General features: G+C 42.0%; 2 protein-coding genes across 7 annotated transcripts; one reads left to right on the top strand and one right to left on the bottom strand.

Annotated features, from left to right (window-relative positions):
• The first annotated feature begins 888 nt into the window (after positions 1 to 888).
• Positions 889 to 8,672, top strand: FAAP20 (FA core complex associated protein 20). Its single transcript, XM_081923818.1, has 4 exons — positions 889 to 1,192; positions 2,531 to 2,678; positions 4,728 to 5,350; positions 6,682 to 8,672. The coding sequence occupies exons 1-4, from the start codon at positions 1,047 to 1,049 to the stop codon at positions 6,752 to 6,754; spliced, it is 990 nt and encodes a 329-aa protein (XP_081779944.1). The 5' UTR covers positions 889 to 1,046; the 3' UTR covers positions 6,755 to 8,672.
• Positions 8,673 to 9,551: 879 nt separating this feature from the next.
• Positions 9,552 to 116,196, bottom strand: PRKCZ (protein kinase C zeta). Of its 6 annotated transcripts, none has more exons than XM_081923646.1 (19): positions 116,127 to 116,196; positions 112,043 to 112,257; positions 100,501 to 100,622; positions 93,024 to 93,113; positions 92,031 to 92,081; positions 43,863 to 43,948; positions 37,048 to 37,179; positions 32,741 to 32,822; positions 32,336 to 32,388; positions 26,438 to 26,626; positions 24,708 to 24,805; positions 20,495 to 20,581; positions 19,305 to 19,440; positions 17,921 to 18,008; positions 16,992 to 17,111; positions 15,541 to 15,620; positions 13,130 to 13,219; positions 12,346 to 12,461; positions 9,552 to 10,252 (listed from the first exon to the last, which is right to left on the bottom strand). In XM_081923646.1, the coding sequence occupies exons 2-19, from the start codon at positions 112,111 to 112,113 to the stop codon at positions 10,165 to 10,167; spliced, it is 1,779 nt and encodes a 592-aa protein (XP_081779772.1). In that variant the 5' UTR covers positions 112,114 to 112,257; positions 116,127 to 116,196; the 3' UTR covers positions 9,552 to 10,164. The 6 variants fall into 6 exon arrangements, with proteins under 6 accessions (XP_081779772.1, XP_081779768.1, XP_081779767.1 ...); XM_081923642.1 differs by having other exon boundaries at positions 116,055 to 116,148; XM_081923641.1 differs by lacking the exon at positions 116,127 to 116,196 and adding an exon at positions 115,513 to 115,993.
• Positions 116,197 to 120,194: the final 3,998 nt, after the last annotated feature.

Raw genomic sequence — 120,194 nt, 5'->3', positions numbered from 1 at the left:
AACTGTACCTAAGCCCTTTGAAGAGCAGACCCAGTAAATTCAGTGGACCCAAGTGAGTCATGACCATTATTTTCAATGGCTTGTATCCCATTCTAGTCCTACTCAGAGCAGCTCTGAGTTAATTGAAGTTCCGAGAAAGGAATTTCCGACTAAACATCAGGAAGAACTTTCTGCTGTTCCACTAGGGAGTGGAATCCCTCGAAAGGTGGTGGACGCTCCTTCCTTGGAGGTTTTTAAGCAGAGGTTGGACGGCCATCGGTCACAGTTGCGATTCCTCCATTGCAGGGGGTTGGGCTAGATGACCCTGAGGGTCCCTTCTGACTCTACGACTTCGGTTCATCTGTTTCAATAGGATTACTCTTGAGGACTTACTGGAGACAACCGGATGTGCTTACTCTGAGCAGGGCTGAACACGGAACACAACCCCAAGGCAGGTTTCAGGCTTGAAACCTATCCTTTAAACGGCACTCTCATTAAGGAGCAAAACAAGGGCATACTTCAGAGTAAACAGGGCTGTGTTGTATCAGGTTTAAGCAGCTTTGGCCTACTAAAATCCACTCCTGCCAGGCACCTGTTTGTTTGAGGGTAAGATTTTCCTCCCAAGTTTATCAAGGCAGTAATGGAGGTGGGAGGAGGTGAGGAAATAAGAGGGGGGCAAAAGGGGCAGAGTATATTTCGAAGTGGGTGAATTGTGACCCACATCTCTGAAATAAAAAGTACACAGTAATGACAGGAACCCAGTAATTTGGGGGGTGGGGAGCGCTCCTTTTTTGGGGGGAGCCTTGCCCTCCATAGGATGACGAGAATTTTTTTTAAAAATGGGCTGGGGTGGGGAGTAATAAATATATATTTAAAAACAACAACACACAACCCGCCATTTTCTCGGTCGCATTGGGAGCAGGGCGGCCCGTTGGCCACCAGCTGGGGCTGCTGAGCGAGCGAACTCTCCCCTCAGAAAATCCCTTCCCGCCTTTTCGGAAGGAGGCGGCCCCTAATTCCTCCCCACAGGGAGTTTTTTTGCGGGGGTGTGTGGAGAAGACCGAGCTATGGCCGACGAAGAGCGGGCTGAACACGGCGGCAGCAGCCGGGGAGGAAAGCTCAGCCTCAAGCGCAAGAGGCGGCAGCCGCAGCAGCAGCAGGAGGAAGAAGAAGAGGCGGAAGGACGGCCCTCGACCATTCCTCGCCGAGCACCGTGAGTCCCGGTTAGGATTCCTTCAAACACGCAGCGGGAGGGTGGGGAGTCTGTGTGCGAATGCGCAGGCGCCCGCCGGAACGCGGCGGGGGGGGGGTGCGCGCGCGCGCAGGTGGATGAGTGTGGAATGATTGTGCTGTGTAGGCGCCTATGATGTAAGTAACGGGCCCCGCTTGCTCCCTAAAATATCACAGGTTTGCTCATTTCTATATACGTATAGGGTGCCTACGTTCTGCACAGACTGGTTGTAACAATTACTTTGATAAAATACATATTTTGTTATGTGCAAATGGCTTTAGATACCTATTAGGTCCATAAATTACCATATAGCTTACAGTATATCCAATACAAAAACAGCGACAATTTGTTGTTGACACAGGGCAGCTGGACATATAAAGGGCCCCATTACCTTCAGTAGCTTAGGGCCTCATCAAACCTAAATCCTTCCCTGCATGAGCCCATTGAATATAAGATTTAAAAGATCATTCAATAGAACAAAATAGGTTAAGCCAATAAACATGTTACAGCAGTAAAGGCACAAAAAACCCTCTCCTTTTAAGATTTGTATTATGGGAGTGTTTAGGTGATTGAGCGTCAAGAGGAATTAGATGTGCGTTAAAAGGGGGGGCAAAGCCTCAGGGTTTTGTTATGAGGATGATGAGGGCTGTTCTCATATAACTTCTATATTATATAAATATTAATACACGACCTATTAAAAATCCTCAGAACAGTTTTGTTTTGCTGTCAACGCAGACCAGTTAATGGAACGTTGTAATAAATACTCGAAACTTACCTAAGAATCGGTCGTGTGCAAGGGGTGTGTAGGTGAACAAGAATCTGAGAGGTCATTGTGTACGAGAGGCGAGGAGTGTCCATAGAGTGTATATGTTAAGTGCCTCAGGTTTTTATTAGGATTAAATAGAGCAAGATGTGTCATCACTAGAGGCTAATTAATTTGATATTATTATTTACAATTGTAAGTTAAATAACATAAGCCACACGTTTAGGCTTTGGTTATGTTGCATAGTATTACAGCAGTAGCCTATCTGTGTCCTGTTTCATTTTTAGACCAAAGGACCCAAAGTTTGCAAATAGTGGCCACTTAGAGGTTTTTTTGGAAGAGTTTACTGTTACAAGTGTGGAATTTTTCAATCTGGAGCACCTTAAAAGGGAGCCTTCTGTTTGTCTTTCGTACTGGTTTCAGTGTGCAGTCACCACAATTGCCTCGCAAATGTAGGATTCTCAACAATTCCACTCCAAGCTTGCAAGTGATTTGAGCTGCACCAGGTTGGTTCTGACAAGAGAAATGATGCTATGCATGAGTTTTATGTTTTGTAGTACATTTTCCAGCAGCTCTTGCTGGTTTGAAGAGCAAGGCTTAAGTGGTGCTGAAATCGCGTGGATGACATTACTCAAGTCTGTGGAGCCACATCTGCATCGCTTGAGTTTAGAAAAAGTAGTCAACCTTCCCAAGTTTCTTACAAAGGTAAAACGTGTTTTGAATTATTATTAACCATTAAGATACTTATTGACCAATAAGATACTATCTCAAGATTAAAAACAAGTCCTCATCTTCATTCACTTGAAAGGGAGAATAACATGCATTGGAAAAATAATTGAAAATAAGGTTGAAGGTAATGGATTTGATATTAGAGAAGCTCCCCACTGCCCTAATTTCAAGAATGTGATACAATGGAAGGAACCCTCTCAGTTGATGCTGGCCGTGATACACTGAGCCTGTCAGAGTCATCAGTAAAACCTGCCAGAAAGCCAAACTTCTTGCATTTAGCCTTGAACTTTAGGAGGATAAAGTTGGACAAGAGGCTGTACTTCACACGTCATCATTTTATTTGTACCCCGCTTTTTTTTCTCCAGGAAGAAGCCCAAAGTGGCTGATGCTAACAGAAATGACAATAATAGGAGGGGAAATGCAAACAATATGAAACACGGTTTGACAATTCAGTTAATCAGTACAAAATCCACAAAATGTATAGCAGCGGGATAATAAAATAACACTGGGCCACAAACTCATACTCCCAGTCTAGCAACAAATATATAAAATCATTTTGATTACTGTTTATTAAATTTATTTGCCACTTTCTTACCAAGGTAACTCAAAGTGCCTTACAGTATATAAACAAACACACGCATAATAACCGGCATAAAACAAAGACATATCTAAAAGGCAATTCTATTTTTAGAAAGCTGGATTCCGAAAGTGGGTAATCGCCATTGAAAAGGCCTGTTGTTGTGTTGCCACCCACTGGACCTCTCATGGAGGCAACACATAAAACAAGGCCATATATGACAAAAGTGCAGGATCTGCTTCATATGGAGAGAGCCAATTGGCATCTCAAGCCACATTTGGATGTAATAAAAAGTAACTATAAGCATAGCAGTAATAGCACAGCATAAAAAGGCCACCATATCCCACAACTGCCCGTGCCAAAATTCTGCGTATTTGTATTACGTTTTAATGGGCATTGTGTAATAATACATTTGACGTGGGAAGTTTTGTTTGGTCCTGTGAAACTTGGTTTCACTGCCGCTTGGGGCATTAACTGAACCGTGTGAGGAAGGGTTGGTGTTAGAATTTTTAGTATGGAAGAGTATAGAAGGTATGCCTATTCTTATTGTTGAGTGCAGGTTTTAGGAGTGAGACTGAATTGTGGCAACAGCATGGGTTTAGGACCACTGGAATTGGAGTTGGGTTTTGTTATTACAAAGTAAGTACCCCCCCCCCATTCCTGCCGCAGCGCCTCATGTCAAACTTGCAGAAGAGGCAGCCTACACTCCTATTATGCCAAACTGACATGCCTCTGGCATTGGTTTTGGCTTTAAAGTCCTGGAACATGGTCACAAGACACTGATGACACACTTACGGTAGCTGGTTTTGGGAGGAAGTGGGTAGGTGTGTGCACAAGAGTTGAATCCATCTAAGTGCTACTCAGAGTCGATCCATTGAAATTAATAGGCCCAAGTTAGTCACGTCCATTAATTTCCATGCCTGTCAACCAAGAGGAGATACTTGACAGAACTAAAGGCTGTTTCCACCGTGGAGCCACTAGAGAATGGAAGAAAAGCAAAACAGTCTTGTGGAACTGTAAAGACTTAAAATTACTATGGCATAAGCTTTCGTTGATCAGAATCCACTTTGGATGCATGACAACATGCACACGCACATACACATCATGGGTAAGGCAGAATTGTGAGGACTAAAGTCAGAGGCAAGCGAAATGCAAAAGGGACAGTGGTAATTATGCAAAGGCACAATAGTTACAGTGACACTTAAACAAGGCTGTGTTGGTGATAACACAAACATCCTGCCGTTAGTAAGCTGGATAAACTCATGAAGTGTGGTTAAAAATTTTCTGTATTCGAACCATAAGTGATAGATCATACCTTGGGAGCTCTTTCAAACTGTATTTTCCACATTCAAACCCAGCACTGGTCATGGTATCTTACTGGCTTTCCTCTTTTATATATTCTTCTGAATCTACAGAGTTAGCAAAACTTTAATTTGTCTGTTTTCCAGAGCTCACAAACTACAAATCCTCAGCCAGCCCCAGAAACATTTGACATTGGAATGAAACAGTTTCAGTGGACTCCATTTCCACGTCACCACACAAATAATTCAGGAAGTAAAAAACCTCCAGAAAATCAAACTCTTAGTTTGATAGAAAGAGGAAATGATGCAGATGGGAGACTCAGTGTTATTTCTCCTGTTCCCAAGCAAAACCCCATTCCAGCAGGTAAATATACTGCTGAGGAAACAACTGGATACAACAATCATCTTTCCCCTAAGCTGGAAGGTAGAGAAATGATTGAAATGTGCCTGCAATCAACCCAGCAGAATTCACTAGGACATTCATCAACAGCTGCACAGAGCCAGCCAAGAGTATTTGTCTTTGAAAAGCTTTGGAAAGGGGCTACAACACAGAGTGAAGGAAAAAGCAGAAAGGAAAATAAAATACTATCAAATGATGATAAGCAAAGTACTTTGTTGTACCAGCCTAACAATGCCACATCAGAGTTACCTGTGCAGGAATCTCCTGCTGTTTGTTTGAGTGTCGACAACCAAGAAAAAACAGAGGACCACAGGGAGGAAATCTTAGCTCTCAGCCAGTGTCCCATGTGTCAGATCCACTTTACTGGAAAGTAAGTATTGGTTATGTTACTCAAATTCATTTTTCAGTTCGTCATGACATCCACAGCACACACACATGGAAGTGACCACATCCAGTGTTTCTCATATTTGGGGTCTCCAGATGTTGTTGGATTGCAACTCCCATCGTCCCTAGCTTGCTAGCAAGACCAGTGGTGAGGGATGATGGGAACTACAGTTCAACAACAGCTGGAGACCCCCAAGTTTGAGAAACACTGCCACATCCAATAGGAAGAAATTGGGGCATAAAGCAATGGGAAGAAAGAAAAGGGTGTTGGCTGCTCTTGCCAAACGGAGGATGGAAGGTAGAAATTGTTAGTAAACGACACATGGAAGATTTCCCCTAACAAACGCAAAATTGAAATACAATTTTTTTGTATTGGGAGACTTTTAACACATTTTTAATACCCTCATTTGCATGCCATTTTTTCCTCATTTCAACACAAAATTGAGATGTACTACTTCCCATGTAACACCTCCCAGATGTTAAGATCTACAGGAGAGGGATGGCTGATGATTTTGCCGCAGGGTGCGAGAGGGTCTTCAGTGGTGGCCTCCAGGTTGTGAAAGGCCCTTCCACCCCTCCGAGGTGCATTTTGGCAACAGACCAGTGTTCAAAACTTCCATTGTTCTAGGCACATTTTGCGACAGGGAATTTCATTAGCATGAGCAGTTTCTGATCTCCGGGCGCAGTACTGCGCCTAAGATTTCAGATTAAAACTGCAATGTGGAAGGAAAGGAGGACCTTTTTCTGCCTCCCCACTTTCAGCTACTTTCTGAAGATTGGAGAAGAGACCCTCTGAAGAATATTAGGGGCAGGGCAGGGGCAGGACTAGACCATGTGAAAAATGAACATAATATTTTAGCTACAGTTCATCCATTTTCAGCTTTGTATTCTCATTATAAAAAAGTGTGCCTAGACATTCCGTTGTTGCGCCCATAACCTAGGTTTAAGGTGCCATTTGGCTCCTAGCTTTAATATCTCTGTTTCTAACACTGCAACATATCAAGACACACCTTTTTGCACATGACTTTGGGATGGGATGAAGGATGAGTTCAGAGCATAACTGTCAACTTTCCCCTTTTTAAAGGGAAATTCCCTTATTCCAAATAGGATTCCTTGCAAAAGGGAAAAGTTGACAGCTATGGTTCAGAGTATCACTCCCTTTGCAGTGTTGCTTACTGATGATATTTCTTCCTGCACGATACAGGCAAATTGACATTCAGTGTTATCTAATCTGCCTTGAGATCGCATGGGGAAGGCAAGACCATAAATGCATATACTAAAATCTGCAAGTCTGATAATTCTGTTTTCCAATTTCAGGTGGTCAAAACTGGACATTGATGGTCATCTTGCTAAATGTTTGTCTGAAAGTGACGTAGATGTAATTTGGTAACAAAGAAGATAGCAGAGAACAGCCAATGCCAATGGTTCTTAGTAGTCAATAAATTTGCAGCAATTTACCACAGATCATCAAAACTAAAGAAGGAGGTGGTCAAGTGCCGTGTCATATTTCATTATGTATATCCTGCTATCGGGTCAGTATTGTAAATGTCTGTGGGAACCTCAGTGAAGTCTGGATGCACATGACTTATATTTCTAGTAAAAGCACTACTGAAGTGAATGTTCTCTATGGGACATATTATGAACCATGACTGTACAGAGTTTAAAATCTAATAACAAAATTATCTGCTTCAGGGTGCTTAGGGGATGAGGTTTGTTGAAAATTAAATAGTCATCCAGCCACAAAGTTTTCAATAAAGATAGCTAGCAGTTTTCCTCCGCCGCAATTTCTGTGTGTTTATTCAGATTGCTCACTAATGCTTTCGTACGATGTACTTCATTAAGATACTCAGTCAGTTTACTGTATAGCTTCACAAATACCTTAGCAAATTCAGCACAAGTTCACCAAAACCTGGTACCTGATACAAACTGAACCTGTTATTACCTTTACAACAAGAATAATGCTGATCTTATCAGTAACAGGCCAGTAAGAAGTATTTTAACATTAAGTAACAGAGCCTAAAATATAAGATCTGTTTTTGTCACGGTTTCCTTCAAAACAATAAATTCAGTATAGCATACAAAGGTATAAAATGCTGAAGTCCTTTTGGCACATGGAACATGTGGCAAAGCAAATTATATGGGAAATGTCTGCTTAGTGAAACAATTAGTCTAAACTTTTTCATTAAAGTCTTTAATAGATGTGCAAGAATATAAATGATCTTAGCTGTTTACGGGTTAGTATACCATCTTTTGCACAAATAAAACTGGCCAAAGATCTCAACTAGTTAATTATACAAAACTACAAGAACATATTTACTGTTTTACAATCATTAAATTAGCTAGAGTGTTTTCATTTACATTTCATTTACATACTAAGACAATTATATCATTACCAGATCCATTTGCAATATATTAGGATTTTTTTTAAACCACACATTTAATTACATCCTTCATTTGTTCTTTAATTTATAAAACAAGTACTTTATATAAAAAATTTCCCCTTCATCATGAACAGAACATTAGTCATACACTTGCACACAAGCAACTGACTTGTAACCAGCAACTTATTTGGCAACACAGCAACATTGTAAATTGCCTTCAACTGTAAATAAATCAAGGATTTGTTTTTGTCTTGAGCAAGTGTGTGTACTCGCCCTACTCTAATGTTCTGATATCACAGAAGTTCAGGGCAAAGAACCCTTCATGTTTTGCCTAGCCCCCTTAGCCCCAGAACCAGACAGCATCTGTAGGTCACATCACCATGCAAAACCAGCTGCTCAGTTGTAAATCCAAGATACAGAGACACAAAACATTCAGGGAACACTGAGAATCCAAGATACAGAGACACAGACCAGTCAGGGTTCACCAAGGAGAAGAAGAAGAAAAATGGCATTCAAATCTTTTGCATGATTCAATTAAAAATAAATCAAGACTCTCTCTTAGCTAGGTGACTTGGTTATCTAAACCCCAAGCATTTGAGGAAAGTACATCTAACTGAATTACTTAGTGCTGGTTAGAACATATGTTGCTTAATACAAAAAAGATAGTTCAGAGAGCAACTTTCAACAATTCTGGATGGGACTAATAAAGTTGAATTATCACAGATGTGCGTTAATTCAGTGGTCAGGGTAAGGGACATACAAAATATAGTCTTAACTGATGGTTCTTTGAAATATTTTTCAATACCATGATTTGGCAGTCTTATCCTAGCACCTCATGGACTTGAATGCAACTGAGATGTCATGTTCAGCACCTAATGTAATGCTGTACCCTGAGAAACCTATACAATAAAAGTAATGTGAAAACGGTTGCAAGTTGTCTTGCATTTTATACCGAATTGGGTGAGATATCATGGCACACAGGGTTTCTCTCCTTCCTGAAGAATTTTCTTCCTCAGAACTGCAAGCTACTCAATGGAGTTACAACGAAAATCTACTTAAAAAAAAAAAAAGAAATACGGTGTCTTGTTATCTCCCATAGAGACCAATAATTCTGAATGGTTTTAGATAGCAACGTGCCCTTGTTTGTCCTCAAACAAATGGACACGTTTTTATTCCCAAAGCTGACAGACAATTAACCTGATGCAACATCCTCCATTTTCAAAAGAGGAAATATGGACATATTTTATATTATAGTCATACAATATTTATACATCTGTTCATTTTCTCCATCACTATATTACTGCTTTGAGTGTTGTGTTTACCAAACATCCTCCTGTAGAGCTTAGTGACAAGATGCTGAACATTTCAAAGCAGATAGTTTTAAATAGGAGGTGTGCTTTATCAGAAAAAAATGCAATATGTTGATGGATATCCTATAATTTATTTCTTTAAAACTTTAAGGCTATGATCTATTACACTTCCATTGTTCCTTTTGAATATTGCATTGATAAAAATATTATTCAAAAATCTAGTATACAACACAAGACATTGTAGGCACTGCTCAAGTATTTTCAGAAATCCACCATGTGCAAATTTAAATTTTCTAATGAGATTTTGGTAAATTTTGTTTTCTCCCACATTAAACATAATCTAGATATTTCAATTGATAAATTCTAATTTGGAATTGTTATTGCTGAGATCCAAGTCCCGTCTAAAAGTTCTATGAAGATATAAGTTAATGTTAGATAGCAGCTGTTAGTTGTTATGTTCCATGTGTAAAATACTACTTTTTTCTTTAACCAGAACTTACCAGGGTTTATCAAGTGTACCAAATACGGAATATTTTTATGCAGTTTATCCATTTAGGCACTTAATACTGTACCCAAACTTGTTTTAATTGCTAATAAAACACAACTCCTTTTATTCCACATTATATATATATATGTAATACATATATATATATATATATAAAACAGACATTTAAGATAGGTACCACTTGTGAAAAAAGGCATCTAAAGTAAGCTTCAACACCACTAACAATTTTATTCTTCAGGATGTTACACTGTTCTAGTAGCTCATTGCATGAAAATGTCCATCAGAAGCGTGCAGCTTTGAAAGTGGTTTGGAATCTCTCTTCCAAGGATGCAAACAACTATTGATCCTTGATGAAGCAGGCACGAAATGCAGATTTCTTTGTGAAGCCAGCTCTGTCAGTGCCCCAAACTTCTTTTTTTCCAAAAAAAATAGAGGAAGACACCTACCAAAATCATGTTTTTTTGATTTTTCAGCAGCAATTATCATCATTGGTCTCCACTCAAAACCTTACAGTTTACCCCAGCCTTGCATGCATATACTGTTGTTAAGGATTAAATGTCAAAGTTCATTCACATTATTTGTCCTCTGTGTCGATGCCATTCTCTCATACTGTTTCCTCAGTTTGCAGCAACAATGGATTAATATATTCAAATCCTTCGAACTCCGACTGGTCTATTCTTTTTATTACATCTCTGAAAATGGAACACACACACATACACAATTATCTCTTGTTTGCGACCATTTTGGTGTTTTGTAAGACACACAATTCTACCTCTGAATGGTCATCAGCGCAGCCATATAGAAGGGATCTGCACTTGTGCAGAGGTATTACAGAAGTCTCTAGAACTGCTGTAGCAGGGAGAACTGGTGCTTATCCTTCCTAGAAAAGGACATACCATAAAACTGTAGAGTTGGAAGGGAACCCCGAGGGTCATCTAATCCAACCCCCTGCAATGCATAAAGCAATAGGATAAGCACCATCCCACTCAGTTTCTTCTAACCTAGGGGTGGGCTCATCCTTGGCCCTCCAGATACAGTATTGCTGGACTAAAGCTCCCACCATCCCCAACTATTGGCTATACTGTCAGCCAGCTGAGTCAGTTAGTTCAATTTATTGTGTTTAGCGAGCAGCCACGACTACAAACACAAAAATATTAATAACAAGCATACTGCTAATAATAGTGGTTTACATTTCTAGTCCCCGACGTTTACAGGATAAATGATTTCCCATTCCCCCTTAAGTTTTATTACATGAATTTGTAAAGCCTTGGCAAGAAATTTGGATGTTCTAAAAGGATATATACCTCTCTACATCAGACAACAAGAAACAGGTCTTTGCAAGAGACGTCCTTCCCTTCTGCGATCTTAACAATGGGCATTGGCCATACTGTCTGGGGCTGACAGGAGTTGGGAGGTCAACATCTGAAGCGGCACAGGTTTGCCACTCCGATTCTAACCACTGCCAGATGAAAGAGGTATTAGCAATGGAGGAAGGTTGCGTAACTGCATAGATGACATCTTACACTCGGCTCTGGAATCTGCCTCCTTTGCAGAGTATTTAGATATCACCAAAGGCATTTTCACCTCTCAGTGGTAAAAAAAAGCCACGAGAAGGGTTTGGCAGCATGACACTGAAGCCCCAGAATATGTGGTGGCACTGGAGTGGGGTGGGGGGGATACAGTTCATTGCAAGAGCATGCAACTCTAGAAAGCAAATGGCAGAAGTTGATGACCCAGATCAAAACACCATTTCCAAATCTGCTGCCAAAGTCTTTGATTTCAGTTTTGAGGCGCCAAACAGAGCGTATGGGGAGCTTCCATTCACAAAAGTGGCTGTACTTGATGATTGGCTACTACACTACAGACACACAGCTGCCCAAGTTGTAACTTTCTGCTAAACATTTACAGACCAACAGCAGTAACCTGGGACTTGAGGCCAAAGGAAAGGAAAATAACAGAATAAACAGATCTAACTAAAATACTGAAGTGAGCACTTCAGTGCGGAGTGTTTTACAAAGCTACTGTGATAGTTAGAAGAGCAAGTGGAAAGGCACACATGCTACACCTTTCACTATGAGCATCTCCCCTTGCACGGACGGAGGTGTGAGCATTAGTTTACTGACTAAATCTCTGCAAATCTGCTAAGATGTTCTGTGCAGGTACAAATCTCATCAGTTTGGAGATTCCTCAGACTGGAATCTCAACAGCTTGAAGTGCATGACTTTGTGACAAAGGAATACTGCCTGCTTTGTTTTCTAGCTCCTGCTCCTCATGTGACATCAGATGTTCCTCTAGGGGAATCTCAAGGGGTTGCAGCAGGAGGGAGGAAAAACCCTAATACACTTACAATCCTTTGGATCCTGATCCCTAGCAAAGAATAACTATATAAGGGCAGCCTAAAGACATAGAAACGTACATTTTTCATTCCCAATGTTAGAAAAGCAGGGAACATGAAGTGATGCAAGATGTGGAAATTATATGCTACCTTTCTACATAGTGAACACTTGCTTAATTTTTTTTTAATGGAAGTGTATATGGCTGCCAAAACAGAAGTCTCTTTCCCTTGGTCTCATGCCCTGTTGTCTCTCCTAAACTATCACCTTGGTTTCTTAGTTTTTGATTGCCTGTAAATGCAACAAAAGCTCTCTATCACTCTTTTATTTTGATGAGGAGCATAACCAGGTTTAGTAGCTATTCAGTCCACACAAAATCAGATCTGATAACGTCTAAAGACCTGCATAATATACATTTCTTATAAAGCATGCTTAACAACATTAGAACATACTCATCATCTGGAGTTAGCTGCACAGGTTCGCTGGTGAACTGGGTATCAAAGTTATCCAGACCATAATCGTCTGTGATCTGAGGCTGAAATGGAGGGGTTGCCTGCTTCTTTTCCAGCTGAAATGGGGATAAAGAGACAGAAACTTAAGAACCCTTTGGGTTTGTTGTTTTTCATAATGCACATCTCTGGTCCTCTTCATTGTGGGGAAGCTAGGAAAACAGGCCAGGTTTGCTGCAGGCCTATATAAAAGCTATGTCCTGGGAAAGACATCTGCTGGATGTGGTGAAGTCTGTGTGTTTCTCTGCTCTAAACTGGTTCCCATTACAAACCATCTCTCACCCAAATTCTGCTTCTGTTGTATTTGCAGTGTACCTGATGAAGTGGACTCAAGCCAAGCCAATGAAAACTTATACCGTAATAAATTTGTGCTACCCACCTGGAAATAATTTTTGCTAAGATATTCCAACACCTAGCATAATGTTTGGTATCCTAGAGCCTAGAGTCCATCTGTTTATATCAAGTTAAGTTTAACTATTCCAGACCTTTTATTTAGGTTTCCTAAGCAGTTTAACAGTAGAATGGGGTAGCTGTCAGAACATTATAAACAGCTACTTCTAAAGTTTGCAAGACATTTTCGTCTGCACCCTGCCTTGGGGCTTGTAGATTTTTGTTTGTATTTTCTTGTAGATTTTTGACAGAGTACTTGCTAAGTGTGATATTGGCTTGCATCAATACTTTAAACTAAGAACCACCACAATGGGTTACATATGAAATTGAACTTTACCAGATCCCAGTCTATGCTGCGAAAGAATGTGTGAGACTTGATATCAGAAAATCCAGTTTGTGGTTGGCAGCCAAGCCTCTCTTTGGGATCCTAGAGGCAAGAACAAAATTAATTTTGTCTGTGATATAAACAACAGCTATAAGTACAAGAAGCACAAATATGTAAGGCCAAACTACAACTGCTGTGAAATATAATTAGCATTAAAAAAAAATCACAACTAGCAACCACTAGAGCAGGTGTAGAAAACATTTGGCCCTCCAGAAGTTGCTGAACTACAACTCCCATTATCTCTGGCCATTGGTCATGCCTGCAGGGGCTGATGGGAGTTGTAGTTCATTAACATCTGGAGGGCCACAGGTTCCCCACATCTGCACTAGAGGGCCCACTCAGCATTAGGGCCACAGTGAGAGGAGTTTATTCCCCCCAACACAGACAGGCTGCAGTTCTTATGAAATTCACCCCTCCAAAGCTGCTATTTGTATTGGGAGAGAAGCTCTTTTGGCACCATTTAAGATTAAGAAAACTTTGCTCTTATTTTATCACCTACTCTTTTCAAAGAAAACTGCTAGAATTACCTAAGTAAATGTATCTTTTTCATTAAATTGGCTATGGGTACAACCCTAATCATGCTTAGAAAGTCCCACTGAATTTATTGAGAACTGCTTGTGGATCAGCAGGCTTAGGGTCACACACCATATCTAACTGCCTATTGAATTGCATGCTTACTGATAAGGGCTTATAAGACCTGCTCAGTAATTTTAGACATTATATTTTACTACTCTCATTTTATTTAGGATTCTACTTTGTGAAATTTGGAGAAAATCATATCCATTCACATGATGTCCATAACTGTGACACTAAAAACAGCTTCCTATTAAAAAACAACATTTAAAATGCTCAAAACAATTATAATTATGAGAGGGAAAGACACACTGGTCACTTACCATGAATGAACCTTCTAGGTTGGCGTAGGGATACAGCTACATGATGGGTTGCGTTCTATGATTTGCTTAATGCAAGGGCATGTGGCTAGCTGAACTACTGGATGGAGATAGATAGATAGATAGATAGATAGATAGATAGATAGATAGATAGATAGAGATAGATCCACTTCCAGTTCTGTCTATAGCCAAGCTACAAAAGGCCAGAAGGAAAACAATGGAGAACATGACTGGCCACCTCTTTTCCAGTGGGAGGGAAGCTCCAATTCTTTACAAGTGTAAAAAAACAGACCAAACAAAAGAGTTAAAAGGGCGATGTAAGAAGAGTAGAGACAGCCATCTGAATAAAAATCTGGGGATCAGAAGTCGTTTGCAAGACTTGGATTGGCTGATAATGCTGGTCTTGAAGCAAGAAAATGGCTTGTGCCTTGAGAACTGGATTCTGGTCCAGACCAGTTTGTTGGATCTGTAATCCTTGGAGCGATAGGAAAGTCTTTGAGGATGAAAGGAGGAAAAAGGCTTTTAAAACTGACAAAAGGTCTATTAGTTCTTCCTATGCCAAAAAAAGTTTGCCTTGAAGTGGAAACAAAGGCCAGCTTATTGCTTGTTCTTCTAGTCTTCGCACTGGCAGAAAAAGAATGGCCAACGAGCAGCACCATGTCAAGAGAGGCATCAGTAATAAATCTGTGACATTAAGACAACTTTGATAAAGCTCTGTGGCTCCGTTCATTCATGGATAGTTGTACTCAGAAGGTGGTGCTGGGAGAATTGTGTTTGATGCCTTGGCCATTGGCCTCCAAGGTCCCTCAGGGTTCTGTTCTGTTCCCCATGCTATTTAATATTTACATGAAGACACTTGCCCGGAGTGCTGGGGTTTGGTGTCACCAGGTCTCTGTGGTGGCCAGGAGTGCATTTGCACAGCTAAAGCTAGTGCACCAGCTGCGCCCATTCCTTGAGGTGTCTTATTTGGCCACAGTTACATGCTGTTTGTATTACTGTAACACATGCTACATGGGGCTGCCTTTGAAAAGTGGCTCAGAAACTCCCAGTGAGAAAGAAGAAGAAAAGGCCAGTACAAGGAATGCTGCTTCTTTTTTTTATGGAGCTGAACAAACAGGGGAAAGGGGCTGAAGAAAAGGAAGCAGTGAAATACAGGAAAATATGGAAGATGAAGTTCACAGGAACCTGAGCACAAAGCTGACAAGGAGGGAAAGGATGACAACATCTGCTTCAGGCAAGAGTTGAACTGAAGGAGAAGACTAAGGAAAAGAGAGACCTCCAACAGTTCAGTTAGTCACATGCCTTGCCTGAGGCAAACTATTGAACACAATCCATCACGTGGATATATTCCATGCCAACCAGAGAAGAATGGCTGTTCCGGGGCTAATAGAGGAAGCAGAGAGAAATCAGTCAAATAAGTGGTTTTGAACAAACAAGAACAGAACAAAAGATCAGGTGTGCAGAATTTACCTTATTTAAAAATCCTTTCAGGACGTGGGATGCCTTCACAGAAAGGAATCTTGGAATTCGGATTGGTTTTTCAAGGATAACTGTTAAAAGGAGATTAATTTTAAAAAGAGAGATGTTATTCTCTGATACAGTACCATAATTCTTGCTAGACGGTCCAGGAATGAGCAGATTATTCAGCACTGAGAGGAAAGCTTGCCTCTAACAGGAAAGCAGAAATTGGAGCGAAGCAAACAGAAGATTACAGTAAGTGGGCATAGTTTTGAAAGTTTGTGATTCTGTTTTGTGAAATTTAGAGACAAAGTATATTCGTTAACACAAATATTGACCCAGTGTGCAGCAGCTGTGAAAAAGGTGAATTCCATGTCAAGGATCATTAGGGATTGAAAATAAAACTGCCAGTTTCATAATGCTGTTATACAAAACATGGTACAACCACACCTGTGTACACTTCTGGTTGGTACACCTCAGAAATAATATTGTAAAGACTGAAAAGGTTCAGGAAAGGACAACTAAAACAATTAAGAGGCTGAAACAACTTCCCTATGAAGATATGTTGCAACATTTGGGGCTTTCTGGTTTTCTAAAAAAAGTTAAGGGTGGGCATGATCAAGGTGTATAACTTCATGCATGGTATGGAGAAAGTGGATTAAAATAAGCTATTCTCCCTCTCCTTGACATGTACCAGAGAATTATGGGATGGGACAGAATATTGTTTCACCTCTTGTGGGGCTTTCTAGAAGACAAGAAATGGCCCAAGTCTTTTGTCTCTTCAGTTTGTGGAGGTGTGGATGGGGATTTGCAAGTAGTCGTTACCATTTCCCAAGTTCTCTGTACGACAGAAGCCTGGATTGTTTAAGTTCCAGCAAAGACTTTGCAGATGTGGCACCATTTATACCTTCTGCATATCCAGACGGACAGTTCTCCTTTAACAACCTTTTCAATTACAAGAAAACTTGGGGAAGGGGTGTCCTCTACTGGTGAGTGGATTTGGGGAGCACTTTAAGAGAAGATCAAGTTCTAAACAGATGTTCTATAGTAATGGGACAATAGTAGATAATTAGTAAGTATTAGTAATTAGTACTCTAATTAGTAAGTACACAGAATTATTAAATTGTCCTGACTGGCAAATCCCACTAGCTCATACAGGCCACTTATAAAACTGAAAGTGCTATTTCATTATCTCAGAATGCCCAAGAACAGGCTTCCTCAACCTCGGCCCTCCAGATGTTCTGAGACTACAATTCCCATCATCCCTGACCACTGGTCCTGCTAGCTAGGGATCATGGGAGTTGTGGGTCAAAAACATCTGAAGGACCAAGGTTGAGGAAGCCTGCCCAAGAAGCAACCATGGTTCAGGTAGTTGGTGACGTACAAGATCCTGGAGAGCCACTGACTTTCAGCATGTGATATAAATCCAAGAAATACATACATACAAAATTAAACAGCAATACCTTGGAAGAGGTAATCTTCAGTGTTCATATCTGGATTGTCTGTAATAATATCAAAGGGAGATCTTCCTGCCATCATTTCAAACATTAGGACACCAAGTGCCCACCAATCCACACTGAACCCTGTAAAAATATTTGAGATTCATACGTTCAAGCAGCACATACATTCAAGCACCATTTAATTTCCTTGTTTGTACTCATTTCTGTTGTGTTTTACAAATCACTGAGCACTTTGTGCCCTCTGTGAAAATAAAGCCAAACACAAACAGCAAAAAAGTTAATATTGTCTTTGTTATTTATACTTACATTCTTCACTAAATATATATTGTGTGTTGTATCCAAAGTTAATCCTACTCAGAGCACTGAAATTAGTGGATTTAAGTTAGTCGTGTACATTACCTTCTATGGGTTTACTCTGAGGAAGATTAAAATTGGATACAATGCTACATTAATATATTGTATTAAAATCATAAAATAAAATCACAAAACTAAGGAAGAGCAAAATTTACAGCAGCACAGAACAGCAATGGGGCAGGAGGGAAAACATCACTCGACCTTTAGCTGTTCTGTGCTGCTGTAAATTTTGCTCTTTGTTAGCTTACATGCCATTACATCTTGAACCACAGAGGATGACGGCAAACTTCTTCTTTTTTAAACTTCATTTGAGTTTTGCTACCTGGTCTCCAGGCACAGAGTACTGAGCCTGTCTTACAATTCTTCTGAACAATGCACATTTAAAAAAGAACTCAACAATTTCCTTCACACAAAAAAGTAAGTAACATACAAATCCTGCTATTACCCTGGCATCTAGTTATTAAGGGAAAGACATACACATAAATAAATAAATAAGCAGCAAATCAATAGCTTCTTGAAATTAGAACTTTAATGACTTGCAGCAATTAAATCATTATACACACTACATAACAACTCACCGTACTCTTCTCCTCGTAGAATCTCTGGTGCAATGTAATTTGGTGTTCCACAGAAAGTGCTTGTAGTGTCACCAGGGCCCAATCCTTCCTGCAGAAATAAAACACAACAGTTTATGTACACGAAAGAAACATGACCTTCCGAAATTTCCATTTAGTCAGGAGCAGGTGATGCCACACTCCCAGGACTCCTCCACAAAACCTGAAAAATTCAGCATTTCACACAGTATATATTTTACATGGCTGTTTATTTGTATGTATTTTAAAACTTTATACAGTGGTACCTCGGGTTAAGAACTTAATTCGTTCCGGAGGTCCGTTCTTAACCTGAAACTGTTCTTAACCTGAGGTACCACTTTAGCTAATGGGGCCTCCTGCTGCCGCTGCTGCGCGATTTCTGTTCTCATCCTGAAGCAAAGTTCTTAACCCGAGGTACTATTTCTGGTTAGTGGGGTCTGTAACCTGAAGCGTCTGTAACTTGAAGCATCTGTAAGGTACCACTGTATATGGATATTTTATTATTGTTTATGATGGCCTATACTTGTAATGCCTAATAAAGGTTTGGCAAAGTAAGTAAAAGCATTTCACACATACCACTTAATGCAACTGAAGCTGTTACTCTGAAGAATTTATTTATATACCATTGTTATTTAAGCACTAGCCTGGTAGCAATAGGTGAGTGCACAGAATTCCATGCAGGGGAATGGCAGTTCCACACAGCCATCACAACTAGTAGCCATTGACAGACATCTCCTCTAATCCCTTTTAAAGTCTTCTAAACTAGAAGTTTTAATTTTCCCCTAGTGCATTATGTACTACGTAATGTACTACTATTTTCTAACTATCCACAATCTTCTGCTAATCAGTGTCAATAGATGATCCTGAGTTCTAGTATTATGTGTCTGAGAAACTTCTCCATTTTATCTACACCATGCACAGTTCTTGTTTACCTTCAGTATTTTCGGCTAATTTTTCTTTTGCCTTCCATTCTCATGCTAAGGGATGGGAGAACATCTACACAGTGGCTTCCTGATGTGCTATGGAGGCAGCCTAAATAGAGTAAATTGAGGGAGGGTGTGTTGCTTGATAGAGGTACAGCAGGAAATAATAAGGCATACCTCATGCTTCTAAGGGGCTGTGGGAAAGGCTGCGACTGGCCTATGTATGCACCCTTCCCAGAAGTGGAACTGCACTGCGGCTAGAAGGAAGGACAAAGACACAGGGAGTCTTTTGCAAAGACCAGTAATGTGCCTGATAGTTACTTCAATTGGGGGGGGGGAGTGCGAGAACATTTCTCAAATTCCTCCCAGTATAATCAATTCTGCTTTTTTAATAAAAAAAACACACTATGATGAAAAAAGCCCATAGGCTTGAAGAGTAAACTTACCTTGCACATACCGTAGTCTGTTAACTTGATATGACCCTCTGCATCCAGGAGAACATTGTCTAATTTTAAATCTCTGTAGATTATGCCTCTCTCATGTAGGAAGTTGAGAGCTATACAGATTTCAGCAGCATAGAACCTTAAATGAAACAGTGACTTTTAAGAGCAGTATCTGAAGAAAGTATCTGAAGAAGTGTGCATGCACACGAAAGCTCATACCAAGAACTAACTTAGTTGGTCTTTAAGGTGCTACTGAAAGGAATTTTTTTTGTTTTAAGAGCAGTTTTAATAAAATGCATTAAAAAAAATAATACACTCCCCAGTCCGAATGTGAGGAGCATCTACACTAATCTTGTTTTGATTCAGAAGCTCACATGCTAAGTGTTTAAACCAGTATCTCACTTTAAATCAAACCCCAAACAGGATGCCATGCTCTTTTGATAACTCTTGTATCAGTGGTGGCTGTCACCCACTGAGAATTGTTGGGTGGTAGGAGGTGAGCCCAAGCAGTAGGTGAAGCCAGAGCCAGTGACATGTTGGCATCCGTCTGTCTCAGGAGACAATGGAAGAGTGCCCCTTCAGGGGTGAAGTCAAACCACTGGAGTTACAGTGCCTGCTGTGGCTATAGAGACCAATACAGGAGAGACACGTTTTGTTGCAGCTGGGGCAGATGAAGGCATCTGGTTGTGCTGATAAAGGTGTGCCCTGCCCAAACTACAGTAATTCTAGTTTTGTCCCCATCCTCCTTCAGCCTGCTGAGCTCTTCCAGGGCAAAAGGCGAGCAGGCTGGGGCTGACTGAGGGCAGAATGAGCTTGGTGGGGCAGTGCCTCATTTGTCCTAATGGACCAGCCTCCACAGAAAAATTGGTTTCATATGTGCTTGTGGCACCAACCTTGCCACATTTAGAAAGAATAAAGGGCAATATAACAAACTGGCAACAAGAGAGCATAAGAAATCTCACAGAAGTTCAGCAGAAAAGAACTCCAGGTAATAGGAGCCAAGGGATTGCACCCAGACTCTAGAATTGGGAGATCAACGTTTTGCCTACGAAGTAGAACTCTTTAAGGCAACCCATACATTGCCGAAGGCATTAACAATACACTTACAACTTCAGTGGAACTAAGCTGATTTAAACAAGTTGTTGGCACCTGCAAAAAGAGAACATTGCATTTTTAGCTGCCACTTAAAATACCTTGCATGTTCTTCAGGGAGTTTTCTTTGCCGTTGCATATGAAACATGAGGTCGCCCCCATTCACGTACTCTATAACAAGAAACAACCTGAAAGTATAACATGCAAGTTCTGATTATCTGGCTTGAGGAAATTGCCCACACAAGCCAATCAGCATTAAGCAGTCATGTAACATTCTAATTACAGAAGACAATTATCGGTTCACCAACCCTCTTATTTCACTTTTGTGGAACACACTCCAACAGTATGCTGTTAGTCTATTTAGTGTCTTACTATTGAAAAACATTGTCTCCTGTTTAAGAAATATTATGGCATAAAAGAAACATATATACATATACATTCATTTTATTTTGGGCCACATCAAGACTTTAGCTTGTAATGTTGATGGCATATGAAATAGCTGTCCCTTACACTTATTTATGATCAATAAATCCAGACCTGGGGAGAGGATACCATTTTAAAGTCCAGAAAGTATGGAAGATAGGAAAACTGATAAAAGGCAGGTAGGATGGTATGATATTGATGAGAGAGCATATCCTCCTGGGCTTTCATTATTGTGCCAAGACTTTGGAGTCTAAGAATCTTTCCACTAATTTTGCTATTTTACTTTGGTTGTTTTGTAAGCTTTTATTGGTATTTCTGCATTGTCAGAAATATGTATCTGTTAGCCACCTTGAGATCCCTTTAGGAAGAAGGGCAGGATATACGTTTACAGAAGTAAATAAACAAATGAATGAATGAATGAATGATGGCCTCTCCTCTCAGAAGGGTGGGCTGTACTTGTTCTGGTGTAAAATCTCCTTGCTGTCTTTTGTAATCAGTGTACAAGTAGAAATGGGATAAATCCCAAACCCATCCACTCCAAAATGCTTCATTTTCATGGACACATAAACACACTGACTTCAGAACTGTGACATTCAGACTTTCACATCTGGAGAGGCAGGTGGTCAACTTTCTTTTATTTTAAGTTGGGTATGGTGTCCTCAATTGAGGGGGGGTTTTGGCGGGGAGGTGTTAATGGAATTTAAGCCACAGGACACTGCAATTATTTTATCCTGCTCAATAAATTTTTGGAGCACTGAAAGTCAGAATTCAGTGCTCAGACAACCAGATCCCCCTCTCAGCCTTGCTGATGTGGTGCAAAGGAAATCAGAGGAATACGTTTGGAACCAGCTTGGCTGCAGGAGTTGTCGGAAGGAGACATATAAGGCACCATCCAACCGTCTTAGCGACTCCACTCCAGATTTGTGTAGGCCAAAAAATAGTGAGATGCATCTGTAATGCTGTGAACACCTCCAGCTGTGAATTATATTTTTGTTATGCCCTGTACATCCAATTTGAACACAATCTCTGTCTAGACAGCCACACAGAACTTCCACATATTCTCAAGACAATACCCTATCAAGTACTTCTACAACCATGGCAACTGATGAAAGCTTTTAAAATACTGCTGTAAGTATGCTATGCGGTTAAGCAAAATGGCCCTTTACCTTTCAGCTTTAGTATCATTTGATCACTGAAGGTGATTGATTAGGGGTCTACGATAGCTGGGATCTGTATCAAACCTGGGCAAGGAGGGACAGGAACTGAAACAGCTTTGCGGTTTAATTATGGCCAAAGAAAAGAGGCTACGTTTTGCAGCTAGCTGGCAAGAAGCACATCCTTGCAGTTCTTCAAGGCTGCCTTTTAACAGCCAGCTTCAAGCAGGTGAGTTCTTGGGTGGCTGATCTTTGAAGACTAGCCCGTTTGGTTGCCTGCCTGCTCTCCTCTGCTCACGTTGTTTATTTGTAAACAGGCATCACAAAGAACACCATCAATACCCTATGATCACAAGGAAACTATTGTACAATGAGACCAGGGCATCAATAGAAGTGCCAGGCATACGAACTAGAAAATCCCCCAGAATGTCTAAGAATATCTCAGATTCCCTAAAGCAGGCATGTCCAAAGTTCGTTTCAGGGGCCTAATCCAGCCCATCAGTTGGTTTAATCCAGCCCCTGTGGCAGTTTATTTCCTGGGGTAAAAACCCAAAAAAAACCTTCTTGACAACTTCAATCCTAAAAAAAACTGAACAACTTCAACCCTAAGAAAAGGTCAACAACTTTGGTCAGCCCTCTCAGCCCTTCACTTCATCAAATCTGGTCCTCTTTGAAAAAAGTTTGGACACCACTGCAAAGTCTCCTGGAATGAGTCTCAACCCCTGAACCTGACAATAAGTTTTGTGCGACTATTAAAAGCTGAAGTGGTAAAAAACCTGAAGTAGTATTTCAGCTCATGCAGACAAGAAAAAATCCATTAGTACTTTGACGGCAGCTAAGAGTTTATTAAGTGTGTTCCCAAAAGAACCCAAAACTGTTTTTCAAGCTGTGCTATGCATAAAGATGCCATCCAATGAAAAGACAGAAGGCACTATTAATAAATAAAAACTCACACAAATGCCAAGGCGCATTCTAGAAGAGGATTAATTAAGAAGGGCCTTTTAATTGTCCAGATTTATATCCTGTTCAAAAGCATGTTAAATATGCACACTGCATATTAAAATCTTCATTTGGGGTCAACAGAGGAATCATGTAGCTAGTTTTTACCACACCATTTCCATCTGATCTTCTGTTAGTTCTTACTTTTCTAAGGGCATATCTACACCATATGTTTAAAGCACACCCAACACACATTTAAAGCAAATGAATTCTCCTCCGTATAATACTAGGAACTGCAGTTTTGTTAAGGATGTCGGGACTTGTAGCTCTGTGAAGGGGAAAGAAGAGTTCCCAGGATACTTGGCGCAGAGTCATGTTCTTTAAATGTGCATTGGATATGCTTTTAAATGTATGGTGTGGATCTGCCCTAAGACTACAAATGATCTTGAAGCCTAGAACTCAGTGTGATTTCAGGAGAGCAGTTTTGCTGGCATGCACTGAGCCTGACTGACTCTTTGAACTTTTAGTGCCTGTCTCTGCATCCCCCCATCTACCGCTCCCTGCCCAGTAAATTCTTCTGTGACTGATGCATGCATGCTCTATCTTCTTTTGGATTCACTCTGATGACAACCCTTGCGCTCTCGCTCTCTCTTTTTGGACAGATCACAATGAGGATAGGTAGATGACAGTATCCTGCACTATCTTCTGACAGATATATTATTGTGCGTTCTCTCAGTCATACACAAACACACTTTCCAGCCTCCACTACTACTCACACACACCATTTCCCTCCAAATGTAGAAGCATCATTAAACCGAAGTAGCATTGTTCATTTTTGAGTGAGGAATTTGCATTTTATTTCTCATGTTGATTTTTCGCTGGGATTTGTAAACCGTTTAAGAGACTTCTGTTGACATATAAAGCAGTGTTTACTATACTGTACTATACTGTTAATGGCGCACTACACCTCATGTTTATTTATTTATTTTATAAAATTCCCTCCCTTCTGGAAGAAGAAAAGTTTGGATTAGATATCCTGCTTTATCACTACCCGAAGGAGTCTCAAAGTGGCTAACAATCTCATTTCTCTTCCTCCCCCATGACAAACACTCTATGAGGTGAGTGAGGCTGAGAGACTTCAGAGAAGTGTGACTATCCAAAGGTCACCCAGCAGTTGCATGGGAGGAGAGGGGAAGCGAATCCGGTTCACCAGATTACGAGTCCCACTACACCACACTTTAATAGCTTATCTTGTCATTTGCCTTTTATTTCATTTTATTTTTCATTTCTGTTCTTCCATCCTAGTATCTTAACAAGGACACTCTACTTCCTATGCCAAAGTGTCTAATGTTATGCATGCTTTGCTCATGTGTGTTTGATAAAGCATGCTAGTGTCTAAGTCAGGGCCAGAGAGAATTAATCAATGGCAGCAAGCCATTCACTCTCCTGGAGTCAAGAAGACTACAGTCATACCTCACGTTGCATCTGCTTCAGGTTACATCTTTTCAAGTTGCGTCCCGTGGCAACCCGGAAGTACCGGAACGGTTACTTCCGGGTTTCACCGTTTGCGCATGTGCAGACGCAGCACTTCTGGATGCAAATGCTTCAAGTTGCGGACGTGCCTCCAGGACGGATTACATCCACAACTCGAGGTTCCACTGTACAGCATATAAGTCTCACTTCAGTTCACTCTGGTAGCAAAGCTCTAGCACAGATACGCAGAGATTGCCGTGTCCATCAAGGTTCTTGAAAGTAGTTATCTTAAATTTTGTAAAAAGATATGGATTTGCTCACTTACCGACTTGTCGTTTGAAAGCAGGAATGCAAGCCAACTAAAAACGGATTACTGGATGCCTGTTCAAACACATGTTTTTCTGTCTGCACCCAATCAATATCCTGAAACAGAGTAATTTGATCATTACAATGGCAGCTATATAACAGGCTGTGGACAACACCAAGAAGTTCAGTCAAACACATTTATATTCTTCTTGCACATATTTATATCACTGCTAAAGCATTTGCTTTAAACTGATGTCCTGACCCATTCAACATTTTCCTGCCTGTATGTGCAAAATATTAAAGTTCCAGAAGCACTAAAAATCAGAAAATTAAGGTTTGGGTGATTGTGTGTGTGAGAAAGAGAAAACACATTCTCTCCCATCCTCACACACCTTACTCTTGAATGAATCATTCTATAAAATTGTTAACTCTGGTTAAAATGAACTTGGGGATGCTCCCTTTCATATAACTTTGACCAAATTCTGATTCAAGTTATCTGTGTTTTTTAAAAATACACTTCTTGGTTGTGAGTCCTGAAAGACCTGCTCCCTGCCTTGCAGGCCCTTTTCTACCTGGCCTTGATTGACTCCAGCTGCAGAAGCTGAGGCTGTTGAACAGACTCTTGGACTCGGGTATTTTGGGGGGGGTGCTATTATCGATATTTTTTTGGTAGCAGTTATTGATATGAATGTTTTGTAGCTTTATTTTTGATATTATTTATGTGGAAACTGTTCAATTCATTGTGTACTTTTTGATGTTTATTTATTGTTTATGACTACGTTTGCTTTGTTTGTAATTATATGGTATTTTGCATGTTGTAAGTTGCCTCGAGCATGGTTTTGGCTATGGAAAGGTTTTGCTTTTTTGCTGACATCTGTCTTTCTTGGGAAACAAGATGACATACAAATAAAATTATGCATGTATGTACATATGTATTTACGCACCTAAAAATCTAGTAACTGTCTAGTAACTGTTTCTGTGCAGCTGGGGTTATCTCCATTTCTCATCAGTGGGAAAAACTGTGCATTTAAATCACAGGTGGGGAACCTCTGGCCTGTGGGCCGGTCTCAGCCTGCCAGGGGGTATAACTTGGCCAGCAGGGCCATTTCCCCCAAACCAAGTCCACCTATCAATCAGATGACATCACTGGGAAACATCAGCTGGTGGATAAGGTTCAATAGCCTGAGTCCTGTTTCATGCTGGAGAAGCAGACCCCTGCAGAGAAGAGGATTGAATCTTCTGCTCATGAGCTGGTGAGTGGAGAGTTCAATCCTGCTTGGTACTGCTTTGCCAGCATATTCCCTAGAAGCTCAGGAGTATACAAGGGATTACCAGTAGCCTTTCGGAATTGGCTGAGCATAGGTCTGCTCACCTTCAGAGACAACAAAGGGCCAAATGACATGTGATGCAATACCCTCTCTGCCAACATCAATTGTATATTGTAAACTGCCCTGTGATCCTTCGATGAAAAGTAGTAAATACATTTAAGAAAAAAATTGCCACATGCAAATTCTGTGGATGAAGGGTTTTGGATTTTTTAAGGGTGATATCATAATAGATCTCCCATAGATTTTGCCCCAAAGTCATCTTAGCTACTGTGTCTAACCAAAATGGCAACAATTGTTAAGTGTTCATCGGCTGAGGAGGGCTGAAATTTATGATCAAATCAACCATACATTTTCCCCTTATAATTAATTATCTTCGCTATGCTTCTGTGATTTCATGTAATGTGCTGAATTAAGCTCTTACCTCATCATCGTGGACTAATTCTTTCTTCACTACTTTCATCGCATAAATTTGATCATTTTTTTTTAACCGCACTAATAGAACTTTGGCATAGCTTCCTCGTCCAATAACTCTGATTAGATCAAAGTCCTGTAGACCAAGCCCCTGAGAGATTTTAATTCCATCCATTCCATCAATAACTGGCTTGAGCTCCTATAAGGAGAGGCAAGCAGGTAAGACACCACATAGCCTTTTGAACAAACAAACATTGGCAGCTTAACATACCATAAAAATTGCTAAATACTGTTCCTGCTCAAATAAATAAATAAAAATATCCTTTCATTTTCAAGACTTGTCTTAGGTGAGTGTGAATCATTCTTCTCCAGTATCAGCTTGCCCACAGAGGTCTCATCAGCATCACTGTTGCTTGTATTTAAAGTGAGTAGCACCTTGTACTGCTATGTGCACAAGACCTGTGCTTCAAAAGAACATTTTAATGCTTTAGTCAGGAAGCATGCATTGCCTCCTCCATTCCCCAAAAGGGAAATCCCAGTGAAGGCAGGGGGTGTGCACATTCCTTCTCAGTGGCTGCAACTTTCCCGGTGCACAGGACAACACACACAATGGAAAGGAGGGCAATGTTGTGTGATTGCAGAGGTGACCACTCAAAGAACATCACTGACAGATAAGTAACCTACCAGTCTTCTTTGTGACCTTTTTGCAGTCTCCTATATATGATAGATTAGTGAGCTGACATACCTGGGAGGAAAATGTTGCACCCTTGGGAGGTTCTAGACAACAGTGTTTCAGAAACATAGATGGTGTGGACTACATGGAAGCTTTGCACAGCTCCTCTACTGACAAACCTACAATGAAGGCTAGAAATGGCCATTCCCCTGGTGGAATGACCTTTCAGCTTCTAGAGGCATTGGTTGGTAAAAGTAGGGTTGAACTATTGGGAGAAAGGTTGAAACTCAGCAGTCCTGTTCGGTTTTGATTGTATATTCTTAGAACTTGTATGTTGCTCTTCAGGGCAATGCCCTCCCAAGGTAACTTACAAAAGATAATTAGTTCCATACAAATAAGGGATAATTTAGTTTCATATATGTTACGTACTGAAGTTCTCACCCTGGGCCAGCAGGGGGATACTGTAGGTAGTTTTCACTCAGGTCCACGTCAGTTATTTTAGGCGGGAAACCCTGGGTTGTTGTTGCTACAATGTTGACAGCTGGCTGCCTATAAAAGCAGGCCGGCTGAGCTGTTTGCTGTTCAGTTTCTGTAGCAGCTTACAAAATAAAGAGCTGTTTTGGAGAAATCGCTGAGTCGTCTGCCATGTCTACCCACTATTTAACACTATACATGGCAGGAGCTCTTAGATGGAGCTGTATCAATGAACAATTGAAGGATTCCTAGGTGCAGTTGCTTTTTCCTCTGATGGCTGTATGATACAAAAAGCATGTGGTGGAGACAGAAGACTAGACTGCCTGGAAGAACTGCTCACCAATTAGATCATATAACTTCAGTAATGTACCAGTGCATTAAACAGCCCAGGACTGGTTTACTTCTAAGACCACTTCTCTGATATGAACATTCCCAAACTCTAAACATAACCCTCAAAGATCCACCACCAAAGGACTCATTCTTAGAAGGGATGGTGCCTTTTCAGCGGTGGTGCCCAAACTCTGGAATGCCCTCCCTGAGAAGATCTATCAAACTTTCTTCTAGCTCAGGCATATTGAAACTCTGCTCTCCAGATGTTTTGAGTCTACAATTCCCACCATTCCTGACCACTGGTCCTGTTAGCTAGGGATGATGGGAGTTGTAGTCCCAAAACATCTGGAGGGCCGAGTTTGCCTATGCCTGTTCTAGCTTTTAAGGCTTTTTGAAAAACTCCTGTTTAAAACAAGCTGTTTAGTGCTCTGTTTTGGCATAAATGTTGCTGTTAATTTGATTTGATTTCAAACTGCCCTTCACCAAAGTGGTTTAAAATATGTGCAATTAAATAAATAAAACTAAGGAAATATAAAAACCTAGGTAAAAGGCTAAAGGTAAAAGACCCCTGGATGGTTAAGTCCAGTCAAAGGTGACTGGACCTTTGACCCCAGTCAAATGGGGTGTGGCGCTCATCTCACTTCAGGCTGAGGGAGCCAGCGTTTGTCCACAGACAGCTTTCTGGGTCATGTGGCCAGCATTACTAAACCGCTTCTGCCGCAACTGAACATTGTGACAGAAGTCAGAGCATACAGAAACACCATTTACCTTTCCACCACAGCGGTACCTATTTATCTACTTGCACTGGTATGCTTTCGAACTTTTAGATTGGCAGAAGCTGGGACAGAGCAACGGGAGCTCACCCCGTCACGCAGATTCGAACCACCAACCTTGCAATCGGCAAGCCCAAGAGGCTTGGTGGTTTAGACCACAGCACCACCCACATCCCATAAAAACCTAAGGAACCATTAAGATACTAAAATAATCAGTCTAACAATTTAAGCACAAAACCGCAGCAAAAATTCTAATCACAAATACAACATTATATTTTCCCAAAGGCCTGATTAAAAAGACACATCTTCATGCTGAACCTAAAAATTCAATAAGATGGAGAAAGACTTTATAGTCTTAATGAGATTTTTATGGTACTTTTGATGTCATTCTTAGCTTTGTTCATTGCTTTGTGCATAATAATACAATAATAATACAACTGCTCTGAAACTGACCAGATCAAATAAACAACTGAGAATATGCCCTAATCTGACCTCAGTCCGAAAGAAAACATTTGTCCTCAAAAAAAGATTTTCCCTCCCTAGCAAGAGACTTATGAAAGGTGCCTCTTCCGATTATTTTAGAGTAATTATTATTGGAAGCAATGTGGGGTTATTTCCCAAACCAAATGCAATGCAGATCTTTAAAATAGTTAAACTATATGTACAATGTTTAACATTTTAACAGTCTATTTTGGTTTGACCTTTTGGTACTCTGCTTTTAGCCAGATCAAGGATCTGAACTAGGGAAAGCATTTATATAAGGAGTCTTGATCTAGGATTGACTGCTATTAACAGGAGATTGAACAGAGCTTAAAGATTCCTCTGAATAAGACTAGCGACACAACACATCTCCAGGATGTGCTTTTTAGAATGACTTGTTAGGGCAGTGGGGATGATCAAAATGTAAGAATATTAAGGTAGGGGAACCACATATCCAGTTATGTGTATATCTAACACAACAATTACTCATTTTTCTTAGACAATTGTTAAGAAAATCAATCAATTATTCTGTTTAACTTGTATTTCAGCTTGGGGTTTTAGAAACGATTGCTTTAGGCAGAGAATATATGAGCAGAAAGTAGGACAGTCTAGTCAACTGCAGAAGCCACTCATGTGTACATTACTAGCACTGGCAGCCAATCTAGTGAAGAAAGAAGATGAAGCATTTCAAATGATGTTCTGTTTATTAAAGAATTGCCTGGCATCTTTGTTCTTTAAAAGTGATTGTTCTGAAAGCACTTTAAGACTATTTAAAGTGTTTCTGGATTTATCAAGCAGCTAGTTGGAGGTTGGGGGAGAATGGTCCTAGATTGTTGAGATAACCTCTATAAAAAGGGGAGGGTAAGTTTTTTAGATGTTTAAGCATATATTTTTTGACAATTCTCTTCTCATAACACATCAAGTTATAGAATTTCTGTAACTGCAAAACATCTGAAGGGTTGTCACATGGAAATGGAGCAAGCTTGTTTTCTGCTGCTCCAGAACCAAGATTCAAATTAGAAGAAATAAGATTCCAACTAAACATTAGGAAGAACTTTCTGATGTTAAGAGCTGTTTGACAGTAGAACGGACTACTTCAGGTGGTGAACTATCCTTCGCCAGAGGTTTTTAAACAGAGGTTAAATGGCCACCTGTCAGGGACTCCTTAGGTGTGATTCCTGCATTGCAAGGGGTTGGACTAGATGACCCTTGCATCCCCTTCCTACTCTACAGTCCTATGATTCTATTTTTGTTGGCATCTGTCTGTCTCTTTTTTTTTTTTTAATATATTTTATTGAATTTTGACATAAATATATTTCACAAACGTACAAAAGACAAAATGAAAAAGAAAAAACAGAGAAAAGGATAAAAAGAGAAAAAAAAGAAAAAAAAGAAAAACACGAAAAACATACAACTTTAAAAGACATTGATCGACTTCCCCTTATCTCGATTTCGGAAAATATTACCTTGTATATCTATCTGCTGTGTCTATTCCTTAATAAAACTTTTTACGTAGTAAGCGTTATCTCATGCCTACTGTGATTTCTACATATATGTTTCTGATCAATATTTTGATTTTCCCTTTATCTCTATTTCCATATATATCCTAAATTTATCCCATTCATTATTAAATTTTGCACTTCTTTGATTTCTTATTTTCTGTGTCAATTTAGCCAACTCCAAATAATCGGATAATTTAAGTTGCCACTCCTTTAGTGTTGGGATTTTTGGTGTTTTCCAGTACTGTGCTATGAGGGTTCTGGCGGCCGCCATTGCATATTGAAAAAAGGTTCTATCTTCTTCTTTGATATCCTTACCAATTATCCCCAGCAGGAAGGCTTCGGGTTTTTTAACAAACATATATTTGAGAATTTTTTTTAATTCATTATAGATGGATTCCCAAAATTTTTTGAGAATCTCGCACGTCCACCACGTATGGATGAAATCGCCCTCCTTGCTCTTACATTTCCAACACAATTTATCGCCTGTTCTATACATTTTATGTAGTTTTACCGGCGTTATGTACCATCTGTACATCATCTTATATATGTTTTCCTTTAGTGTCGTGCATGCTGAGAAATTCATATCTTTACACCACAATGCCTTCCATTTGTCAAACTCTATGTTGTACCCTAGGTCTACCGCCCACTTCACCATCACATCCTTTACTTCCTCGTCCTTGGTGTCCCACTCAAGCAACTGGTTGTACATTGTTGAGCTCATTTTTGAGCGTGCCTCCGGGGGTGAAGTCAAACAGAAGTGACCCTACTGGGGCGGAAGCCTGGGCAGTGTGTTGGAAGTCCAGAGCTGCCCAGACAAAAAGACCCCCACTCTCGGTCTCGCTTATGCGGTCCAAAGGAAAGCAGAGAAATGTATTTGGCATCTGCTTGGCTGCTGGAGTTGCCGGAAGGAAGCGCACAAGGTGCCATCTGACCGTCTTAGGGACTCTACTCTGGATTTGTGTAGGGTTTACTCCTTAGCCCTTTTTTCTCCCACAGAAAAAGATATTCCAAAGGCAGTGGAGGTTTAGAATCAGAGTCTTGCTTCTCCTAGATGGGCTACCTTCCCAGGTTGATGAGCTCCACCTGCTCCTCACTTCCCTCTACAGGACAGGCAGAAATCACCTTCTTGACTATTGGACCTATTATTGGTCTCGTCTGCTCAATCCACCAGAGCCTGTCTTTGAAGGGGAAGTCCTATGATTCCATGAACATTAACTATCTGTATAGTGATTCTTGGGAGGGATGAAAGGAGAATCATGCACGGGCATTCAAGCCCATACAAGGGCACTCAATTTGCATCCCACTCAGTATTTTAACACCTGAAGACCCAACGTTTTTCCAGGAACAGTTCTTTCCCATGGATAGCTATTAGAAAACAGGAACCATAAGTTACAGGAGGTAAATGGGACCAGGCAGATTGTATTGATTTCACCACTGCAGGGGAGGGGGTTGCAGTTAGGTGTCATCTGGAAGTGAATGGGAGATTGTAACCCTAGAAAGGAAGACTGCTAGAGATGGTGCTAATGCAGGAGATGCAACAGGTCTATCTAATGAACCTGCTAGGACCAAAATTAAAGGTTATTTAATAGTTGAAAAAGTATGACAGAAATAAGGAAATGTGCATGCTTAATAGACTGAAGAAAAACCCAACTGTTAAACCTTTTAATAAAACCTACCTCAGAATCATCCTTAATATTGTCATGCTTTCGGGCTGAAGGAATATAAGGTACTGCAAGAGAAAATGACAAAGCAGAATAAAAGCAATCAATACTACTACACAGACTGGCTGCCGATCTCCAGTTCAAGAGGACTTGCAGTTGCTGGGGACTGAACACAGGGACTTATGTATGCTATATTACTGTGTGTGCTCTACTATTTAACTATGGGCTTCTCATGGTAAAGCCATTCCATAGTCTTGGACCAAACATAGCTGTTCTCACTTTGCAGCAGGCTGCAACTGGGAGATCCATACTACCAATTAAATTTGTAGTGATTTTTACATTTAATGGCACCATATAAGGGCTAGACTAGCTGATTCCCCACCCCCAAACATGTACATTGAGAAAAGAAACATTACTTACTTCCATCACTCTCTTCTGTGGGAATGTCAACTTCATCATTCTTATCATCTAACTGAGGTTCCTGGGAAGGCATCACAGAATCCTGTAAGAATATATATTACTGAAAACTCACTAATGTTGACTTTCATGCAACTCTAGCATGCTCTCTGAAGACTCTCCCCCCCCCCCTTGCAGTATGCTTCTCCAATTAACTAGCATATAGCCAGGCACGGAAACAGGCCTTACATTTATTCTCTTTTTAAAATAAAACCACATAATTAAAGATTTCCCAACTTGTCTCATATGAGATTATAGCAACAGCATACAGCAAGAAAGAGTGTAGATTTTGGGGGAGGTGGTTAAAAAAGCCCAAGAGACATGACTGCACTCTCAAAATATATGTTTGGGTATCATTTGTAGGTTAAAAACACATTTTTTTTGTACGAAGAAATTTAAGTCACGACTGCAAAAAGGAGGTTTGGAAACCAGAAAAATGGTGCTGAAATCTCAGGATTTCTAAGGATCCACCTTCACTAAATGGTATCACTTCATGGAGGAAAGACAGAAGTAGTTTAATGTCAGACAAACATGTGTAACTCTGTGTACATGTTGCAGAACATAAGTAGTTTCCTACATGGAGGAAAATTAGGTAGATAATACAAGTTCTATGATGCTTTAAATAGGTATTATCTTGCCTCCTATCAAGATCTGCTATGAGTTTTTGCCATGGGTTTTGTAGACTTCAATTAAGCATTATGTCATAATCTAACAGGTTTGGTTTCTAAAGGCGAATACTGTAGTTCTGGTGATGGGGGCATTTATTCTGAGCCCAATTCCGCTCTGGTTCCAATTTACTTTCTGTTGTGGAAAACGTTACTGGCAACTGAACGTACAAAGACTTGTGCAAGGTAGCCAAATGTTTAAGAGCTGAGACACACATCTGAATGTGCACCCTACTGAGTGTTCTAGCAGACAGTTGCCCTGTGATTGCACAGATAAAAGGGCAGCTTGCTCTGGCCCCATTCATTAGCCAGTAGGGCTATTAGCCTCAAGGAGTACTGGAAAGTTGGGTCCCTTTGCCTCCTATCGTGGCAAGACGGAGACCTACCTGGTCACATTCATATGCCAGAGGAGCAGCTGCAGCAGCAAGCTTACATTCTCCTCTCCCTGCTAAAGAGAACACTGTAACTAAGAACTAGCACCCGAGTTTGCTTCTTTCCTACTCTCTCCCTGTCTTTTCTCCTTTTGTGTCATGCCTTTTAGTATGTAAACCTGAGGGCAAAGACAATCTTATTAGTGGATTGATGTAAGACATTGTGGGAGCCTTTTACAGCTGAAAGGCAAGACAAAGATGCATTAAATAAATAAATAATGGTGCAAAGGAGCATATCCACATCCGAACACACATTTTAACATGCATCTGATTCACACCTACAGATCCTCAGAGCAAAAATATACGAAACACTGAGGAGTTTCCATGGATATTTCAAAACATGGGATGGGAAAGCTGGATAATGCAGGCCTGTTCTTGTCATTAACATAATCCATTATATGAGTCTCTCTATGATGAATAAAATATTTTACTCTGGTATAAATTCATTTTATCCATATTCACACAAGCAAGTATCCCCCTTTTCAGCCTGTTTGCCAAAATGGCAGACAAGATTTTAAAACCCTTGATTCAAAAGTGCAAGAAAACTTTTCCAAGGGTATATTACCAAACCTCCAATATATCCTTTAATTTAAAGAGGTCCCTAAATTTCCCTTGTCTTTTCTTTCAATATTCCAACAATGGAGAATATGACTCCAGGGATTCTTTCCTGTTTAAGTTGATTTGATAATTTCCTTCACTTTTTAAATCCCCCATCCCCCATCACTTCTAATGTGTGAACAGGAACATTTAGGATCCCTCTGTCCCCCAAGAAAATTCTGGTTCAATCAATGGTCTCAAAATTCTGAAAACTTTTTAAAGTCCAGATTCATAACCTGATACTTTTATGAAAAAAAATACCTCTCTGCACTGACAAGACATCTGGCTTACTAATGGGGATTTATTTTTTCTTTCTGCTCAAGGAGTCACAGAAGCCAACAAGCTGACTTTTTTCCTTTTTGAAATGCTTTTGAATTATATTAAAAAAACATTTTCGGCTGAAAATATTCCTCCTCCTACAAGCGAACCTGCATCTCTATCTCTTTGGCCCTCTGCTTGCTGAATTCTAGAACATGCACATTCAGGGACGTAACAGAACCTCTGCAGGTGCAAAGCCAAAATTAAAGATGTGCCCTATCTATGGAGGCTAATCCATCCTCATACCTGAAGATCTTTCAAGTGTCATTCAAAAGCATCCTTTTTTAGATAACATTTTAAGAACTTAATAGTTTTAGACACATAGGCATTGTGCAAAATTAAGTTCTATAAATTTCCATGTCAGCATTATGTCGTTTTCCCTGGGATTTCCCGAGACAAACATCTGGAAAAGTGGCATATAAATTACCACAGGATGGATTCTTTGCTTCAAAAGCCACTTTTGTTTACAATGCAGAGGATCTTGCCTCAGCACATGTTAACAAATACCTTCAACTTTGACTTTTGTTACAACTACATGTAACTGCTGGCAGCTTTTGAGCTATTAAGTGGGACATTCATATGCTTTATGAAACTTTGCATTTATGTTCAAAGATGTCATTTAGTTTTTGCATTTTCTTATTCTAATTGTTCCTTTTATTCCAGGGACAAATATATAATGCACAGAGCCTATAAAATCTATATTGCAAAAACCTGGAACCAATTTAAAGTAGCAGGAAAGTCCTGAAAGCCACAAGCAAGAAACGAACTCCAAAAGCATTCAAAGGATCTTTAATCTAGAAAGAATGAATTCCCAATGGGTTTTGATTTTAAGCTTACAAACCGTAAGCAGAGTGAAAGCTATGGCTGGATAGTTTCTTATGTGGTTAGCAAGGACACTAATAAGATCCTGTCAGAAATAACCGACTATACAGGAAGCAAATACATACATATCTATTTTACATGAATGAATGAATTAGATACTGTATTATTAATCTTGGAGAAACTCCCTTGAAGTGAGCATGGCTTGCAGAAGAGCATAGATTCAAGTAAGGGTAAGGCAAGATCCTTTTCTAAAGAGCTTAACATCTCATATCAAAGCAGGACAACAAGTCAACCTCAATGGAAAGGATTGGGAGATTACCAATTAAAATAATTTAGTAAGGGTTACATAATATGGCAAAGGATATGGGAGTGGAGTTTATTCCAATAGTTTAAGAGAATATATGTTTATGATATAAGTGAAAGGCCTTTTATATTATGAGGGACTCGGAATAGCTCTAAGCACCTGAATAAAGTAAAAACATAGGCCCAAGATATTTAAGGCACAGCTGCAATGCTGTAAGTCGAAAGCTATGGGTTTGGCTACAAATTGGCCTAATGCTGAATGAAGGTTTGTCCTCTCTGTGTCATCTTTACTAGAGAACCTTTTCTTCAAACAACAGTGATCTTTTAAACAAGACATCCACCAAATTCTGATTGTGAAGATGGCCTGCATTAAGATTTTTAGATAATTGCTCTTGGTAATAGCATCACAAAACCCAGCCAGATGGGCGAGGTATAAAGAATAAAATTACTATTATTATTATTATTATTATTAAGAGGATCTAGACCAGTCTTTGCCAGCCTTCACACAGCCATAGCTATGCTAGGTGGGGCTGATGAGGGTTATACTCCAAAACATCTGGCACACACCAAGCTGGGGATAGCTGGTTTACATAATATTGGAAAATATTAATGTATAGTGTAAGATAAAATTGAAAACAAGAGGTTCAAAACAGAAAGTGTAAATGTAAGTTAGCTTTAGCTTTTTGGATAAGTGAGGTGAAGAGAATAGTAATTCTGAAAGGTTTGGGCAAAAAGGAGCAGTTTCAACTCAACACCACAACATTTTTGTGCTTATTCCAAAACTAAAATACTATTTGTTTGAATTTATATACCACCTTTTTGCCAAGGCACCCAAGGGATTTTACAATTCTCCCACCCACTCAGCAGCAGATAAAAATAAAACACCAACACCCCAACCCTCCAAGACTTCCTTGTCACAGGGCAGATTGTGTCCAAATTAGGTTCAATACAACTGCACTCATTGAGTTCTTATCCAGTTCGTCACTGCCATCCATCTCATGCACCTCACAAGCAGGCTGAGGTAGAAGGAGGCTACAAACACCAGATCTTTTAAAACTAACTGCACATCTGTATAGCCTTCATACATGAAAAAGTACACAGCCCCACTGAAGCTTTGTGCTGGAGCCAAACTTACCATATGCCTTTTGCAGGTCAGTGGGACAAGAATGTGACAGCGTTTATGGACCAACAACTTGCAGTTGATACACTTGTAGCCTTGCCTTCCGAGACCCCATATCCTTTCACTGCACTGGCCACAGTATGCTCTCTAGGAGGGGGGAAAAAGTATGAATCATCTTTCAGATACACCCACTTAGAGACATCTTCCACATAAAAGGGGGTTAAAAGCATTTTGCACCCTGAAAAATTGCTCACAAGTGCAATTTGACAACTTTATATAGGACTAATACAGTGGTACCTTGGGTTAAGTACTTAATTCGTTCCGGAGGTCCGTTCTTAACCTGAAACTGTTCTTAACCTGAAGCACCACTTTAGCTAATGGGGCCTCCTGCTGCTGCCACGCCATGGGAGCACAATTTCTGTTCTCATCCTGAAGCAAAGTTCTTAACCCGAGGTACTATTTCTGGGTTAGCAGAGTCTGTAACCTGAAGCGTATGTAACCTGAAGCATCTGTATCCCGAGGTACCACTGTAATAGGTTCATACGTAACTTTCACTGGCTGGAAAGTTAGGGAGCAGATTATTTGTTCAGCAGGAGCAGCAGAGGAAGAGATGGGAAGCCAGGCCACTCCACTGGCTCTCCTGAGACACCCTTTGGCGTCTTTTCTCGCTGAATTGTTTCCGTCCCAGATGGTCCTCTTTAAAAACCTTGTAACTTTAAGAAATGATCCTCGAGCCTGCTTTTCTGCTACTCTCCCAATCGATCCATCCCTTTTGTCACATGTTTTCTAGACTTTAGCCCTGAGGGCAGAGATGGTCTTATTTTTTCTTGAGCTGTGAGTTCCTCTAGGAGCCTTTTTGGCTGAAGAGCAGAATAAACATACTGAAAACAAACAAATAAATCTAGCTCAATACTCTCTATTGTGACTGGCAGCAGCTCTCCAGGGTCACAGGCAGAGCTCCATCTTTCTTGCATTCTACATTTTAGCAGGGATTGAACCTGGGACCTTCTACATGCAAAAAGCAGAAACTCTACCACTGAGCTATGGCCGTTCCTTGGATAATAGCAAACAGAAGCTTGTGCTGTCAGGTACTTTCTATGGGACAAAACAGATACACTAAACACATCACTGAAAATGCTTCTCTTCTGGGGTTAATATTACTTTTGTCAAAGTAAAAACAAACACCTGGCTTGTGCAAAGCTCTCAGGTACAACGATGGAGCTCAGAACATCCAAGCTACTGGCCTGATTTCAGTGACCCACACTTAATACACATGGAAGACTCAAACCAGTCCCCACCAAATGTACATCCTTCAGTGCCCTATTTCATGGTGTACATGCAAAACCATTCACAAATCTACCACCATTACAGCAAGAGGCATTCTGCTGTTATGCCTTCATACAAATACTTCCTTTTTCTTTCATGACACAAAGGCAAAAGATCAGAATGGGTATTCCATTAGCAAAAGAACAATAAGATAACAATGACTGTGCAGTGATTTCAAAAGATGAGGAGCACAACCTGCTATCATGAAGGGAAGAGTAGTTCATTCTAAGCATTGAGAGATGCATTAGATGAAGCTGTAGCATTCAAGAGCCTATTTGCGTGAATATTTTTTTTCAGGTCAGTGGAACAAGTGAATAGAACCCCATTCTTGGGTTTGCAAGATGCTCAATGAAAATTTATGCCACAGTAGAACTATATTGATAAACTTAAGAATGTGTGTATTGGCTTTTTAAGGTGGCCAAAGATCTCCCCCTGCCATAGGCTTGATTCTCCTCCCCTCAATATTTTTTAGCTGTATCATCTTGGTTTAATTTGTCTGATTAAAAGCTGATAAAGAAGAACTAATACTTCATAAACAAATCACACATAGATGTTACATACACTTGAGCAGCACTGTGAGAAAACAGAGAAAACCCTAACAGAAAGTGGAAGGTTATCAGCCACAGCTGAGGCTCAAAAAAGTATTATCTTCCTGCACATCAATTGCTATCCAATTCCCAATAGTACTTCAGGAATCAAAGAAATATGATCTGTGCCAAGTTCTTCAAATTAAGAGGGCCATCTTATTAAGGCAAGATATATCAAAAGGGGAAGTATTTGACTTGTGAAATTAGAGATATGCTTCCAAATTTGTTAGATTTGTTAGAAAGAATCTTCCAAATTTGTTAGAAGACCTGGGAATGAGAATAATCCAGTTTACTTTGCTGCCTCTGCCCCAGAAGTGGAAGGACAGTTGCCAAAGAAAAGCCATCTTGTACAGGCCATATCTAAACAATAAGCATTCCTAAAAGGAACTTGGGGAGAGGTTTTATTCCTATATGTTTCTTAGCAATGATAGGGTTATCCTTCCTTTAAAAAGAGCAGTAGTAGGATTTTCTATCGAAAGTGTTCCAATAACTCCTGCTCTAAGTGTTTTACTTGGAGCCTAATTTTTTTTTTGGGGGGGGAGAATCAAGCCAAGGAGCCTAATTTTTTTTGTTCTTTGCAAAAAATAAAACAGGATTTCCAATAAACATTTTACTGGCAGGCAAATCAATATTTCAGTCAATATGAACCAATGTTATAATTCACCTGCAAAAGGCATTTACAGAAGGTGGGAAAAGCTTATCAACTTCCATTTTCTTCTGATCACCTTCTGGAAACAAGATAATCTAAACATGCAGAAAGAAATATAACCACAGAACAGCTGTCATAAGCCTGCTTCAATATGGCTGCATTTGTAACCTTCAATTTCCGGTAAGCCCCAGCTGCTCCATCCAAAAAAATTAGAAAGTGTGAACTAGTCCTACTTCTTAAAAAATACACAGGGGCCCAACAAGTGGTCTTAGAAAACCAGACATTGCAGCATTACAGAAGCTTTGCTGGTTTAGCCCTGTTTGGCAATAGAGATGGGAGACCACTACAAGCCTCATATAGGAGTAAGATGTATTTGCATAATAAATTCATTTTTATAACTTAAAGGAAACACATACAACTATTATTCAGTCTGATCACTAACCTCTTCCCTTCCACCAAAACAAACATTCAAGTTGAGAATAAAGCACCACAGTGTAGTCAAACTCTGCTATAGGGATAGGGAAGATCTACGGAGGATAACTCCACAACACCAACTATTTTTTATGTTGTGCCAACACATTACCTTGTTAAAAATCCTCCAAATATTCCCAACTACAAAACTTGTTTCTACAAAATCTAAAATGCTCTTAAAAAAATAAAACAAAACCCTCATCATTAGATCTGACATTGCTCTCCCTAGAAGGGAATTAATTCAAACTGAAAGTCAATACTTAATCTTGCACCATAACTCAACACAGTAGCCACTGAAACCAACCTGACTTTGCTTGCAAAGTCACACTTATAAATCTAACTCCATTTTCAGCTAAAAAAAACCCTGTACATCAGACCCGTTGGCTGTGTACACCTTGAACTGGCTTAGCATTAAGAATTTGGATTTGTAAGCCCACCCATATCTGGTTCTCAAATTATAGGGGTGGATATGTAGGCATTTAGCAAAATCTATAACCACCATCCTGACTCCTCCTAATTTTAGCCAAAATATATTTCCTGCTGTTCTCGAACAGTAGCTAAAAAAATAAAAGGAGCAAGGACCCCTCTAGCTCTTCTGTAATTAAAACACTCACCCATCACTCCCCTTCACAATGTGATTGGCTTATAAAAAGAGAGTACATAGGATGACCCAGTAACAGCACTCCTGAGTGGAAATGGCCAAGAGTGTGCTGCAACAACTGAGAAACAAGGCTTGCTCCAGCAAAATGTTTTCTAAAATGGAACAGTGGATTGTCAAGAATTTCAGCTTTGCAAGGGGGGGGGAGTGTGTCACTCTGTGTGGGTAGAAAGGTTCACAATAAACTAAATTTCATTATTTTACAACTTCCTGGGATGAGAATAAAGACCAGCTGACACTTATAGCAGAAAGGAAAATTATATATAATAGGGGGCATTTAAAAAACGTAACTAAGCTACCTAATATCAAAAGCGTATTACTATTTGTCGCTTTGCACTGAAGAATAAACCCTAATTTTCAGGCCACAGTGACAATCATGGGAACAGAAGCCCCTGACTGAGTAGCCCTGAAAGCAGTTCTGTGCCTTGTTAGACGTTACTATGGCCCAATTCACACATTCAACTTACCATGTGGGCGGCCGCTTGAAATGGAGCTGTGTGGGAGCAACTCTGTAGCAAGCCATGTGTGTGAAAGCAGCTCCCCATGCAGTTCGGGTGATTTCATCCGCACCACTGCAAACTCAAATTGCCCACGCTTTATGGGAAGACGTTTCACACAAATAGCTTGCCACAAGGAGATGCATCCACATGGTTCTATTTCAAGCAGCGTAAACACACACACTATATATTCAGTTTATGAAAGTTTCTTGCCTGCCCATTTCTTATTAAATGGTACTGTGACAAGAGAAGGGCCTACAGTCTACACAGTAGAATTAACTGCATCTATGCTGGAGAAGAGACGCTTGCTTTTTCCACTTGCTGGACTCCTGCTTAAAGTGTTCACACAAGAAGTCACCCTGAGGAAACTCTAGACCTAACAAAATTTTGTGGAATACAAAATGACTAGAAGAGGATTGCAATCACAGATGCAGGCTTCCTAACCTCTCCCCCCATACAGTATGACTACTGGCAAAACTGATAAGGACTGATGTGGGTTGGAACCTTGAGGGTCGCAGGTTCTTCATCTTTATCCTGTACCTTGATCTTAAACATGTGTACAGGCTAAATCTTTCTGCAATGTAGCTGTAATACCATGTTTTGTGGTGCTGCTTTAGTTTAACAATGATCTGATAGCATAGCAAATTGTGTGATTTAACCATTAACTGCTCCTGTTTTGGTATATTTACTGTAAGGAATAAAGAACATAAAAAGCTATGCATCTGCTTGAGATAAAAGCATCTTTCTTTTACATTCTTGCGGTACATTTGGTCAATTCTGAGCAAGGCCCAAGTCTGTACATTACCCAAATGAGTGAGACCTGCTATTTGTTTTATATTGCGCAATATATGGCACACAGAGTGTTACGCAGAAGTTTTGGCTTTCAGCATGAAATGCACACTTTTACTTGAAGCAGACTCTTTAATATACCTCAAGCTTTATTCTGTGTGTGCAGAAGAGGCAGAATTCCCACATGAAAGTAGTTGTATGAGAAAATGTATTGGTTAGAATAAAATCAGGGTAGCGTTCCAATGTTAGTACTACTCAGAAAAGAGCCACTGAAATTAATGATCATGGCTAATAGGTCCATTAATTTCAGCGAGTCTACTCTGAGTATGCCATATTTGGATACAACCCTATACCATTTTATTTCTAAGCAAACTTTCAATTAAAAATACTCTTATCTGGGATATGGGTACTCATACTCATAGGTCTGGGATCCAAATGGCCACCAATATTTGGCATGCATATGGTGGGCTTCTTGACTTTGCTTCTTTTAAACAGTGGAGTCTATCCCTATCATATCACAATCTGCTTTTGAAAGCTCCTTTGCTTTCAAAGAAGCCCAAGCCCTTGTATACTGTATGTTCCTCCCCCCTTTTTCATAATACTCCCCCCCCCCATATCATAAAAAGTAACAAATGTTTTAAAACATCTTTCTACTAGAAAAGAAACTTATTCTAAGGTAAGGACAGAAGTGAAATGGATGTACAGAAGGTACTCACAAAGCAGAAGTTTATGTTTGTTTGTGTGTGTGTGTGTGTGTGTGTGAAAATTCATAATAGTAGAGTCAGGGGCATTAGCCTTTACATGACTATTTTTAACTAGGCCTCCATTTAGCATCAGAGAACACTGGTACTATTCACAAGCTTTTAAAACTTTGCATACCATTCAGGTTGAGCTTTGTGCTTTATGTGCTTCATAAAAAACTGTTGATCCCAAAATTCTGGTTTAATTGTCCCCTAAAACCTCTTAATATTCAAATTAGAGTGCATTGGCATATGACAGCCCCACATTAATCTGTGAATCATATCACTTAGATATTAAGACCATAATCAGGAAAGATTTTGCTCGCCGCTTATTAGGGGTTCATGTATACATACATATGTAGATAAGTGTGTTTGTGTGTGTGTGTGTGTGGCCATTAAAGAACTCTCCACCTTTCCCACAAGGCAGCAATAGTCAGACAATCCTTATAATTAACCTAAAATCCAACACTCCCCTGCTCATACATTTTTCACAAAACTTCAGAAGACTGTATTATGTAGAGAATACATGCTGCAGCATAATGGGCTGGGTTAAGGAAGGAGGGGTCTCTGGATTCCTTTGCTTTTATAGATGAAGTCAGACCCTTAACACTGCTGTGTCTTTAGTACATGCAGTAGAGTTTGCAGCTCAGTAGATAAAAATATTTGTGGTTTCGTTAATTAGGTCATATCCATTTAGCTCCTCTGCATTTTAAGAGAATTCTAAGTATCTTAACGCTAATCTACACACAATAGGAAAAAGGAAGCGGTGAAAGACAATAAATAGGCTTAGGGGGAGTATTCACGATGCAGACTGTCTGGAAAGGCAGCATGAAAAATATTTATTTGGACACAGACACACACAAAAGGCAAGTTTTAAAACGCATAGAGGAGAAATTAATCCTACATTACTGTCCCCACAATGAATTCAAAGACCTTTTATTCAGTAATATTGCATAAACTGAATTGAGATGAACCAAATCTCTGCCTATTCTTCCCCAGTATCGGAAGCTTCCAGTAGGAAAGGATAATAATTTACAGCACCTCACACAGATATACAATACACACACCACTCCCGAGGCTTTCTGGCTTTTTTTTTTAAGCAACAGTACTCACTCTGTTAAAGCGTTTGGCTTGGAACAGATGCCCATTCACTCTGTACAGCTTCCTCCATCTTCTGGCTCCACGTCGGTAGATTGATTCTAAGAAGGAAATTAAAAAGGTGTAAAGCAGGAGCATAGTAATACCACACGCACTCTACATTGAGCAAGTTGCGCCTTAATCTTGCTTTCCTGAACATCCACGCACAGCTAAATATTGCTGGTAACACAATCTGCTGTCAAAAAGCATCTGGAGGAGATGCTTCCCCCCACCCAGCCTCTCCCATTCCTCCATCCCCCCCTCTTGCTGTTTCCCCTCACATGATTATAATCTTGTTACAGTTCTGTGACTGCTTGCTGCTTCAAGCTCAGGTGAGATGGAGAGAGATAACTGGGTTAAAGAAACAGCATTTCTTGCTAACCCTCATCATGGCAGTCTTGCTGTACCAGCTTTTCACGAAAACATCAAGGATACAAGTTAGCTTAAAAGGATAGTGCAAGAAGTACACCAAACCATACAAATCTTTGCACAGTTATGATTCCCATTTTCCCTGTGCTAGAAGATGATGTCACTATTTGATCTTCCTTTTTTAAAAAAAATAAAGAGGAAATAATTCAAGTGTTTTCTCAGTTGTACAGTAATTTTAAAAATACAGAACCAGGACAAAGGAAGCTTAGGGACATGAGGACCACTCAGAGAGATACCGTGGCAAGTTAGATTTTTGCATCACCTGCGCTTTCCAGGATGAAATTGGATTGAAAGTCATAACTCATCTTCACAACAATTGTGATGCAAGTCACTATTACTGGCATTTTATAGAGAGGGAACATAGTTTGACAGGTAAGGATTTGCCCAAGGCCATTGAGATCAGAGTCCAGAACACACTACCCAATGGACTATATATTGCCTTTCACACAGGATTACAAGCAGACATGAGGAACATGATGTGGCTCCTTAAGGGGTGATATAAACAGAGTAAATAAATGTCTAGCTTCACAATTACCACCCCAGAGGTAAGGTGGAGTAGAGGCGATGGCAGCTGTAAGCAGTAGGACTCGCTAGCAGTCCACACTGGGGGAAAGGAAAGGTGTACTGCTCTACTCATACCCAACAAACAGCAGTATATAATAACTAGTTACAATTTCCCAAAAGGAAGCAGAGGAGAAGGTGTACAAAGCTGCTGCTAGTGACTTGGCTAGGTAGCAGGATGTGGCAAAAGTGAAACTCATTAGTCACACTCCTTACTTTTAAACTTAAAAGTTGCTCCAGGAAAAGCCATGTTGTTGGGAGCTACAGTAGGAACTGAATTGTGCCCCAAGACAGACACAATTACATCTTATTTAATAATTTTCAGGTTACAAATTTTAAGAAGTCCGCTCAATGTTTCCTTAAAAAAAAAATGTACATATGAGTTCTTGGACTTTCTCAGAGAACGCTGAATATTATTTCATCTATTTACGAGGGCGGTCTTCAAATATCCTGACTTAATAAACCACAACCTCTGAGATGAGATTTGTGCTGACAGAACTTATTTGGAATCACAGCCACTCTAGCCAAACTGATATGATGAGACAATCTGAAGAATTTAGCACTTAAAAAAAAAGTGTTTTCTGCTTTACTTTGCTTTCAAAATATGCACGAAAGCTATTTTCACCACTAATGAAAGACCTATAGCTTTCCTAAGGCAGAAACTGTTTTCTGAACAAGTTTATTTAGACTTGGCTGTGTAGCAGTTTTAGTTAAGTTATGGCTAATTCAGAACCAATTTCCACTCCCTGAAGAATAAAAAGTAGAGATAAAAACCAGATTTAAAAGAGATAACAGAATGAGCAACTGAGTACCACAGGTAGTGCCATTTTCTTGTTTTAGAAACCTGTTCTACAGTGCTAATACATGTCAAGATTTGAAGAACTACTTTTATATGGAATTTTTGGATTTTTCCTTGAACAGGACCCCTCCAACTATGTAATCTCACAATAGAGTTTGAGTCTGTTCCGTTTTAAGAACAGTTTTTCATGGTGCACAAGAGTTGTCATTTGAAATACAATAGTCCAAAGCAGCGTCTTGGGTCTTTTGTGTCCTGGTTAAGAATGTTAACGTATGCAGCTGAAACAAGGTACTGTCTTTGAAAAGTAGCACTCATCATGCTCTGCTTTCTCTGAAGGGGTGGAAAAAATGATTTATTTTAAACAAACACAGCCCTTCAGTCTACAAAACTCCTACGGTAGCTAACAGATTAACTAAAAAGCAAAGATCATCAATACATTCAATGAGTAAAAACAGATCAGCAGCAAAGACATTACTACCCAGAAAACCAATGGATGACATTTCCTTTCTTTTAATTTGAAACCATTGCTCCTAGCCTCCGGAGCTGGAGAAAACAAGCTTGCTCCATCTTCTATGTGACAGCTCTTTAGATATTTGAAGACTATCATTTCTCTTCTCAGTCTTCATTTTACCAATCTGTTAAGGTCATTTTGAATTGTTTAAAAAGACATTGAACAACAATGGGTCCAGGACAGAACTCTGTGGCACCCCACGAGTCACTTTTTTCCATGATGATGAGGAACCATTAGTTAGCGCTCTTTTGTCTGGTCAGCCAACCAGCTACAAATCCACATAACAGTTACCTCGTCCAGCCCACATTTTACCAGCTTCTCCACAAGAATATCATGGGAGACTTTGCCAAACACATTACTGAAATCAAGATACACTATGTCCACAGCATTTCCCTGGTCCACCAACTTGTTACTCTATTAAAAAAAGGGATGAGATTCATCTGGCATGACTTGTTTTTGAGAAACCCATGCTGGGTCTTAGTAATCACAGCAACCTTATCTAAGTGCTTGTAGACCGATTGTTTACTTATCTGTTTGATGACATTTCCTGGAATCAATGTCATGATAACCGGATGGTAGTAACCTGGGTCTTCTTTTCTCCACTTTTTCTTTGCAAGAAATGAATATTTCAGAATGGCGGCACCTATTACCAGGAATTGCCCGCCCACTAATATTAGGGAGTTTTAAAAACTGTTTTGTTTAGAAAAGTGTACCCAGCCATTTAATTCTACTATGTATTTTTTTAAAAATAATTGCTGATTTTGCATATATGTTGATAAACTGGGTTTACTAGCTTTTACTATTTAATTGTATCAGTATTTTTATGAGCATTTTATATTCTATGTAAACTACTTAGATTATTGATAAAGTGGTGTATATATTCTGTTATATAAATAAACGCCTGTGGAGAGTAGAAACAGAAGCAAAAGTGAGTGAAGTACCAACAGCACATTTTACCTTTGTACAGTAGGCTAGTTTCGACTCTCACACACGTCTCTTTCTATGCTCCACCCAGGCTAGCAGAAGGCATGATCAGAGCTCAAGGACACATTATTGCCAAGCAAAAGTACTTGAGAAGTGGTGAGATGGATGTAGCCTGGGGGTTGAGTGTGTGTGGTGTGTGTGTGTGTGTGTGTGTGTGTGAGAGAGAGAGAGAGAGAGAGAGAGAGAGAGAGAGAGAGAGAGAGTAGGGAGGAAGTGTTAGAAGAGTCCTCAAGGCCAGACAGAGTTTTAGAGGACTGCATTTGGCTCCCAGGTCTGAGTTTCCACACACCTACTCTAGCAGCCTTCAAGTTAAGACTGATGCAAGTGACTGTTCTGAAAGTACTTAGCAAAACACGTCTCATTAGGCCTGTTTTGCCCAAGAGTCATACTGCATGAATTTTGTCCAATACTCATTACCCACAGAGATTTTATTTTGGCCTAAAAACACCAGATCCTGCCCATTTATTACACAGTATTCCCTTTGAAGAAACCTCCCCTTTCTGCATCCAAGCCTAGTCTGTCTTGACCAGTCAGAAACTAAAGGCCTTAAGAAAAACAAACCTTGATGTCAGCTTTTATTTCAACATCTATTAGTAGAATATTCATAAGGAATTGTAGTAGTTTACATAATAACTGTATGCCCAAGGTTTGAAATAATACATTTGAAACCAACTATGTGACACACACCAATGCTGCAATGTGGAACTAGTATTCCTAAAAACAAAATAGGTAACTAGCATTAAACACACAAGCAGGACACAAAACTCCAAGTATGTATGAGACAATGCTTAGAAGCAATTCTAAAAATACAATTTTCATGCTTTATAATTCGGGGAGGGGGGGAATCACTAGAACAGCTTTCCCCAACCTGGCACCTTCCATATGTTGCTGGACTACAACTCCCATCAGCCTCAGTCAGCATGGCCAACGGTATGGAATTTGAAGGGCCACACATTCCCCATCCTTGCTTTTACAGTATATAACAATAATCCTAGGAAAGGGGGAAGTGAAGAAGGAATGAAAGAATGGCGAAAGGACACCTATTTCCTTTCTAACTTTCCAAGACATCTCATCTGCTATAAAATGCTCAGCATCAGGCAGTTAACCTCAATCCTAGCCCCTCTAGAACAGCAATAAGGAAAGTCTTGGCATGACACCTGTCCTTTCCTGTGCCCTCTTCTACAAAAATTCCCTCCCTAAGAGATGGGAACAGTACTACAAGACTCCACCCTCCAGGCTGGCAGGCAGGTGTCATGATCAAGAGCACTCCTCTGAGGAGGTAGGAATGCCCAACAAATTTTTGTAGGAGACCCCGATAATTCAGTTCCAAAATACTACATTTGCTTTAGTGACACACCAGGGGACTCAGCACAAAGAGAAAGTGACAACTGTGGCAGCTTCTGGATTGCTGCTACCTAAATTAAATGAGGCACATATGAAGACCTGGAGGGTTTTGATTTTGACAGAGCCTCCTTAAATGGAATAATCCTGTAGCAATTCTTAAACAAAACTTAAAATGTAGACAGAACCAACTAAACACTTATGTAAATGTGCTTTAAAAGCAGCATCTCTTGAATCACCTCAGAGCTGGGAATAAAATTTGCAGTGTTTCAAAGCCCTTAAAACACAAGTCTTAATTAGTATAACGAACATTGGAAAAAAAGTTTCAAACATTTTTTTTTTAAAAAACCACACCAATGCATTTAAGAGAGACCAAGGCAAACAAAATGTCTATTTCAAGGCCACTGAAGATCCCCTCCCCAGCAGCTCAACGCAATTCACAGCAGAAATACCAGTGCTCATAACAAAAATGTCCTTGAGGCAGGGACTCTTAAGTGCAAATATCTTCAAAGTCAAGATTTTAAACAGAGTTGACGGAATTCTGGCATTGGTTGGAGAGATTGCTAATTCCAATAAAGGACTTCAAGCAAATGCTTAAAGCAGCATGCAGAATTCAAATGCTTTCAAATCCTGTCGAAAACTAGAGAACTAACAACTAAAGAAAAAAATCTTCAGAGTTCAGATTTTGGGGAGTGGTTAATTTTATTTAGGGGGGGGATTCTATACAACTTTCCAACCCGAACAAAAGTCCCCAAAGAACAAACTGCCAAGTAACAAAAATCAAAACTAAAACAAAACCAAAAGGATCAGTGTTCAATCATACTTTAAAACCACAAAAAGCTGTAAGAATGTTAACACTGCCCATCTAAATGTAAATAATGGGACTATTTCCCCCTCCTTTGGAAGTGAAGGGTGCTGCCACCAAAAAGGCCCTTATGCTATATTTTCTTTTAAGTTGGCATAATGCAACATAATAGTCAAAATAATTAACTAAGAGTCTCTGGCTTAACTTGGCCATCAATTCTGGGTGGTCTTTGGAAAGATACCACTTTGGCACTGGCTTCCATTTGCAATAGGGGAATAAATACTGGTCCAGCTTACAAGGCTGTTGTAAGAACCACAGAGATAAGCTATGCAAAGTGATTTGAAGAAAGGAGGTAGAGCAAGAACTACCAAGGATTGCTGATGGATACTTCAAGAAGTGCATCGGACCTAGTCCACAACTTTCAACAACACTGTGGGAGAATCATTCAATTAGTACCCTCACCAACTGACAGGGATGAAGAAACAAGACACTGTTGGACTCAAACTCTCATCAGCCCCAGCTAGTATAGCCAATGGTCAGGGATGACAAAAACTGTAGTCCAACGATGTCTGGTGGGGGAGCTGTTAAGAACTTAATAACTTAATGACAGCCTGCTGGATCAGGTCAAAGATGTGTCTAGTCCAGCTTTCTGTTCTCACATTGGCCAACCGGAGATATCTGTGGGATACTAGGGAACAGAACAACTGGTATTCACAAACATTACTGCCTCTACCAGTGGAAGCAGAGCATAGCCATCATGGCTAGTAGCAACTGATAGCGCTCTCCTCCATTAATTTGTCTAATCTTCTTTTAAAGCCATCCAAGCTGGTGGCCATCACTGCCTCCTGGGGGAGCAAGTTTCATAGTTTGGCTATGCTATGTAAAAGGTAAAGGTAAAGGTACCCCTGCCCGTACGGGCCAGTCTTGACAGACTCTGGGGTTGTGCGCCCATCTCACTTAAGAGGCCAGGGGCCAGCGCTGTCCGGAGACACTTCCGGGTCACATGGCCAGTGTGACATCGCTGCTCTGGCGAGCCAGAGCTGCACACGGAAACGCCGTTTACCTTCCCGCTGGTAAGCGGTCCCTATTTATCTACTTGCACCCGGAGGTGCTTTCGAACTGCTAGGTTGGCAGGCGCTGGGACCGAGCAGCGGGAGCGCACCCCGCCGCAGGGATTCGAACCGCCGACCTTTCGATCAGCAAGTCCTAGGCGCTGAGGCTTTAACCCACAGCGCCACCTGTGTCCCTCTGGCTATGCTATGTACTGCATGGCAAAGTGTTTTCTTTTATCAGTCCTAAATCTTCCAACATTCAGCTTCTCTGGATGTTTCCAGGTTCCAATACAGTGGTACCTCGGGTTACGAACTGAATTCGTTCTGGAGGTCTGTTCTTAACCTGAAACTGTTCTTAACCTGAAGCACCACTTTAACTAATGGGGCCTCCCGCTGCCGCCATGCCGCCGACGCACAATTTCTGTTCTCATCCTGAAGCAAAGTTCTTAACCGGAGGTAATATTTCTGGGTTAGCGGAGTCTGTAACCTGAAGAGTATGTAACCCGAGGTACCACTGTATTAGGAGAGAGAGAAACCTTTCTCTGCCCACTTTCCCCATGCTATGCATAATTTTATAAACTTGTATCATGTCACTTCTCAGTCACCTTTTCTCTAAACTAAAAAGTCTCAAACACTGCAACCTTTCTTCATAGGGGCGTCACTCCATCCCCTTGATCATTTTGGTGGCCCTTTTCTAAACATTTTCCAACTCTACAATATCCTGTTTGAGGTGAGGTGAGGTGACCAGAACTCCAAATGTGGTCACACCATAGATTTGCATAACAGTATTATGATATTGGCTGGTTTATTTTCAATTCATTTGAAAATAATTTGCCCTTTTCGAGGCTGCCACACACTGGGTTAACACCTTCATTGAGCTATCTAATGTGACCTCAATGTCTTGCCCAGACAAACCACAACTGTAATCATGGTTCGTTCTTCAGTTTACAACTGATGATTTGTCAAAAAGAGGCAAACCATGAGCCGGGATTCAAACACAACACTACACTAAGACAAACCATGGCTTAGCTCACAATAGCAGGACTAGGGGAGGTGTGCAGTGGTCAAAGTCTTCTTTCCAAGAACCAGCACATCTGTACTAAGTCATGGTTTGGCACAGTATTACATGCAAACTAGCTCATGGATTTGGGGTGAAGTTTTTTCCTATCAACCTGCTAAGTTTTAATTTTCCTGGAACTGAGTTTCAACTTCTTCCATCAGCTGCTTAATGTTGGTATTTATTATTAATCATATTTTATTTCTATTTTAAGTATACTATTGTGTTGTAAATTGCCTTTGTGTTTTCAGAAGGGCCTTGAAGAACTACTTACTTTCACTGGCTTATTCATGAGTGATTCTTTATGCTGCTATCAAGTTCCTTTGGGGAAGGGTTGTGTTTTATCTCTGGGTTGGATGTTTATTTATTATTTCTGGCTTTATTTAAAAAATTGATACCCTTCTCTCACCCAAATATTTCAAAGTCTTACAGAAAAAAATGACCCAGACACACTAAAAAGTTAACAATACCATTAAAAGTGTTTTCGGGGGGGGGGGGTTGGGGGGGAATTAAGTATTAGGATTACAACCAGTCCATGACCCACTTCACCATCCAGAATAATTTGATCATTGTTAACTTGGTGCAGCTTGCACTTTCTTTTACTCCAGGCCCAGTGAATTAAAATGAAATGCAAGTTTTTAATCTGTTACATGGGTTTTGTGCTCAGCCCTCCGCAATTATCTTTCAGACAGTTCTTCATGCCCTAAATGGCAAATTGGAGAGATTTTTTAAACATACTGAGTGATGGGTGTGTTTTTCTAGCAGCTTGCAACACCATTTTTTCAACCAAATTGCCCACAACCTTTTCATATCTGCTATTGGTGTGGTCTTTGAATTTAGATTTTTATTTGAATCCAGTGCATTTGTAGTGTCCTTTTATTATTGGAGAATTCCAGGAATTGCCAGAAGCCCTTGAAGAACCTGCACTAGGCTGTCTGGATCAGGACTGCTTAGATGCGATATCTTTGCTTCTGGTGAGTAATAAGAGTGCTTAATTACGAGCCACAGTTCAGATGACACAATAAGCCAGGCCTTGGCTAAGCACAGCACGGGCAAAAAGGGGAGGAGAGGATGGGACAGGATGGAACAAAGCAAAGCTGCTCCAAGCACCTCTTTGGGAGTATGTGTACCTGTGCAGTCTGAGTTAGCTATAGTATAGTTTACAGTGTCATACAAACTGTTGGAAGTGTGGGAATGCAACTCAGCTTGTATTAAAGTTGGTGGGTTTGCATGGGGTTAAAGCAGATAGAAAAGGGGACCTCCAGCATTCCAAAACTGTCTCACTTCCACCTCTGTGCTGTACTCTCCTGCATTCCTAGATGGATATGCCAGATGGGGTTCATCAACCTGCGAAGGAAGCTCATCTAGGAGAAGGAAAAGACTAAAGATTAAACCCTACACAAATCCAGAGTGGAGTCCCTAAAACAGTTGGATGGCGCCTTGTATGCCCTCCTTCTGGCAACTCCTGCAGCCAAGCTGGTGCCAAACATATTGCTCTGCTTTCCTTTGGACCTCATTTGCAAGGCCGAAAGTGGTGTCTTGTCGTCCGCCCAGGTCTGTGCCCTGGAAAAGTCATTTCAGTGCAACTACTGAAGTCTGACTTCACCACAGAGGCACAATTCATTCTTGAAATAGACACATAACGACACACCCCCACACACAAATGCCAGTTTTTCATCTCTTCTTCCTCCTATAATAGCTTTCTCCTCTTATTCCTATATATATACATATCTATATATATGTATATATAGATATATATATATCTCACCAGTTTATCTCCTTATGGCAGAGGGCCTTCTCGGTAGTGGTGCCCGCCCTGTGGAACTCCCTCCCATCAGATGTCAAAGGAATAAACAACTATCTGACTTTTAGAAGACATCTGAAGACAGCCCTGTTTAGGGATGTTTTTGATGTTTTATTGTGCTTTTAATTCTGTTGGGAGCTGCCCAGAGTGGCTGCGGAACCCCGGGGAGATGGGTGGGGTATAAATAAATAAATTATTATTATTATTATTATTATTATTATTATTAGCTGAACTTAATTCTCTTGTGTTCATCCTGCATAGGACACACAGCTGTTTTATTTCATATAATGTTCCAATTAATTTACTTTGAAGCACTTAGTCTTAAAAAACAAGATCACTCAATACAGCTGTTTAGTACTCACACACAGTCTAGAAACAAGCCTGTATTAGTCACAAGGGGTGATGAAAATTAAATACATTCTGGTCTCTAAACAGCAGAGTAGGCTTAAACTAGTTATAAAAACATACTTGTCAGGGACTCTGGGGTTTGAAACAGGAACCTGAAGCTGAGACCTGCCTGGTAAACCAACTAGGATTGAAAAATGGAGTCTGTAATATCAATACCTGTAACTAGCAAGCACCATGATGCCTCTAAATATTAGGACCATGGCCTTCTGCTCTTGCCTGGTCAACAGAGCAATGTCCTCTGCCTGTTGAATTTCTGCTTTTCCATACTTCCAGCTCTAGTAGTCGACATAGGGAAAACTTGAACTAAATAATATATTCCCCCAAGGTTGGATTCTGTAGGAGTTGCTTAAGGCCCCTGCCGGGCTCTGTAAATTGATAAATGCATTTCTCACTGCAAGGTGGGACTTTAGAGAAGTAATATGTAACGGGAGCAACTGAATGTTTTACAAGCTGCTTCGCGAGAGAGAAGCTCTGTTTTCTTTTGAGAGACAGAGAGAAAGAAAGAAAGAAAGAAAGAAAGAAAGAAAGAAAGAAAGAAAGAAAGAAAGAAAGAAAGCTATCTAACCCTTCTAAACCACTGTAGCAGCAAGCAGACATGGATGCTCTTCTCATCAGGATCAAGGCGAGTTTTTTTTTAATTTTTAAAAAAGTTTTTATTATTAAAATAATTCAGCATTAATACACACATAGTGCGAATATACAAGCATACAAACATACATTTCATACAATCCTTAAAAATGTTCAAACATGCCTACACTCAATCCCACAGATAATTCCTTTTCCCATCACCATCCACCACCCCTCACCCCTCACCCCACCTTTGTGTTAGACTTCAAGGCGAGTTTGGATTAAAAAGAGTGGTCTGCAAATACAGACACAGTGGTTGGAGCAATTGAATATTTTACCAGATAGCTAAGATGTTAAACTACAGACAATCTTAGTTTTAATTTACATTTAAAATTGCCCCTTGGTGACACTCACCATACTAAAGTTCTTCTCAAAGAAAAATGATCAATTGTGATGTTTAGTGATTTCCTAGAGGAGAAAAAATGCAACACAGAAAGGGACGAAACACTGGGAAGCTGAGAATGAAAAGGACAGCAAGAGGCCAAGACCTACTGAAGTTAATGTCCATGACTAACTAAAGTTCATTAAATGTAAATGGTCTACTCTGAGTAGGACTTCGTTGAATACAACCAAGTGCATCTTGTAAGGCTTAAACAAGCTTCTAAATGTTCATGGTTTTTTGAAAGAAGAAACTTACTTATCCTTGAGAAGCTTAGCTTTTCATAAAATTAAGTCTGCATGAACATCAAAACATTTACTGGATCACAATTCTACATAGACTGGCAACAAACACTAGGGCCCCCAAATGCATATATGGTTATCCCCCAAAGCAGACAGAAGAACTAAAAAAGCTAAGCAATCTTAATTTGATCTTTAGTAACACCCAGCTAAAATTAAGTTTTCCTTAAGTAAAAAAAATGTATAACAACAGTGATATACTGGGTTGGATCTGAAATCAGGTCACAAAGAAATCAAATTAGTCATGACTTAAGTTCCACTGATCTCAATGGGAATGAAGTTCAACTTAGCCAGGATCCAATCCGTAATACTTTGCTTTTACATTTACATTTAAGCAATCTGCTATTCCTCCTCCAAAAAAAAAAGAATGCAGAAAGCAGAGTTCTGCCAGTAAAACATCCAATGAATACAGTACTTTGGTGCTGAAATTGACTGAGACCAGTGACATATGATTATAAGGTTGTATCCAACCACACACCCTGCCACACAAATGCTTAAATAGTCTCTTTTTGAAGAAATGACAGGATTTAAATATAACCTTTAAAATGCTGATGTCACTTAAATCTAAGTGCAGGGCAACAGGTGGTAGGTGGCCACTGATGAGCTAAAGCAATTTGATAGCTTTTCTTATGAATTCCCTTTCAGAGAATAGGTCAACAAGTCCTCTACTGTTGCGTGCATTATTACAACAACATGATTTCAGACAAATTATCCTGAAACTATGTGAGAAGCTTTTTTCACACTACAGGAAATTCAGCTCTGACTACCCTCTCCTGGTAAATTCAATAACTGCATCATTTAAAAGGCATTACTGAAAAATCTTTCAGAAAAGATTATACCACCAAGTGTAGTATTGCAGGTGTGTTAAAAATACACAGAATTGGGGGGTGGAGGTGAGCCTGAGGTGCACAAAGCTGCAAGAAATATGAAACCAGATACTGCAAAGCTTTTGCTGCTCTTTCACACCATACTATCATATCCATCACCTCTCTGCTCTTTTAGAGCATCTGCACTTAAATCTGCTGCCAACTGTTTGAATGCAACTCTTTAAAAAAATTGGTATTTTGTTTATGAATTATTATAGTGTTCCTACTCTTCTGGGGATCTTATTTCTCACTTCAGATTAAGGGCTCCTTCATCTGTTTTGTGGTGTCAATATGAAGTCTATGTCCGGCTGGAGGAAAGGGGGAAGGTAAAGACTAGGTAAATACACCTATTTGAAGAGTCACAGAAAACAGAGTGCATAACACAGGTGGATGGTTATGCCAGGTGAGAAGATGTGGCAGACATTTGTGGCCACAACTGGATTATCCACCTGTCTGTGGGATGGGGCGCATTGTAACCAGTATCATTCTTACACGCAGCTCTCTCTTGCTCTGTCATTTGAAGCATCAAGTAGCCCCAGTGGTAACGAGTGCATATATCCAGCTCCATCTATTTTGCCAGCTATTACCATTTCTAGACAGAAATACCATGGCCACAATAACCCATGTTCTGGTAATCTCCCAGTTGAGGGCACAGAAATGCACAGTACATGGGGCTGTCTTTGAATATGGTCTAGAGATTGCAGCTGCTTTCAGCCAGAGAACTGACAAGTTCAGCTGCTCAGAACCAATTTGAAAAAAGGTTTGCTTTGGCTGCCTGTATTTTACTGGGCCAAATTCAAGGTTTTAGTGTTGGCAAATAAAGCCCTGAATGACTTATGACATAACTAATTGAAGGAGAGGCTCTAGTTGAATTGTCCTGGTTGTGATTTAAGATCTACAGCGGACATTCTTGTCATTTCATCACTGAGTAACGCCAAAGAGTTCTTGTCAGCCTTTGATATCATCAACAATGGTATCCTCCAGGGGCACTGTTTTACAGTGGTTCCAATCCTACTTTCAGGACCAAGTCCAGAGAGGATCATTGGGAAAGTGTCTTTTTGCCCCCTGGTGGGTATGTTAAGTCCTCTGTGGTACCCCCTATCTTATCCCCAGTGCAATTTAATATCTACATGAAGCCACTGAGCAGTCATTTGGAGTTTCAGGGTGAGGTGCCACTCAGCTCTCTTTCTACATAACATTTCTAGATAACATTTGAATTAAGATACAAATATATTTCCCACTGGTTCATTTTGTTAAAGTAGCTTTCACCCCTTTGAACAGCATTACTGATGCCTATCATCAGCATTACTGATGCTCATGACATTTTTTTCCTACTTCAGAACTGGTTTCTCAAACATTTGCATGGTGAGTATTGCATGAAACCTGTCCTTGGAAACTAGCTGTAGATTAATGGCCAACACCTTAAAATGAGGAGAAGGAAGAAAGTATTTTAGTATTACAATTTATACTGAATGAATAGATGATACATTTGAAGTCCCCCATCCAGAGTTAAGAGCTTTGTACTCTATGCAGAAGAGCCTATTCTTTCTTGCAAGTTTACAAGTTCAAAGAACGGAATGATGCTTATTTACCAAGCTAATCAATGGAACTTTAAAAATTAAGCTATAATAGAATAAGGTTGCCTTTACAAAAAGGTATTTTTTTAACTAATAGTCTCTTTGTATTGCACGGCTTTCAAAGTAGCAAGTGAATTACGATCATCAATCAAGTTTCTCTGTGTAATGAATATGAATGCAAAGCTGTTGTTAAAGGGATAAATTCTGACGCAGGCTTACAGTATTGAATGGAATAGAATAATTAATGTAGGAGTTGTCATTGCTTTCCATAGTGTAAGAGTTTGTTTACCAGCAAGTACAACTAATTATATAAGACGCCTGCCAGCTGTACTGTTTGAAAATGTCCTTCTGCCTAAAAACAGCTTTGCTAAAGAACAAGTGAGGGTTCTTTGTAAACTCTTGTGGATTATACAAGAAAAATGGTCATTTCCACAAAAAAGGAAAAACTCTTTTACTAAAGAATAAATGATAATGGATCAAGATTATTTGCATGAAGGGATCAGTATATATTTGGCCATACCTGTTTTGCATAAGTCCATTCCCTTAAAAAAACCACAATGTGCAAACATTTGCATTTAAATTGTGTGCATTTATCCTAATATGGATTTTGTACACATTTTCCTTTGTGTCTCCTCCTAAAATATATACTTTCATAAGCAACACATCCCTCACACATACATTTCTCGACTTTTATTTTTCAGCCTGAACTGCATCATAAAATTCAGAAATGTATGCTGTTCAAAGAATTACCATAACTGTGCTCTCTGATCTGTGTATTAGCCCAGGAGGTACAAATTAGTTACTTCAGGTAAAAATGAAATTCTCCTCCATCCCTATTATAGCAACCATCACCAGAGCAGAGGGCTCTGCTAGCTGCCATTCACCATTCAGGTCAGAAAATGTTCCACCCTGTTCTTAACCAACACCTGGAATTAATGACTGGTTCCACCTCCCTCTGCAACACCTCAAAAGGGCTTACTGTGGTGCTGGTGCTGGTGCTGGTGCTGCTAATGGATGTTTTTGAATTTTTGTGTTTTATTACGACACTGTTTACTTTAGAGAATTGTTTTTAAAATGGAGTTCTTATAGATAGTGATTGCTGATGTAGGTATTTATATTTTCCTTTCCTTTTTTGTCATGCTCTGTTGAGTGTAATGTATTAAGAAAAGTGGTATATAAAGTGAATTTGACAATGTAGGTGGCTGTGCAGTACTCAAAATTCTGCTTTAGAATGGTGCTTCAAGCATGCATTGCAATTTAAGTTTAAGTAAAATAAAACCACCCAACAGTGCTCACTGCAGCTGCCTATGGTATGACTGGTAGCACAGAATTACAGACATGAAAAAGGTATTACATATACATGCAACAGAACCAGCCAAGAAAGGCACCATACATATACCAAACTGTTGCCTCTAAAATGTTCGTATATACACATCACATTCTTTTTTCTAACTAAGACAGTTTTGGTTTTATTTCAAAAACCACCACATGAAATAATGAATTTTAGCAATGTCTTTATACTCCTTAAGACTTTTATAAACCAAATATTCATGTCAGGGCTAGGTCAAATGCAAGGACATTATGTAACAGCAAACATGGGGAACTTAGGGTCCTCCAGATGTTGTTGGAATCCAACTCCCATAAGCCCTGGCAAGCATGGCCAATTGTTAGGGATGATGGAAGCAGGAATCCATCAACATCTAAAGGACCACAGGTTCCCCATTCAAGGATTAGGTGTTTCAAGCTAGTCTGGACAGTACAACTACTGAATTCAATTACGTGATACTTGGGGATCAATTTAACTGTAATATAAGACTGCAGATGCTCAAGTGGCACTTAACATAGATCTTCACAAACCTTCTCCTAATGTCAGAACTTAAAATATCCACCCAACATCCTTCATCAGCTACCTTCCACCCACCAGACAAAAATAAACAATTGCATTAATCTTGAAGGAGTTTTATCTATATGGTAGTTACTCTCAGCAGTTAACATACTTTGCAATCATTACAACATAACATTGTCATCCAAACTGCTACGTTACAGCCAAATGAAGAAACGAAGCATGCTAATTATGACATTCAATTAGCATGAGTTCTTGCCAAAACTATACCCAGGCTTTAGTTGATTAATGCAACCTAAAAGGCTTCTAGGGGCAAGGAGGGAGGAAATAGATGGTGTCTTGGCAAGAGAAGCTTAAGTGACCAAGCCAGAGTGAAGAGCAAAATGAGGACCAAGAACTAGTCACATTCTCAAAGGAGCCTTGTGTAGTAGCAACACAGAGAAGCAGAATACCACAGTGAAAACACAATGCGGGTGTTTACATGCACTGTGTCACGACTGCCCCTCTGCGGGTCTGTGTGCCACCTCTTGGAGGAGCCAGCCAGTTCAGCAAGGAAAATGGTTTGGGACACTTCTGAGCAAGCTCTAAGGCTGAAACGCTGCATATTTCCTTGTGCATAAACCCAAGTTGGACTGCCCTGATCTAGTAAGCAAAACTGCCCTGACCTAGTAAGCAAATTCTTTCTTCAGAAGCATTGGTTGTGAAAATTAGTCAAAATTAATACAAAGATAATCAATCACAATATTAAAGTATTAAAAAAAAAACCTGGACAAGAGCCCTAAATATTATAAACAGGGAGCATTTCTGGTCCACAGCTGCAATTTATGGCCAACATTGTCTGCCGGGCTCCCCAGTACTTGCCACAGCAACTTCTCACTCAGCTGTCCCTTCCTGCTATGCTTTCTTTCACCTGCCCTTCCTGTTGCCTTCTCCTCTATAAATTGTTGGTTGCTCTTGGCAAAGAGTGACTAACAGAAACTTCACAATGTTTCGCTAGATTTCTTCAAGTTTTGCATGCCAAATTCTGCATTTAAACCAATACCCCAACCATTTACTGGCTTATCACAGTCCTTTTCCTGACCACTGTGTACTCCTCTATGTCGTGGAGTGCCATTTCAACATGTTTGCAGTGTATGAGGCGGGGGGGGGGATGCATTGATACATTTTGAACAGGGCACCCATAAACTCAACAGCTAATAAATAGCTTTATTAACTCTTATTAACACATGACAGATGTGATAAAACCAATTGTTACTGTGCTCCAGTCCACTTCCAGCAGCATCCTGTTACCACAACCTTTGATTTATTTATTTATTTATTTAAAGGAAATGTAGAAAGAATTTCCAGGGTTCCTGTCACACAATGGCACTTCAAAGTGTATTTTTTAACATTAAATGTTTAATCAAATGCTCTCAAGCTGCCAGTGAGTTTATGAACAAATAGGCAACTCATCATGCATGTCTGCTACAACTCACTGCATATAGCCTTGTATCTCCACACGCATCACCTCGCTTGCCTCCCAAAAAACTGCACTGTAATTTAGCTTTAAAATGCATTCTTTGGGGCAGGTAGAATGTTTTGCTTGCACAGAAACAATAAAGGATAGTAATTTTGAAAGCTCTAGCCAGCTCAGAAGAGAGCCCATATTCAAATCACTGCTGAGCCAAAACAGTGGCTGCAATGATAGACGTTTCATGAATATTTTAATCACCACCACCCATCAAATTGAAATATGTCTTCTCCTTGTGTGCTTTTCACACCCTTTTGTAAAAGGCTACAAAACTGTTCATAGGCAAGCGTCTGAGCGGTACAGGGGAAAACTGAGTTCAAATCGCCAACCAGCCAAGACAACTGTACAACTGCTGTATCTGAATGCACTTCCACACCCAACCATGCACGTTTAGCAATGTGGAACTTTCAACATTGGACTGCGGCTGTTTTCCCTGCAATATACTGCCAGGTGAAGCCACCATCACACTCTGCCCTTGATACCACAGATGGAGGAGCAAGCTGTATTGCTGGGCTGATACAGCTACTTTAAACTGCTCCCGCCGCCCAGCTGAGCAAGCTCCAATGTCCCTCCTGCATGGCTCCATGCCTCTCTGGCTCATGCACGAGGCATCAGAGCTTGCTCATCTGCAGGGCAAAAGCAGTTTAAAGAAGCTGGGGGAGGAATAAGCTGTATCAGCCCAGCGATACAGCTTGCTCCTCCATCTGTGGTATGAAGGGGAGAGTTTGATGGCGGCTTCACCCAGCAGTATATTGCGGGAGAAACAGCCGCTGCTCATGAGTCCCTCTGCTACCAGTGGCCCAATGTTGAAAGTGATGCTGGTAGAATAGGGACTCAGGAGCAGTGTCGGTTTCACCTGCAATATACCGCCGGGTGAAGCCACCATCACACTCTGCCCCTCATACTGGTCCTGGCGATGTATTGATACATTGCCCAAGCCTACTAGTAGCCACTGACAGCTTTATCGCCCATGAATTTGTCTAACTCCGCTTTGAAAGCAACCTAAGCTACTGGCCCCCTCCACATTTTATGTCAGTGAATTCTGTAAACTAACTATAAACTGTGTTAGGAAGCACCTTTCGTCTGCTCAGAATTTCTTGCCAATCAGGATCATTGGATGACCCAAAGTTCTATTATTATTTGTATTATGACTTGCTTAAAAAAAAGTGATCCAAAGCAACTTTCAAAAATAATACAAATCATTAAAACTAAATATAAACACCAAGTCACAATGTTAACTTAAAATACACATCCACGTAAAATTATGAGGAACAAAAACTTAGCTTTACTGTATAATCCTCTATCACACACTCATTTGCTATTTTTCAGAAATGTAAAGCACCAATCATTTTGCTTTCCTCATAGGTTTTTCAGTCCCCCACCTCATTTTCCACCACTACAGTAAACTGCACAGTGTGCTCAAAATGTGGCTGCACTATAGATCTATACAACAGTATAAGAATCCTGGAAGTTTTTATTTTCAATTGCCTGATACACAGGAGTATTAGAGATACCTGATCAGGACAGAATACAGAGTCCTTATTATTTCCAGAGCTGACTGGTGAAGAGTCCACCCATTATTGCATGCTTGGCTTCAGGACAATAATAATAATAATAATAATAATAATTTATTATTTATACCCCGCCCATCTGGCTGAGTTTCCCCAGCCACTCTGGGCGGCTCCCAATCAGTATTAAAAACAATACAGCATTACATATTAAAAACATCCCTAAACAGGGCTGCCTTAAGATGTCTTCTGAACGTCAGGTAATTCTTTATCTCTTTGACATCTGATGGGAGGGCGTTCCACAGGGCGGGCGCCACTACCGAGAAGGCCCTCTGTCTGGTTCCCTGTAACCTCACTTCTCGCAATGAGGGAACCGCCAGAAGGCCCTCGGCGCTGGATCTCAGTGTCCGGGCTGAACGATGGGGGTGGAGACGCTCCTTCAGGTATACAGGACCGAGGCCGTTTAGGGCTTTAAAGGTCAGCACCAACACTTTGAATTGTGCTCGGAAACGTACTGGGAGCCAATGCAGATCTCTCAGAACCGGTGTTATGTGGTCCCGGCGGCCACTCCCAGTTACCAGTCTAGCTGCCGCATTCTGGATTAATTGCAGTTTCCGGGTCACCTTCAAAGGTAGCCCCACGTAGAGTGCATTGCAGTAGTCCAAGCGGGAGATAACTAGAGCATGCACCACTCTGGCGAGACAGTCTGCGGGGAGGTAGGGTCTAAGCCTGCGTACCAGGTGGAGCTGGTAGACAGCTGCCCTGGACACAGAGTTAATCTGCGCCTCCATGGACAGCTGTGAGTCCAAAATGACTCCCAGGCTGCGCACCTGGTCCTTCAGGGGCACAGTTACCCCATTCAGGACCAGGGAATCCTCCACACCTGCCCGCCTCCTGTCCCCCAAAAACAGTACTTCTGTCTTGTCAGGATTCAACCTCAATCTGTTAGCCGCCATCCAACCTCCAACCGCCTCCAGGCACTCACACAGGACCTTCACCGCCTTCACTGGTTCTGATTTAAAGGAGAGGTAGAGCTGGGTGTCATCTGCATACTGATGAACACCCAGTCCAAACCCCCTGATGATCTCTCCCAGCGGCTTCATATAGATATTAAAAAGCATGGGGGAGAGGACAGAACCCTGAGGCACCCCACAAGTGAGAGCCCAGGGGTCTGAACACTCACCCCCCACCACCACCTTCTGGACACGGCCCAGGAGGAAGGAGCGGAACCACTGTATAACAGTGCCCCCAGCTCCCAGCCCCTCTAGACGGTCCAGAAGGATGTTATGGTCGATGGTGTCAAAGGCCGCTGAGAGATCCAGCAGAACTAGGAAACAGCTCTCACCTTTGTCCCTAGCCCGCCGGAGATCATCAACCAGCGCGACCAAGGCAGTTTCAGTCCCATGGTGAGGCCTGAATCCCGATTGGAAGGGATCCAAATGGTCCGTTTCCTCCAGGCGTGCTTGGAGTTGTTCAGCAACCACCCGCTCACTCACCTTGCCCAAGAATGGCAGATTTGAGACTGGGCGATAGTTGGCCAAATTGGTCGGGTCTAAAGATGTTTTTTTAAGAAGCGGTTTAATGACCGCCTCTTTCAGCGGGTCTGGGAAGGCTCCCTCACAGAGGGAAGCATTCACCACCCCGCAGAGCCCATCGCCCAGCCCTTCCCGGCTCGCTTTTATCAGCCAGGATGGGCAAGGATCAAGGAGACAGGTGGTCGGTTTCACTCGTCCAAGCAGCCTGTCCACATCCTCGGAGGTAACAGATTGGAATTGATCCCATGTAACAGGACCAGACAGAACTCTAGCACTCTCCCGCCCTGGCCCTGCTCCCACGGTGGAGTCTACCTCCTTCTGAATCTGAGCGATTTTATCTGCAAAAAACTTTGCAAAAGCATTGCAGGAGATCTTGGGGTCCCTACCAGGCCCCGGTGGTACAGGTGGTTCTGATAGATTGCGAACCACCTGAAAAAGTCTCCTGCTGCTGTTTTCTGCAGATGCAATGGAGGCGGTGAAGAAGGCCCTCTTCGCCGTCGCCATTGCCACTTGGTAGGCTCGACGTTGAGCTCTAACCCGTGTCCGGTCTGATTCAGAATGAGTTTTCCGCCACCGGCGCTCTAGCCGTCTCAACGATTGTTTCATCACCCTCAGCTCCGGGGAAAACCACGGGGCTGTCCGGGCTCCATGCAGTCGGAGAGGGCGCTTCGGAGCCAGACAGTCAATAGCCCTGGTTAACTCCGCATTCCAGCGGGCCACCAGGGAATCAGCTGAAAGGCCATCAACTTGGGATAGAGCATCCCCTACCACTCTCTGGAAGCCAATTGGATCCATTAAGTGGCGGGGGCGGACCATCCGAATCGGTGCTAACCTGCAATTAGTTCTACTTAAGTGAAAAAGTAAGTTGATGCATCTATTCACAAATAACTGGTTTTGATTTCTTTCATTGTTGCTTCACTGGTGTTAGGATTTATGGGACACACCAAAGAGGGGAAAATGAGTTTGTGAGAAGCTGTAGTGCAGCTGTCACACCCAAAGTGCAATCACTGATAAAATATGTCTGAAGTGCATCCTTCCAGTTCTAGCAAAATATACCATAGAAGCTATCTTGATGGATCAGAGAGAATAATCTCCAGTTTCATACGAATAGTCAGTCACAGTAGAACGCCAATGATTACATCCCCTAAAAAGAACAGTGCAAAGTATGCAATAGTCCTGATCCCTGTAAAAATGGAAAAGGAGTGGGATTTAACGCATGCTCTCTGTTGAGTAAAAAAAAAAAAAGAGTATGTATTATTTCCAATCTCTGTAAGAAATATGAAAAATAGCATGCTACAGAACACCAGTCATTACACACGCTAAGTCAAAACAATCACACCATTTCCCTTTTATGGTTAATACAGTTTTCTGTAAGAAAAAGCATTTAAGGTAAAGATGCTTCTTAAACTCAGTTTTTCCTGTATAGTGATTTATAAACAAGTTTCCACATATCTGTACACCAGGAAAACAGCCACTCAGGAATATAAAACCTGACCTTGATTTCCTTTTCTCTTCTCTCCCTTCTCCTTCCCTTCTCCCCCCTCCCCAAATGTTATGCTCAATTGAATTTTCTCTTTGTTCTCAGCTTCTCTCTTTCCAAGAAAGCCCAAAGCTGTCCTAGTTACAGTTTTATGCTGGTCAGATTTCTATTCCCAGAGCTTAATTCATATTCTTATCAGAGATGTTGTGTTTTTTTAATGTGGAATTGCAAACAAGTGGCAGCCAAAGAAATGATGTATGCACTTTTATACCGTTTGATTTTGTAATAGTTTCCAGCATCCAGGAATGTTGTTCATAGTACCATAGAATTGTAAAGTTGGAAGCAACCCCGAGGGTCATCTAGTCCAACCCCCTGCAATTGCAAGAATATCTACTAAAGCATTTGTGACAGATGACCTATCCAAACTCTGCTTTAAAACCTCCAAAGAAAGAGAGTCTACACCTCCTGAGGAGTCCGTTCCACTGTCAAACAGCTCTTACCATCAGAAAATTCTTCCTGATGTTTAGTCAGAATCTCCTTTCTTGTAACTTGAATCCATTGGCTGGGGTCCTATCAGTGCTTTTTTCTAGAAAAATAGGTGCTGGTACTCACCATGAAGTTGCTACAGTAAGTGCTCCACTTTTTAACAAAAATGAGGTGCTGCTACTGCATACTCTTGAGTACCCCCCAAAAAAAGAAGTGCGTCCAAGCCTCTTCAGCAGAAGAAAACAAGCCTGCTGGATCTTCCATGTGACAGCCCTTTTAATATTTGAAGACGACTTTCATTTCTTCTATCAGTCTTCTCTTTACCAAGCTAAACAAACCCAACTCCCTCAAGAATTCTTCATAAGGGTTAGTTTCCAGACCTTTTGGTTGTCCTCCTCTGCACACACTCTAGCTTGTCAATAGTCTTCTTACATTTTGGTGCCCAGAAATGGGCACAGCATTCCAGGTGTGGTCTGACCAAGGCAGAATAGAGGAGTACTATTATTTCCCTTGATCAATACTTTTGTTGATGCAACCAGAATAGTATTAGCTTTTTTTTTTGCTGTAGCATTACACTGTTGACTCATAGAATTGTTGAGTTGGAAAAGACCTAGAGGGTCATCTAGTCCAATACCTTGCAATGCAGGAATCTAAACTAATGTTAAGCTTATGGTCTACTAAGACCCCTAGATACTTTTCACGTGTACTATTGGCAATCCAGGTATTCCCCATCTTATATTTGTGTAGCTTGTTCTTCCTGCCTACATGTAGAACCTAACATTTGTCCTTATTGAAATTCATTTTGCTAAGTTTTGGCCCAGTCCCCCAATCTGTTATGGTCATCTTGAATCCAGATTCTATTTTTCGTGGTAAAGGCTACACCTCCCAGTTTGATGTCATCTGTAAATTTGATGACATCACAGCTCTACATAGCTAACTGAATTTAACTGTAACTGAGGCCAATTAAGCTCTCCCATTGCCTTGACTCTGGGGTGAGGAGGGAAAGAGGAACCAAGCTGGAACTCCATATCACATTGGGTAGATGGTTTCATTATTGCAATGCACTGTAGAAATTTGGCTTAGACTACTCTAGTCCTGCATTGCTAAACGTGAATAGTTGGGTGTTGAAGTGCATACACTTCTTCCATTGATCTGGACACTCTACTTCTGTTGATGCAGCCTAGAGTTCTTGTACCATGCAGCCATGGCATTTCAGTGTTGCCTGTTCTCAGCCATGACACATTGCTCAAGCTGAATTGCCTCTTTTAATCTGTAAGCGTGAGAAAGGATCACATTTGCTGATGTTAAAAAAGCAAACTAACATACAAGAAGGTAATCAAGAAGACTGGGCATGGCATGTCAGGTTTTATAAGTTGGAAGTATATTCAAACCCAGGATCAGATTGACACCAGCATTTTACATGGCAGATGCACTCTCCCACACCTTGGGCGATACTATAGTGCAAGAACTGAAAATCTGCTCACACTTGCTGAAAACAAAATAAAATAAAATACTACACTGTAAAAATGAGTCAAAGCAGGCTCCTTCCCAAAAGATTAAAAAAAAAAACACCACCAAGAGAACATCCCATATACTTAATGCAACAGAACCTATCAGAATCAATTTGTGGAATTCTCAGCAGCAAAACACATTTACAGTAGTTGGAGCCTTCAGGTAGCATTTTAGGGCAAAATTAAAATTATCTTTGTGACTGGAGGAAAGTATTTGTAGCACATAGAGAGGCTCAGCAAATTTGTGTCATGCACCTAAGAAATTAGGAACCATTTTCTGTTTCTTGGGTGATCAAGGTGTAGCATAGCCCTAAAACCAGTACTGTTGTTGTTTCTTACATGGAAGTGCAAACATGTGGGAGGCAAAGAAATAATGTAAGCATTTTTTAACTGTGTTTTGATCTTGAAATTGTTTTCGATATCCAGGAATGCTGTTTCATGCTATGCTAAAACCTCTATAACAACTCAAGAAAAAACAACAACACTGAATTAATTAACAAATTTGTTTACAACTCTTCAATAAACATTTTCACAGTGCTTCACTTTTTTAAAAGAAAGATATAATATAATGTCAACAGACAGTACAATAAATATTGCCACATAGAAATTGGTCACCAAGTTCAAGGGCTTAGGAAAATAGTAAGAATCATAAGATCTTTACCTTGCAAAGATATATTAACATTGGTGCCAAGTGAGTTAGCCTATGAAGCACTGGTGAAATATCTTTCAAATTATCAATTCCAGCTAGTAACCTAGCTGTAATAAGGTGCCGCCCATTTTAGGCATGTCCAAATGGCACACAATTGCTGATGTGCAGGTCCTTTTGGACCTGGAAGAGGAAAGAACGGGGAGCAAGTCAGAACAGAACCCCCGGGCAAAATGGTTGCTGCCTTTATTTTCAACCAACTGTAGCTTCCAGTCTTCAAAGTCAATATTCTGCACAACAGCAAACAGCTGCAGCAAATACTTGAAGGCTCAGGTGAATCAATGATTCCACAAGCATCCATGGATTACTCCACTGAAGCAATTGAGCCTGAACCCTGTTAAATACCCATCCACTCTGGATCATAGAATATGCCAACTATAGTTAATTCAGAAATGAAGACACACTAGAGTATAGTTATACAAACATGGTTGCGTAATCTCGTCCATATCTCTTACCCAGTATTTATGGTATTGTAAGGTTTAGTAACTTCAGCAGGATACAGTTACTGCTGTCAATAAGAAAGACAACAAATATTGACTTATTGCGCTGCATATAGGCATTTAGCTGTCTGGGCTGGATATGGACTTGGAAACAAATTCTCTATGCCATTAACATCACAATTATTTTTTTATCTGCAGTCACACTCAAACAAAGAATTGTTTCAAGATATTGAAATATTCTCCAACTAAATGCAATATCTCTTTGGCTTTTGCATACATAGTCCTGGCCTTTCACCGACTTTTATCATAGAATTGTAGAGTTGGAAGGGACCATGAGGGCCATCTAGTTCAACCTTCTGCAATGCAGAAATCTTTTGACCAATGTGGGGCTCACAACCAGACAATGAAGAGTCACAAGCTTACTGACTGAGCTATCCATACAGAATCCAACCATCCATCAAGGAGTGAAACTGTCTAGTAAAAAGAGAACCCAACTAACTTTGCAGCCTGAGCACTTAAGACGAGAACAGAGTATCACCTCAAGAAAACAAAAGTTGGCCAGCTCAAGTATAAATGACAATTATTCAAGAAAAGCACAACTCAAGCACACCAAGTAGACATTTTCCGGAACACACCAACCTTTATCAGAGAACTCTAAAATTGTATCAAGGTACAATATTTTTAAAAAAATGAAATTAGAATGCAGTGAAGAACCCTTCATTTGGGTGACATTAGAGTAATAAATCTGCCCAAAATAGCTTAGGGTGATTGACATTCAATTAAAAACAGAAGTCTTGAACAATTCTTTCACTTCAGGAGCTTAGATACTCCAAGTAAGTATTTATAGTTGCCAGCAGCAGAAATTCTTTCAAGAGGGTTTTCAAAAAAACTGAGGTTCAGGTTCAACAGATTCATGAAGGCCTGTAAGCAATATTTTATCCTTAAATATTTTTTCTACCCTTGCATAATCCTACAGAATACTAGAACAGCAATCTTTCTTGAAAACAGGGCAAAATGATTTCATTAGGTTTTACAGCCCATTTTGTATCTACATTTCAAAACAATCATACTTCAAACTTATAAAGCATTTCCTTAGTTATCACATTCTTATGGAAGTCGCTTTGTCTGATCTCTGCAGAAGCAACCCCTCTAGCATTTCTATGTCCAGTATCATTTGTCAGACATGAGGAAACAGAAAAGAAATCCATGATAAATATACATTGGATAGGCAACATTCTAATATCATCACATGCACTTTGCTTTGCGTTACAGCTGATGGGGTGGGGAGCACTTTAATTGGGCAAGCCAGATGAAAAAGTGGCCAACCCTCTGTGGGCCACATTTGATAAGTAGATGTCGATCATCTGAAGTCATATGACATCAGGTAGATCTGATCCCACCTGAAAATAAGGCTTCAAATGTGTTCTTTGGCAGTTGCAGATTTAAATGTCTCGTGTCAGGTAAGCAACAGGGGGGCGTGTCCAGCTGAAAATGTCAGCAGGTCTAATCCATCTATCTGAGCTAGATCAAAGTGCTTTCTCCTATCAGATTATCACATTGATACCCCCTACCCCTCAGATTCTCAAGAGACAACTAAATTTGCTGACAGCGAATAAGAGATCCAGAGTTCCTTACCACTGCTTCTAAAGAGATGATGATGTGCAAAGTGTACAGAGAGGTAATGGTTTATTATCTAATAAAACAGCATTATATATTCCAGAGTTGCAGGTAATTAAGGACATGCTCTTAATAAAGTCACATCTAGTTTTGTTAGCCAATAATCCCCACCATGGTCCTCCAAGCTTGCCATTCTTTTTTTCTTACAGTAGCATAAAGACCTTCATATTCATTAATAAAGCCTATTTATTGGTATGGTTAGCCCAGTTTTTGAACGCATGGGTTTGTTTATAGTCTACCAGCTTATAGACGGGTTAAACACAAGATGCAATTAATCAGCACTTTAGCTTACAAGTTATCACACTAGAGGCTAGTTAACACACAGCATCACTGGCGGAGGAAGAGGAGTGCGGGGGGAGTACACAGCCCCCGGCAGTGTGATCCCAGTGGGGTGCCATCGTGGCTGCCCCCTGCCCGCACTGGGCACCACGCCCCCAGAGGCGGTGCACCACACCCCTACGGGTGGTCCGCCACACCCCCGGGACGCGTGCCAGCCCCGCCCGCTCTCCGCACCCCCGGTGCCGGAGCTTGAAGCTCTGCCAATGCACAGCACCAAACAAATTTTGCCTTCAGAAATAACTGCATACGATGATTTGCCACAAACAAGGAGGCAACTAAGTGCAATTTGTTCATTTAAGGCTTGATCCTGCACCACCAAACCACAGTTTGGCATTATGTATGAAGAGACTTCTGTTGCCTCTTCATTAATATGAGCCATTAATGAGAGCCCGTGTGTTGTAGTGGTTAAGAGCAGTAGTCTTGTAATCTGGGGAACCGGGTTCGCGTCTCCGCTCCTCCACATGCAGCTGCTGGGTGACCTTGGGCCAGTCACACTTCTTTGAAGTCTCTCAGCCTCACTCACCTCACAGAGTGTTTGTTGTGGGGGAGGAAGGGAAAGGAGATTGTTAGCCGCTTTGAGACTCCTTAAAGGGAGTGAAAGGCGGGATATCAAATCCAAACTCTTCTTCTTCTTCTTCTTCTTCTAATAAGACTGACTGTATTAGGAAGATTCCTGATGGCAATTCCTTCCACTCTTGACACATTTTCACAGTAGAATATGAGGGAATTCGGTACAGGCAATCCTTAGTTTGCGTGGGGGTTCCATTCTGGACACCCCCACGCATCAGAGGAGTATGCATAAACCCGCTCTGCCCCCATCCCATCTTGTTTTGCCCCTTTCTGTGACATCTTTATGATGTTTTGGAGCTCCTTCCGGGTTCGGCACTGTGTCCATGTGCACGATCACGTGTCATTCGGATACGCCTAAATCGGTCATTGCCTGTATCTCTCTGCAGGTGCTTCAGACTTCCAATGCACCTGCTCCCCTTTTCTCCTCCCTGCAGAACATCTCAGGACTAGTGCTTTCATTTTATTTTTTGATAGCCCACTTACTATCCACAGATCTCAAAGCTGCTTACAATAAGGAACATCAAAATATACCATTTTTATTATTATAGATTTATTGTAGATGATTTACATTAAGAAAAATCCAACCCACATAAATGTACAATATTGACTTATATATTGGGTAAGTAACCAGGCAAAATGTTACAAACTCCCAACCTATATAAAAAGTACACTATAGCAACTTCACAAAGCAACATAAGAAGCTGCCTTTTACTGAGTCATACCATAGTCCCATCTAGTTCAATACTGTTCACACTGACTAGCAGCAACTCTCTGGGGTATTAGCTGGGGAGTGGCCCTCTCCCTGTCCTATATGGAGGTGTTAGGGACTGAATTTAGGATCTTTTGTGTGCAAAGCAGATGTTCTATCACTGATCTATGGCTCTTCCCCATACAATGTCATCTTCACTCTACAATGTCATTCTCACCACCCATGTACACAACCATCTAATCATTTACCACTTCATACAATACCTCAACCATCCAAGCAATCATATCCAATCCTGTCACACTTAACAATATTATAACCCACATATATTTATTACATACTCAGCTATGTATCAGAGCAGAGGAGAATAAGACAGCTTCTCTCCAATAACTCCCAACAAGAGAATTGTATCACACATGGTACTGAACCAGCCCATATCTTCTCAAATAATAATCAACAGCAACACTGATAGAAACCACAAAGCAAACAAGAGCTGTTATAACAGCAGATAAAAAAAATTAGCAGAGCTAATAAATTTTCTCACTACAGAACAGAAAAGGGAATGAAGTCTGATTCTAGCTTCATGCAACAGATGCATTTACTGCACATACAATACTGCTTGCAATGGTGAATGCTGCAAAGTGTGAAGGAAAGGCATGTATATAAAAACACAGTGGGCACATACAAGTCATCCATGGCTATGCATTCACTTGCACTTCTGCATTTTGCAACATTCTTCCTATGAAAACACAGCACACAAAGAGCAAACACTTCTGCAGCGTAACATATGAATTAGCATTTAGTTAAAGAAAGCACCATCAACCAAATATGAGCTCCACAACAACACTTCATGGAATAAACCCTGGATTCTGCAGCAGCAGAATTTTAAGGTCATCACTTGATACATGCAATTGTCCTGTGAGTATCACAGAACTGATGCAGATATAACACTATTCTCCTCTTATTCAAGGTTTAGGGATGGACAGTGGGCCTCCCATATCTAAAGCAAGCTGACCCTTTCCCCACTGGCTTAACACTGAGTAAGGCTTATGTTGTCACAGACTATAACCATAGTTAACATTAATCTGGGTTTGTTTTTAACCAAGAGTGATAACTAGCTTCATACCATGATTAGCAGCAAGCCTTGGTAAGCTCAGTGACACAACTCGATGGAGAACATTTGTTTTGTACGCAGAAGGTCCCAGATTCAATTCCCAGCATCTCCAGGTAGGGAAAGAAAGGATCTTTGTCTCAAATCCTGGAGAGCCACTGTCAGTCAGTGTATATAATGGAGGGACAAAAAGCTTGATTCTTTCTATGTGTTAACTATGACTAGCATTAATGCTGACATACCCTTAGCTGTCATGAATGCCAAGAAAAGAAGCATGGTATCCCATAACACTCCTGTAATTCTGGCTAAGGGATAGGGCATTGTGTTCATCTGAATACACCAAGTAGGAAGACTTGGAAATATCATAGTGGCTTTGTTGAGGAATGCAATGGAAGACAGCAAAATATTCATTAGGGAAAAGAAACAGGGATGTGCATCCCTTAAACACATAAGGGGCAGGGGACAGGACTTGTCTTCCTGCACTTTTATAGACTGAATAACCTTTTACATTTCCCATGTTATTATTTCAGATCAAACACCATATATTCCATTATTTAGACTGCCAAATGGCCTCCACTACTAATGTTCCATATATTCATAAGTACACATAGTAGAAACAGCAAACCAATGCTATCTTAATAGTGCAATAAATGTCATTATTTATTTTTTAGATTTCGTACTCATCCTTCACCTTAAGGTCCCAGGGCAGATCCTAGCAACAGAATATATGACTATAAGAACAGATAAAACTACATATTCCAATAATATGTTTTATGCTCTGCCCCACCCACAGGGCCTTTTAGTATCTATCCACATACTCAGTTATCAAGAACAAGCTTATGTCATCCCCTCCACATTAGGTTTGAGATATATGGCCTGATCAATTCCTAGTTGATTAAACACAAGTAAACTCAATCCAATGGGCTTTTTTAAAGGGAAAAAATTATACAGGTTACCATATCTATCATCATTAATTGAAACACTCAACTATGTAAAGCTAGCAGATGCTTCTTTAATATACAGCTTTAAGACCCACATTTAATTACCTGTTAAAAGAAATGCTTGCTTGTAAAAGTCCAATTGCATACATGCTGCACAGTTCCATTAATCTTTCAGCCTTGCAGAAACTCACACTTTAATGCCTTTCACCCCTCTACAACCATCTATGTCTTATGGATGCCTTCCCATTGGAGACATGCATGCTCACTTGCAGGAAGCTCAATTGCCATAGGCAAGAACTCAAGTGGCAACCAGGCAGTACAGAGGCAACTGTGAACTCCTCCCACCTTCCTCCTAGCCTTAAAGGGATACAATCTTGGACAGAGATCATGAAACAAACATACAACCAGCTCAGAACTGCAGGTTGGGACTCAGTACAGTGGTTCTTCTGGTTACAGACGCTTCAGGTTACAGACTCCGCTAACCCAGAAATAGTACCTTGGGTTAAGAACTTTGCTTCAGGATGCGAACAGAAATCGTGCGGCAGCGGCACAGCGGCAGTGGGAGGCCCCATTAACTAAAGTGGCACCTCAGGTTAAGAACAGTTTCAGGTTAAGAATGGACCTCCAGAAGGAATTAAGTTCTTAACCCGAGGTACCATTGTGCTACCATTAAGGGTTAGCAGACCTTTAAGGCCAGGAGAGGCTTAAGTTTTCCAGGCACAGATTACACCAACATGACTAATATTTTTATAGCAGGATGACCTACCAAACCTACCCTGAGTAGATGCTACTATAATGTATGCCAGCTGAAGCCATACCACACACTATTCCAGATTGTGACTGGATTTAAACACAACGGTTTGGACATGTTTCAATGTTACATGCATAAGCCTTGGGCTCATTTGCTCCCTCCTCTTGTTGAGGATATTAGAAGCTTTCATTTCAGTTTTCAATGAACTGCAGTTTAATATTTAGATGTAACACTATGGTTTATTTTAGCAAGCTAACTTCATTAACCAACATTTGAAGTTGGCTTGTTTCTGCATAACTTGGGAGAAAGAAGTTTATTCTCCAACTGTACTGTATGAGAAAAAATTGGGGGTAGGGGGGAAGGTGAGAGGTTAGTTACACAGCACAGACATGGAGGCGGTGAGAGAGAAAGTAAACTAACGTCCAAAAGGAATTACTTTCTTTTGCTCTCCAAAACAAGTGTGTGTCTGTCTGCTGTACTAAAAAACACATATCTGTATACTTATTTGAGAATACAGTACTACCTACCACAAGGGTACACCATAGTTAAGACTAAACACTGTTTGCCCTGGTTCAGACATAATGCCAAAGTGTGGTTAGCTAAAAACAGAAGTAAATACTTTTAATCTCTTCATAGCTACACTGGAGAGAGGAATGAACAAGCTCAAGGCTCTTTCAGGTAGTATTAAGCCATAACAAGAGTATCAAATGAGTCTGAAATTTAAGTAATTTTTGCTTTAGCTGGTAGCACTTTGCTTGTCTAACAGTCAGAAATTAAAAATGCTGATGTGCTTAACACAGCCTTACAATAAATTTGCAAATGTTATCATCTAACAGAAATCTGTATTAGTCCACCTGTCAACAGATATCTATGTTAGAATCTGAAAGAAAAGAGAATTAACTTTTTCCCATTGTGCAGGACTTCCATGCCAGGTCACCTAAAGTGACTTTTACTCAACACACAGGTGGCTATTTACAAACCTAACTGACACAATGTAAGTACTTTTAATTTCCACTACAAGAGAAAATTTTAGACATCTCCACATTAAAAAGCAATCATTTCAACCAGGGGCAAAGCAACTTGCTTCAGAAAGTCACTATAAACAAACAATTGCAGATGTTTCCTTTATAGTCCAACTCTAGGAAACAATGCAACAGTTTAAATCAGCTGTTTTGGTTTCCTTTAATTTCTGTTCTGCAAAGTGATTTCAAGCTGCATGTAACATGCAGCCAATTCTCCACAAGAGGACCTGTTTTTGACATTTCACACATAATACTAGTATGTGTAAAGCTCTCTATAAATACTTATGTTTTTATTTAAATCTCTGCATAACCTTGAAACTAAAGCTACTCGATAATAATTAAGAAAAGCCTCACACTAAATCAATTCACAACTTATCTGTTGGTTTCAACCAAGAAATAATTCTGACTATACATGAGTTCTCAGAAGTTCAATATTTTATATATTACATTCAAAATGCAATTCTCCTGTCTGTCAAACCATGAAGAAATAAGATTATAAACTATTTGTTTCTTAACAGAACTGGATGGCAATTGAGTGTTGAGGGCTGGCAGAAACTTTAAGTGCCTTACTTGAAGTTTCGCAAATTATTATTGAGGCCAGTACACAAGTAAATAGTAGTTGCCCTAGCAACAGCAAAATACATGTATACATTTGACCACTATTGCTTGATGTGCAGAATTATGTCATTCACTTTCAATCAGACCTGCTTCCAGGTTTGAGAACAAAAGTTACACTACTGTTCTAGTCCTTGCTACAGCCCAGTTTGCACATAATGATAAGCCAAGCAATGACTTAGTGCAAACAAGTGGGTTCCTGGAGAGAGGTCAAACTTTTTTGTAATTATTATTTTTAATGATAATAGGTCATGTGTACTATTTATTACTGCATCAAATTACAAACACTTGAAGTTTCTAAACATTATCAATTATATCTGAATTACACATATGCCTATAGACTGGTTTGCGTGGTATTTTTCCACAATAGGAGATGCTGCACATTTTCTAGTTAAACTTTTAGAAAACTGATTTTCACATCTTTTTTTCAGCTCTGAAGACAACACTCTCATTTGCACCTGACACACATCCAAAGCATGGTTTAGTATCAACGAGCAAATATGGACCACCACTTTGCTTCTCTCCAACCATTTGGCTGCTGCACTGAATTAAACCATGGTTTATCTTAGCATGTTATCTGAATCTGGGCTCGTGGTACAACTGTTCCAGACAACCACAAACTATAAATCGTAGGACAAACTTTGATTTCAGCTCAAGGTTTGTCTGGCGAGAGCTAAACCACAAGCTGTACCTTAACTCAGCCAAGAAGTAAAATGATTTGGGAAGAGAAAAGGAGCCATAATATCTTCTTCAGGAACCTGAATATTTGCTTGTTCAAACTAACCCATAGTTTGACTTAGCATTACATACAAACTGAGTCAGTGGCTGCATTTACACCATGGTTTAGTGCAACATGCAAAACAGGAAAGGGTTGAAGAAAGCTTCAGATTTGTCTAGCTGGAAGTTGGGAAGTTTTCAGTTTCACTCTTTAGCTGCTGCTTGCTGGGTCACTAGAGCAAGAAACTGTGGTTAATACTATTTTTAATATTAAATAAACCAACTTTTAAATGCAAAGCTAGTTGGTTGAAACTAATCACAGGTAAACCAGAATTCTACTTCTGAATGGCATAGCAACCAGAAAGCAAAAGCTTCCAGACTTCTCTTGGTTATTCAGAAGGGGAGAGCATGTGAGTCTGATGATTACTGTGGCTCATGCACATCACAGTAAACCACAGTTTGGTGCAGGGGTGGGGAACCTGTGACCTTGAGATTACTGCCCCAGCCAGCATGACCAATAGTCAGGGATGATGGACATTGTAATCCAGCAACCACAGGATCACAACCTTGGGTTTGGCATCAAAAGCAAATACAGTCACTGATTTGTAGATTCGGCCTCTTCTGAACTTTCTATGAAATTACAAAGCTGTGATTGCTGAATTAAGAGTTGTGGGCAGTTAGGTATGACCTTTCACCTTTTAAGAACTATGATAGATATCCTTGAGATTCTCATTACCAGAGCACACTGCTCATGACTCTATTACCCCTGAAAGAAAAATGATTATTTAACAAGTTCAGCACAATTGCACATCTCAGCCAACAAGCAGTCAAGCAATTTATTAACAGGTCTGTCAAAAGTTCATATATTAAAAATCAAGGCTTGAGCTTGAGATAGCTGTACAGGTTTAAGAAGAACATTGCATTATGAAGCCTAGGTGATAGCACAAGGTGCTAGTGAAGATATAACACTCACAATCTCTTAACTATGACTATAGCTTACCCAATGCACACATACCTCATATACAAGCTGCCTCTCCCCGTGGCCTTAACTATTATTTAAGGATTAGGTCAACTCCAATATTAACCATGAACCAAGACTAGCTCTAACAAGGATTCTCTCTAACCAGGTTTTGAAACTAACTATTACTAACTAAGGGATGATAGTAAAGGACTGAATAAAATTACCTTGACACTGGCCCTAGAAGACAGAGCAATTTATTACAAGGCAGAGCTGAGATGTGTGTAAGAAAATAAGCCATCTTTGCCATTTAATTTTATGTAGTATAACTTACAAACAAAAGCCATGCACTAGACATCCTAAAATTAAACTTCCACTATATGCAAACCAATACATTTTAAAGTGTATGACAGTACTGGGTTGCAGCCAATGATAATCCTAGTCCACTGAAATTAATGGATTTGACTAAGTTCTATTAGTTTCAATGAGTCTACTGTGAGTAAAACTTATAGTAGTTTGATATAATCCTATGACACTAGAAATGTAAAAATATGCTTTCTAAAGTCAAACCAATAGTACCCCTTTAAAGAGTTTTCCATACACAGACCAATGTCTAAAGAGGTACTTCAGATGCAGTCAAGGGCAAACACAGGTATGACCAAAGCAGCAGGTCCATATGTAAGCTAATACTCTGCTTTTGAAAGCCCTCAGATTTTAAAAGTAGATTGCCACGTGACAGGAAGGGCTGCCACTTGAGAAACAGAAGCCAAATGCCACAATGAGCACCATAAAGAATAGTTGTGTGATTCTTTGAATCCCAGCTATTATGCTATGGTCATTTCAGATTTAACGGAAAAAAGAGAGAAAAGTATTGCTGCAATTAAAGAGGAAGAAGTCATGTAACTTGTTTCAAACAAACAAATCTGACATATGACAGCCATTCCCCATTTATTTTTCAGAGATAAAAAACATGTATGAACTTTGGGGGTTGGGATGGAGACACACAGCACAAGCACACTAAAAGGGGCAGATCAGGGATTTCAGCACTGCTGATAAATAGTGGTACAGCTAATACCTACGTAACTGTTTACTTTTTACAAAAACGGTTGTACTACTCCCACACACACAATCTGTCTAGCCAATAAGCCTCATTTCTTAGTACTGTAGTTGCAGTACAAAAGAAATGCTCTCTGCAAGCAAAGCTATGTCTTCAGAGCTGCCTCTATAGTCGCAGTCACTCTTTTCTTCACTGGGGGATGGGTCTTGTTCACGTGCTCTGAATAACCTAATCATTGCTGCTAATACAGCAACAAATAAAGGGAAAACCTGCCCGTATGAGTTGCACAATATTTACAGGCCACAAGCCGTTATTTCCTTCCATTTAAGATAGCATGTGTCAGGGTTTCTGGGAGAGAGGAGGAGATGACAGAGGAGACGGAGAGCGAGTGGGAGGAGGGGCAGAAGGATGAGGAAGAAGATGATGGAATTCTGAGGGAATCCACGAGTCTGAGCAGCGAGTCAGAGGATTCTCAAAAGGGGGTTACCTTAATCAAGCAAAGGGGAGGAGAAGGGAGAAACGGAGAGGAGCCCAGTGGAAGACAGAGGAAGCAAGAGACGTCTCAGCCGGAACGGAGTAAAGGGGGTGGAGTCGTCAGTCTCTCGGAGGGAGCAGGATTAGGAGAGAACAGAGAGAGGGGGTTGGAGCAGGGTGTTCAGCCGGAAAGGGTGGAGAGCAGAGCAGGGGGTGGTGTAGCGGTCGAAAGAAAGGTCAGCAGCAACGTACGCGCGCCAAGTTCAAACGTAGAGGCGCGCGGAAGTGGAGAGAGCTCAGGGGAGGAGCCCGGCCCTAAAGCCAGAAAGAGGGGGGAAGAGGCGGCAGAGGATTCAGCCTCAGGCGAGTCACGGAGAGAGGGAACCCAGGGGGGCAGGAAGACCCTGCGGAAAAGAAAGGAGAGGAAGAGGTGGTCTAGAGCCAGGCTATTAAGTTGGTGCGGAAGAGGGGAGGAGTCAGAGGGGACTTCAGCGGTCTAACGTGGCAGACGTACGGCCACAATGCTGAACTGTATCAGAAGCAGAAATCTTCAATAAACTTTTCCTGTAAATAAGCTGCAACGGAGTGAGGTCTCTTGTGAGCTGGGACCAGTCCTGGGTGGCCGTGACAGTAAGTCCCCTCTCCGAAAGCAAAAATTTTTTTTTGCGAAGCTCACGAACGGGAGCAGCCATGAGCGCTGAGGAGCAGCTGGTTGCATTGCGGAATCAGGTTACCGCTCTCACATCGGCAGTCATTGCTTCGCAGAAGAAGAATGACGACTTGGAGAAGACGTGCCAGGATTTGCAGGCAAGGTGGGAGCGCGCGGACAAGGCGGGGGCCCCAGGATCCAGAGCGGAGGGCATTGCGCTTGGACGGAGGGGGGGTGCCTTAGTTCCGCATTTTAATGGCAACTTGCAAGACTATCCCAATTTCAGAGCGGACGTTGTATATGCACTGCACTTACTCCGTCACGATTTTAAAGATGAGGAGGAGAGAGTGGGGTTCATTGTTTCGCACCTGCATGGGGAGGCCAGGGCTTGGCTACGCAATTTGTGGCGCGAAGATGGACCGGCCCGTCGCGATTCAACTGCGTTCATCAAAGCGATGGATTCTTGTTTTCAATCCTCTGTGGATGTGGACATTGCGCGCCGTCAAATGCACGGCCTGAGGCAGGGGAAAGCGACTGTGCGCCAATACCACTCTAAATTTTTTGCATTGCTCACCGCTTTAGATTGGCCAAAGGACAGTAAACCGGTCAGAGATCTTTTTTGGGAGGGATTGAGCCCCCCCATCAAGGATGAGATCGCTAGGGGGGACAGACCCCAGACCCTAGAAGACGTGGTGCAACGGGCTTTAGCTCTTGGAATTCGACATGAGGGGCGTCCGTGGCACGAGGAGGACGGGCCCCAAGCGCGTGCGCAAGCAAGGACTCTCCCTTTTGTGCACAGGGACTTCAGCCGTGCGCACCCCTCGCCAATGGGGAAGGACAGCGAGGAGCCAATGGAGATTGGTGGTGCTAGGGCTCAGAAGCCATCCCAGAGCCCTGTCCCTGGTGCAGCCAAAGCGAAGCCTCCTAGAGGAACCAGGAAGTGTTACATCTGTGACAGTGCGCACCATATGGCGAAAGAGTGCCCCCAGAGGCTCCAGAAGCACACTGCAGCGCTGGCAACTGTAACAGCAGAGGTGCAACCAGGGGAGCAGCTTCAGGGAAACGACAGTGCCTGGCTGGAAGCAGAGCTACTGGGGCTCAGCCAGGCGGATCTGTAGACAAGCCCCCAGCATCACTGCAGAGCGTGGACCCTTTGCCTCCCAAACCGGCAGTTCTGCTCACAGCAACACTCCAGTTGCCTGATGGGAGACTCCTCGAGGTTCCAATAACGATCGATTCGGGAAGCAACGCCGACTTCATGGGACTGCAGTTCGTTAAGCAGCACAACATGGCGCTCCTGCCTGCAACGACGCCTCTGAACGTGGTCACGGTGGACGGCAGGAAGTTGCTGGGGGGGCAAGTGGTGCAGCAAACCCCTCCCATGATGATGCAGATTGGCAACCATCGAGAGCTTATTAGTTTCAATGTCACCCACTTATCGGACACACCCATCGTGTTAGGCATGAGTTGGCTGGAGAGGCACAGTCCCGCGGTTGCGTGGTACCAGAGGCAGATCAACTTTTGTTCATCGTATTGTGCTCAGCATTGCTTTCAGACCGATCAGGGAGGAGAAGCTGAGCAGCCATTGCATCTGGGTATGGTGCAAACAGTGCCTCACAAGTACCAGGAATTCTTGGAGGTTTTCTGTGAGAAGGAAGCTGACAAGTTGCCGCCTCATAGACCTTACGACTGCGCGATTGATTTAGTGCCAGGGGCGCAATTGCCTGCTGCCAAGCTGTACTCCATGTCGGAGGACGAAATGCAAGAGCTTCGGGAGTTCATAGACCATAACCTCAAGCGAGGTTTCATCCAGGAATCTAAAGCAGCGGGTGGCAGCCCTGTGTTCTTTGTGAAGAAGAAGGACACGCCCCAAAAAAGGCTTATAGTGGATTACAGGTTCATCAACAGCTTGACTAAGCCCAAAGCTTTCCCCATGCCCAAGATTGACGACCTTTTAGCGACCGTCAGGAGGGGCAAGATTTTCACCAAGCTGGACCTACGTGGAGCTTACAATCTCATCCGCATCCGGAAAGGAGATGAGTGGAAGACCGCCATGTTCACCCCTCTGGGCACATACGAATACAGAGTCATGCCTTTCGGCCTCCAAAATGGCAGCCACGTTTTTCAAGCATTTATGCACCACGTGCTAGCAGGTCTCCTCTACAAAAAGTGTGTCTGCTTTCTCGACGATATCCTGATTTTCTCGGAATCGCCGGAGGATCACGATAAGGACGTGAGGGAGGTCCTGCAGAGGCTGAAGGAACACAGGCTGTACGCCAAGTTGGAGAAGTGCCAGTTTGATGTCAGAGAGGTTGATTTCCTTGGCTACAAGTTGTCCGACGAGGGACTGGCCATGGACAGGGCTAAGGTTCAAGCGCTGTTGGACTGGAAAAGCCCTCGAAATCGGAAAGAGGTCCAGAGGTTCATCGGCTTTGCCAATTTTTACCGCAAGTTTATTAAAGGTTTTGCGAACGCGACGGCGGCGATCACTGACACCCTCAGTTCCAAGAAGAAGAAGTTCGTCTGGACCGAACAAGCGGAGCGGTCCTTCCGGACGCTTAAAGGTCTTTTCGCCTCCGAAGAGCAGCTGCTCCACGTGAATCCCGGCAGACCCATGCGGGTAGAGACCGATGCGTCAGATAGAGCGGTTGGGGCCGTTCTTTTGCAAGAGGATTCACAAGGCAACTGGCGACCGGGTGCGTTCTACTCCCGGAAGCTCAGCAAGGCGGAGCGCAATTATACCATATGGGACAGGGAGTTGTTGGCCATTCATGCAGCTTTCAAAGCGTGGCGACACTTCTTAATAGGAGCCAAGCACACGGTGCAGGTCCGCACGGATCACAAGAACTTAGAGTATTGGCGGACGGCTAAGTTGCAGACCCAGCGACACATGCGCTGGGCGGAGTTCTTTGCGGACTTCGACTTCAAAATAGAATACATCCCAGGAGACTCCAATGTTATTGCAGACGCGCTGTCCCGAAAGCCGCAATACTTGGAGGAAGCAGCTCCAATCGCAGCAAAGCACATTTTCGCACCGCAGGCGTGGACGTGCGCTACCATCGCAGTCGACCTGGACGCGGTGCGACGCGCGTTGCAAAGGGATCAGTTTGCACAGTCTAAGATGGAGGAGCTACGCGGAGGGTCGCGACACAACGATGAGTTTCAATTACAAGATGGACTTTTGACTCGTAAGGGTGCCCTTTACGTGCCCACCGACGATCTTCGAGCCAAGGTTCTGCAACAGTTGCATGACGCCCCTAGTGCAGGCCATTTCGGCAAAGAGAAGACGATGGAGTTGGTGGCTAGAGACTTTTGGTGGCCCCAGATGAGAGGAGAGGTGGCGGACTACGTCGCCAGGTGTGATATCTGCCAGAGGTCCAAACCAGTGCACCAGAAGCAGGCGGGATTGCTAGAACCGCTGGAGACACCGCAGCAACCATGGGAGAGGGTAGCGTTGGACTTTGTTACAGACCTGCCCAGCTCCAGAGGTAAGACGGCGGTGTTAGTGGTGGTGGACTTGTTCACCAAGATGGCGCACTTCATCCCTTGTGCCAAGGTGGCGACGGCAGAACAGACCGCAAAGCTCTTCATCGATCACGTCTTCAGAGTGCATGGACTTCCGCAGTCCGTCTTGTCCGACAGGGGGCGCCAGTTTGTTTCCACTTTCTGGCGAAAGCTTCTGGGCATCTTGCACGTCAAAATCAACCTGACATCGGCGAGGCATCCACAAACCAACGGTCAAGCGGAGAGGGTCAACGCGATCATGCAGCAGTACCTGCGGTGCTACGCCAACCAGCGACCTGCGGCGTGGGTGGACTATCTGCCGATGGCTGAATTCGCCTACAACAACACGAAACACGCTTCCACCGGGGTGACGCCTTTCTTCGCGAACAATGGCCGTCATCCCAGAACCTTCCCGAGATTTGCGGCACCAGGAGGGGGGGGGCCTCAAGATGCCGACCAGTTTGCAGCGGAGTTGCAAGAGGTGCACGAGGAGCTGCGGAGACATTTGGAGCTGGCAAAACAGGCGTATAAGGTGCAGGCCGATAAGCACAGGAGGGCGGGAGAGGACATCCAGGTTGGGGACTGGGTGTGGTTAGCAGCCCACGCGATGCCGGCCAGGTCATTGGCCAAGAAGAAGTTAGGACACAGGCAGCTAGGGCCATATCAAGTTGAGGCTAAGATCAATCCGGTGGCTTTTCGTCTAGCCCTTCCGGAAGGTTCCAGGGTGCACCCGGTCTTTCATAGGTCGGTGCTCACTCCCTACAAAACCCCACACAGGTTTCAAGAGTCAGGAGCACCCCCAGAGCCACGTAGGAGGGCGCCTGAGAGGGGGGAATCGCCAAGACCAGGACCTCTTAACGAGGTCACAGAGATACTGGACTCGAGATGGGGGGAGGAGGGAGTTGAATATTTTCTCGCCAGGGAGGGCACACCAGCCGCTGCTAATAGTTGGGTGCCAGGCTACGAGTTAGACGAACCCCTTTTGAAAGAAGAGTTCCATGCACTTTTCCCACATAGACCCATGCCAGCTGAGTACTTTGATGACTGGCTTTTCACACCCACATTGTCAGATAGCACGTTCAGGGGTTTCTCTTCCCCCGAGGAAAGAACACCAGAATCAAGCCCGCCCAGGGGATCGTGCTCGGGGGTGGACACGGAAACCCCTTATTGGTGGGAGGAGCAGCCAGAGGAGGAATGGCGCAAGAGGTGGCTGATAGGTCCTTGGCGGGCAGCACCGGAGGAAGTAGCGATGGAAGCAGAGACTGAGAAGCATTTGGGGGAAGAACCCGACTTCGAATACACTTACACAGAACTGCCAGCAGAGAACATTGACGTAGACGACCTGTATCCTGAGCCTACCCCCGAAGAGCCGCAGTTTCCACAACCGGTCCCCGGCGAGCGGGAGGGGGGAAGGGGGGGCTTCGAGGGGGGGATGGATGTCAGGGTTTCTGGGAGAGAGGAGGAGATGACAGAGGAGACGGAGAGCGAGTGGGAGGAGGGGCAGAAGGATGAGGAAGAAGATGATGGAATTCTGAGGGAATCCACGAGTCTGAGCAGCGAGTCAGAGGATTCTCAAAAGGGGGTTACCTTAATCAAGCAAAGGGGAGGAGAAGGGAGAAACGGAGAGGAGCCCAGTGGAAGACAGAGGAAGCAAGAGACGTCTCAGCCGGAACGGAGTAAAGGGGGTGGAGTCGTCAGTCTCTCGGAGGGAGCAGGATTAGGAGAGAACAGAGAGAGGGGGTTGGAGCAGGGTGTTCAGCCGGAAAGGGTGGAGAGCAGAGCAGGGGGTGGTGTAGCGGTCGAAAGAAAGGTCAGCAGCAACGTACGCGCGCCAAGTTCAAACGTAGAGGCGCGCGGAAGTGGAGAGAGCTCAGGGGAGGAGCCCGGCCCTAAAGCCAGAAAGAGGGGGGAAGAGGCGGCAGAGGATTCAGCCTCAGGCGAGTCACGGAGAGAGGGAACCCAGGGGGGCAGGAAGACCCTGCGGAAAAGAAAGGAGAGGAAGAGGTGGTCTAGAGCCAGGCTATTAAGTTGGTGCGGAAGAGGGGAGGAGTCAGAGGGGACTTCAGCGGTCTAACGTGGCAGACGTACGGCCACAATGCTGAACTGTATCAGAAGCAGAAATCTTCAATAAACTTTTCCTGTAAATAAGCTGCAACGGAGTGAGGTCTCTTGTGAGCTGGGACCAGTCCTGGGTGGCCGTGACAGCATGTACTACGTCCTTATAATATGTTGCACAGATAGAACAAAAATTCCCAAGGGAACATGCTGATTAAACACCAGAAAACCATTTAAGACCTAGAATTTAATTTTCAACAACAATATACGGCAAATGGATCATAAGGAACAACAATCGGCTCCAATAGACAAATACCAGTACCAAATATAAAATATATACCTGGCAAAAGAAGATAGTCTTTTTATGGCTGAAGACTCCTGTGAATAAATATGATTAGATTCCTTGATCAGATTCTGTGGCTCAATGACTTGAAAAGGACATTGGGGGGGGGGCTGCTATACAGTAAACAAGAGTAAAATGATTCTTCCCTTCCAGTCCTCTGTTGAAAAATATCAAATAAAGCTCTAGCATACGTTAACATCAGCTACTGCACAAAATACAATTTGACCATTAAACATATTGATTTAGTCTGATGTAGCAATGCAGTACCATTCGACTTCTCCTCAGCATGACGACAGAATACACTAATACATTTTAAGCTCTTTTTCAAATGTAACCAATTAAACCAAACACTAAACAAATCTGCGAAATAAAGAAAACAATACTCTCAAATAAACAGGCCCCAACTCACATACCGTCAGGTTTTTTGGGATACATTTCCTTCATTAATCTCTCTTAGCAGCAGCAGCATCACTCACTCTGCATACTCCTCTGTCTGGTCTCTGTGCCCCCCCCCCAAAAAAATCCGTCACCTGGCAAGAACACGTCTTTTCAGGGCAAATCCCCCCCACCCCCCACTATGTCTCAGAGCTCTTTCAGCCACATCCCAGTGCACGCAAGAGGCAGCGGCAAAATCTGTGTTTGTAGCAATTGTGGTTGCAGAGGAGGACTGTAGGCTAAGGCAGCTAGATAAGCAAAATGCTGACTTCTATTATCTATTGCACCACATGCACAGACATACTGCATCAATGGCTTCGGTTCACAACAATCACAGTAAAGGCACATAAAATCTACAGAAAAGAAATGCATTACTCACTGGGTTTTATTCTTTTGCTTCCTCAGCATGTAATTCTTTATGCTTTACAATGCAGTAGGCATGCAATGAGATTTCCCCTTGCCCTTATTTCACTGATGCTGCTGTGTGAATAGGACTAGACACCCAGAAAGGGCGAGAGGCAGAATCAGCCTGAACATTAAGAACAAATATTTAATGGAAGCCTGGTTATCCTGTTCTCTCTCTTTCACATCTCTGCCTCATGTATCCAGGCACGGGTGGTACTGGCTCCCTTGGGAGGCTGTAGCTAGCAGCTGAGGCACAAACTAAAACATGGCATGGATGTCAAGGAGCCGATGACAGAAAGAACAAATATTCCTGTAATATTATGGACAGAGACTTTGCTAATAAATATACATTCATGAGGCCACAGCAAGCAGCTACAACAGAGGTATTGTTATGGTTCTCCATAGGCAAGGAATCAGAAGCCGAAAGCCAATTCAAAACTCAAAGTTGCCAGCCACAGTTTGTTTTTTAATAAATGATACTGCAGCCACATCAAGCTGCACAGTTACTCCTCCAACACCACAGAGCCCAGAGCCAGTTTCTTGGCAATAAAGTAGTAGATAAGGCTTCACTTGCTTTTTCCTACAGAGTGCCTCAACCACCTTTCATAATGTGGTTTTAACTATTTCCTAAATACTTAGCCCGGATAAATGCATCCAAGGCCCAAAGGCAAGTGGGTAACATTTGACATCCAAGAGAGATCATTTCATTTTACATCCATGAATCAATTAGCACACATGAACCTGCATTAAGGAGCTCCAGTACTCTACAACCTTACTCCACAGATCAGAATTCCAACTTGATCTGCATATGTATCAGTCCTGATTAAGGAAATTGCTGTTGTCACACCCAGGACCTTTGATTAAGGAATAAAGATAGCATTTACACACATGTGATAAGTCAGACAAGGAAGTGAAGGGGTGGGAACACAAACAGGGTCACTATGAGTTCAGAGACTGAACAATGGTGAAATCCTATGTTATATCAGACTGTTGTAGTTTGCAGATGGGATTCTCATAAGAGTAGGAGGAAAGTCTGATTACATTATTAAATAAAATAAGCCTGAAATATTTATTTAAGCTTCTGAACAAAATTTAGTTCAATATGTTTCAGGAACACAATTTAGAACGGCTGCTTGAAACAGATGCAAAATAGCTCTGCTGAATTAATAGTATACAAAGCTTTGCTAAAAGGAAAATATAGTTATCACATCTTATTTTCAAATGGACCCAAAGCAAAAAGCCATCACTAAAGTTTACTCTAAAAATCAGAGTAAGTTAAAAGCATTTAAGGAAACAACTACTGCTTTCATGTATACCAAAGTTTGTGGCAACAAAAAATGTAAACAGGCACTCAAAAAATAAGGCCAGAAATCAGGGTTCTGCTCACAAATCATGATAAAACACCTATTTTTTAATAACCTAATATAAAATATGTGGAGTCATAAGGCAGAGGGGAGGGACAATTTGTCCAACTGCTCTCTATTCAACTCATTCCAGAAAGTCCATATTTTTGTACAATTATAGAAAATTAGTCTGCACAAACAGATTGCTAATTTAAGTGGCAGCATATTTTGAGTGAACAAAGAATTAAAATTTCTCACTTATCCCTGAAAATAATTTTCCAGCATAGAAGTTTAAATATGGCTCACTATAAACACCAGACAGAAGAATGTGTGAGAATTTTAAAATCAATTAAACCAATGTTTATAAAAGATTTTTAAAGTTTCAACTTTATTTACATTGAGAAATTTATCAATATAAATATAGCAGATTCATACTATATCATCGCTCATATAAAACTTTATGTTACAGTTGACTGTATAATGACACTTAAAATGCTGCTAATGACGTTGACTGAAACCAGATAATTTATATACAAGCATTGCTCACACTTGAGCATAGTCCAAGTGTGCAGTACAGGCCCAGTTGTTTGAACAGTTAATAATTAATCCTAGCCAATACCATTTATTGGTTGGTAACCATCTTTAATGCTTAGTAATACAGGCAGCTCTCTCAACACCATGTTTCCAGTAAGGTTCCATACCTATAGAATACAGATAATATCTGCCTTCTCAACACAAATCCTAAGAAGTCACTCACCAACTGCATCCTACTAGGCTTTTCAAACAATTCAAGTGTGATTCAACCTGACCACTAACACAGCAGTAGCGTGCGCATTCTACATACCAGTGAAGAACTAGGTCAACCGAGTCTATACAGATCCATAATTTATAAATGTGCCTGTCAAATCAAGACCTCCATGAGTACTAAGCTAACTGTCTTTATTATTCATTTATTCAGAGTATTTATAAGCCGCTTTTCAGATCACAGCCTCACACAACAATGTACACAAAAGTACCTGCTGCCCTAATAAAAGTACCCATTTGAATAGTTATTCAATGAGGGAATTGAAGGGCTATATCCAAACTATGAAGCGTTAGGCTTTGGTCTAGGGGCCTTTTTAAAAGCCACTTTTCGTAATCATTAATATATGCAGAAATGTGTTTGTTTTCAACAGCTAGTACTATTTCATTTACCATAGCTGGAAGAGACTGGGACCTGTAAAGAAGCCCCAAAGAGATTTCATTTATTTCTGAGCTAAGTGGTCACAGGTTTCCAGGCATTACTACTACTATACTATACTACTACTATACTCACAGTACACCATCTGCACTGCAAGGACATAGTTCTGTTTCCCTGGCTATCCAAACTCCAGTTTATTTGTTATCCTAAGACTCCATAAGGTGTGCCATGCATAAAGGGTATTTAAACAAAGGCTGAATGGAAAGTCTGGGGCATTTTAGTACAATATACGGACTATTAAGATCTTGGTTTATACACAAATTCACTGCAATCTTCTATCTCAGGATATATTAACATGACCCTCAATGTTTAAAAGCATGCCAACCCTGTCTCTGTAACATTGTCATCCTCAGCCTTCAGTTTTCTGCTCAAATGCTGACTACCTATAAGCAAAAAGAAAATCGGATTTTACTAAGTGAACTAGCAGCCTCTTATTTCGGAGGGCAAATTCAAGGACTGATAATCTACTTTTTATTATATGTTGAAATAGTCTTACCAGAAATGAGCACCATCAAGTTGCATGCTGACATGCTAAAAGCGTTATGTGAATCGATCCTAGGTCTACCCTCATCAAGCAGAATGCATAATAGCAATGGTCAGTGAGGACACAGATTGAATCGGATCACCAAGCATTTCTCTGACACCAATTTCTAGTTTCACTCTATTAAGGTCATTGAAAACTGAGCAATCTTGCCACGATGCTTTGAAGATTTTCCTGTAACTAAATACCAGGGAATAAATCTTCCTTGTTCTCAGTTTATAAGAGACAACTAGAGTTTATTCAAGTAAATTCCAGGATGTGATTCTTTCAATACCCCAAACCTGTATGTGATTCTTTCCTTTCTAGCTTTGATTCACTACAGAGCAGGAACGGCACAACTACTTCCGTAAACATATAAGGGGCTCTGAATATGTAATGCTTGAACGGCAGCCCTCCCCTCACACATAAACTGTAGTCTGCTTTTGAAACTCAAGGGAATTAGGGGTTCTGCTGTTCAAATGCTGCTTTAGGCATGCCTAAGGACCTGGGCACATAAGGTACCTGTATGTTTTAATTTTGTTAGATGGTCCATAAAAACTGCTCTGTTATAGCAACAGTAGATCTAGGACTAATTGCTTGCTTTCCAGAATTCTCCGTTATTATTAATGTCGATTCCACAGAAGAGGGTTATAATCATATCTTGTAGCAGGAATAACCTCCAGGAGGAGGGAGGGAAGCTTCATAGAAGTTGAGCTCCACACACAAATACCTCTTTTAGTCCAGTTTACCAACACAAACACGTGGGCAGGCAAACAAATAAAAAATGTTAAGGAGATAGATTTTATTGAACCAACCTCAGCAGATGAATGAATAAAGGGATATCCAGACTTTTGAATACAAAAACTTTATTTCCTGACATTATATATCCCTGACATTTTATATCCCATCTTTCTTCCACCATGGAACCCAAGACTGTGCATTTGGTTCCATGGTACTGACCAGACCTGCTTAGCTTCTGCAAAGTGGTGGTCTCATGTACCTTCAGATAATATCCTGGGATCTTACAGACACGGCTTATTTACCTGCCAAGGAAGACTTCAGTTACACAGTGGTTGGTTCAATAAAATATATAACTCTGCCTCAAATTGTGGCTTGCAGATGGCCTCTAATTGTGCCATTTTGTTTTTGTTTTTATGGGTAAATGCCTAAAGTAGCTCAAGGTTTTTAAAAACTACCACCCACTCCTGAACAGCAGGCCCTCCTCAACAATTCTGTATCACAAATGTTTTACAAATTTCTACTGATGTCATTTAGCAACAGGGTCAGCTCTTTTTAGAAGCATAAGTCCTAATCTCCCTCAGGCTCAAGGAATTAGTCATGTGCTTATTTGCATACAGACTAAATGTTTACAAACTTTGGGATGTTTTGTGCAATTTTCTTTCTACTTTAAAATATAGATATCATGCAACAATGTGACATGAAGACACCCCGAAATATGAACATTGAACATTATATTTAGTAGTGTCTTCTGCAGTTTACACAAATTAGTTGCAACTGTTTCCATGAGTTGACTATAGTTTGATAAAATTGGTTGGATCCAGTTCATGAAACTAAGGTTTTACTGAAATCCATGAGGCAAGTTGGACAGGCTTTAAGTCCCACTGATTTCAGTGGGAATGAAATGCAACTAACTTAGTCTGGATCCAACAAACTAACTGCAGTATTTCAGTCCCAGAATACTAATACTATACTGACCTCACTATACACCTGACACTTTCAGCATCTATTTGCATAATACCACCCACACTTGGAAAAGTAAGGTACCCAAGGTACCCATATTAATGCATATTAATGCATTAATATGCATTAATGCATATATCTGAAACTCTGGCCCAACTTCTTCTCATAAAATACTATTTTAATACTTTCACAACTTTAGAAGGATTAGTGCATAAAGAACTATAAGTTTAAATGCTGCTCAGCTACTAAACAATTTTATGTAACAGGCAATAAATTTATCCTTTTCATCTATGCTGAAAGTATTACCACTTATTAATGTGATAATGAGTGAAATAAATTAAATACCTTCAAACACACTTCACAGTACATCACAAGCATTCTGAAGGACACAAACATGCTTTTCATAACAAAAATATTTTCAATGATAAGATGGTATTTTATACTGAAATGCAAACACACACAAAAGAATGGACCACCACATTCAAGTACTTACGGTCTTCTCCTGGACATGGCATGCCTGGCTTTTCTGGAACACTGGGGAAAACTGCAATAAAACATAAAGTATATATTTATGTCTTAATGAATTACATTTTTAGCCATTCACTGTTTTATCCAAAAACAATAATCATATATTACTTCCACAACTGAAGAATACAAAGGCAGGACAGTGTCTTAAAAATATATGGTTTAGGACAAAGCTGCAGACAACAGGCTTTCAAATGGCACAGATGATGATCCAGTCAGTACAGAAGGCAAAAAAAAAAAGGACTGTGGTGACCTAAGAAATGTTTGCAGAAGCAATAGGTGCTAAGAAGTGATTTATAGGATGAAGAGTACTAGATAAAGAGAGTGCTTTTTGAGGAATACTTTAAAATAAAGAAGTACAAACGTAGAAGAGGGGAAAACTGAAACATGAGACGGATGAGCTGCACATCAAAATGACATCAAGGCTGGCAGACACAGGCAACAGGGGATATTGGAGCCAATTCATATGAATTTCATAGTTTTTTATACACCACTGAGAGATATTTTAATATATTAAGCAGTATAGAAATTAATCAAATAATCAAATCAAATATTTCTGCTGGACCCAATGCTAAGCGGCCAACGAAAACCCATCTTACAGCTATACCAGCTATGTTTAGACAGAGTTATTTCAAGATGGAGAGCATTACATGCACATATTGGATTTTTAAAAATTTTGTACAGAAAGACAGGTACATGCTTGGAGAGTGGTGAGAGATAAGATCATATATGGGAATAGAAAGATGCTGTGAGGGGATAGGCTCATATCCAGGACTAAAAAGATTTAAGTAGCAAAACTTGCATTACATAATCTTTCCAAAAGGAGACAGAAAAGAAGAGCACAGCCAGACTTTTTGTTGAAAGCTTCAAATAGTAAAACTGACTGCTAAGAGGATACCATACAAAAAGGTATGTAAAATTGCTGTTTAAAGTTAAACAGATTGTTTCAGGCATCACCTACCATGAATGATGAGCCCTTCATCTCTATGCTGACAGTACAAACGGAATGCTTCTTCCAGTTCCATCTGAGATGATATGGTACATGGATCACCTACCGAAAGAAAATGAGAATGAGAAGGAATAAGTAACCAAATTTACATGGCTCTACAATTCATGGTTTTGTTTAAAATGTCAGGAGTGTAGGTTGGAATTTTTGACGGCAAACATAGATTAATTCAGTATCTCAGCAAAACCAAGCAGTGACAACAAGTTCTTGATTTTGCTGAGAGAAGTTGATCCCTCTACGAAGGCAAGATTCAGAGAGGCCCATGCAAAGTACTTGCACATGCACTTGGCGGGTGTAGTCAAATGGTTTTTTTAAGAGTAGCTTCTCACACCTGAAATTCTCCAGATAATCTCCATCCCTTTTGGAAAGGGATGGGTCTACTTATGCATCTGGAATATCAGGTATAGTGCTTTGGTATTCTTGCCATAGGCATCTTAGTTGCACAAAGTTTCCAGAAATCCACTTGCCATGGTGGTGCTCCTCCCAAATCTGGCAATAAGGATAAGGCTCAGAAGAGCTTCAACTCCTCCAAATATATGGATTATTAGAACAAATTACAAGGTGTGGAGATGCAGAAGTTGAGCAAGTCACTCTGAAGGCTAGGACCAATTATCTGTGCTAAATGGAATCCTTGCTAGTTCCAGACTGAAAACAGAAGGGGAGAAGTCAGCTTTATCTGAAGGGAGAGAGATCCTCCTAAGTTCATAGTTCACAACGTTAGAAATGAAAGTGTTTGCTTAGTCTAAATTGTAACAGCAATAAAAGACTACAGAAAAAATGCATGAGGTTGGGGGGCGGGGAATCCCACAGGGCAAAGCTGCATACTCTTATCCCTTTGACATTATCCAGCTCCATCTAGCACTTTAAAACCTAAGAACAGAGCAAGCATTTTGAAATATATATAAATAATATAATATAAATAAAAAAAGGCTGCATTACAAGGGGCAGGAGAACCTTTGTAAAGCAAATCCTCCATGTGTACAAACTCTTCCTATGCATGTCTACTCAGAAGATAGTTCAGTAGAGCTTATTCACAGATAAGTGTGCATAGGATTCGTCTTCTTTGGGGATCGATCATTCAAAGTCGAGTAAGATTGTCTTCCATGAAAACAGTCTTAACAGTGAGTGTATAAGTACGTGCCCAAGGATTAAGGCTTTCTGGGAAATGATTTATAATGAAATGAAAAAGGTATTTAAATATACCTTCCTGAAGAAAACAGAGGCCTTTCTCCTGGGCATAGTCGGCCAATTGGTGCCAAAGAAGGACAGAAATTTTTTTATGTATGCTACAACAGCAGCAAGAATACTTATCGCAAAGTACTGGAAGACAGAGGATTTACCCACTCTGGAAGAATGGCAAATGAAGATGATTGACTACATGGGATTGGCAGAAATGACTGGCAGAATCCGTGACCAGAGAGAAGAGTCGGCGGAAGAAGATTGGAAGACTATTTACAGAAATATTGTAAAATTAATGAATGTTAGAATGATGTCAGATAGAAACTAAGTGGTTTCCAGCTGTAATGTTTTAAGTGATATGGAAAAAAAAGGGTACAGAAATAAGTTAAAGGATTTGCTGAACTAACAATTTGAACTGGAATACAAAAAAGGGAGGTATGAGGAGGTTGGGGAAGTATGTTAATGAAAAATATTGTGAACTTTATGTGTTTTTAACTATTTTGTATTTTTTCTTTTTTTCCTTTTTTTCTTTTTGATTTTCTTTTATTGTATTAACTTTAAAAACTTTAATAAATATTATAAAAACAAACAAACAGTGAGTGTATAAGTGACTCTGGAGGCCAATTCTGGATCCACACGTCCTTCCACAGTGGGGACATAGGTTTATGGGTGGGAGTTGATCACAGTGAGGGTTTGCCAAAGGTGCCTTCCTCTTAGCTCGTTTCTCCTTTTCACCCTGAGTTCATGCTTCTTCAAAGTCCGTAAAACCTTGGTAAAAGCTGTTCTCCAATTGGAGCCCTCGCAGGCCAGTGTTTCCCAGTTATTAGTGCTTATACCACATTTTTAAAAAGATTTGCCTTGAGAGCATCTTTAAACCTCTTTTGTTGACCACCGGTATTTCACTTTCCATTCTTAAGTTGGGAATAGAGTAGTTGCTTTGGAAGACAATAATCAGACAACCAAACAATGTCCAATGAAGTTGATGTTGAAGAATCATTGCTTCGACACTTGTGATCTTTGCGTCTTCCAGTACACTGACATTAGTTCGCCTTTCTTCCCAAGTGACGCATAATTTTTTTCAGAAACACCACTGATAGAATCTTTCAAAGAGTTGGTGAGGAATCAATGCTTGTAGTTGGGAATAGGTGGAAAGAAGTGCTATAATTTGAATACATCAGGTCCATCCTCCCCCAAGACATTTACTCAATTTGTATTGCAATTCTTAAAATGCAGATAATATGATTACGTACAATATTATGATGGGACTGCATTACACAGTGGGCTAAATACAAAATTATGGCTGGCTACCAAGATTAGTCAGAATGGTAACATTCAGGTGCCCATACTATGTAACAAGTCTGAGGGAAGGTTCAGGTAATTCCTGGATTTTCAAGAACAGGATCAGCTATTATGTATTCCTTCAGCCTAACAAGCATAGGCACAACCTAAAACCAGTAGAGCACCTTACAGAGGCTAATCTAATTGTATCTGATCCCCTCCCACACACCATTTTAAGATTATAACTGAATACAGGGATTCAATACAATCAACAATTGAATAGTAACTAAAGATAACTTACACCAATCTTTCATTTTAAGTGAACCAAGGCCCTTTGCTTCAGAACTGCATGCTAAAACCAAGCTTTCCCCTGCCATTTCAGCAAGCAGGTCCAAGGAAAACTGCTTTGTGCTAATGGAGCAAGCCTCTGAAGACACCCTCACATCACCAAACAGCAAATCAATGGTTACAGCATTCCCCTTTGAACCTCTGACAGGTTTCAGTCACCTGATGTCATTAGAGCAAGCAGGTGATTTGACAGGTGGGCAATCCCACCCACCTATCAAAGTTGGCCTGTGGAGCGTAGAGAGATCCTGCCCACCAATATAAATACCTGGCCTCAAGTGTTTGAGTTCTAACACACAACAGGAATACATTAAAATGCCTGTAACTGGTAATGAGGAAAAACAAAAACAACTTTGCTCCATTAACTTAAGGTTTTGCTTCATTTTGACAAAGAATCATTATCACAGGACACCCTAGGAAGCCACAGGCTCTTCCAGAAGCGCCATCTTGCGCCCAATATTTTTTGGGGGAGGAGTGCACGCCGCGCATGTGTGACACCGTATCATCGGAAGAAGGCCTAGTATGGAGTGGCTTCCTCTCTTGCACTCAGGATGAGCCAGCCACTGAACCACGCTGCACTCTGCCTCCTCCACCCACTCAATGTTGAATGGGGCTGGCTCCCTGCCAGCAGATATTGAGGAGACCAAAGGCACTTCCACCCCTAGGAGCTGGGCTCTTCAGTTGGCATCATTGGAAGAAAATATTTTTTAAGAGTTCTCAAACTGTACAGAATTCTTATTCAATAAATTAGTATCCATGAAGTGTAGATCAAGGCTGGGGAACCTCAGGCTGAGGATCAAATGCTGCGCTCAGGCCTGTCTATGTGGTCCTTTGGACTCTGCCCAGGTCACGTGCCTCAATGGCTCTGCTTGCTCCCCTCCTTGAGTGCTTTAGCTTGACTAAAACGTGTCCTTTAGGTGTAATAATGCTTCTTTCTGACCTGGAAGGACATGTAGTTCTTGACATCCTTGAACAAACTGATAAAAATGACAGTAGTTAAGAACTGTTCAGCTGAAGATGTACATTCATTTTTTTCAATATGGTTGCTTTACTTTTAACCTCTTGAACCTTGTCTTAATAGACAGCTTCTACAATAATTTTAAAAGGTTAACTGAAATCCAAGTGCATAACACTGCAAAGTATTTTCCTATCGTCACATAGATATTCCTTCCTCCAAGGAGATCAGGATATGCAGAGATAGCAAGAGTGGCAGCGTTCACATGTGGCAGGAAATAATGGTAAACAGCTTACCATGAATGAGGAGATCACTCCTGCTTTGCTCCTTCTGTAGCAGGAGCAACAAACCATCATTCTTGGTGAAGCATTACACTCGGCTCCAGCACTGAGCTTGTTTGGAGAGCAGCGAACCGCAATGTGAAGCCAAACCTTGTTCTTGGTTTACCAATCATTGTTTGTTGGAAGTGAAACATACTGCAATCTCCAGTTCAGATGTAATGCCAAGCCAGGGACTGTGACTTGTTGCTCCCACTGGGGAAGGAGCAGAAGGGAACCAACCTCCACGTTCATTGTAAACTGAATTTTTTATCTAACAAAATTTAATTTACCCATTGATTGTAATAAAACCTCTAAGCAGTTTACAATAAATGTTCAGATTACTGGAAAACAGCTAAAATGAATGATAAAAAGATGAAAACATGCCAACATCTATGTGTCTGGATTGGCTAACAAAAACAAAAATGTTTTAATCAGGCACCAAAAAGTACAGTGGTGTCAACAGCCAGGGAATTCCGAAGTACAGATGTTGCCACGTTAAAAAGTAAATTCCTGACAACTTCAGAATGAGCATTTTGTGGCACCTGTAACAGTGTCAGTCCCACAGATCAAAGAAATTGAGTTGGCACATATGGGAAAGGCAACTCCACAAGTAAACTGGTCCCAAGGTGTTAAGGGTTTTAAATGCCAATAGTAACACTTTGAATTCGGCTGGGTAACAAAAAGGCAACCAGTGCAGGTATCTGAGCAGAAGTGTTATGTGCTAACAAGATCTTACTCCTGTCAGCAACTTGTGCTGCAGCATTCCACACTAACTGCTGTTTCTGGGTCAAGCACATGGGAAGCCCTATACAGAGCACACTGCAGTTATGTGAAATGAACCACTGTGACTTGCTCAAGGCATCCTAATGATGTCCTTGCCTGAAATGTGCCAAAATATACAAAATATGCAATACGAACAATAAGGGAATACTCTATCAGATTTTCCTGTAGCAGGTTGAACACTGCTACATGAATATCAAGTGATATACCCTTGATATTAGAGACCCATAAGCAAAAGCCTTAAGAAATATTCTGATTTTACTGTTGAGGAAAATTTCTCCCTTTCAGATAGTCAAGGAAAGATCTCTGATTTCAGATAGCAATTATACAGGGCTCTGAAGTGCAGTAATCTTTTGTTAAGTATATTGAAGATCATGGCACAGTTACCCCACACATGTCACATTGTACCACACACCTGACTTTTCCCAGACTTGTTTTTTTCTAATTCTAATTTTCTAATTCCAACAAACTTAAAAAGAAGAGAGCCAGTCAAGAAAGCTCAGGAACCTGAGATCCACATTAAAGGGCCAGAGCAGCTATGTTCAGCGCATCGAAGTGGGTCTGTAGACAAGCCCATCTCACACTTGAGAATCATGGGTATTACAGCCACACTTGTTTCACAGTGAGGGGAGTAGTACACGATATGTACATGGGTGGGTTCTTTCCCTCAATAAACAGTGATAGGTAGAGACTTCATGTTGAATCCTTAACTGGGCCATGAGAGCTTCCTTTCTTAGCTTAAGTGACACACATGCTCACCATAAAAACTGCTTTCAACTCAGCAAGCTTTATTGTTGGCACAACTTTCATGCAGTCCTTGCCAGTGGTCTTTCAGTTTTAAAAATGGGGGTAAAATCACCTGATGGAACTTCTGCATGCTTAAAAAGCAAGACAGGTTGACAAGCCCCCTTCACAGTGACTCTCCACTTGAATACATCTGGAAAACAGGCTCACTCCATTTAATGGATGCCTCAGCATTTCAAAGCTTTTTCAAGTTTACTGGGTGTAGGAAACAAAAAACATCAGGAGAATGATACCATGCTTTTAAAGCATGACATCTTCCAATATTCTTTAAATGTACTCAACGACAGAAAAATAGGAGCACACACAAAAACTAAACTCAAAAGCAAGTATGGGAATGATTCACCTTGCATTAAGACAAAGTGCTATGTTCATGCTTTTAATGGCATGTCACTTGGGATACCTCTCTTATCAATCCACCATAAATCAATTCAGTAGCAGTAGTCACACTTGCAGAACTTGATGCAGCTGGCTGAAGATTTAAGTATTGAATAATACACTAGTAGTCTGGAGAATATTTACAGATCTGCAGGAAAGGCCCTAGAACTGCTACAGTTCTCAACTCACGTGTCCTATGCAAACAAATTACACTCAATTAGAAAATATCAAATTTCTGCATGGTCTCGCTGAAGCATCATCTTGAAAGCAAGTACAAATGAAGTGCACACAACTGAGTCATTATTGTACACACAGAACTTGGAAGAGGTATGTTCCTCTCAGTATCTGAGGTCTAGCTAGCAGAGCTTGTCTACATGAGGTGAGACAAGATTTCAGAGACCCCTATTTTCAGTGTCCACTTGCCTTTGTATAAATGGATTCTAGAATTTCTGCCAAACAAGAAGTGTCTATGAAATGATGTGAGCGGGATATAAAAAGATCTAGAGAAGTTTTGTCTATTAAGCAATACACAATATTAGGAAACACACATTGCATAATGTATAATCACTGATCTCTTTCTAGTTTGTGTGGGTATTGCTAAACAATTAAAGAACAGAAACCTGATTAATACCAAATAATCTGGTAGAATGCATTTAAAATAAAAATGAACACTGCATTAGTTAAATGTGGCATATTAAGGTAGTCAATGGGTATGATCCTTCTCCACACAAGCACACCTCCTTAAAAGGAATCCCCGTAGAGCAGTGGTGATGAGCTGTGGCCCTTCATGTGTTGTTGGACTCTCAACACCCATCTGCTCCAGTCAGCATGAACAAAGGTGAGGGATAATGGGAGCTCTAATCCAGCAATATCTAGAAGGCAAATTTCCCAACCATGCCGTAGGGCAGAACAAATCCTACCTCTAGTGCAATCACACTGCATCAGGCATTGAAAAGAAAGGGGCTTACATTTCCAGCAAAGGTATGAGAGGCAACCATAGGCCTCCTCTGCCCCATAATAACCTGATGCCTACAGATACTGGGATGATGGGGAGAAATTATGCTTGGCTGTATGCAAATCTTTCTGCGCACAGTACCTATGTCAGGAAGAAGCACACCCACATTCATAAAGGAAGGTTATGCTTCACACACCAGAATTAGAGAGTACATAACATTTTCAGAATGGATTGGAGCAAGCTGCAATACATGCCTGATTATCTGGGCTTTATTAACATATGTATCCCTTGATATCTCTTAAGTGAAAATTTGAAAACCGACAATGATTCAAAATTAAAAGTTACCTATTTAGTATCTCCATCACACCCAGTTAATTAATTGTGCTGTAAAATGCATCAGAGAAATATTTGCAGAAGCATATTTACATGAGTCTGAAATACCTTCATTATCAATCCACTTAAGGGTAATTGGTTGTTCCTGTTGTAAATTGCACATCTCTCTAACTTCATCACAAAGTTCACCATAGTTGATGGATGCACCCAGATTTGTTATGAGGATATCCCTGAAAGAGATGAATTCAGATTCAATAGCTACATGTGTTCACTTTAAACCACAAGACATTTGCAAAGATTGAGGCAATCTATCAGCAGCCCTAAAGATTTTGCATTTCAGAATCTCACAAACAGTTTTACTGACCCAACATCTGCTAATTATATACTACTCATTCATTAAAAAAAATATCAGAACAGTTCACAGCTATACATAAAATAATAAAAACCATATAAAAAAGTTACAATCAGAAATCAGGTAACTATCAGGGAAAGCTGTATGGTGGGCCCACCACCTTCACACCTGACTCAAAACCAAATAAATAAATGTGAGTGGAACCCACAGCAAAGAGAGCTTTTAAAGCCCTCTGCCTTGCTTACTGTGCTCTGGGAAAGTCACGCAAGGGCCCTAGGACACTCTGAGCCCTTGTGCCTCCTTCCCAGAGGCCAGTAAGTAAGGTGAAGGGCAAGGCTCATTCTGGACAAATAGGGATGGTTCAGGGGGTTCCTGGCTTTACATGATTTTGCCTCTGTGAGTGCACCCCCAGAACCAAACCCTCATGTAAGTAATGGGCTCACTGTATTCTTAATTGCCTGGGGTGCTGGGGTATTTTGGGGAGGGGGTTGTAGCTGTGGGTTTTTTTTAATCTTTTAGATTTTGTTGTAATTTATGTGGAAATTGTTCAGTTTGGGTTTTTTTTAATATTTAATTTATTGTTCAGGACTACTTCTGTTGCAACATTTTTTATGTTGTTGCTGCCTTGAGCATGGTTTGAACTGTGGAAAGGCAGCATACAAATAAAATTACGTATATATGCATGAATGCATAGGTGTGACAAAATAGAAAAGTTTTCAGTAGGTGTTTAAAAGTTGAAACAAAATATGCTTGATGAATCTCTATGATGGAGCATTCCACTGGAATGGTGCAATGACACTAAAGGTTCAGTTCCTTGTAGCTGTCAAATGAGCCTCATCAACTGATTTCACATAAGATATAATGGTGTGGAAGAATAAGCATATACTTTAAAAAATACCTTCATCACATTCCTCAACATTTTTAGTCAGCAGGGCATAATTTAGAAGAATTATATGAACTGTATGTAAGCAAAGCAAGGAATGCTTGCCATAAAGGAAGATTATGCATGATCACTTATGCTATGTTAAGCACTGTCACACCCAGGATATACAAACATCTACCCTCCCAAGCTTCCATGGAAACACACTAACAATCAAGAATGGTACGACTCCCTAATGCTTTTATTACTAGCCTATTTGTTTAATCATAATATCAAAGGTGTACTGTACCATGAACAGACATTTTGAATTATTTAGTACTTTCCTGAATAATTCTTGACACTAATTTTGCAGTTTTGATAACTGTGACTTAAAGCAGTTTGACATGTCTGATCACACAGAAATAAGAATCCACCACACAAACACGCACATTTGCATTCTGCCATGCTACATTTTATACCATAATTTTATAAAGCAATACTTATACAAACCTTCACGAATGATCAATAAACCCAAGCTGAGTAAATAGGGATCCCTACATTGCAATGTTAGCTTTACCCTTTCCAGTGAGGGTAACAACAAACTATAGAGGGATGCAGGTGGCGCTATGGTCTAAAACCATCAAGCATCTTGGGCTTGCCGATTGCAAGGTTGGCAGTTTGAATCCACACGATGGGGTGAGCTTTTGTTGCTCTGTCCCAGCTCCTGCCAACCTAGCAGTTCAAAAGCATACCAGTGCAAGTAGATAAATAGGTACTACTGTGGCAGGAAGGTAAATGGCATTTCCGTGCACTCTGGCTTCCGTCGCAGTGTTCCATTGCGCCAGAAACGGTTTAGTCATGCTGGCCACATGACCCCGAAAGTTGTCTGAGGACAAATGCTGGCTACCTTGGCCTGAAAGCAGAGATGAGTGCTGCACCCTAAAGTTGAATTCGAGTGGACTTAACTGTCCAGGGGTCCTTTACCTTTACCAGAAACAAGGCATAAAATCTTGCTATGTGATGCTGTCAGGGTTTCTGGGAGAGAGGAGGAGATGACAGAGGAGACGGAGAGCGAGTGGGAGGAGGGGCAGAAGGATGAGGAAGAAGATGACGGAATTCTGAGGGAATCCACGAGTCTGAGCAGCGAGTCAGAGGATTCTCAAAAGGGGGTTACCTTAATCAAGCAAAAGGGAGGAGAAGGGAGAAGCGGAGAGGAGCCCAGTGGAAGACAGACGCAGCAAGAGGCGTCTCAGCCGGAACGGAGAAAAGGGGGTGGAGTCGTCAGCCTCTCGGAGGGAGCAGGATTAGGAGAGAACAGAGAAAGGGGGTTGGAGCAAGGTGTTCAGCCGGAAAGGGTGGAGAGCAGAACAAGGGGTGGTGTAGCGGTCGAAAGAAAGGTCAGCAGCAACGTACGCGCGCCAAGTTCAAACGTAGAGGCGCGCGGAAGTGGAGAGAGCTCAGGGGAGGAGCCCGGCCCTAAAGCCAGAAGGAGGGGGGAAGAGGCGGCAGAGGATTCAGCCTCAGGCGAGTCACGGAGAGAGGGAACCCAGGGGGGCAGGAAGACCCTGCGGAAAAGAAAGGAGAGGAAGAGGTGGTCTAGAGCCAGGCTATTAAGTTGGTGTGGAAGAGGGGAGGAGTCAGAGGGGACTTCAGCGGTCTAACGTGACAGACGTACGGCCACGATGCTGAACTGTACGAGAAGCAGAAATCTTCAATAAACTTTTCCTGTAAATAAACTGCAACGGAGTGAGGTCTCTCGTGAGCTGGGACCCGTCCTGGGTGGCCGTGACAGTAAGTCCCCTCTCAGAAAGCAAAAATTTTTTTTTGCGAAGCTCACGAACGGGAGCAGCCATGAGCGCTGAGGAGCAGCTGGTTGCACTGCGGGATCAGGTTACCGCTCTCACGTCGGCAGTCCTTGCTTCGCAGAAGAAGAATGACGACTTGGAGAAGACGTGCCAGGATTTGCAGGCAAGGTGGGAACACGCGGACAGGGCGGGGGCCCCAGGTTCCAGAGCGGAGGGCATTGCGCTTGGACGGAGGGGGGGTGCCCTGGTTCCGCATTTTAATGGCAACTTGCAAGACTATCCCAATTTCAGAGCGGACGTCGTATATGCACTGCATTTACTCCGTCACGATTTTAAAGATGAGGAGGAGAAAGTGGGGTTCATTGTTTCGCACCTGCATGGGGAGGCCAGGGCTTGGCTACGCAATCTGTGGCGCGAAGATGGACCGGCCCGTCGCAATTCAACTGCGTTCATCAAAGCGATGGATTCTTGTTTTCAATCCTCTGTGGATGTGGACATTGCGCGCCGTCAAATGCACGGGCTGAGGCAGGGGAAAGCGACTGTGCGCCAATACCACTCTAAATTTTTTGCATTGCTCACCGCCTTAGATTGGCCAAAGGACAGTAAGCCGGTCAGAGATCTTTTTTGGGAGGGATTGAGCCCCCCCATCAAGGATGAGATCGCTAGGGGGGACAGACCCCAGACCCTAGAAGACGTGGTGCAACGGGCTTTAGCTATTGGAATTCGACATGAGGGACGTCCGTGGCACGAGGAGAACGGGTCCCAAGCGCGTGCGCAAGCGAGGACTCTCCCTTTTGTGCACAGGGATTTCAGCCGTGCGCACCCCTCGCCAATGGGGAAGGACAGCGAGGAGCCAATGGAGATTGGTGGTGCTAGGGCTCAGAAGCCATCCCAGAGCCCTGTCCCTGGTGCAGCCAAAGCGAAGCCTCCTAGAGGAACCAGGAAGTGTTACATCTGTGACAGTGCGCACCATATGGCGAAAGAGTGCCCCCAGAGGCTCCGGAAGCACACTGCAGCACTGGCAACTGTAACAGCAGAGGTGCAACCAGGGGAGCAGCTTCAGGGAAACGACAGTGCCTGGCTGGAAGCAGAGCTACTGGGGCTCAGCCAGGCGGATCTGTAGACAAGCCCCCAGCATCACTGCAGAGCGTGGACCCTTTGCCTCCCAGACCGGCAGTTCTGCTCACAGCAACACTCCAGTTGCCTGATGGGAGACTCCTCGAGGTTCCAATAACGATCGATTCGGGAAGCAACGCCGACTTCGTGGGACTGCAGTTCGTTAAGCAGCACAACATGGCGCTCCTGCCTGCAACGACGCCTCTAAACGTGGTCACGGTAGACGGCAGGAAGTTGCTGGGGGGGCAAGTGGTGCAGCAAACCCCTCCCATGATGATGCAGATTGGCAACCATCGAGAACTTATTAGTTTCAATGTCACCCACTTATCGGACACACCCATCGTGTTAGGCATGAGTTGGCTGGAGAGGCACAGTCCCGCGGTTGCGTGGTACCAGCGGCAGATCACCTTTTGTTCATCGTATTGTGCTCAGCATTGCTTTCAGACCGATCAGGGAGGAGAAGCCGAGCAGCAGTTGCATCTGGGTATGGTGCAAACAGTGCCTCACAAGTACCAGGACTTCTTGGAGGTTTTCTGTGAGAAGGAAGCTGACAAGTTGCCGCCTCACAGACCTTACGACTGCGCGATTGATTTAGTGCCAGGGGCGCAACTGCCTGCTGCCAAGCTGTACTCCATGTCGGAAGACGAGATGCAAGAGCTTCGGGAGTTCATAGACCATAACCTCAAGCGAGGTTTCATCCAGGAATCTAAAGCAGCGGGTGGCAGCCCTGTGTTCTTTGTGAAGAAGAAAAACACGCCCCAAAAAAGGCTTATAGTGGATTACAGGTTCATAAACAGCTTGACTAAGCCCAAAGCTTTCCCCATGCCCAAGATTGACGACCTTTTAGCGACCGTCAGGAGGGGCAAGATTTTCACCAAGCTGGACCTACGTGGAGCTTACAATCTCATCCGCATCCGGAAAGGAGATGAGTGGAAGACCGCCATGTTCACCCCTCTGGGCACATACGAATACAGAGTCATGCCTTTCGGTCTCCAAAATGGCAGCCACGTTTTTCAAGCATTTATGCACCACGTGCTAGCAGGTCTCCTCTACAAGAAGTGTGTCTGCTTTCTCGACGATATCCTGATTTTCTCGGAATCGTCGGAGGATCACGATAAGGACGTGAGGGAGGTCCTGCAGAGGCTGAAGGACCACAGGCTGTACGCCAAGTTGGAAAAATGCCAGTTTGATGTCAGAGAGGTTGATTTCCTTGGCTACAAGTTGTCCGACGAGGGACTGGCCATGGACAGGGCTAAGGTTCAAGCGCTGTTGGACTGGAAAAGCCCTCGAAATCGGAAAGAGGTCCAGAGGTTCATCGGCTTTGCCAATTTTTACCGCAAGTTTATTAAAGGTTTTGCGAACGCGACGGCGGCTATCACTGACACCCTCAGTTCCAAGAAGAAGAAGTTCGTCTGGACCGAACAAGCGGAGCGGTCCTTCCGGACGCTTAAAGGTCTTTTCGCCTCCGAAGAGCAGCTGCTCCACGTGAATCCCGGCAGACCCATGCGGGTAGAGACCGATGCGTCAGACAGAGCGGTTGGGGCCGTTCTTTTGCAAGAGGATTCGCAAGGCAACTGGAGACCGGGTGCGTTCTACTCCCGGAAGCTCAGCAAGACGGAGCGCAATTATACCATATGGGACAGGGAGTTGTTGGCCATTCATGCAGCTTTCAAAGCGTGGCGACACTTCTTAATAGGAGCCAAGCACACGGTGCAAGTCCGCACGGATCACAAGAACTTAGAGTATTGGCGGACGGCTAAGTTACAGACCCAGCGACACATGCGCTGGGCGGAGTTCTTTGCGGATTTCGACTTCAAAATAGAATACATCCCAGGAGACTCCAATGTTATTGCAGACGCGCTGTCCCGAAAGCCGCAATACTTGGAGGAAGCAGCTCCGATCGCAGCAAAGCACATTTTCGCACCGCAGGCGTGGACGTGCGCTACCATCGCAGTCGACCTGGACGCGGTGCGACGCGCGTTGCAAAGGGATCAGTTTGCACAGTCCAAGATGGAGGAGCTACGCGGAGGGTCGCGAGACAACGATGAGTTCCAATTGCAAGATGGACTTTTGACTCGTAAGGGTGCCCTTTACGTGCCCACCGACGATCTTCGAGCCAAGGTTCTGCAACAATTGCATGACGCCCCTAGTGCAGGCCATTTCGGCAAAGAGAAGACGATGGAGTTGGTGGCTAGAGACTTTTGGTGGCCCCAGATGAGAGGAGAGGTGGCGGACTACGTCGCCAGGTGTGATATCTGCCAGAGGTCCAAACCAGTGCACCAGAAGCAGGCGGGATTGCTAGAACCGCTGGAGACACCGCAGCAACCGTGGGAGAGGGTAGCGTTGGACTTTGTTACGGACCTGCCCAGCTCCAGAGGTAAGACGGCGGTGTTAGTGGTGGTGGACTTGTTCACCAAGATGGCGCATTTCATCCCTTGTGCCAAGGTGGCGACGGCAGAACAGACCGCAAAGCTCTTCATCGATCACGTCTTCAGAGTGCATGGACTTCCGCAGTCCGTCTTGTCCGACAGGGGGCGCCAGTTTGTTTCCACTTTCTGGCGAAAGCTTCTGGGCATCTTGCACGTCAAAATCAACCTGACATCGGCGAGACATCCACAAACCAACGGTCAAGCGGAGAGGGTCAACGCGATCATGCAGCAGTACCTGCGGTGCTACGCCAACCAGCGACCTGCGGCGTGGGTGGACTATCTGCCGATGGCTGAATTCGCCTACAACAACACGAAACACGCATCCACCGGGGTGACGCCTTTCTTCGCGAACAATGGCCGTCATCCCAGAACCTTCCCGAGATTTGCGGCACCAGGAGGGGGGGGGCCTCAAGATGCCGACCAGTTTGCAGCGGAGTTGCAAGAGGTGCACGAGGAGCTGCGGAGACATTTGGAGCTGGCAAAACAGGCGTATAAGGTGCAGGCCGATAAGCACAGGAGGGCGGGAGAGGACATCCAGATTGGGGACTGGGTGTGGTTAGCGGCCCACGCGATGCCGGCCAGGTCATTGGCCAAGAAGAAGTTAGGACACAGGCAGCTAGGGCCATATCAAGTTGAGGCTAAGATCAATCCGGTGGCTTTTCGTCTAGCCCTTCCGGAGGGTTCCAGGGTGCACCCGGTCTTTCATAGGTCGGTGCTCACTCCCTACAAAACCCCACACAGGTTTCAAGAGTCAGGAGCACTCCCAGAGCCACGTAGGAGGGCGCCTGAGGGGGGGGAATCGCCAAGACCGGAACCTCTTAACGAGGTCACAGAGATACTGGACTCGAGATGGGGGGAGGAGGGAGTTGAATATTTTCTAGCCAGGGAAGGCACTCCGGCCTCTGCCAATAGCTGGGTGCCGGGTTACGCGTTGGACGAACCCCTGTTGAAGGAGGAGTTCCATGCACTTTTTCCGCACAAGCCCATGCCCGAGGAGTATTTTGATGATTGGCTTTTCACGCCCACTTTGTCAGACAGCACGTTCGAGGGTTTCTCCTCACCCGAGGGCCATACGCCCGAAACAAGCCCGACCAGGGATCCGAGACTGGGGGGGGAGGAGACAGGCCCTTGTTGGTGGGTGGATCAGCCAAGGGAGGCATGGAGTCAGAGATGGATGGTAGGTCCTTGGCAGGCAGCGCCAGGAGAAGCAGTGATGGAGGAAGAGACTGTGAGGTCTGTGGGTGGGGAACCCGAGTTCGAACACACATATACGGAGATGACAGAGGAGAACGTTGAAGTGGACAACTTGTATCCTGAACCGACCCCGGAAGAACCACGTTTTCCTCAACCTGCACCCGGCGAGCGGGAGGGGGGAAGGGGGGGCTTCGAGGGGGGGATGGATGTCAGGGTTTCTGGGAGAGAGGAGGAGATGACAGAGGAGACGGAGAGCGAGTGGGAGGAGGGGCAGAAGGATGAGGAAGAAGATGACGGAATTCTGAGGGAATCCACGAGTCTGAGCAGCGAGTCAGAGGATTCTCAAAAGGGGGTTACCTTAATCAAGCAAAAGGGAGGAGAAGGGAGAAGCGGAGAGGAGCCCAGTGGAAGACAGACGCAGCAAGAGGCGTCTCAGCCGGAACGGAGAAAAGGGGGTGGAGTCGTCAGCCTCTCGGAGGGAGCAGGATTAGGAGAGAACAGAGAAAGGGGGTTGGAGCAAGGTGTTCAGCCGGAAAGGGTGGAGAGCAGAACAAGGGGTGGTGTAGCGGTCGAAAGAAAGGTCAGCAGCAACGTACGCGCGCCAAGTTCAAACGTAGAGGCGCGCGGAAGTGGAGAGAGCTCAGGGGAGGAGCCCGGCCCTAAAGCCAGAAGGAGGGGGGAAGAGGCGGCAGAGGATTCAGCCTCAGGCGAGTCACGGAGAGAGGGAACCCAGGGGGGCAGGAAGACCCTGCGGAAAAGAAAGGAGAGGAAGAGGTGGTCTAGAGCCAGGCTATTAAGTTGGTGTGGAAGAGGGGAGGAGTCAGAGGGGACTTCAGCGGTCTAACGTGACAGACGTACGGCCACGATGCTGAACTGTACGAGAAGCAGAAATCTTCAATAAACTTTTCCTGTAAATAAACTGCAACGGAGTGAGGTCTCTCGTGAGCTGGGATTTACAATATCCCCATTTTACAGAGGATAAACTTAAAAGTTGTTCAGAGTTAACACAGAAACACATCACTATTTTAAACAATGAAAATTAAAGGTTACATCCAATGTTAGATCTAATGGAGATGAAAATTAACCAAATTAGGTTAATTCAAATAGAAGCACTCTAAGTAAATCTTAACTGGATACAACCCTATGTCATTCCTCACATAGTGAAACTTGAGTGCTACTTGAAATTATAGCTAAAATATGCCATGAAGAATGTCCCCAAAACGCTGTACAGGCTGCATTTGTCAACAACTCACTAAAACCTTATTGCACTGCACAACCAAGAGCCTGATTGACAATTCATTTAACCTTAATCACTCTGGTTTAAGCCAATGAACAGGCTGTTCCTAATGAAATTTTCACATGCAAGTCTTAAAGTACAATCCTATTCAGAAGTATGTTTCACCAAGTTCAGTGGGACTTACTCCCAAGTTAGTGACATGTGCATAGGATTATAGTCCTAAATGATCAACACAAACAAATCCAGCACTGTCCAGAATGTATACTGAGTTTTAAACATGCTGTTTTATTTCTATCACATGTCTAAAGCTGTCTGTCAGACAAGGGACAAACAAGAGGGCCAAATGCAGGGATGTGGGTTTTCCAGAAAATTTTGAACTGAAACATTTCCATAAGCAAAAAATAATTTGCATCAGAAAATGTTTTAATGCCTTAGAGTGACCTGATTTAGCATGTTTATTTTACTTGTTTTTAGAAAACAAAACTTGTGACACTGTGAAGCTTGCCTAATACTGTTATTTGTAATTTGCATCCATTCATCCTTACCAATGAACTTATCAAAGGGAAATTTTCCAATGAAAATATAAAGCAGTGGTGGTGGTGGGGAATCAGTTTTTGGCTATCTCCCACCTCACACTACTGCTCAAGTTCTTTTGAAGTCAGCATTTGTATAAGATTTCCTATGATATATTCGTAACTGCATACAAAATGGTATAACCACTGGCTACCAGAGGGCAAAGTGCAACATGGCATTACTCTGCAGCACCATTACATTACAGTCACAGAGAGTTCTGCCAGAACAACTGTTTTGGTTGTGACTGCCAATGCTGTTAAAGCTAATGGGGCTAAATCTTAAATCCAATGGTTGAATTGTGAGTGGAGATACAAGCTACTAGTTGCTAGGTTCTTTAGAAAAGCACAAGAGTGTGCCACAGCCAGGGTCCAAGGAAGTGAGAAACTAGTTCCAAGAGCATTTCAATGGGCTTTTCACAAAAAAGCAGCCACTGCCTCTGCTCAGCATCACGCAAGGGAGTCTGAAAACCAGTTTCTGATATAACTCTGAGGTGGGAGAGAATTGTTCAAAGCCAAAGTCAAAACATTCAACTGGGTTAGCATAAGCTGCTTGTGAAACACATGCAATGCTATAGATCCTAAAACATGTTTATACTCAGCAGCTCCACTCATAGTGTACACTAGTTTACTGCGATTTCCTATGTACAGGCTCACCAATAAGGAGTATAGTGGGTACTGCTGTATTGGGTCCAGGGCAAGAGGGGAGCCCCAACAATGGAAAATATAGTTGTGCCTTGTAGGGAAACAGATATATTGCAAAATATGCAAGCACTATTTTTTCTGAGTAATTAGTGTCCTACCACCTTTCAGTGTGAGTAGTCTGACAAGACAGTGTGAGTATTATGACTGACAAGTGCTACAGAGAAATACACATTAACATCAGGCAAAACAAAGATTGCCCCAAAATGAACCAGGAAGGCCCTCCTCCAAACATTGGAGAAGAGACTTCCTGGTGCATTTTGAAAGTGCTTTTTGATCTTCTCTGGTGCATGTGTGACTTTAGAATTTTTTTCTGGATTCAGATGACAGACTTCCTGATTAATTCTGAAGCCCTTTCTAAAATCTTTCCTTGGAAAGAAGTGATTGTTGCCTAGAGAAAACAACTGAAAACTTCACTTTTTTAGTATTTAGTCCACTGTGAGTGGCCAGTAACATGTCTGCCCAAAAGTTAGAAGCAAAGACATGAATTCATGTCTTTCCAACATGCTTCATTTCATGCAAAACACAAACACCCCCCCGAGCATATTAAACTAAAAAAAGTGCTAATGCAAACAAACCCATATCACAGGGGGGAACAGCAGTTTAGAATGTGTAATGCAGTGTTATACGGTGTCTTTGATTTTTTAAAACTGAAATGGAGTTGCTGATAACTTGACTGTAGCAGCAACATGAAGGTGGGGGAGGTCTTATTAACTCCTTTCCACCACAAGGCAGAGCTACTGTTGGGTTGCTGCTACTTGTACAAAAACTTAAATGAGTATATTTATGCCCAACATTGAAAATGTTTTTGTTCAAAAATATAGAAGGGTGACTGACCTTTGCTGATAACATTGCTATAGTTATTATGAAGTATAAATAAAATTCCTACAACAAATGCTCTTGGAATACATTGCTTGGTTCTTAACAATTTAAGTTATCCAAGCATGGGCATCTGAACCTTGATTGCTGAAAATCTTTTGACACCCCACCACCTACAAACCCCAATATGAAACACTATACCTGTTCTGGTACTGAATTGTAGTATTATCAGCCTTAAATGAAAGAGCCATCGCTTTGTTCAGAAGAGTTTTGCACCAAGCCACCATGCAAACAGCATTAGCATTTCCTCCCAAATCTTACAATGCCAATGCAACAGACTACAGAAATTGATAAAAACATACGTAAATTTCATTCATTATAAGTAAAAAAAATGGCTAGTCCAAGTCAGAGAACACCTACTTAAACGAAGCTATGGTAATAAATTTCAGCAGGTTTGCTCTGAGTAGGACTTAACTGGATGCAACCCAATATAGACAAAACAAAAGTTGCAAAGAACCTGATAATCAATAAGCGGAATGAAGGGCAAAAAACATTTGATATCGCTTACCCATTATAATGTGTTTTTACTCTAATGAAATCTCTCTTCATATTCATTTTTGATCCCATTCTGCTAGGCATGGTACTAATGCAGCAGTCAAAGTTAAAGATAGGTTCTGAGTTTACAGACTTGTATTCCAAATCGTTCAGGAGAAACGGGGCATTGTAATAAATGAGCAGGCAAAGTTTCCATGCTTCTTCTTCCAAGGTAATAGCCCCATTAGGCTGCAGGCAAACAAAAAAGATATAAATACACAAAAAAGCAAACAACTGATTGGAAAACAGAATATATGTTGTACTAAACTAAACAGACACCAAGTCAGTCCAACAAATCAATGGAGGAATTCAGGTTCATGTTTTCTTCTAGTATCCTGATACTTTATTTCTATAAAATTGCTAAAGTTCCACGAAAGCTGTTTTAAATACCTAGCAAATATATTTTAAAATTCTGAAATGTAAGACTATGCTCATTTAAAATAAGACTAATTACTTTTTTCTATTTGGGAACAAAGTTGAAACAATAGAAATTTAAGAAAGATTCCAGCCAGTGATGTCAGCCATCACTGCTTAGCAAACGGAAGGATAACTCTTTTGCAAAGAAATTTACTAGCTCCATTCATGACACCTTCTCTTCCAAGCACTCTTGCTAACCTTCCTACAAAATCACTGGGGTTGGGGATATGGTCTGTGATCTTTATCTTCTGGATTTGCAAAAAACACTGGTGGAACTATCACAAAACTATTTGCTTCACTATGTTTGAAAAAGGAACTTTAGGAGTTTGGATATATCCAAATCACAATATCCAAAGCAGGGAGAAAAGTCCAGTCTAGGGATTCAAGAGTGGGAATAAGATAGGACTGCTCAGCAAGTTTTATTCCTGCTTACAGCATTTTCTACAAAGCATACACTCAAAAAATAGGTGAGGAAGCCATGAAAGTACAAAATGGCATTCTAGGTAAGTATGAAAGCTTACGCATTTCCCTAAAGATCAGGCTCTCTGCTATACACAACTGCATTGCAATTTTTGCTTTGAAAGTCTTCCTTTTGTAAGCTTTGATATAGAATGTGTAAGGCATGTCAAGGTATTCATGCAAAGCATGTGAATCTACATTTTAGATAAAAGAATGCAATGTTATGCAATTGTCCCCCCTCAGATATTTGTAAGCACTCTGGACAGTCATACATTTCCCCACTCAGGAAAGAACTTGCAGATACTTTTTTCTTCACACTAAAGTACATTTAGGGGAAAGTGTGAAAGATTTTTACATAGGTTTTTGTCGACAACTTTACCAAAGCCATAAAACACTACATTGTTTTTTAAGAACTTACATTTAGATAGGAAAGTTAAAACCAAGATACTTTATTTAAAAAATCCTCACAACTCTCAAATACCGTATTTTTTGCTCTATTAAGACTCACTTTTTCCCTCCTAAAAAGTAAGGGGAAATGTGTGTGCGTCTTATGGAGCAAATGCAGGCTGCACAGCTATCCCAGAAGCCAGAACAGCAAGAAGGATTGCTGGCTTCGCTGCGCAGCGATCCCTCTTGCTGTTCTGGCTTCTGGGATTCAGAATATTTTTTTTATTGTTTTCCTCCTCCAAAAACTAGGTGCGTCTTGTGGTCTGGTGCGTCTTATAGAGCGGAAAATACGATATGTAGATTTCAAGAAACCCCTCTAATTCACAAAATATGCCTTGAGGCTATGAGCTGTCGACATAACCTAGTAGCCAATTACTTGCAAAGACAACATTAAAACCACAGAACAGTGCATTCCACTAGAATCCTATACCCCCCCCCTCAATCTGGTAACAGTGCTGACCTACACATTTGGTTACCTGTGGCTACTCCTTCAGCAGATATGGGCACCCTTCCAAAAAGAAAAAGACTCCCTTAGAATAGCCTGTCCTGAACAAATGTCTCCTGAGCAAAACTCCCCACCTCAATAGATATACTAGCCTCTTTAGGACATGCACAAACACACCCAAGGGTACTTTTCAGATTGGATTAGCCTTAACTCATCTTCCCTTCATAGGCCAGGTAAGGAGACCAGTTTTTCAGGGAATTCCACCACCCTACCCCTCAAAAAACAAAGAACAAACAAACAATGCTATGCAGTTTCTGGACTTTCCTAGCAGTGCAATCCTGTGTGTGTTCATTGGATCCTACTCCTAGTTACGGGTGTACAGTGGTACCTCTGGTTATGAACTTAATTTGTTCCGAGGTCCGTTCTTAACCTGAAACTGTTCTTAACCTGAGGTACCAGTTTAGCTAATGGGGCCTCCCGCTGCCGCCAGCGTACGATTTCTGTTCTCATCCTGAAGTAAAGTTCTTAACCTGAGGTACTGCTTCCGGGTTAGTGGAGTCTGTAACCCGAAGTGTTTGTAACCCAAGGTTACCACTGTATAAGATTGCAACCTTCCAATTTTCTGTGGAGTCACTCCCCCAACATTACACCTGCATTTGATCCACATTACCTCCAACACTAAGCTGAACCCTCCAGCACAAACTCTTCACTACCTTCCACTAGCAATGTCACCCAGATTACCCCACACATACCTCCAGAAAAACTTACCCACTTCCTCCTCACAACTCCGTTTCAAGACCTTACTGTGACTAAGCCCAAGCAGGTGAAACAGAAATAACTGCATATTTGTCCCCCTTGCTTGCCCCACCTTCATTTTCTGGACTGTAAGCCACATCTGCCATTCTTCCTCAAATGTCATGTACATGCTTGGCACTATATAATGATAATAAAAAGTGATACAGAACCAGCTCACCCTCTCTCAAACCTTTCTCTTAATGTTACACTGCTTCAGATCTCCTTCAAGTAACTGGGGTTGGGAACCCATCTAACAAAAAATACATTCTCAACTCATCTTTCTCCCCGCTTCCATTTAAAATATCTCGCCTGCCTCTAGGTATAGACTGTAAACTCCTCAGATCAGGGACCTATCCTCATGCTAATAGAGAAAACAAAAATAAAAGTACACCCCCTGCTCTGTCTCATACATTGCTCCCCAACCACCTTAAACTCCTTAGTGTAATGTGTGTACAGTACTGAGTTTCCTCAGACATAAAAATCCTTCGTCCCCCATCACAACAGGTAACGACTATTTGCAAAAGGACACAACACACCCATGTGTTTGTAAGCACCTAGCAATAACAACAATTCATCTACTTTTATAGAGAAGTAAAGGAATAGTCATATTTCTTTACTTCTCTATAAAAAGGCAACTTTTAAACACAATAAAGGCACACTACCTGCACAAGGCTGCTTGCAAGCCGAGAAAACAATTGCAATTTATACTCCAATTCATGTGAATCTTACTCTTCCTGCCCGCCCGCCTCACACCAACTTGTGTTTGCGGGAAGGGGGGGCAGGCAAGCGCTGTCTTCTCTGCTACAAAAAAGATTAATTTTCCTCCCCTCACCCGAATAAATTCCCACCCACCCCTCAAAAACTCCACAGAAGAGACTCACCTTTCCCTTTCCTTTCCCCTCCCTCAGTCCCGCGTTAGGGACAGGCTCTTTCCACACAAACAACCCCCAAAACAAAACTTTTTAGGGGGGGGGTCGTCCTGAATCCTTCCTCTTCCTCAGGTCTCGGGCTTTCCCCACCCGTTGAAAGTTTGCTCCAACTTCCGAAGCGAAAGGAGGGAGGAGAAAGGGGAGAGTCGGGATGTGGGTGGGGGGAAGCTCAGAGTCCTTCGCCCGCCTCTTCCTGAGGTAACACCCGACCCGCCGCCTCGAGCGCGCCTTGGCTTAGAAGGTAGGCTGCTCGGTTGGTCACTTGGCGGGCGCGCTCCCGCAACCTTTCCCTCCCACCTCAGCAGCAGCGCGCCGCCGACACTCCACCTCCCAACATGGCGGAGGCCAACCCTCGAGGGATTTATTCCTCAACCCTCCTCAGTCTTCCCCCCCCCCGCACACGCATATACAGCGGCAGCCAATCAGCTCGCTTCCCCCGCCCGAGCCTCTCTACCTGCCGCCGGCCTATAGTAAACAAGAGGGCGGCCTCTCACCTGGAGCCGGTTTCCCCTGGCCCCACCCCTGAGGGGGAGACGGACCAATGGCGAACGGGCATTGGGCGTTACCTGGCTGGGATGGAGGGGGGAGGTGTCAGAGGGGGAAGAGGCGGGGAGGGGAAGGGAGGGGCGAAGGGAGGCTTTCGGGAGCCAATAGAGGGGAGAAAGAGGGATTAGAGGTGGGATGGATAATCACCTGCAGCCAATAGGGAAGGGAGGGAATGGGACGAGGGGCTAATCTGCCTAGCAACAAGGCGGGCATGACGGGTTGAGGACGCTTTGAAAAGGGGGAAAGGAAGAAGCAATGGTCTTTTGTGCTGGGGGTAGCCTCGCCAACCTGGTGCCCGCTATTACAAAACATCTGGGGGGCACCAGGTTGGCTAAGGCTGGCCTTGAGATCCAGGTTCAAATCCTCCCCGTCGCCCACAAAAGGGACTGGGCAGCGCAACCGACCTCAATGGGCAATATTTGTGAGGGTAAAATGCGAGGAGAATCTTACACAGAATTTTAAAAGATGTTACAAAAGTTGGGTGCCGCCCCCACTATCTGCCTCACGGTAGCAAGATTTCAGTTGGCTTGGGCTCCTTTTGGAGCTGGCATCTGGCACCAGGTCCATTGGCAGACCAATTCTGTGTTACAAAGATGTGATATGAAGGCTGGCAACATTAACCCTTCTAAGTGGGAATCTCTTGCAGATGACCACAGAGCCTGGAGACAGGTTGTGTATTCCCAGCAGTTACCAGAAGAGGAATGACTGCTGGAAGGAGTGCAGAAAGAAGAAACCCCATGGTACACTTGCAGGACTCCTTCATTTGCCCCAGCTGCAACAAAACATGTCTCTCCCTTACTGGTCTCTATGCCCTGGAGGCATCATCTTCAATTGTCTAAGACAGATGGATGCCAACTGGATGAGTAGACAACTGCCTGCTACAACATGGGATAGAAAAAAGCCCCATAAAAATTAAGAGTACCAAGAAAAAAAAGGGGGGAAATAAAGTTAAGAGGTTTAAAAAAGTAAGAGGAAAAAGGAGAAGAAAGACAGGAAAGGGGGGGGGGGCAGAAAGACAGGAAGATACCAGAAAACCTGAACATGAGTAAAGGATAGCTATGCAGTCTTTTCACTGCAATCCTATGCTTGTCTACTAAAAGATAAACTCAGTGGGGCTTACTCCCATGCAAGTATGTGTAGGATTTCAGCCTTCAAGTTTATGGATAAATGTACAGGTAGCTCCCATTTTGTGCACTTTTAAGGCACACACGTGCTGTTTTTTGACCAGGAAGAGGGTGGAATGGGGGTGGGAGTGAGATGGGTCATAACGGGGCAGGGCACAAATCAGGGTCGGTTGTATGTGTTTATAGGCCATATTCACAAACAATAATTGTTATGGAAATTTAAGTGGTAGGAAAATGTTTCATCTAAAAACAAAGAGCTTTGCTGAATTAGATCAAAGGTCCATTTAGTCTTGCTTCCACAGTGACTGGAAAGATGCTTCCAGGAGACTTAGCCATAGCACAATAAGACAATTGATTTCCTCTGCTGTCTCCCCTCATGAATGTACCTGTTGAATTTCTGTCTGTAATGCAGATATGAAGGTGAAATTGCCTTTTTAGGATATAGGATTTGCAATTAAGCGGAACACTGCAAGATAAAGCAAAACAAGGTCATGTGTGAAATAATATTTATTCACACTTTTGTTCACTGCCCTGGAATCTTTTGGTGACTAACAAATGTTTTAAACAAATGAATACTCACTCTTTGTGAGGTGTTTTGCTGTACTTCATGTGTGAGGAACCTTTGGCCCTCCAGATGTAGCTGAACTAAAACTTCCACCAGTCCCTGCAATCATAGCCAATGGCCAGGGATGATGGAAGTTGTAGTTCAGCAACATTCCCCACACTTGTACTTGCAAAACATGGTTAACACCTTCTCACTGTATATCATGTTTTTCCGTGTATAAGATGACCCCATGTATAAGACAGCCCCTAATTTTGAGCCCAAAATTAAGAAACAAATATTTTAAACATTTCGTGTATAAGGCGACCCCCAATTTTAAACTTAAAAAAATTGGGGGGAAATATAGTCTTATACACTGAAAAATACAGTGAATTCCCATTGGCATGACAGAAAGGTTTGGTTCACTTTCAACCTCAACTCTCCCTCTCTCTTCCTACACACAAATGAACTCCCAACTCAGCATCTCCCTCCAAAGCAAAACTTTGCTCCTGCTCACCATCAACTAGAAGGGTGTTCTATAAATAAGGTTTCCCAGTTCAAGAGGAATAGCTGTAATAGAAAATAATCCTATGAAGACACCTTAGAAGTTTACAAGTGACTGTGGTATATAAAATATATTAAAAGGAGGGGAGGTGCTGCTTTTTGTAGTCCAAATGCAACAACGCATTCCATCACAGCATATTTAATTCTTCCAGCAGAGGGCAAGAGAGTCCTAAAAATACGTCGGGAATGCATAGCAACACCTTGTATCTCGTTTCATTTTAAGGAGCTCACAGACTGTGAGAAACTTAGCAATTGCATCGGCAAACATCATGTAACGCTGCCTTAATAGGGGCAGGGTTGTGGATCCAGTTGTATTGCCCCACTGAGGACGTCTTCTGCTGTGGAACAGTGCCATGGAGCCAATGTGCATCATTGTAAAACAACAACCACAACCACCACCATTGTAGGTAAAAAGAGGGTTGAAAACAAGGGGCAGATTTTAACCAAGTACAACAGCAACAAAGAAAACCTAAGCAATATCCCAATGATTAAATTTATTACCTGACTTTCACAAACGGATCCCAATATGGATCTGGATGATTTGCAGTAGGCCTACAAGGGTGGATGAGAGGGGCACTCAAGGATCAGCTTGGCTCATTCCCTAAGGTGACCATGTTTCCTGCTTTACAGAGGACAGTCCTCTGTTTAAAAGGCTGTCTAGTCTAAGTCCTGTTTAAAGAGAAAGAACTCTTCAGAAGTTAGAAAGAGAGCATGGGTTAACAGAGGAATGTTCTGTTTCTGTGACACCGGACACCCCTCATCAGATCTTTCCTGCTGTGGCTTCTCCTAGCCATGAAGAGCCTTCTCCAAAGGAGGCAACTGTGAGTAAATCAGATGCTGATTTACCAACTCTGCCAACATCACCAACGACATGGACGGACCTCACCAGCCCTGCCCCCCCCCGAAAAAAGAGTGCCTGCTTGCTTATCTAGTCCCAAGACGCCAGTCATTTGCTGTGCCTCCCCTGTCCTTTAAAAGGAAGGGTCAGAGCATGCCTCGCTTGTTGGATAAACATCTTAGTTTGCATTTCTTGTTTGAGGAGCAATGCATCAGAGCCCTGGGGCACACTTTTCACCCAAACATGCATTTGGTGGCCTACTTCTAAAAAAAAGAAGTTACCACAAATATGTTCAGCTGTAGTGCTGTTTTGATTCACCTCCTCTCAGGCTGAGATCTAGTAACAGACAATGCAATTCAAGCTAGACCAGTGGATTTCAAGGGCGGATCTCTGTCCTTCATTTACATTATGTTCCTCATAGTAAGTCCACTGACGTGGAGGGGAGGAAAGTTAGGTGTGCAAACCACATGTGAACTTCTGCCATTTATTCTGCTCACAACAAAGGAAGAAGATCTGTGTTGACTAATCCATATTTTCAAGTAAAGCCTTCCAAAGCTCTTCACGAATTCTTGCCATACCATTCTTGGTCTGAAAGATGTCATGGATATACCTTGAAGAGGAAGAAGGTGACTTACTAATTCCCTACTATCCCACCACACATACCCATAATTATGATGATCATACAACAGGAGTTTCTGTGCACTGCTCTGGTTCGCCAGAAGAGGCTTACTCATGCTAGCCACATGACCCGGAAGCTGTACGTCGGCCCCCTTGGCCAATAAAGCGAGATGAGCGCTGCAACCCCAGAGTTGGCCACCACTAATGGTCAGGGGTCCCTTTACCTTTACCTTTACTTACAACAGGAGTAGGGAACTTTTTCAGGTTGAGGGCGGCATTAACTTATGGGCAACCTTCCAAGGGCCACATGTCAATGGAGGGTAGGGTCAGAGGCAAAAGTGAGCGGAGCACATTATTATTATTATTATTATTATTATTATTATTATTATTATTATCCCACCCA

Source organism: Podarcis melisellensis (assembly GCF_964234715.1).
Source record: "Podarcis melisellensis genome assembly, chromosome: 8".
In the NCBI taxonomy this organism is placed as follows: Eukaryota; Metazoa; Chordata; class Lepidosauria; order Squamata; family Lacertidae; genus Podarcis; species Podarcis melisellensis.
The sequence above is the reverse complement of the archived record's forward strand: the minus strand, read 5'-3'. Positions and strand labels throughout refer to the sequence as shown.

Excerpts from the sequence above, each read along its gene's own strand:
- FAAP20 (XM_081923818.1), top strand. The coding sequence starts at position 1,047 with ATGGCCGACGAAGAGCGGGCTGAACACGGCGGCAGCAGCCGGGGAGGA. Across the intron at positions 1,193-2,530 it reads ACCATTCCTCGCCGAGCACC|TACATTTTCCAGCAGCTCTT; the intron begins GTGAGTCCCGGT and ends TATGTTTTGTAG. Across the intron at positions 2,679-4,727 it reads TTCCCAAGTTTCTTACAAAG|AGCTCACAAACTACAAATCC; the intron begins GTAAAACGTGTT and ends TCTGTTTTCCAG.
- PRKCZ (XM_081923646.1), bottom strand. The coding sequence starts at position 112,113 with ATGCCTAGCAGAATGGGATCAAAAATGAATATGAAGAGAGATTTCATT. Across the intron at positions 32,823-37,047 it reads TGACCTGCAAAAGGCATATG|GATTCTGTGATGCCTTCCCA; the intron begins GTAAGTTTGGCT and ends ATATTCTTACAG. Across the intron at positions 17,112-17,920 it reads TCTACGAGGAGAAGAGTACG|GGTTCAGTGTGGATTGGTGG; the intron begins GTGAGTTGTTAT and ends ATATTTTTACAG.